Source organism: Saccopteryx leptura, chromosome 5 (assembly GCF_036850995.1).
Source record: "Saccopteryx leptura isolate mSacLep1 chromosome 5, mSacLep1_pri_phased_curated, whole genome shotgun sequence".
In the NCBI taxonomy this organism is placed as follows: Eukaryota; Metazoa; Chordata; class Mammalia; order Chiroptera; family Emballonuridae; genus Saccopteryx; species Saccopteryx leptura.
In genome coordinates, this window is record NC_089507.1 from 146,911,665 (window position 1) to 147,042,653 (window position 130,989).

The 130,989-nt window shown below is 52.1% G+C and overlaps 1 protein-coding gene across 8 annotated transcripts; it reads left to right on the top strand.

Moving 5' to 3' along the window:
* Positions 1 to 7,536: 7,536 nt before the first annotated feature.
* RNF144A (ring finger protein 144A) lies at positions 7,537 to 89,932 on the top strand. Of its 8 annotated transcripts, XM_066385858.1 has the most exons (9): positions 7,579 to 7,715; positions 52,799 to 52,973; positions 63,568 to 63,713; positions 68,479 to 68,583; positions 68,712 to 68,772; positions 73,033 to 73,240; positions 76,284 to 76,431; positions 77,165 to 77,254; positions 85,807 to 89,932. In XM_066385858.1, exons 3-9 carry the CDS (start codon positions 63,579 to 63,581, stop codon positions 85,936 to 85,938), a joined length of 879 nt encoding a protein of 292 aa, XP_066241955.1. In that variant the 5' UTR covers positions 7,579 to 7,715; positions 52,799 to 52,973; positions 63,568 to 63,578; the 3' UTR covers positions 85,939 to 89,932. The 8 variants fall into 8 exon arrangements, with proteins under 8 accessions (XP_066241962.1, XP_066241955.1, XP_066241958.1 ...); XM_066385865.1 differs by lacking the exon at positions 52,799 to 52,973 and having other exon boundaries at positions 7,537 to 7,715; XM_066385861.1 differs by lacking the exons at positions 7,579 to 7,715; positions 52,799 to 52,973 and adding an exon at positions 8,882 to 8,902.
* Positions 89,933 to 130,989: the final 41,057 nt, after the last annotated feature.

Consider the following 130,989-nt stretch of genomic DNA (forward strand, 5'->3'; position numbering starts at 1 on the left):
GTGTTACAAAAATGCTGTCATATATTAAAATGATTTTTTGAACATGCCTCCTCTTCAGCGGGTCGGTGTGATGGAGTGTGTTCAAAGTCATTGCAGGCTTTGCAAGCTGCCATCGCTGAAGACAAACACACTGTAAAAACCAGCTGGGTCACCGGTCATGAACAGGCACATCTCGGAGAGCCCTCTCAGCAACAAGACGGAGTGGAGGGGAGCTGCTGGGTGGGGGTGGGGGTGTCGCTGGCATTCTGAAATGAAAGCCGGTATGTTGGGGACCCAGCATCCAGAACCTATCCCCACCAGGAGGATGGCATCCTTGCAGACAGGCATAGCAACATTGCTCGATATGAGTGATCAGTGCGTCCCCTGCCAAGTGTGAACTGGCCCTCTGTCCAAGGAAGGAACAGGTGTCTAGCAGCATAGAGTCCCGAAGAGGCACAGAGCACACCCGGAGCACCCTGGTTCCTAGCTGTCCCCTCAGTCCTGACCCCACAGGTGCCTGGGGCTGGCACCGCGTCTGCTCTGCCATCATGAACGGCCAACATTCCCCATTCCCTGTGTCCCTCCCATCCCCTTTCCCAGCATTCCACACCAACAGTTCCACATTCCTCACCCCAGTGTGCATCTCATGTCCTCCAGTCTTGGAGGGACCCCCTCGACACGCCCCGACACTTGACCTCTGGTTAGCAGCCCTGACTTCTTCAGCAGGGTTGTGGCCTCACCACCTGCCCCATCCCAATATGTGCCAACCTGGGCTTCAGCCCCCAGAAGAGAGGGGGAGACCCAGGAGCGTACAGACAGTGAATGAGACTTCAGGGTCAGCAGAAATCCTCTGTTGCTGTAGCTGGGTGACTGACAGCCACATCTGGATGCTCAAGTCCACGCTAACCCCTTGAGGATATGTTCCCTACCCAATCAGGGGAAAAACAGGGCGGAGGGACTTGCACAGAAAATCCACATAGCAAGTCCCCACTCGGAGGCCAATAACACAAGCTTGAAAGATCAGAAAGATGTGAACATTTTGTTCATGACTGTAAAACTAAGGCACATTTGGACCATAGTTGAAAAACAGAGTAAAGTAGCCTGACCAGGCAGTGGTACAGTGGACAGAGCATCGAACTGTGACGCAGAGGACCCAGGTTCTGAACCCCGAGGTCACCGGTTTGAGTGCTGGCTCACCCAGTTTGAGCGCAGGCTCATCAGCTTGAGCATGGTGTTGCTGGCTTGAGCGTGGGATCATAGATATGACTCTGTGGTTGCTGGCTTGAGCCCAAAGGTCACTGGCTTGAGCCCAAAGGTTGCTGGCTTGAAGCCCAAGATCTCTGGCTTGAGCCCAAGGTCTCTGGCTTGAGCCCAAGGTTGCTGGCTTGAGCAAGGGGTCACTTGATCTGCTGTAGTCCCCCGGTCAAGGCATGTATGAGAATGCAATCAATGAACAACTAAGGAGCTGCAACAAATTCATGCTTCTCATCTCTTTCCCTTCCTATCTGTCTATCCCTATCTGTCCCTCTCTCTGTCTCTGTCACAAAAAAAAAAGAAAAGGAAAACAGAGTAAAGCAAAATGAAGAAAAAAAAATTGCCTGCAACTGTAAAATCCAGAGGTAGCTGCTAATTGACTTCCTACCTTTCCAGCCGCGCATGCTTTATACTTAGTTTTATTTCCCACATACCTTCTGTAGGGTTTTAAAGCCAATTATTAGTGTCCTTGGACTCTAATGAGAACAGCCTGTTCTTCACAATCCGCACTAATAGATGAGAGGAGATTTAGCGGCATTTAAAAATACCACAGTTAATGTGGAAAAAAGAGTCACCGGGTTTGGGTTTTAAGTTGTTGACATATTTGCTCATGAAAGTGAGTGTATCTCATGTTCTGGGAATTCGCTATATCTAGAAGAAAAAATGCAACCATGGAAACAAAGGTTCTCTGTGCCAGTTCATGCCAGGCGGGTCTGGGAAGGTGCCCCAAAGTGACTTAGTTCTGCACCCAGGGCCTTCTCAGCGTGTCCCCGTCTGATTCTGATTGCTGTTCCGATGTGATTTCTCCCCCCCCCCTCCACCCGCAAACCAAGCAACGCTTCCACCAGCTGGTGCACACGATTCACCTGAGTTCTGACTCTGTTGACCTGGTTGACAGCACCAAATCCCATGACAACAGCATGGTCCCTGGCCCCTGCCTTTCACCTGCTACGTCACCTGTTTGTTACAAAGGGCTGTAACTTGGGAGCAGCCGGACGGGGAGATGCCCAGGGCAAGTTCTGTGAAACGGGGTCAGGGGCTTCCTCTCCAAGTCTCTGCTCTCCACAAAGCCCCGTGGGGTCACCAACCCGGAAGCTCTCCAAGCCCCACACCCTTTGAGGGGTTTTAGGAAGGCTTCACTCCACAGTCATGATTGATCACATCGCTGTCCATTGACTCAATTCCCAGCCCTCTACCATCCCTGGAGGTCAGGAGGGTAGGACTGAGACCCCCGGCCTTCTGGTCACACGGTCGGGTCTGCACAAGACTCTGTAGCATCCATCCACCTGTTCCATCTCACCCAAAACCTTGCTCAGTGGATGCAGCCCATTCCCTGCCCACCCCCCTTTTCTTTTTTCTTTTTTTTGTAACAGAGACTGAGAGAGACAGAGAGAGGGACAGATAGGTATAGACAGACAGGAAGGGAGAGAGATGAGAGCATTAATTCTTTGTTGTGGCATCTTAGTTGTTCATTGATTGCTTTCTCCTATGTGTCTTGACCGGGGGGCTACAGCAGACTGAGTGACCTGTTGCTCAAGCCAGCGACCTTGAGTCCAAGCTGGTGAGCCTTGCTCAAACCAGATGAGACCACACTCAAGCTGGCACCCTCGGAGTTTTGAACCTGGGTCCTCTGTGTTCCAGTCCCATGCTCTATCCACTGTGCTGCCACGTGGTCAGGCCTCACCCCCCTTTTCTTGTTTTAAATTTCTGGGACATTATACTTTGTGGCCACATCCATTCGGAATGAGCCCTGGGTGCATGACATCCTGTTGCTGTGTCCCAACACAGGACTGATTTCCCCGTAGTGGGCTTCCTTTCTGCTGATCTGGTATCTCAGTTCCTTCCAGGTTCCCCTATTTGCCTTGGCTTTTGGCTTCCTGCCTCAAAAGGGCTCTCCTGTCTGAGATCTGACCACTTGCTTGGCCTGGTACCGCACTTCGGCTCTAAGACCCATTGCAATGAGTTGCTGCTCTGAAAATCAGACTATCATAAAGGAATTGGCTAGTTTAGACTAGACTAAGCTGCAGCAACAAACACACCCTAAAATTTTCATAACTTAACGCCTGCGTGCGTGTTTATGTTCCTCTGGGAATTATCCTGTGTAGAGGCAACTCAGGGATACAGGGATGCTGCTGTCACTTTGTGGTCCAGCCGTGTCCATGGGTGACTCTAAGTTCACTGTGATGGGACAGGCACAAGGAGAGACACTTTGAGTGTCACTCTGCCTCGGCCCAGCTGTGACCATACCTGTGGTATTGACGTATCAACCAAACAGAGTCATGTGTCCCTGCTTCTCTTCATGGGGCTGGGAAGTGTGTGCAGAAGATATTTGGCGAGCATTCCATGTCTGCTCACGATGAGGTCCAACTGATGCTGAATGTCATTCAGCCATTCCTCCCGAACTCAGAGGGCCTTTTAAAAGTCTGTCAAGCCCAAGGGCCATCTTCGACGGATTCCCATGGCAAAGTAGTGTAACAAAATGTGAATCCAAGCAACTCTAGGATAAGCGCCCTTTATGCCACGAGCTGGCAGTGATTTGGGAGCAATCTCCCAGGGCCATGTTCCGTCTCAGTGTTTCCACATGGGAAATAAAACGATGAGACCGAACTTTCTCTCTGGTCTAAATGTCTCCATGCCACATAGACGTGCTAGGTAGCAGAGTGGTGCAAACAGGACTCATTTACTTCGCTTGACGAATATTTATGAGGTGCCCAGACCTGCTCTACCTGGGCAGGGTCTGGTGGTAAACCGGGGAGAAAATGTCCCTCCTATCTGGGAGGATGGTAGGAAAACAGAGTTTTATTTTTCTTTAACGGAGTGGTATACTTCTGTGTTGTCATCGATTTGACCACCATAATATGGCATTTTATGTTTATTATGACAGTTATCTTTTCAATTGTGGTCACACGTGGGTACCTTCTAGGTCAAAATATTAGTCTACTAAGGCTGCTGGGGCAACATACCTCCACTGAGCGGCTGACACATGGAAATGGACGTGTCACTGTTCTGGGGGCCAGAAACCTCAGGTCAGGGTGTCTGCAGGGCTGGGGGGCTTGCTCCTTCTGAGGGCCCTGCGGGGAGAATCTATTCAGGTCTCCTCCTAGCTTCTGGGACTTCCTGGCAAGCTTTGGCACTGCTCAGTGTGTGCAAACATCACCGGATCTCTGCCTCGTGTTCACATGGCATCCTCCCTGGGTGTGCGTCTGTCTTCAGATTCCCCCGCTTTATTAGAAGGACACCAGTCATATCGGATGAGGGCCTACGCTACAGGACTCCTGTATGACCTCTTCTGCACGAAGCACATCTGCGAAGGCCCTGCTTCCACAGAAGGTCATCACTTTGTGAGGTCGTGGAGCATAGGAGGATGACAGGAGAACTGGGGGTCCAAGTCCCCCGATGGCGATGCTGCTGTTAAACCCATGCAAGGGAGAACCTCTTTCCTCACTCAGACTCTTTCTTGAGATGTGATTTTCTTCCTTAAGCTCCTATTCTTTGTTGTTTTGAATTCACATTGTATTATGATAGTTGTGTGTTTTAGTTGTTTTTTTTTTTACATCTTTTCTGCAGGTATTCTAGGAAAATAGCTCCAGCCTTGTTTTTTTTCTAGCTCTGGGGCTGTGTGCACAGCTGAAGGCTCTGTATCCTGTCTTACGTGGGCGCTGCACCCACAGAAGTGGTTATTTACGGCCTCTGAGCTGGGGAAGAAGGAGAGGAGGCGGTTGAGGGGAGGGAAGCAGCAATGGACATGGGCAGCTTACCCAGGAATCCCTGAGGAAGGCAGGGCCGTGGTGTAGCCCTGAGGGGTGGGGGAACCCATCAGAGCTCACAGCCCACTTGGAGACTGTGTGCTTAGCAAAGAACTTGTGTGTGGGCTGCTTGGAACTGGCCCACACTGCATGGAGGAGGAGGCAGCCATGGGCTGAGGATGGCTGGTTACTCCCCCTCCCTGCACCATCAACCCCCCAGACTCCCGTGCCACGGGGCTGGGGGGTCAGAACAACCATGGACCCTTCACTGTCTGCTTCTCTCTCGAAATAAGGAACTGCATTGAAGTTAATTTTTAGAATTCAATGAGAATTTTCTGTGCCTAGGGAATGTGTGACTACACATTCATACAACTCTTCATTTTTTTTAATTTTTATTTTGGAAATAAACTTTTTAGCCATGAGTGTGAATTTTGAGCCCCTTCCCACTCCATACCTAGAGAAGAAGCTTCTGCATGGGTTTCCCTGTTTCCTTCCTCCCAGACCCCCTAGACCACTGGGGACAGCACTGGCTCTCTAGCCCATTGACCATCTAGCACTGGTGCCTGTCATCGGTCATCAGAAGGATGCTGGTTTGATGAATGAATGATGACTCACAGACATTGCGCAACAATGGGTGTCTTTCACGTGGGCTCGATTGACATGACCAGCCTCCGGGTGAGAAGGTTCAAAGTCATGGCCGGTACAGGGAGTTGGACTGAGAACCCAGCAGCACTGAGGGGAATGACCTGGAGAGACATGGGCGGCTCCTGGTTGGACAGAATGGAGAGCGTTGCTCAGAGACAGAGCTCAGAGTAGATGACTTCACTGTTTATTAATCGAGCACTCGGTATTACTCAAGGCCCTACTGAGGGATACACAGAAAAAAAAATGACTTCATCACAATGCTGCAGAACCTTAAGATCTATAATCAGAGAGTGAGTACCCAAAACATGATGTGTGACACGCCATGATTGACACAGAAACCCACTGCAGATGACAGCAAGTCCAGAGGTCCAGGGCGGAGGAACGCGGTGGTGGACTGGGAAGATGTCATAGAGAAAACACGCACTTGAAAGGCATCTCATGGTTTGCTCCAGATTGCCTTATCCGTGACAATATCTCTTGCCTCATCTCTGTGGCGACAACAACCACAGGAACAAAGACACACAAACAAGCATGGAGATGAAATCACACACATCACCGCAGAAGCTCTTCCAAGTTTCAATCACGTGGCCTGGTAAGAAAGGGATTGTGTGCACCTCCACCTTCCCCTCGCCAGCCCCAGGGGTCCCTCCTGTGAGACTTCTATGGCCTTCTTCCTACAGAACGGCCTGCATCTCAGGGTGGACCCATGCGTCACAGAGTGCGGGCGTCCATCCACCGATTCATATGTCTATAGTTCCTCATTCCAGAGGAGTGCCACGGCAGTTCCAGAGTACGGGAGGTGGATTCATGCTCAGTGCAGCTTAGGCTTCATGCAGAACCATTTCCACCTCGCAATGAGAGGCCGGAGTAGCTATGCATTGTGAAGATCCTTCCCATAGGGCCTTTTTCTTGGATAATGACATTCCTACAAAGAATTTGACATTCATCGGAGAGCTAGTGCCTATGCTTATCTTCCTCCACTGCATATACTTCTTTAAAAAAAATTGTTTCATCCACTGTAGTGGAGGAAGATTATTCAGAGTCATGATCATGAAGATTCTTGCAGTTTAATTGTTTGGGGTTCAATGAGACAAATCATAGCTAAGGACCACAGTCCTTGTAATTCTTCAGTTACATTGTTGCTGCTTTATGTGTATTTGACTTTATTAATCCCTTCCAAGATAGTATTACATACTTTTCATTGGCACCTGCATTTTCCGGATAAAAACGTTCAAGCACGAGGAAGTTAAGTAACCTGCTTAGGTCACAGGCTGGTTGGGGACGGCATTGGAGTTTAGAGCAGACTCTGAGGGTGGCAGAGTTGAGGAAGGAAGACCAGTCAGCGGCTTTCCCCCATCATTCCAGAGAGAAGGAGGCACTTTTTCATAACACCAACGTGTCTTGTTCCGTGCGTGCACGACAGACCTCTGCAACTCAACACTTATGCAAACTTCTATCTACAGCAAGGGAACGTGGCAAGAACTGACTCTTACGGGAATCTGACCTCCAAAGATCTTTCACTCTAACAAGCTGGAGCCCTAAGACCAGAAGGTGGATCACTGTGCCTGGACCTGTGGTACGCACGAATTCCAAATACTGGTGCTGTCCAGTTGTGCTCTGTTGCCCACTGTTCAAAGCCACCAGGCAGGGGGATGGAAAGACATGGGATGTGACCTTGGCAGAGGAAAGGTCTCTGATGGACGGACACCCCTTTCTTCCCTCGCTGGCATGTGTGCATGTCTAACCCCTCCTCACCCCCGTCTGCTGTAGGACACCACGCAGGGAGCTTCATCCTGGTCCCAGTGGCAGGGCGGGCAGCAGGTGGCGCTGCGCAGCGGTGCTGGCTAGCCCCGCGCTCCCGTCTTTGTGCGTCTTGCGCCGCGCCCTGTCTCCCGCCGGCTGCGTGCCTGGGTGGAGGCCTGGAGGGGACAGAGGGCGACTCCGGGCAGGGCGCGCGCGTGCGGGGCGGTGGAACCGGGCACCGGGCCCGGACACCCGGCCGCTACACTGGACACGGGAGCAGCGCTTGGAGCCCCACCTCAGCCGAGCCGGAGCGGCGACCCCCGCGGAGCCCCCGTGGCGCGGGACCAGGTGGGTGACACGCGTCCCCTTTGTGTAGGCATCTCTGGAGCAGGCAGCGGCCAAGGGAGTAGAGGGATGTGACCATGCGGACCCGGGTTTAAGGGGGGCAATCGCGGGCTGGCTCCGTGCGGATGGCGCCACCCTGGCCCCGGCCTGCCCTCTTGGTGTCCTTTGCGCCGCGGCCACTTGGGGACCGCAGGTCGCACTGCTCCCGGCCCGCGTACGGGTCTGGAGGGAGCGCTGCGCCCCTGGCACGCCGGCTGGCCCCGTGGTGGGTGGCCTGGCGCTCTCAGGCCTCTGGCCTCGAGGTCTGAGAAGGGACCCGCGGGGGCGCGGGGAGGCGGCGGTCGCGACTGTCCTCTCTTTGCACATCCCTGGCGCCCAGATGACCGTAGCCACCAGCCTCTTGCCAAGCCTACCCCGTTGAGGGCCCCGAGGACGTTCCCTGCTGGTCTCTTCACTACCCTCCCCATGGTGGCTGCCCAGCTGCCCCACAGCCATCCCGGGGCGCCCAGCCCCGGCCCCTTGCGCACACCTGGTGCTCCAGGTCAAGTGGTGGAAGAGGTTGTTTTTTGTACCCTAATGAACTCCATAGGTCTCAGGATGGTCACTCCTAAAGTGTTTCTCTCTCTCTCTCTCAATCTTCTTTTTTTTCCCTCCAGTGAATTAAAAAAAAAAGAAAGAAAAACAAAAAAATGTCCATTCAGCAACTATCCTGTGTTCTGGTGCTGGGTGGAAGGCAGGAGAGTTAGATGAGCCCCAGGGGAGTATCCCTAGTGGGTCCTGCTGCCCTGGGGGGGGGGGGGGGCTGAGTACCTGCACTACAAAGTGACCTGGAAACTTGCTCTTACCGGTTATGGGAAGGAAATGCTGTCCTGGAAGCTAGGCCTGGGGATTTAGTAACTGCCTGTCCAGCGCTCTGGCCTGGGGCTGCCCTCAGGGGAGAGGCTCTCCAGCTGATGAACTGTTTGGAAGTGAAAAGCAGAGAGGGAGGTGGTGCAGGCCCCTCTGGGAGTTACCAGGAGGGGGAGGCAGGCAGAGAAGGCTCCTGTTGCTTTGTGAGGGAGAGAAAGCTTGAAGGTGGGGCCCTGGCCAGAGGGAGCTGCCCAGAAGAGGAGTGAGGAGGGAAGATGGGTGTGCAGGGAACTGCCCCTGGCTACTGGAACCCGACACTCTGTAATGTATTCCCTTTCCTGGTACTGACAGTAAGGACCTTGGTCTTTTCAGTTTCCTAGTGTCTTTTTAAGTTTTGCTTTTATTATTATTGTTTTTTTAAAGAGTACAGAGTAATTATGGCTAGAGAGGTCAGATGGGACAAATCATGAAATTTTTGAATTGCCGGCCAACTCTAATTTTGATCCTGTGGCAGTGGGAGCCTTGGATAGTTGTAGAGGAGGGGAGTGAGTGAGGAGTGAGTGAGCCCAGCCCTGCTTTGGAGTGATGGAGGCGGGGTTGAGGGCAGCCAGGAGTGTGAGGAATGGGCGCCTGAGAATCAGACCTCCCCACCTGCACTGCTTATCAGTGGGTCAGGCCCGGGATCCAGGTGCCTTCCAGGTGAGAAATGGGATGGAAATAACCTAATTGCAATGGCATGGAACAGGCTTAGATTCAGCACAGGTGGACTTTGTAAGTTTACGTTTAAAGGGACCCTGGCTCTTATGTTGGTAATCTTGGAAGGGGAACTAAAGAAGGGTGAACTTGGGTGCTGGGGGGGCGTGGAGCTACAAGCCTGAGTGACCCATATGGGTGGGCACGCATATAGGGGAGGGGTTGGGGGAGGGGTAGGCAAGGTGGGGGCTGAAACCTGAAGTACATGCAGATGCACATGTTGGATAGATGTGCCTGTGCCCGGGCTGGGACAGGAGACTGTGTGGTCCGTGCATCAGAGCTCGCCTGGAGTGCAGTGTTTCTCTTGTGGTTTGAGACTCCGAAAGGGACCTCACACGCTGTTCTGTTGAAGCTGCTGACATCCCTTGAGTGAACGTGCCACTCAGCAGGCAGGGCCAGGCGCTGGGAGCCACGTCACCTGTTTTTTCACTATGGTTCAGGATTTGGGCCCACTGCCTGCTCCTCCACTTGGGAGCCTTTGTTTTTGTGGGAGAGGCTTTGGAGGTGGGGGGAGGTGGTTCTTCCTATACTGGGAACCATAGAGCCAGATGGTCGGTCGGCACAGACTCCTGGCCCAGCCCCACCTTGGGACTGTGAGGACGCTGTCACCTCAGAGTAGAGAGCAGCAGAGCAGGGACCCCAGCCACATAGAGGGCTGTGGCTGGCCTGGCCTGACCTCAGCTCTCCTGCTGTGAACTGGAGCTAGAGAGGATGGAGACCGGTCAGCTACCTGGGGGTCTGGAGCTACTAAGGAGGGTGTTGAGCCCTCAGATTCTTCCAGGGCATCCGGCCAAGCGAGGACCCCCCCCCCCGGGATTCCTGGGTGCGGGGCAGCAGAGGCAGCCCAGAGGCTGTGCACACGGGATGCTCCTAAGGAAGACCAGCTTCTCCAGTCTACCCTGCGTGACTTCCTACCTTGGAGGTCCGTGGACCACGTTGATGGTGCCTTTCTTGAAGACGAGAGAAAAGTCCTTTGAGGCGGCCGTTTCCAGAAGCAGCCTCACCTGTCCTCTGTGTCTGTGTTACGGACCCACGTGGACACCGTTTCATAATTAGATGAAGGAATCAAGTTGAAGGCGCTGGTCCCCTACCTGCTGGGGATCGTGGCTGAAGGTCAGAGCTTGTCAAACTCTGTGACCTAGCTGTGGGACCATGAGCAAGTGTCCTAACCTCTCTGGCCAGGCCCCAGTTTTCCTTCAACTGTGGAACTAAGATGTCGACCTCAACCTCCATGATTTTTGAGATCCAGAATTACAATGTGTCGGGCTCAAGGCCTTCTGCAGAGGACTGCAGGGCGACTCACCGATGCGGCGGCGTTTGGGAGGATTTTTGCCAGATAAAAGGCTGTTTTTTTTTCTCCAGGGTGTTATATTGAGTGATGAGGCTTTGAAGCGGAGGGGGCAGTGGTGATTTGAGTTTCCAACATCCTTCATTCTCAGAACCTAGAACCTGGATTGGAACCTGTTTCCAGACTGCCCGTTAGGACACCCAGAGCAGGGTGTTAGCTCAGGAGCGAGATGACAAGCTAGATGCAATGGAGAAAACAAAATTCCTGAATGGCGTGAGGCAGAGAGTGTCCTCCGCTTTCTCATGGGCTCCTGGTACTTGGCACTGGGGAGAGAGGAAACAGTCGGCAGCATTCAGGTAGCGTTTCCAGGCGCCGAGGGGAAGCGCTGTGTGTGGCCACGGGCCTATTCTCACGCAGCCACAAAGGACAGGACAGGAACTGCTGCTGTCCCCCAGAGCTTGGGGGCTCTGAGTTGAGAGTGTCTCCCCGACTTCCATTGGCCCGTTAGCCATGAGGACGGCGAGGGGGCCGTCCCATGAGGGTCCATCTCTGCATCCAGGACGTCTGTAAACTGGCTTGTGGCCAGCTGACCCCTGGTTCTCCACACCTGCCCTCTGTGGACAGCTTGTCAGCTGGTCTCTCTCTCGTCCCGGGGTGGCTTGCGTGCATCCCCTGTGGACGCCTGCTGGTCAGGGAGTCTGTCACCGTCCCGCAGCGGCTGGGTGGGAACACATGGACTGTTTCTTCTCCAGGTGGAGCGTTCTTACCTAGCTGTTCGGAAGCCAAGTCCATGGAGATTCTGTTTAACTTTTTGGGATGCTGTGCGTTGATCCCTGTGGTGTGTGTGTCCCTCACCACTCTGTCCACTGGCCGCCTGTCACTTCCCTGCTGGGACACCCTCAGCGGTTCCCCTGCATGCTCAGTCTGCAGTGTGCCCGCCCAGGGTGGGGGTGGGGTTGGGGGTGGGGAGTTCTTCACCTCCTCGTTCCAGCCTCTTCCTGGTGCTCACCTTTCATGGCCTCCGCAGGGAAGGGCCAGACCCCCTATGATCCTCACAGGCTCACACACACATGTGGCCTCTCTGAGCACCAGGAAATCGGCACAGGGACCGTGGAGGCCGACGCGTCCAGTGGTGGCACCTTAGGGATGAGGAGACAGACGCAGACCCAGGGCTCACGCCGGCCCCTCCCTCCCAGGCCTGGGCCCCATGTCCTCCCCTCTGCTGGGGAAACTTCTCTGTTTCCGCAGGTGCTTCCATAGCAACTTTTATTCAGACTCTGCAATTGCACTTAAAACTCTAATTTTAGTGATTTATGTAACTTGTCATTTCCGCTACTAAATTATAAGCCTTACGAGTGTAGAAATTTTATTCATTTTTACCCTTCCCTCAGCGCCTGTCAGGGTCTTTCTAAATGCAATTTTTTGTCCCCTGATTGAACACAAAGTAGGGAACCCAGGTTCAAGAGGGGAAGTGTGGGGTAATGGGATTTGGGGGCACATTCTGTCCTCTCTCTGGGGGGGGGGGTCAAGCCACGGGGCAGGAGGGTGGGAGGCTGGCCACACTGTGGAGTGAGTATGGGTTCGGGGTGGAGACTGAAGACTGGCCCGAGGGCACAGCCCCGGCTTGGGAGGCAAGCAGGCAGGGAGTCCCTGACCGTCCTGGGTCTGGTGGCTGTGTGGACACCAGACAGCAGCAGTTCCAGCGCCACAGGTGGTGGCCTGTGTGGGCTGGCCGGAGGCGGTCCTGTGGTGTGGGGAGCACACGGAGGCAGGGGACAGACAGACAGACTTGGTCTCACCCTGTAGAGCTCACAGTCCAGCAAGGGAGACCAGCCGAGGGAATGATGTGCCCGTCCGAGTGTGAGTCAGGAGTGACTGATGGAGCCTGTGAGCTCAGATGGCAGACTGAAGATGGGGGGGTGGCAGAGAAGAGAGGGCGGTGCCGGGGCAGAAGGGGCCTAAGGTGCGACCGCACAGGATTTGTTCTTGAGGGCGTCAAACACTTAGGGTGTGTGGTCGGACCCACAGGGACAGGATGGCATGGGGCACCAATGGCCTGATGAGAGTGGGTGCTCTGGGTAAAGAGGTGACCAGAGAGTGTTTGCGGGTGTGGATTCACGTGGTTCGTCCTGTGTGAGAACAGCGGCTGCTAAGAAGAGTCGATGGAATAAAGGCACCTTGTTCCTGCTTTCTCGAGCACATCCGGCCCTATCCTCTGCTCTGCTGGCCGGGTACCTGCAGGATAATTCATAGTCATTCCATGGGCTCTATCCCCGCGGGCCCTGTTTCTTGAGTCTCTTTTGTTCCTGTGGCCTATGGGGCCAGTTTGCATTCAGAGACATCTATAGGGTGCATGTCTCAAGAGATGCTTTGCTGTGGGGAGTGTGAAGACTCGCAGAGCCTGGGGCCGGCTGAGGGTTCCGTGACTGAGAACATCAGGGCACAAACATTCCTGTGAGTGAATCTCCCCCACGGCCGATTGCCACACAGTACTTCCCACACGAGATGTGTCATAGCCAGGACCATGGAGTAAACAGGTCGTCCAGAGGACCTTCAGGTACGGCAGTGCCGGATCTGAGTCTATTGGCTAACAAGGTGACATTTCTCCAAGCACTTGGCAGGGCCCAGCTGTCCCGGGCCCCCGTGTGGAAGAGTCAGAGCAGGCTGTCTCTGCTAAGATCACCGTCCCTTCTTTCTTCTCTTCTTCTCTGGGTCTCAAAGAGGCACGCACAGTGGCCCCGAGGACTGAGGCTGTGGGCGGCCAGCCGAGTGGCGGATAGGGCCGGATATGCTCGAGAAAGCAGGAACAGGGCGCCTTTATTCCATCGGCTCCCGGGACCCCAAGAACCTGCCTCTGTATTGATGTCTGCTCCCCTGGCTGTGCTCCTTGGTAGCTCCGTACCTTCCCCTGGCACCCTGCACAGGGCAGTGCTGTGGACTCAGTGTGCCCTGTCCCCACGTCCGTGTGTGAGTGCCTAATCCCCAGGCTGATGGTGTCAGGAGGGGAGGAGAGCCCTCTGCCGTGTGGGGACACAGAGAGAAGTGCCGTCGGTCATCCAGGAAGGGAGTTCCCACCCGTCACGAACTCTGCTGGTGTCTTGGTCTTGGTCTTGGTCCCTGAGAAATAAATCAGTATTGTTGATGAGCCATGTATTCTAGGGAACTTTGGCTTTGATAGCCCAGGGAGGCTAGGACAGGCAGAAGTGGCCAGTCACCCATCGTGCTGGAGCTGGGCCCACTCTGTTGATCACGTCTTAACGTCTTAACTTGATCATCTGCCAAGACCTGAGTGAGGTCCCTGCCACAGATCCTGGGGTGAGGAGTTTGACCTATTGGGGAACACTGTTGAACCCCCAATACCCATCTACCGGGGTCAGGGAGTAAGTGTTTGCAACAGAACACTCCCAACAAGCCCTTAGTGGGTTTCTGTATCTTGGGGGACGCCATGGGGAAGGTAGGAGGAGGTGGCCTCGGTCCAGCCCCGCTGCTGGGTGCCGTCACCAAGAACCCAGGATCACTTCTCTTTGCTCCACCATCCTCGAAATGTTACCCTTCGCCCTCCTGTGGACAGCCTGGGGTCCAGACGGCACCCATCTGTATTTAAGGAAGCAGGAGAGGTGGGGGAAAGTCTGGGTACTCTGCCTCTTCCCCCTTTGTCAGGAAAGCACAGGTCTTTCCAGTAGCCCCGCGGTGGCCTGGGCCAGTCTTATCAGTCTGGGCTCCGCAGCGGCTCCCAGGAGCGAGAGGAGCGAGAGCGGAGAGGCCGCAGGACCGGCCTGGAGCAGACTGACCTGGACGGGGAGGAAACAGCTGCCCGGTGTGGTGTGAACGCAGACAGCACTTTCATAGACCATCCCTGCTCCTCCTAGCTTACCAGACCGGATGGGGTCCAGACCAGGAAGCACGTGGCTGAAACGCCCCGGTGCCAGGTTAGTACGGCCTGAGCGCCCCAGGATCTTCCGTGGACGTGTACAGCGTTGGGTGCAGTGAGGGCTAGGAAAGCCCTGTGCTGACCTTGTTAATTTCTGTGTCTCCTCTGCAGCCTGGCACATAGTAGGTGGTCGATACATAATTGTTAAAGGCATTGGGCATCTTTTCCCTTCACAGACAGACATTCGAGTCCAGAAACAGTCCCATGCATTCATTCTCTGTTGTGTCCACATATCCACTCAAACCATTTTTTGGCCCTGGGGGTTCAATGGCAGACAAGGCACTCTACAGAGAGGATGGGGGTGTGGCGAGAGGCAGGGGCTGACGAGGTCCTTCCAGGATGAGACAGAGATAGGGTATGGCTGTCTGTCAGCAGCAGGACAGCCGTCCATCCCTCACATTTGGGGGAGCACGTAACTTTCAGTTTCACTCTGGTAAAAACAACCAGCTGGGACACAAGGGAATCCCTTTCCATCCATTCCCATCGCTAACAAAAGAGCCAGAAATTTCAGGTACATGCTCTTCACGCGCTGAGTGCATACTGCCAAGCGCTGTCCCCGCCCCCCAGGCAGGGCGCAGGGCCCTGCACGGAGCAGCTGGTTCATAAACGGATGTGCCACAGGGAGCAGTCCATTATCTGCTAACACTTGAATCACTCCCAGGCCTCTTTCTCCTTTGGCTTGAAGCCCTGATTCCTTTGGCAGTGACCTTGTTTTCTCTCCGTCCCTGGCCACGTGCTGGGGGCCCAGCCTTTCTCCAGGCGGAACAACAGCTCTGCCCACGGAGGAGGCCACTCGCCGGAGGCCTTGGCCGGGCCCGGCTGCCCAACAGGTCGGGCTGCGCTCTCTCGAGGCCTGTGTTCATCTGGGCAAGACGGGGCCTCCTCTGGGTCCAGTTGGAGCGAACCAGAGGCAGGCAGCGGAGAAGGGGTGCCCACAAGAGCTGGGCTGTTGGTCCTGCTGAGGCCTGGGACTGCGGCCAGTGCCACGTGAGCCAGGTGGTGAGTGTGGAAAGTGGCTGTGGCGAGACCTGGTGTGGGAAGCGGAAGGTAAACTATGTCAGGGGGGCTGACTGCAGCCCGGGCATTCTGGCTTCGGTAAAACCAGTGACGAACAGGAATCGTCCTTGCTTGTTGTCAGTCTTCCGCAGACAAGGACACGAGAGATGGTGAAATTCCATATTGTCTTGGACGGGCGATGTGGGGGGACTCCCTGGAAGAAGGACTGTGTTCTCTTCGTGGCGAGCGGCCTTTTGGCCACTTTGTCCCCTTCCCGGGGGCTGGCCGCTCCAGCCCAGCTGGCAGTGGTGACCCCGCATGGTGGCATGGTTGCCCCTGATTTGGGCTGTGTCGTGACGGTCACTCGACAGCTCTCATTTCATATCTTGACTTTAGTCCTGGACACTTGAGGTTCCTGCCGGCTGGGCCCACCGGGCACCCTCTTCTCTGCTGCCTGGAGTACTCGGGCTCAGCTGTTAACTGGCTCGGTCCAGTTCAGAATCAGTTCAGATGCAGAAGTCTTTCCGTTCATTTTTTTTTTCTTTCTGAAGCTGGAAACGGAGAGACAGTCAGACAGACTCCCGCATGCGCCCGACCGGGATCCACCTGGCACGCCCACCAGGGGCGACGCTCTGCCCACCAGGGGGCGATGCTCTGCCCCTCCGGGGTGTCGCTCTGCCACGACCAGAGCCACTCTAGTGCCTGGGACAGAGGCCAAGGAGCCATCCCCAGCGCCCGGGCCATCTTTGTTCCAATGGAGCCTTGGCTGCGGGAGGGGAAGAGAGAGACAGAGAGGAAGGAGAGGGGGAGGGGTGGAGAAGCAGATGGGCACTTCTCCTGTGTGCCCTGGCTGGGAATCGAACCCAGGACTTCTGCACGCCAGGCCGACGCTCTACCACTGAGCCAACTGGCCAGGGCCTTTGATTTTGTTTTTAATGTGTGTAAAATGAAGGGCTCGGGTTAGATAAATTCACCTTTTTCCCTTACAAAACTGCTTGTTGAATTTTACTTCGACTCCCAAGTCAGCCTCAGGTTCAATGTCACAGATTCTCCCAATGTCCCTGAGCCCCCCTGTCCTACAGCTTCTGCTGTGGCTTTTCTGAGTGTTATTTTCCCCGCCTGCCTTCCCAGCCCAAGGCACCCCCCAGACCCTCCCGTGGCAGGCATGCACTGAGGGCTGGGGGAGGGAGGAGCCTGTCCCATGTGCTCTGTTCTCTGGGAGCCCCGCCCCCCACACCAGGCCTGTGCCACCAAGTCCTAGCTTAGAGTACTGGCATGTGCTGTCCCACACCCAGGTGGCCTTCTGCGGCCACCTTCCCTGTGCCCCTGTTCCCTTTTAACCGGCAATCAGTTCAGCGTGTGCCATGGAGACGGGTGGCTCTCCTGGCCTGCTCCACCCTCTGGCCTCTTGTCCATGGCTGGCTCCCTCTCCTGTTGTCCGCTGACACCCCCTCCCCAGTGGTTCCAGGCATCCTGGTGTTCCCGCAGGGCCGCCTCACCGCAGGTTTTCCTGAAGGGCCCTGTGCCTCGTCCGAGGCCACCCTGGCTCCTCCTGCAGGTCTTCCTGTCCTTCCTGGGAGCTCCCTGTGGCCCCTCCCAGCCTCGTCGTGGCCCCCGAGCTGCTGCTGCAGCATTTTGCACATGACCCTGATTCAGCCTGCACCCTGTCCCTCCCTGGACACAGTTGCACAGCACCGAGGGCTGGCCAGCTTTTGCAACACTGAAGGTTTCTAAATCCTGGAAAAACAAGTGTTAGCTATCAAGTATTAAAAACCAACCACGCCAGAAATTACGTTAACGTGTGTCATAATCTCGGCAAAATGTTAAGTGTCGTGCACCCAACTGAACCTCAAGGCACCGTGTGACGTAGAAATTCTGTTTATCCCTAGAATGGTTCAAGGGTGATTCAAGGGTGCTTTTTAGGATTTGGCACGATGCCAGTGAGGCCTGTGGAAGGAAAACATCCCACATTCAGCCCCGCCCTCCACGCTCTGTCTTCCTTTTAGCCTTCCAGCCCCCCTGCCCCCCACCAACAGTGGAGAAGGGACACAGGCCTGGACTGGTACTTACCACACCGTCTTGGGGTATATGCATGGCAGGCGGGGGGGGGCATCTTACTCACTGTTGAATTCCCAGCTTTGGACTTTTAACTTGAACTCCACTTGTTTAAAAAAACAAAGGACAGTAAGATCAGAAGGATCACTTTATAAGTAATATACATGTCTAACCCCTCTGCCACAAACCTGAAACTGATAAAATATTGAATGTGAACAGTAACTGCAAAGTAAAAAAAGCATTAATTTTAAAAGAGAGCAGACTTTGTTTTCTAAAGAGAGCCATAATAGCAAATGATTCTGCCGGAAAAACCACTGTAGGTTTTTTTTTTAATTAAAAATTTTTTTTTTATATTTTTAGTCAGAGGAGGGGAGGCAGAGACAGACCTCCACATGCACCCCACTGGGATCCACCCAGCGAGCTCACTAGGGGTGATGCTCTGCCTACCTGGGATCCTTGCTTCGTTGCTCAGCAACCGAGCTCTTCTTAGTGCCTGAGGTGGAGGCCATGGAGCCATCCTCAGTGCCCGGGACCAACTTGCTCTTATCGAGCCATGGCTGCAGGAGGAGAAGAGAAGAAAGAGAAAGAGAGAAGTGAGAAGGAGAGGGGTGGAGAAGCAGATGGGTGCTTCTCCTGTGTGCCCTGACCAAGAATTGAACCTGGGATTCTACATACCAGGCAGATGCTCTACCAGTGAGCCAACCGGCCAGGGCCTGTAGGGGATTTTTTTTTTTTTTTTTCATTTTTCTGAAGCTGGAAACAGGGAGAAACAGTCAGACAGACTCCCGCATGCGCCCGACCGGGATCCACCCGGCACGCCCACCAGGGGCAATGCTCTGCCCACCAGGGGGCGATGCTCTGCCCATCCTGGGCGTCGCCATGTTGCGACCAGAGCCACTCTAGCGCCTGAGGCAGAGGCCACAGAGCCATCCCCAGCGCCCGGGCCATCTTTGCTCCAATGGAGCCTTGGCTGCGGGAGGGGAAGAGAGAGACAGAGAGGAAAGCGCGGCGGAGGGGTGGAGAAGCAAATGGGCGCTTCTCCTGTGTGCCCTGGCCGGGAATCGAACCTGGGTCCTCCGCACGCTAGGCCGACGCTCTACCGCTGAGCCAACCGGCCAGGGCCTGTAGGGGATTTTTAAAACCACTGATGTCTATGAACTGACACGCAAATGACAAACACCTTAGCCAAGCTCCTAATGAAAATAACGGTGTGGAGCCTGCAAAACCTATGTGTGACTTTAGTTTCGATCCTATTGGCTCCTCCCCAGTGTGGGCTCTCTGTGCATGGTGTCTCCCCCAATCGGCCATCTCTCCAGAGGTCAGTCCAGTGACCCTCAAAGTACCTTTCTGCATGAATAAACACCTTGGGTAAAAATTTTGCCTGGTAAACATGAACTTATTATTTTACCCTTCTTTCTCTAAGTCAGACTAGCTACCAACGGGATGAACGGGATGTTACCAGACTAGCTAACAGGATGGAGGGAGTTCTGCTGCCCAGCAGGAAGCATGAAGCTCACTTCAGCAGAGGGGGGAGTTGGGGAGGATGGATTTCTTGGCCTACACTGGGGAAGGGGATGGCCACAGGATAAACACCCGGTCTTTATTTGCAATGGCATGATTCCTTCGGACAGTTGCACTTTGGGGAATGGAACTTAAGGAAATGATAGTAAATGTGGATGAAAAATAAATGCTGCAGGCACAAATGTTTCTCTTTTTTTCTTTGCTTTTTACTTTTTCTTTTTTTTAAATGGTAGACTCACATGGAAAACATCTAAATGTAGTTAATATTATGCTCTAAATTAAGTAAGATTTTTGGAGAAGGGTGGACAAGAAGATATGTTTATACTGTATCATTAAGAGAAAGCAGTGATGGGGATGAATCATGTGTGTACTATGTGTACAAACACGGAAGTTACATGGAAGAAAGGAGTCATATCTCCTCAGGATTGTGATTTTTTTCTTTTTGGCTATATTTGATTTTGGAGGTGTTGTGGTTTATTTCCTTTTGTCGTTAAATAAATGCAAAAGTCTTAACTGTACATTCTGCCTATCAACGCACATACCTTTAGTTATTTCATAAACAGCAAATAAATACGTCAACGAGTAAGGCTAGCGTGGTACTTCCAGTGGGCATTTCACTGCCCTGGGCTTGGAGAAGCGGGAGACATCTGCCACAGAGAAAGGCTCCTGCTACAAATGACAGACCAAGGCCGGTGTTTCTTCCTGGAGGGGTGCCCTTTGGGCTTATTTTATATTGTGCCCCTGCAAATTCGAGCAATGACAGTGGGTGTCAGAGCTGGGGCAGTGTGGCCCTGCCAAGTCCAGGTCAGTCATCCATACAACCGAGCGGTTGCACTCAGAGTGTGAGCTGCGTGCCATGAGACCTCAGGGCTGCGGGGGGCTTACCATCCTGCTGCAGACTTTACACCCATTGGAGATGGCTGCCAGGACCTTTGACCTCCGTCACCGTTCCCATTTTACTCATCTACAAAGTGGGAATCATATTAATGAGATTTCTTTCTTCAGGGCTCCGCTGTGGGTTCAATCAATAAAAAGTGTAAAGAAAACCTTTGCAGGAATAAAAAAAAAATTTTTAAATGGAAAGAAAAATACCAGAGGACTACCCAGAAGGCAGATTCACAAAGAGATCCTTAGTGCTCCTGCACAGGGGGTTGGGGAGGCCGCCATGTGTGAGATGTGAGGAGGGGGAGGGCCTTGGAATTTGGAAAAACGTCACCGAATGCCGTGGGCCTCCATCTGGAAGTCATTTCCTGGTAGAATACAATCTTGTGTTTCTGGTCCACAAGAAGTGGAAAGTATTAGACCCACCCGAGGCTGTTATTATTTTCTCTAGCTTTCCAGCAACAGATAGGACACCCTCATTGAAACAGTACCACATTTCCTCCTTTCCTTATTATTTTTTCCTCTCTTGATTGTAGCTTCACTTAAAATTTTCAGTGACAATGCCAGCCAACCGTGGCCTGGCAGGTCCCATAACTGCAGAGGCTATGGGGCTGAGCTTGACCATACACTGATGTCCGGAAGGCTCACACCTAGCTTGTCTTCCCAGTTTAGCCCGACAGGACGTTTTTCAATTTTATTGATCTTTCAAAGAACCTGCACTTGACTTTGTTGTAGTTTCTCTTTCCATTGTTTTCCTGTTTGTGATGTGAAGTGTTTGATTATGTCTTCTGTTCTGCTTGGCTTCAAGCCTACATTTCTCTTCTTCCCCTAGTTTCCTGAAGAGGAAGCTGAGAGGATTGATTTTAGCCCTGTCTTCTTTTCTAATGTATGCCTTTCGCTACTTTCCACTCGTTTTGATTAAGCCACATTCTTATTTTTCACTCGGGTTCCCATGTTTGTTTTTTTTAGATTCTCTTGAGACTTCTTTTTTGGCCCATGTGTTACTCAGAAATAGTGCTATTTACTCGCCAGATATCTGGGAAGTTTTCCCAGCTGTCTTTCTGTTAGTGACTTCTCGTTTGGCCCCATCTTGATGTAAAAGCTTACTTGGTATGATTTCTGTTTTTGTTTTATTATCCGGTCAGGTGTGTTTTGTGGCCTAGTTCCATGTGAAGACTGGAGGAATGTGTCTTCTACTATGATTGGGTAGACTGTTGTATGTATCAAGCAAGTCCAGTTGATTGATCGTTTGTGCTGTGGAGGTCCACTGGGTCCTTCCTGCTTTTCTGCAGGCTGGATCAGTCAATTCCTGGGAAAGAGGGGGTGAAGGCTCCAATGATGGTAGCTGATGTGTCTGTTTCTGACCGCAGTTGTTGCTTGGTGTATTTTGATGCTCTGTTGTTAGGCGCATTGTGTTTAGTAGTGTTATGTCTTCTTGGCGAATCGACCCCTTTATGGTTATGCAGTGGCCTCTTTATCCCTAATGGTTTTCCTTGTTCCGGAGGCCTGCTGTATCCAAAATGAACAAAGCCACTCCAGCATTCTTTTGTTTGGCATTAGCCTGTTACATCTGTTTCCATCCCTTTACTGTGAACCAGAGTCTTTTTATGCGAAGTTTGTTTCTTCAGACAACATATATTGGGTCTTGCTTTTTTTATTCACTCTGACAATCTGTGTTTTTTAATTGGTATCCTTAGACTATAAACACTTAAAGTGATTATTGTTCTAGTTTGATTAACATCTACTATGCTGTAATTGTTGTCTATTCGTTACATCTGTTTTTGTTTATTTCTTTGTTTCCCTCCTCTCCCTTTTGCTGACTTCTTTGGTTCTGAGTAGTTTATGGAATTTTGTTTTGTTTTTTCTATTAGCATATCAGTTATATTTTTTAAGAATGGTGGATTAGTGATTGCCTTAGAGTTTATAATATATATTTCATTTGAGAAAGAGTGAGAGACAGGAACATTAATCTGCTCCTGTATGTGCCCTGACCAGGGATGGAACTGGCAACCTCTGTGCTACAGGACTATGCTCTAACCAACTGAGCTAACCAGCCAGGCAATATATATATTTTAACTAAGCTAAGTTCACTTTTAAATTTTTAACCATTTGATATGTAATAATGGTACCTTTTAACAGATTATTTCTCATTCCTCTCTTCCTTCCCTGTTGACATTGCATCCCTTATACATATGCAAACACCCAATACATTGTTATTTTTATACCTTGACACAATTTTCTTTTAGAACCATTAAGGACAAGAAAAGTAAGATATTTTTACTTTACCTTCATATTTTTCTTCTCTGACTCTCTTCCTGTGTTTTTTTTTTGACCTGAGTGTTTCTGACATATAATTTTCCTAATCTTTCTGCAGAATGTTGAAACGTTTCTTGCAAGACGGAACAAGCAGTTTCACTTTCCCTCCGTCATTGCTTGTCTAAGAAAGTGTTTAATTTCTCCTTTGCTTTTGAAGGCTAGTTTTGCTGGAAATAGAATTTTCGGTAGGTGGTGTTTTGTTGTTCAACACGTTCAAAACGACACTCTGCTCTTCTCTGGCCTGTACGGTTTCTGAAGAGAAGTCAGACCTAATTCTTACTCTTATTCCTCTATATGTATCATGTTTACCCTCCACCCTCAGCTTTTATTAAACATATCACTTTGTCTTTGACCTTTGCCATCGACTCCTAAATGAACATTTTTTGGCATTCATCCTCCTTGGTGTTCCATGAGCTTCCTGAAGTTGTGGTTTGGTGTCCTTCACTAATTTTGGAAAACTCTCAGCCATTCTTGGCTTCTGATCTTTTTCTGTTCATTTTCCTGTTTCTGGTTTTCCAATCATGTATACGTTGCACATTTTGAAATTACCCTACAGTTCTTGGATGTTCTTTTTTTAAATTCTGGTTTTATTTTTTTATTTGTGTGTGTGTATATTTTAGTTTGGAGACTTTCTGTGGACCTCTCACCAGGCTCACTGGATCTTCTCCTGGCTGTGCTCCGTCTGTCCAGGGGCCTCGCAGCGGGTTGCTTTATCCTTTGCAGTGTTTTTATCCAGCCGTCTCCAGGGACTGTTTGTTTTTCATTCCATCTCTGTGCTTGTTACGTTTTCCGTTGACCTTTTTCCACACAAGCCCTAAATGCGTTAATCGCCATTATTTTGGATCCTTTTGTCTGATAATTCCAGTATCTTTGTGACGTCTGAGTCTGGTTTTGATGCTGGCTCTGTCTCCTCAGACTGTGGCTTTTCTTGCTTTCAGGCGTGCTTTGTGGGTTTCTGTTGCCGATGAGTGCTGAGCCCAGTGTATTTGGTGGTAGGCACCGAGGTCAAGGCTCGCAGTGAAAGCTGTTAGACTGGTCTGGTGAGGCGCCGGGCTGTGTTTTCTCTTGGTTGGAGCTGTGGGACTGAGGCTTCAGATCCCCCGTGTTCTTTTCTTTGGTCTATCCTGTTGTGTTTGGGGGCCTTCCTAGGACCTTCTTAAGAATTCCTCATTAGGTAGTATCCTTTTCATGTAGCTGCCTTAGCACTGAGTCACTGTTCTTATGTTGGGAACCTGTTGATGGGGCCATACAGTGAGAGGTAGAAGAGATTTTCATGCACTCAATTAAACCTCAGTCTTGAAGCAGGTGTGTGTACCTGTGTTGTGTTTCTGAGCTATTTTCCCCCCTTCTAAGGTGAGACAGAGTGGATAGAGGGGCCGGAGAGGGGACATTGCCCTGCCTCAGGTTAGGAGAGGTCTGAAGAATAAACCTTTCTTATGTCGACCTCCCTGGGCATATTTCAATTGGTCACTCTTTCTTTGTCTTGAGCTGGGAATTAATTTTTCTGGGTGCTTCCCTATGAGACCCTGGTGGGGATTCCTGGAGATTAAACTCACAAAAGTGTGGGGCTCCCTCAAGACTGTGGTCCCTAGAAGTCTCTTTCTCACTCAGATCTAGTTCACACCCAGCCCCCAGCCATCCATGAAAACTGCGACCTAGCTGTTCCCATCAGCGACTATTCCAGGGCTCTCTCCTCCCTGTGAGTGGAGGTTGGCTATGACTTCCAGATCCCACCTCTCTCTGCAGATATCAGATGGTCGTGACCCCAGATTTCTGATGGTTCCCAGAAGTCGCACATTGTCAGTTTATCAAGCCTTTACTTGTGTGGGTAGGACAGACATCTTCCCAGCTCTTCATGTGTTGGAGCTGAAACCTTCTGTCTCCCCCGTCCCAGGTTGGTCCCCACATGTGCTGTTCTGCCTCCCCAGCCTGTGAAGGTCGCGGTGTGGGAGCGGAGAGGGTGCTACAGGGACAGGACTCTCGGAACTGCACTGGGCAGCTTCGTGTCTGGGACTTGAGTCTCTAATTAACACGGGAAAGGGAACGGACCTGCTTTTCCCTTTCATCTTCGTATCTAACGTTTTTGTTTCTTCTAAGTTACTCATGATACCTTGCTGGGTGGTCTATGCTGCATGGGTGTTCAAATTTTTCAGTTCGCTGATAACATTTTGCCGTAAGAAACAGAAAATAATTATCTGGATAATCTTTGCACAGGTGGTTTCATCTTTCTGCTCATCTGTGGGGCATGAGCTCTTGATTTGCGGACAGTAGGTATTCTGATATATATTTAATATAATGAGTAACGTGGATGGAATGCTTCTAGGAACTATTTTATCTAAATTTCTCTTTTAAGATAAAAGTATAAAACAGACAGGCACGAAAGGCCACTTGTACTGAGCCACTGATCTGAAATGTACAGAATATGTAAAGCTGTAGAGACAGAAAGCAGGTTGCTGGGTGCCAGGGGCTGGGCAGAGGGGACACGGGTTGTAACTGCTTCATGGTAATGGGCCGCATTTTGGGGTGATGGGAATGTTCTGGAATTAGATGGAGGTGCTCATAATACAACACGGCCACTGAATGAACTGTAAAGTGGTTATGGTAATTTTATGTGATGTGCATGTCACCTTAATAAAAAGTAGATAGTATGCCTGACCAGGCGGTGGCGCATTGGATAGAGAGTTGGACTGGGATGCGAGGACCCAGGATCAAAACCGTGAGGTCACTGGCTTGAGTGCAGGCTCATCCAGCCTGAGTGTGGGGTCATAGATATGACCCCATGATCACTGGCTTGAGAAAGAGGTCACTCGCTCTGCTGTAGCCCCCCTGTCAAGGTACATAGGAGAAAGCAATCAATGAATAATTAAGGAGCTGCAGAGAAGAATTGATGCTTCTTGTCTCCCTCTCTTTCTGTCTGTCTGTCCCTATCTGTCCTTGTCTCTGTCTCTCTCTCTGTCTCTGTCAAAACAAAAAAAAATAGGTAGTATATTAAATTTAATAACTAATAATACACAAAACTTCTACAGTGCAAAGCAGTCGTCCTTCCGCCGGGCCTTTATTCTTCCAAACGGGAGGCACCCACCTGCAGGCCAACCCCTTCTCCTCCCTTTTTAAATGGAAACTACTATATATTGCTTTTTTCCCTACGTAATATGGAGATTTTTTTCCTATCACCACATCAAAATCTACCTTATTCCTTTTGAAAAAATGACATAGTTAAAGGACTTACTTTCTAGGTTCTTTAAAATTCAAGGATGGAGTGTTGGGGTGTGTCTTATCTCACTGTTCTAAATAAACTTTTCCCCCTGGGGTACTGCCTCTGCTGTGAGAAGCTGATTCTGTGCCCAGTTTAGTATTCAACTGGGAAGGCAGTCAGCTCGTCCTGAGCAGGGTTAAGCCCAGGAATCAGCTTCATGGTTACGTGTCACTTCTAGACTCAGAAGGGACGGTAGAATGAGCCAAATGCCTTTTTTTTTTTAACACAATGACAGAATTATCAATAAAAAAAGAAAAAAAATGCATTTAATTAATTGATAGTCAATGAGCCAGTAGATTTGTTCTGTTGCTATAATTTGACAAATAACTGATTCCATTACAGAAGAATGTATTTTATTTCCCCCTAGCGAAGGCACATGGGAAACAAGTGACCGCAGGGTAACTCCAGAGGGCTGACTGTGAGCCCTCTGTCCCCATGAGTGAGCCATTCTCGTATACGGTGCCCTTGGACAGAGAGGGCTTTTTTGAAGCCTGACAAGACCACCATTCATCTTAAAAGTCAAGCAGATCACACACGCGAAAGCCTCCACTGAGAGTCGCATAAGCAGATGTGTGTGGGCTGTATTGATTTTTGGCACAGTAACTTGGACTTTGAGCAGCAGCTAAGAGAGAGTTCTCGAAGAGGAGAAGGACAGTTTGGGGAGAAGCCATGGGACAGCACTTGGCTGGGCCCCCACTTTGTGTATGTATGGGTGATAATTGTAGGTCCTGGGACTCTTTCTTCGGGAGCAGGGTTCTGTGCTGGTGACTCGTTGGCCCTGAGCCCGAAAGTCCAGTCATTACAGAAAGGAGAGGACGAGACAGGAGGAGAAGGATGCGCTTATAGCACTAAAATCTCTGGGTGGATGTCCAGCGGCCCCATGCTAAGGGTCTGCTGCAGGGAATCCAGAAGGCAAAGCAGAGGGGACCTGGTAGTGGGATTTTAATGCAGACATTGCAGTATATTCTGCTTAGATGATCTTCTGTGAGGCCAAAGGAAGAGAATCATATTCTCTGAATGTGTATTGTCTCAGGAGTAGCATATACTGCATCAAAAACGTTTAGTTCTAAAAATTTAGTGTTCTGAATGTAGCTGGTAAAGAAAGTTAAGTTCAGTAAGGAATACAATGAAGAGTAAACTTTCCTTTGGTCTAAAGCAGGGGTAGTCAACCTTTTTATACCTACCGCCCACTTCTGTATCTCTGTTAGTAGTAAAATTTTCTAACCGCCCACCGGTTCCACAGTAACAGTGATTTATAAAGTAGGGAAGTAACTTTACTTTATAAAATTTATAAAGCAGAGTTACAGCAAGTTAAAGCATATAATAATAATTACTTACCAAGTACTTTAGGTCAGATTTTCGCCAAGTTTGGCAGAATAAATCTTTATAAAACAACTTACTATAGTTAAATCTATCTTTTTATTTATACTTTGGTTGCTCTGCTACCGCTCACTATGAAAGCTGGAACGCCCACTAGTGGGCAGTAGGGGCCAGGTTGACTACCACTGATCTAAAGGGATCTTGTAACAGATTTTGTTTTCACATTCTTTTAGAAAAATTAGGTGTGTGAGTGTTTAACTAAATTTGCATTCACAAATTGGACTTATAAAATTTTTATTTTTTCTGTTATTCCTTATACATCAATTCATACCGACCCTCTGGAGGTTTGGCTAACTCTTCACTTATCTGGATGACTCCATATTATTCATTCAACTAGTGCCTCTTGATGGCATTTAAGTAACTTTCTAGTGTTTTCTCCTGTAAAGAATGCTACCAGCCCTGGCCGTTGGCTCAGTGGTAGAGTGTTGGCCTGGCATGTGGAGGTCTCGGGTTCGATTCCTGGCCAGGGCACACAGGAGGAATGCCCATCTGCTTCTCCACCCCTACTCCTCTCACTTCTCTCTATCTCGCTCTTCCCCTCCTGCAGCCATGGCTTGATTGGAGCCTAGTGGCCCCAGGCACTGAGGATGGCTTCATGGCCTCCACCTCAGGTGCTAGAATGGCTCCAGTTGCCACAAAGCAAGGGTCCAGATGGGCAGATCATCGCTTCTTAAGTGGGCATGCCAGGTGGATCCTGGTCAGGGCGCATGCAGGAATCTGTCTCTGCCTCTCCTTCTCTCACTAAATTTTAAAAAAAGAAGAATGCTACCAAAAATATTATTAGTTACACACGACATATTTGTTGTTAGCCCAGCCGTGGAGTAAGTTCTCAGGGTGGCCTGTATGGGCCAAAGGTATGTGTGTTTCCTATTCTTAACTATTTCCCAGTAGTTTTCTCCACGGATTCACACTTGTACTTTTAAAAAATAAAGTTTCTCTTTTCTACCACATTCAACAATATTGAATGTTTTTACTGAGCAATCTTGAAATTTTATTGTTGCTGATCTGGTGAGTGAGCTATGTTATCTTCTTACTCCATTTTTTTTTTTAATTACAAGTGAGATTCAGCATTGTTACACACATGCAAGTTTTGATGTGCGTACAGTCGGTGAAAGCAATCAATGAATATGGTAATGAATGCGTGTCTCGTACCAGGGTGGCTGTGTCGGGTTATTCCGAAGGATTGAGTTTCTTGTTCGTTCTTGGATGGTGCATCCCGGTTCACATAAAGGAGTGAACTCATTAAATGATTCTACTCACATGAATTTGAAATCACAGGAGGGCCACCCTTAGGAAACAAAGGAGCTTTATCTTCAGCTTGGGTCTCAAGTGACACATGATAGAGCCTTCTGCCACTTTCTCCCTTTTGACCGACCGTGGTGCTCTAAGCATGGACACAGTTCCTGAGAAGGGAGAGGAATTTCCCGCACTGGTTGTTTCCGACTGGCCTCCTGTCTTGTGCCTTCCTCTCTCCTCCATCTGGCTTCTTTTCCAGTAGATAATTTCTGGCAGAACAGTTCAGTTCCGTGGTTGTTCACTTGATTATGCATGTTTGAGCTGAGTGCTTGTCTTGAGGGGTATTTTTAAACTTTTCTAATGGCCCTCACCCCCTCTTTCAAGGAGGTCCGTTGGGGCCAGCTGGGATGGGAACAGTGGGGGGAGGGACAGAGAGGGAGACCCACAGGCAGTGTCCTTGCCCGAGAATAGTCTGTGTTGATGGATTTCTCCGTTAACTTCTTGGTGGAATTTGTTTATTTATCCAGTAGACTTCGACTCCTTTCCCAAGGAATGTTAATACTTTCTAAATGTTTGGCCTGATAAGAGTTTTAGCAGTTAGCTCAGTGGCTTAGAGATTGGAAAGTTCCTCGCTGGACTGGTTCTGAGTCAGCACGAGGGACCGAGGGACGGATGCCTCCCTTCCCCCTTCAGTCCGCTGTCGGTGCCCCCTTGTCCCAGGGGCTCGGTGCCCTGCTGGGTGTGACACGCTGTACCCCAGAGACCTTGTCACACCTCCCCATCTGGGCAGGCAGTCCCGAGGGCGGGGCCAGCTGAAGGCAGGGCAGCACGCCCGCTCACCAGGACACCCGCTCACCTGGATGCCAGGAGGTGACCAGAAGGCAGTTCTTCTCCTCCTAGTCGGACTTCTCAGAGGTAACTTTGACTTTGAAAGCTTGAACAAAAAGCTTTATGATGTCTTCTTGGTGGCATCTCGGGCCATTGTTGGGGACAATGGCTGGCCGGCCTGCGATTTTTGGAACCCCTTAAAGCCACACCACAAAAGCAGTTGCCTGGTGCATGTCCCTGAATGGATTTTAAAGCTGGACTTCAACAGTGTATTCTAGTAATTGGTACATTAAAGATCCCCACATAGGTCCTCACTGACTGCTCATCACAACCATGCGATGCTGATGCTATCTCATTTTGTAGACCAGGACACAGCTTTAGAAGGTCATAGGAGTGTATCCTGGGCCCCGTGACCCACTGACTCACGGAGAACATACGGACTGGGCTCCTGGCTCTGCTGGGTGCTCTTCTACCTTAGACCGCACAGTGAGGACACAGACATACGTCTTGGCACTGGCCGAGGGGTTCGAGGGCTGTACGTGGAGGGTGGGGGGTGGGCAGCACAGAGAGACAGACCGCACACAGCTGACAGTGCAAGGAAGCTAATTATGTGTTCTGTGACGAGGCATTGACGTGGCGGAGAAAAGAAACACCAGCTCATGTTTGGGGGGCTGGGGCCAAGGTGGCTTTTAGCGGAGCAGTCAGGGAGGCGTCATTGCAGAGGTGACATCTGAGCGTGCCTGTAAGGCACTGTGGGAAGTAGCTGCTCAGTGTTGGGAGCAGGAGCACTGTAGTGAGAAGGGAAGGTGGGTGGGTCCCGCAGAGAGCAGGGGACCCAGAGGCAGGGTGCTCAGGACGCAGCAGGAGCCTGGCCTCACCTGGCCCTGCAGACTGTTGGTGGGGGTGGGGAGTGGGGGTTCTAGGTTGTACGCTGGGAAAACTGGCACAGGGTTTGAAGCCAGGGAGGGACAGGGCTTGGATTCCCCTTTAATGGGCTCATTCTGGCCTCTGTGGATAATAGCATGCAGGAGAGGAAGAGGAAGGTAGGTCAGAATACCGTTTAGAGGCCCTTAGAGAGATCTGCTGTCGTCACTCAGATTGCAGATCACGGTGGCGGGCGCCCCTGGCGGGGAGATGCGCTCACCATCTGGGAGTGTTCTGCAGGTCATGCCTTCAGCCATTCCGGCAGGCTGGGAGAGAAGCAGGGCAAGTCCCTGGAGACGCCGTGGGGGGTCTGCCGGTGGACAGAGCTGGGTATGAGAAGAGGTTAGAACCCCCGTTGTGAACACGGGGCGTCTGAGGTCCTAGGACACGAGTGGAGGTGCTGAGTAGGCAGGTAGAACCGGGTCTGAGAGCCGAAGACGGCGCTCGGAGCGGGACCTAAAACGGGGGTCATCGGCTTCTGGTCAATACATAAAAGAGTAAGATGAGAGGAAAGCCCGGTGAGAGAAAAGTTGTAAGGTTTGGGCCCTGGGACAGTCCAGCTTCATGAGGTCAAGAGGGAGAGTCAGCAGAGGTGACTGCAAGGGAACGGCTCGAGGGGTAGGGAGGCCGGAGAGCGTGGGGTCTTGGAAGCTCTGTGAAATCATTTCCGAAGGGTGCTGTGAGGAGCGGTGTGCAGAGCGCCAACGGGCCAGGTGAGGTGAGGACCGGGAACTGGGTCTTGGATCCGTGCCCCGCGGGCCATTGGTGGCTTTGGCAAAGACAGTAAAAATACTGTGTGGGTCTGGTGGCTACGGCAGTGAGCCCAGTCAGTGTGGGTTTGGAGGGAAGGCTGGAAGGGAGGAATCGGGGACACAGATTGTTGACACCTCGTCTCAGAAGCTTTGCCGCACAGGGGTGCAGGGTCAAGGGGTGGATAAGACCAAAGGACTTGTGTTTCTGTAGAGACATTAGCGGTATATTTGTATGTGATAGGAATGACCAGTGGAGGCTGTAGGACCCAGGCTTGTGGATATGGGTTGTTGAGTCAGAGAGAGGTGTGTTTGCACACAGGCAGGGATCCTGTATGATGGGAGGTTACAGACACTGATCACAGAGACCGTCCTGGTGGGGACAGCCTGTGACAGGTACATGGGGGGTCGAGCTTGTGGCATCAGAGAAGGAAGCTGTACGGTCTTGCGATGGCTTCTGTTTTCTTTGTGAAATAGGGAACAAAGGAAGACACCAGCTGGGAAGCCACGGCAGAGGATGGGTTGAGAGTCTGGGGGGACGGGGGGAGGTGTGAGAGGTGCTCTAGAAAGAGGGAGGGGCAGAGCGATCACTTGGCAGCTTGAAGAGGCCATCACTCCCTGGGAAGCTGGAGTCCACAGCTTGAAAGCACACAGTCAGCATGAGTGGGTCTCTCTAGACAGCTCAGCGGGCAGGCTGAAGGCAGGTGGTCGGTCATGAGTTGAATTCTCATTTGGCCAAACAGCAAGGGGTGCAGTGAGAGGCTGGCCCGAGGTGACAGTGTATGCAGGAGAGAGATGACACCGGCCACATGGAGATTAAAACAGTGACGCAGGGAGAGAGGACATCATGGTTGAGGAGGGGATGGGCCCGGGTGATGGGTGGATGGGTGGTACAGGAGAGAGCTAGGTGCTAGCCAGTCAGGGGCACTGGAAGAAGAGGCTGGGGTCAGCACGCGCTGGGCTCAGGCTGGGCATAGACCTGGCCATATGGGGTACCTGCGGGAACCTGGGTGCCAACATCCCCCCTCCTGAGCCCAGGTGCGCACCACCCCACTTAGCTTCTCACCGTCTGTCTGCACTTTGAAATGTCCTGCGTGAGCAGTCTTCTTGAACCCTTGCCTGTGTGCTAATATCACCACTGCGCCCTTCCATGACACTGGGAACACCATGCCAATAGGTGGCTGACCCATTTCCCCCTGGAGCAGAGTCCCTCTGCAGCCCTGTCCTCGCTGAGGGCGGGCGGGCTCGTCAACGTTGTCGTCTGATCTGCTCCTCCCTGTCCTTACATTCCTTGGAAACTAAGTGCAGGATGCACTGTGCGCCTCAGGGTTAATGCACCTTCCTCCGCAGGGCACTGACTGCCCCTGGGAGACACACCCCACAGCTGCCCAGACTCACACACAGAGCCGGGCATGCCTGCCGCCTCTGCCATGCCCACTGTGTCCGTCTCCAGCAAATTCCAGCAACTGGGCAAAGGCTTCCTGGTCGCAAAGACTTGTGTGGAAGAGGCCAGACACCAGAAAATGACTTTCCAGTGCAAGCAGAGATATTTTTACATGCTTGGGATCTGTAAAGAGTAACAGTTGTGGATGTGAACCACCCCAGGGCACAGGCAGTGTCTGTGATGGAAGGAGAGACATCCGGAAGGGAGTTTTGTTTTTTCTTCCTCGAGGGGAGAATGTAATCGGTGGGAAGAAAAAAAAAGAAGAGAAATCTTTGGTGAAGAAACAAGAACTGGGCCTTGGCCTTGAGTCCGCCCGGACATCTGGACAGCTGAGACTCCGCTCCCAGCACGGAGCTCTTGGGCCAAGGTTGCTCAGCACACTGAGCAGAACTGGGAATGTCAGCGCCTGCCCTTGTTCTCTCATAGCTTCGGCGCGGCCGCGGTGGTGACAAGAGCAACACTTTCAGAACGGGAACACTTCAAGAGGCTGCCTGGAGGTGCCGCGGCCGGAGGTTCCGTCACAGTAAATCATGGCAACCACACTTTCCCCGTTTATCTCGGTGCCAGTGTTTCTGATGAATTCTTTGATCCTTTTCGGTTTGTTTTGAGAGCCGTAGCCATTCTTGTATCTGTGCCATCCTAGGCTTTGCTGTCCGATGTCCCGTGAGTGACCTGGGTGTTTCCATGTAACGGATTCGAGCAACGGGGGTACAACAGGCTGGAGAAAGCGAGCGCCTGCTTCCCCGGGGAGGGCGCATGTCTCCAGGCAGACCAAGCGGCCGGCGCTCACCGAGCATCTGTCACCTGCTAGGCCACGTGCTCAGGCTGTGAGGGGGCATAGGAGAAACAGGGCCAGTTTCTCCTCCTGATATTCTCAAGCAGAGGGTGTGGGCCTGAAACCGAGGGGAGGAGAAGTGGGCGCTGAGTGTGAGCAGAGTGCTCTCCAGAAGAGGCAAGCGAAGTGACTGTTGCTCACCTCTGCGGAGGCTGGCGATCCCATGGTCACGCACCTTTGTTCTCCGAGGATGGATATTCCCGTCACAGCTTGGAGAGGGAGGGACAGCCACAGAGGAGTTTGACTTGAGTCTCAGGCTTCGGAAGCCAAGTGCCTAGGGAGAGATGCCGTACCTAACCATAGCCGCTGACTACGGCAGCTGTTGTTGGCATGCCGGCTTGGGGCTTCTAAGCAAACTTGCATCTGCACCGTACACTGTGATTCAAACCACTGTTATTCCCATCATCCAGCAGAGAAAACCAAGCCTGAGAACAACGTGTTCGAGCCCCTGCAACTGGCAGTCGGTGGAGGCGCGGCCAACCGGACGCCAGCTTCCAGATGTCGCAGGAGCTATCTGTCTGATGCGGAGGTCTTGGAGGGGCTCTGAGGAGTGACATTCAGTATCAGGAAGTCAGGGAGGATTAGGAGATTGGAAGATGCCTTGGTTCAGAATGGAAGTTATGAAGAGTGCAAGACCATGGCAGGATCCCGATAGGATAGTGGTTGGTGGGAACGGGATGGGACCATCTCTGCATGCTGGAGTTTTGGAAAGACCCCTTTCAGGAGTATTGGATTTCTAAAGCTATCTTTGAGCCACTGCAGTAACTATAACTGCTCAGCAATGGGAGGGGCTGTATGTCTGTATTAATATGTGACAAATTGCCTGACCTGGCAGTGACACAGTGGATAGAGCATCGGACTGGGACATTGAGGACCAGGGTTTGAGACCCCGAGGTCGCCAGCTTGAGTGTGGGCTCATCTGGTTTGAGCAAAGCTCACCAGCTTGAGCCCAAGGCTGCTGGCTGGAGCAAGGGGTCATTCGGTCTGTTGTAGCCCTCCTCCCCCGGTCAAGGCACAAATGAAAAAGCAATCAATGAGAAACGAAGGTGCTGCAACGAAGAATTGATGCTTCTCATCTCTCTCTCTTCCTGTCTGTCTGTCCCTATCTGTCCCTCTCTCTGTCTCTGTCACAACACCAAAAAGAAAGTGACAAATGATTGGCAGAGCTTAGGAACATCACCGTGACGTCCATGAACAGGCAGGTTGGTGCAGGGAGAGGAGAGGTGTCAGTGGGCTCCAGGGCATCGATACACTTGGCAATTTTGTTCTGGAACCTCAGTGCTCAATTCAAGTTTAAGACTGTGGTGCCCTCTGACAAGAACGCCATTAGGGTGTCGTCTCCCACACCCCTAGAAAGAAAATCAGATGCAATATGCACTTTTGACAAACCCAAATGAACAGCAACCTGTGACTTCTTCCCTGAACGAGTAAGAGGACTGACCATGAGGATTAATGAGAAATGGAACATTTCGTGTCAACATTGTGCCAGTGTGGCCGGGCGGGGGATGGGGGGCATCATATTTCATAAGCTTTGAAAAAAGGGGACTCGCCTAGGGAAAGCGTTTCATGGTAACTGGTTCTGTTCATTTTGGAATCAAAAAGTTCCCAAGAGAACTGAGAATAAGTCAAGAGTGCCTGGTCTGGGAAAGGTCCTTTTTCTTGTAAAGGACAGGAATGATGTCCTTTATGGTAGAAGGATCTAGAAATTCGTTGACCTACAAGCTGGATCAGTGCAGCATGGCACCAGTCACTGTAGTTCCCTATGAAGTCTGGCCGGGTCACCCCCTCATCATTTTCCTCTGACTGTTTGGGGATGTCTGCCCTCCTTCTGTATGTAGACATTTTAGAGTCTGTTGAACAATTGAGCAACAGCAACAATGAAAACAACAAAACCTGTTGGGAATTTGCTTGGATCACAGCAAATGTAGAGGCCAATTTAGCAAGAATTGACTTTTTCTTTTTTTTTAAGATACTGAGTCCTCCTATCTATAACATTGTGTCACTGTCCACATATGCGTCCTCAGCAATGTTTTCGGGGTAAACTTTTATACCTTCCTGTGGATCGGTTGACTTACCTTCTGTGTGCTCCCCAGACACCCGCAAGGGAGGCTCCTTCATTCAGGGGTGTTTTTGGAGACCGCCCCTCTGCTGGAGAGTAAAGAAAATGTAATTATCTAATTGATGTTTGCATCTCTCCTTTATTTTTTATTTATTTATTTTTATTTTTATTTTTTTGACATTTGTATCTTGATCTTGCTTTCAGACACTTGGTAAACCGTTACTATCTGTAATATGTTGTTTATAGATCCTCCAGTGTTTAAAAATTCATTTGTGAATAATTAAAGTCCTGTTCTGTTTACATCTCTATATATTTTAATTTCATACTTTTTTTTTCTTGTTTTCCTGTTTGAGTTAGGGCCACGTGGCATCGGGCAATAGAAGATATTTTTCCCTCAATCCTGATTTTTATAAAGCAAGTTCTCATTTAATTAAGCACGATGCATGCTGTCACCCCTCCCCCCCCCAAATGCCCCTCATGAAGTTAAGAAAGTTCCCTTATGTTTCTGCTTTGCCGAGATGTGTTTCATGCCTGCTGACTTTTACCAGAGCCTGTCTGCCACCCTTTAGTTTAAGGTGACCATATGGTTTCCGCTCCCGGTGTTCCCTTGCATGTGTGACTTATTCCAGCGGGGAACTCATTTGTACTCCTAGGATGCAGCAAGCTGTTTTGGCTTTTTTTTTGACATTTTTTTCTTTTTTCTTCTTAAGTATACATCTGATGAACATCTGGGTTCTATTTGTTCTTAACTTAATTTAAAATTTTTGTTTCTTTAGTCATGAGTGAGGTTGCCCTGTATTTTTCCTTTAACTGCTTTTACTCTGATTCAGAGGCAGTTTTTACTTTCTTTCTTTTCCCATTATTTTTACTTTTTTCCTATTCCTTGCAAGATTTTGTGTACAATATGAATTATCTACCCTTGAAAGTTTGGTCATACTCTGCTGAAAACAAGACCTTGTGACTTCATTATTGGAAGATTTCTCTTTATTTACTTTTTTTTTCAAGGCTTGCAAAAATGATTTGAACTCTTGCTTCTTTTATGAGTCCATTTTTCTTACATTATATATATTTTCCCCTCCCTGAAGTATATTCATTGTTTCCTCTATTACAAGTGAAAATTAACATAAAATTATTCATTTCGTCTTAAATCTCTGCTATCTCTTTCACTACAAATCTAGTTTGTTTAGCCCATATCTTTTTCTTCTTCCTTGGCCAGAGAATATTTGTTTTATTATTTTCAAAGACAAACACTTTGGATTTTATTGACTGTTTTTAACTTTATTGTGTTTTTATTTATGGTTTTCCTTCTATTCTGTGTTATTCTGTGGCTGCTTTTCTGACTCCTTAAGCTCGAGATGGCTTAGTCGTTTTCAGATACTTTTTTAGATATAAGCACTCCAGGTGATGAATCTCCCTCTCAGTACTGCTTCTATGATGTCTTGTAGGTTTTTTTTTTTTTTTTACAGAGACACAGAGAGAGAGAGAGAGAGAGAGAATCAGAGAGAGGGATAGATAGGACAGACAGACATGAACGGAGAGAGATGAGAAGCATCAATCATTAGTTTTTCATTGCGCGTTGCGACACCTTAGTTGTTCATTGATTGCTTTCTCATATGTGCCTTGACTGCAGGCCTTCAACAGACAGAGTAACCCCTTGCTTGAACCAGCGACCTTGGGTCCAAGCTGGCGAGCTTTGCTCAAACCAGATGAGCCCACGCTCGAGCTGGCGACCTCAGGGTCTCGAACCTGGGTCCTTCCACATCCCAGTCCGACGCTCTATCCACTGCGCCACCGCCTGGTCAGGCGTCTAGTAGGTTTTGTTAAATAATATTCTTACGATTTTTCAGTCTTACATTTTGTTGTGAAGTGAGAGGAGGGGAAATGGTGAGATAGACTCTCGCATGCACGCCAACCTGGATCCATTCAGCAACCCTATGTGGGTCCAATGCTTGAGTACTGAGCTATTTTTAGCACCTGCGGTGGATGCACTGGGATCAACCAAGTCCTCCTCAGTGCCAAGGGCCATGCTGAAACCATTCAAGCCACTGGCAGGACGGGAAGAGGGAGAGAAGGTCAGGAGGAGAATCAGATGGTTGCATCTCCTGTGTGCACTGACCAAGAATCAAACCTGGGATGTTCATACACTAGGCCGACATTCTATCTGCTAAGCCACCAGCCAGGGTCAGTTCTCCGGGTTTTTAGAGTTCTTTATTTTTTTTTTAAACCTACGAGTTAGTAAGTACATTACAATTTTCAAAATGTGGAGACTCTTTTCATTATTGATTTCTACCTTAATTGCATCATTTCAGAATACATAACTGCCATCAGGCTAGTTATTTGAAATTTGACAAGTCTTTCTTTATCTTCCGGTGCAATGTCTGTTTTGGTAAATATTCTACATATTTTTGGGAAGGCCGTGAGTTCTCAGTTTATTGATTAAGAGATTTACAGTCTGTTAAATTTATATAGTTAATAGTGTTTTTTGTATCATCTAGACCAGGGGTCCCCAAACTGCGGCCCCCTGAGGCCATTTATCCGGCCCCCGCCACACTTCTGGAAGAAGCATCTCTTTCATTGGTGGTCATTGAGAGGAGCACATTGACCATCTCATTAGCCAAAAGCAAACCCATAGTTCCCATTGAAATACTGGTCAGTTTGTTGACTTAAATTTACTTGTTCTTTATTTTAAATATTGTATTTGTTCCCGTTTTGTTTTTTTACTTTAAAATAAGATATGTGCAGTGTGCATAGGGATTTGTTCATAGTTTTTTTTATACTCCGGCCCTCCAACGGTCTGAGGGACAGTGAACTGGCCCCTGTGTAAAAAGTTTGGGGACCCCTGATCTAGACTTTTACTAATTTTGCAGGTTTACTGTATTAAGCGATGTGTAGTGAATTTCCCCACTGTGATGGCATATTTGATGGCATTTTTTGGTAACTGTATCAGTTTTGGTTTTTATATTTTGAAGCTATTTGATGTTTACTGACTTAGAATTGTTATAGCTTTGGGATGAGTTGGGCCTTTTTCTGTTTAGTAGTTGCCTCTTTTCGTCCAGTGATGCCTTCTGCTTCAAACCCTGTTTTGTCAGACAGCGGCCCTGTTTTGGCTGGCCTCTCTCTGGGTCTCCTTTCCCCATCCTCGTTCTTCCAATCGGGTTAATTTCTTAACGGTATTACACTTTATGGTGTTACTAGCCTTTTTTTTTTTTTTTTTTGTCTATCAAATTTAACCCATTTATTTTTATAATCTTTAATGAGTTTGGATATTTTTCTATTTTTCTTTGAACTATTTTTACACTTTTTCTTACTTTTTTTTAGTTTCTTTATGTTCCTTGTATTTTTATTCAATTTTTTTTGTCTTTTCACAATTTGGCAGTTACACATTCTATGTCTCTTCTTAGTGAGTAGTGCTGAAATTTTACCCCATAAACATTGAGTCTACAATAACTATCTTAACCCCTCAGCTCCCAAAATACACAAAACCCTTACAACACTATACCTGACTGAGATAATTATAATCAAGTGTGCTGATTGGTTGTTTTTTTTTAGTTCAATATTTTAATTGGGCTTTAGTTACTTTCCAGTGTAAGGGCCCTTTGTGGACCCCTGGTCGGAAAACTGTGGCTCACAAGCCACATGTAGCTCTTTGGCCCCTTGAGTGTGGCTCTTCTACAAAATACCACGTACGGCCGCTACCTCAATAAGGAATGTACCTACTTATATGGTTTAAGTTTAAAAAATTTGGCTCTCAAAAGAAATTTCAGTCGTTGTACTGTTGGCATTTGGCTCTGTGGACTGATGAGTTTGCCTTAGCCCATCATGTGGAGAGCAGTCGCTGTCTCCGGTGTTAGAAGGAGTTGCGCCCTTGTTGCTGCCGATGACATGGGCGGTGGTCTCTTGGCTTCTATGTCCTGTCCAGTGTTTTCAGTGTCACGGAGGGGGACAACCCCTTCCCTCCCGGAAGCCTGTCCTGACTCCCGTGGAGATGACCATAAAGGGGATGCCACAAGGGTCAGTATAAAGAAGTATCTGTTCGTCAGTGTGGACAGGGTGACTGACCCAGTCTTAACATGACACGAACCTAGAGAAAGAGCATACCGAGGTTAAAGGTGCTTGTTACCAACATGGCATTGTAGACTCTTTTAGGCTATAACTTCATGTTATGCCTCTATTTTTTGTCGAGTATCGGCATTTATAAAGAGGACTACACCATCCTCCCCAACCCCTCACCAAAAAAATAAAAATAAAAAAAATAAAAAATGAATAAAAAGTCAATAGTGTGTTGTTGTTTTTTTTTTAATGAGAAACCTGTTTGACCCTTGTGTTTCTCAGTGACTTGAAATTCTTGGACCCATGAGGGTTTTCATGATCAGAAGTGTTTATGAGGTGTTGGTGGCACCAGACCCGGCCCTATCAGGGCGAGGCCAGAGTCTCCGGGTTCCCATCACACTGCGAGGCAGCCGTGACGTGTCTCATGTGGAACAGGGGACTCTGGCTTGAAGGACATCCCAGAGCTTATGCAAAGTGGCAGTTTACAAAATTATTTGGGGGGAGGTGGTGATGCTGGGAGCCTTTCTTCAGAGATATCCGTGGAAGCCCGTCTTAAACATGAATAGAACTAAGATCTGGCCGAGGCTCAGTTTGGAACAGGCTTGGCAGACGTGTGGCTCACACCAGCTTGGCCCACAGGGGACGTCAGGGGACCACAGGATACACAGAAAGTCCTCTGCATCTAACCCCCCCCCCATTTCAGCAGAGGATAAATGGAAGACCCCGATGGGACTCTGGCTGGCAGGGGGCTGGACCAGAGCTCAGCTGCTCCTTCTAGTCCCCCCGCCACCAAATAGCTCTTTTCTCTTCTACAATACATGGCGTCTCCACTGCTCTCAGGAAGAGGATCATTGAGAAAGCAATGGGCCCATTTCCACTTCTGATTGTCTTCCTTTCCTCCAGACTACATCTGGACATTGGGCTTGGGTGACCCGCCTTGCCATGTCTTTTTGGGGGCTCAGCCCTGGGCCTTGCTGCTGGTGTCCTCAGTGGCCTCGCGGCCGGTGGAAAAACCTTTGGAGTGTCTGGTAACGAGGATCTTGGGACACAAGGCCTCAGTTGAATCTCTGTATTTGTTTGCTCAGGCTCTTTGCCAGGCTCCTCACTGCCGGTCACAGAGGGATCGAGTCTTTCGCACAGGCAGACTGCGTGCTATTCCTGGGCTGCAAACCTACAGCACTCCTTCCGTGTCCACCTCCCCAGCCACGCACGGAGTGGGAACTACACTGTGGCCACAGTCAGCACACTGAACTGCTAATTAAAGTCAGAATGAGGGCCAGCTCCACACAGCTCCTGACTCCCAGGGAAGCTGGAAAGATATCCCGTGGCCATGGAGCCCCCGGGGGACCTCTGAACCTGTTATAGGGCTTCTGGGACATTCCAGATAAGCCCTGGTTACACGTGAAGGGGGTCTGAGTTATGGAAGACTGTGTCTGACACGGAGGGGTCTTGGTTGCTGCCTGGTAGATTCTTCTCTTGTTTCTGTATTCCTGGGATGAGATGCACAGTGGAAATCATTTATTTTCTGGTGAGCCCCTTGGGGGGCGGCAACTTCCTTTGTTGTCTCGGTAGTGTTCATGCTTGGCACGCGGTCGGTGCCCAAAAGAGTTGTGATGTGGGCATGTTGGGGACCCTGGGGGTGTTTGGAGTGGAAGGAAACTTAAGGTCCCTACCTAAGTCCCGATCCTGTGGCATTTCATGTGTATAATTCATCTCGTTCGTCCTCAGGAGCCCGCCATGGGAGGCCCGGCAGGTGACCTCAGCCCCGGCTTGCGCACACAGTGCGCGGAGGCTCCCGGGGGCCTGCCCTCAGTCCGGCTGACGCACACAGTGCGCGGAGGCTCCCGGGGGCCTGTCCTAAGTCCGGCTGACACACACAGTGCGCGGAGGCTCCCCGGGGCCTGCCCTCAGCCCCGGCGGACGCACACAGTGCGCGGAGGCTCCCGGGGGCCTGCCCTCAGTCCGGCTGACGCACACAGTGCGCGGAGGCTCCCGGGGGCCTGCGGAATTGCCCCTGTCACTGCAGACTCTAGGTGTAGCCTCTGAAGATGCTGGTATCATGACCTGGCATCCGCTGCACAGCTCAGCCTCAGTGTCACCCTCCGAAAGGCCTGGTAGTGGGTTCATTCATAGATCCTCCCTTATCCCCCATCTGACGGCCTTCACTGTGCACACAGACACACGCTACGGAGAACCGGAGGCTCCTCCACGTTCTCACCCATTGCGCAAAGTGCTAACTGGCGTGTCTGCCCCTTACAATCACTGCAGAGTCATCCTGTTCAAATGACACCCAAGAAGACCCTCTGTGTTCAAAACCCTATCAGCAGCACTCAGGGCCTGAACCCACGAGGAAGCGCCTGGCCGAGCCTCCGCCTTATCTGCTCTTGGGCCCCAGCAGACACCTCTCTGGCTGGAGTCCCGGGGACGTCATCCCGTGGCCCGTCCCCCCCCCCCCCCCACTTCGGTCACGTGTCTGCAGGAAGCTGGCCCTGAGAGCCAGGCTGGGGGGAAGCCCCTCTTCTGTGCCTCTGTGGGAATTCACATCCCTCCACAGGGCTGGACTGTGAGCTCAATGCACAAGGCCGCGCATCCGCTCGGGCTCAGAGCTGGAGGTCAGAGTGCACTTCCTGAAAGTTTGCTGCATGAATGACCTGCACTGAAAAAAAAAATCTCTTTTTTATTTCATTTTATTTTATTTTGGGGGGTATTTTTCTGAAGCTGGAAACGGGGAGAGACAGCCAGACAGACTCCCGCATGCGCCCGACCAGGACCCACCCGGCACGCCCACCAGGGGCTATGCTCTGCCCACCAGGGGGCGATGCTCCGCCCCTCCCAGGCGTCGCTCTGCCGCGACCAGAGCCACTCTAGCGCCTGGGACAGAGGCCAAGGAGCCATCCCCAGCGCCCGGGCCATCTTTGCTCCAATGGAGCCTTGGCTGCGGGAGGGGAAGAGAGAGACAGAGAGGAAGGAGGGGGTGGGGGTAGAGAAGCAAATGGGCGCCTCTCCTATGTGCCCTGGCCGGGAATCGAACCCAGGTCCCCCACATGCCAGGCCGACGCTCTACCACTGAGCCAACCGGCCAGGGCCAAAATCTCTTTTTTAAAAATGCATTTGTCTGTATATGTGCACAAAGCATGGGTATCTGCCAGGCTCAACATGGGGCTTACTCAGAGGGAGCCTGGTCTCCCTGATGTCCACTTGGCACGGGTGGCTCTGGGCTCCAAGGCCCTACTTGAGCAGAGTGTGCTGTGGTGTCCGCAGGGGGCTGTGCCCTGCGCACTATCCCAGAGTCACCCAAGGCACCTGTCTGGTTTGGGAGCTCCTCTGGGACCCAGGGCACACCTGAGAGCAGGGAGTGAAAGCTGACAACGCAAATCTTCCACGTTCAGTAAAAGAAACGTCCTCATTTCCTCTGTCCCTCTTCCCAGGTGGGTGCCCTGAGCCCTCCACGCCACCCAGTTTGTCTGTGTTTCAAAACTCGATAGCGGGTTCCCAGCTTCCTTCCAGAGGCTGCAGCTGAGGCCACCCACCCCTGGATGTGCCAGATAGGGGGTGACAGACAGGCTAGGGTCGGGAGGCAGGATGCAGTTCTGGAAAGCATATGGGTCACCGGAGGGCTTGTGTCATGTGGTGCGAGGAGGTGACAGATGGACACACAGCAGTCTTGTGGAATGGCTGTCGTGGCCACCATGGGGCCCCAGGCGTGCCCACGCCCAGGATGCCGGGGCCCTGTCCTTGTCCGCCTGGCCCAGCAGTCCTGTTGGCCAGTTACCCACTCTGTCCTGCGGCTCCTGCAGATAGGCTGGTGAAAGGTGCAGGACGTCAGACAGAATGACACAAAGACAAACCCAGCAACTCCCTCACACCTGTGACAGAGGTGGACAGACACAGAGGGACAGGCCTCTGCTCTTTCTTTTTAACCCCGAGCTATCATCCAGGTTAAGATGGGGAAAAAAAGTTGTATTGTAGGTAGAACAGCCTAGTAATAAACAAAGCTCTCCCCCTCTGTAGAATTCTCTGTATGCACCTTGAGAAATGACCCGTGTGACCCACAGTGGAAGTGGCTGGCGGACTGCTGTGCCCCTCTGGGGACTTCCAGAAGTCAGGCTGTGTGACTCAAACACTCAGGCCACCACAGGGCTGCCTCTTTCCTGAATCATGGTGGCGAGCACCTGGAACTTTGATGTGGCCTTTTGTGTGTGAGTGTGTATGTGTGCGCGCGCGTGCGACTGCGCCAAGCCAAAGCCTAGGTGTCCACTATTCTGGTAATGTCCATGTGACCATAATTGATTTCTCAAAGGGTCCTGGACTGGCCGCTTCTTCCTTCCCAACCAGACCCTTGTGTCCATAAATCTGGGCTCGGGGGGGGGGGGGTTGGCCCACTACCTTGATAGAGATGTCCTTGCCCAAGTTCTAGCTGCGTGCACCTGAGAACACAAAATTTAAAGACATATGTGCACTGTCTGCTCCTGCCTACGTGGTCTTGGGTATAAGGGTGGTGGCGTTGCCAGCCCCAAAGCCTGCTCCCCACGGCTGGGCACTGGTCAGGGTGTTTCAGACCCGCGGGGGGCCAGAGCAGCAATGCAGGCCACATGTTTATGGACGGCTTTCATTTGGGCAGAATTTTTTCCTTTCAAATCCGATGTCCCGTGTGATCTGAGCTGAGGTAGAAGACTCAGAACCCCTTCCGGTCCTGGGCCAGCGAGGGCTCCCACTTATGTGTGTTTATGTGTGTATCACATGCCTGAGGCGGCCAGGGTTTGCCCTCCTGTCCTCAGGCCCCACGCCAGGGTCCTCTGTGGGCATTCTCCCGGCTCCTCTGAGTCTCCGTGGACCTCAGGTCAGGGGATGCGGAAGCCCCTAGACCTGCGGATGTAGGAGCTCCAGTTCCACCTGTGTCCCCCTTCTAGGCCTTATGGTCACCCAGGTGCTGACAAGGGCAGTTTGGTCAACACCCAGGACAGTCAGGGATGACCACCCTATCGTGATGTGTTTATATTAAATCTTAGGGCGTGTTAGAGTGTTTTTTATTTTCTTCTTTAAGGATAAGTTTAAAAGCCCTTTCTGCCTTGAGTTTAGGGTTGATTAATGAGTTGCCTGATTAGACAGCCACTTCTGGTTGGGGTATCCTCTGTCCCGGCCCCAGCATGTTGTCTCTGTGACCTGATTTACCCCAAGCAGTCACCTTAGGAGGTAGGCATGGTCTCCCATTTCTCACATGAGGAGGCAGAGATGCCCAGAGGTCACAGTCGTGATGCAGGCTGAGTGAAGGGTGCACACCTGCCGCCGCTGACCAGCAGCCAGGGAGCCACACCTGTCGCCCAGGCCAGTTTGACCCAGTGTGTACGTACTTATGCTCCGACTTTGTGAGAGGCAGACGTTAGATTCCCTAAAGCAGTGGTCAGCAAACTCATGAGTCAGCAGAGCCAAGTATCAACAGTACAACAATTGAAATTTCTTTTGAGAGCCAAATTTTTTTAAACTTAAACTATATAGGTAGGTACATTCCTTATCGAGGTAGCGGCCGCACGTGGTCTTTTGTGGAAGAGCCACACTCAAGGGGCCAGAGAGCCGCATGTGGCTCGCGAGCTGCATTGTGCCAACCACTGCCCTAAAGGATAAGAATGTTCTTAAGAAACTCCACTTTCCTCACAAAACTGTTAAGAGAGAGAGAGGTGGGTAGAGAACCGGGTCAGAACCCGGGTTCGGTGTCAGGGGTCATAGGTAGGTTGTGCAGAGACCAAGGCCTGGAGCAGGGCCCGCCTGGAAGGCCCTTAGATACTGAGCTAAGCCTTCCGATGGCCAGTCTCCCAAAGTTAGCCTTTAGTCAGGCCAGCATGAGGCTCAAGGACATTGCTCAGCAGTGTAGCCTCTTCTCCACTTAGAAGAGGACACGTGACACTCCCACTGGGTACAGGGCACTGCTGCAGGGAGTCTCAGCCCAGGCCCGGTGGCTGGTCTGATGTCTCCACAGCAGAAGCACCCCAGGCCTGTCACACTTCAGAGCTTGTTTGGTGACAGCGGAGGCCGCTGGGAAGCCGGCCGGAAACGTGGGGGGAAGAGAAGGAAACAGAGCTGTTTTGGTTTTCTGGCCCATTGAAAGCTTCAGTTTTGTTTTCCCTCCCTCCCCTGGGATGGCTGACGGGGAGATGTGCCACACAGACGTCCCGCCCCCCCCTTGGAGCCAGTCCACCCAGCAGAGCCATGCCGATGTCTCCAGATCCACGCGGACAGTCTGGTTTCCTCGCTTGGTTTGAACGCAGCCCAGAAAACATTGGCTTCTGACCCCTTGGCAGACACACAGGAAGGGAAGTGTGGAGGGGTGTTTGCTTTTGTTTTGTGAGAGAGATGTTGAGTCGGAGCAAGTGTCCCTGGGTCCCCGAAGCTCATTTCTCCATCACGTTGTTGGTGAGTGTAGCCAGCAGGTGTCACGGAAAGGGGTGTTGGACCACTTCAGAGAGGAAGCTTCACACAGCCTTGAGTGTGAAGGGGAAGAGGTCAAGACAAGGGGGAGGTGGATGGCAATGGGGTCAGGGGTGAGAGCGGACCCCAGCTCTCTCCCTGCCTACCCCCCGTGTCTTCTCTCTGGTCTTCAGCATCCTCACCTGCACAGGGAAGGGCCCTGCGGGATGTCTGCACGTGTGGGCATGGTTGCTGTGGGCATGTCTGCTCCTGCATCCCACACCCCGTGACAGGTGCCTCCTCTCAAGGATTCGGGGCTGGCTTTTGCGTTCATAAGTGGTTTGTTTACTTCCTGAGCCTGTAGGAAGATCCCAGGAGGATGCCGGCAGTATTTTCTTCTGACCTGGGCAGTGAAGAGGTTGTGTGAAGTCATTGGTCAGTGTAAGGCCAATTAAGGAGTGTGTGTGTGTGTGTGTGTGTGTGTGTGTGTGTGTGTTTGGCATTGAAAAAAGCTATTAAAAACACACACAGAGGCACGTAAAACCCTGCTTTTGTGTTTGAAATAAACTGGCCCCCCACACTCGCCAGATGTCTCTCCTGCTTTGTGGATTCCTCATTTGTCTTCTTTGTACCTTTTCTTGGGCTTTCCCCTTAAAATGTCATGTGATATGTTTGCAATTGCAAAAGAAACAGCAAGTGATGTCTTTGTGTTAAGTCTGACATTCAGTGAGCCCAGTGCCTTGTTAATGGCATCACAAGACACAAGACGGTGGGTTGCTTCCTAGGAATTCAATTTATATATATTCAGATTACTTTTCCTTTCCTTTGCCATATTCAGATGTTCAAGGGACCAGGAAGAAATGGGTTATTTTCTGAGAGGTGGAGGTATTTGATTTCTGAGATGGAATTTCTGTGAATGCACATGTTCTGTCTTTGCCTGCTAACGACTCACTCGTGTTGGACCCGTATTGAGCTCCCAGCCTCGTGAGTGGAGCGTTAGGGACTGAAAGGTGTTTGACGTAGATGCAGCCTCCGCTGAGATTTCAGCGCGTTTGGAGAGAGGGGACCTGCATGCCCAGGACAGCGATCATATTTTATTTCCAGAGGCACACGACACTAAGAAATGAGAATTCCAAGTAGGGGCATCTTACTGTGAGCGGCGCCCACGAGGTCACCCGTTCTCTCCCAGCTTCTCCTATGTGGCTGGTTCTTCTGCCCGGCTTCCCTTTCCTCCCGCATAACGACATACTCTGCTCTCTCAAAGCTCAGTGGAGACGGCACTTCCTCCACGGAGCGTTCCCGGAGAGGCCGGTGGGAGGTGCTGTGTCCTTCCCAGAACTCCTTGCTGTCCCTGGCATGGTGGCGACCCCGTCAGCGATGATATCTGATGGGTGTTTGGAGAGTTTCCCCATTATTTACTAAACCCAGGTGCAATTGGGGGTGGCTGGTTTTACCTTCTGAGTCCCCTTGTCTATGAGGTCAGGTCAGGGTGGCATGGGTCCCATCGGACGAACGGTGGTGATGGCTCAGTCCCCTGAAATGTGTGAAGCGTCTGACACTTAGTGGGCAGCCAGGAGAACATCACTCCTATTCTGTGTGGTTACTTAGTCACTTGTCTTACTATTTTATTTATTTATTTAGTTAGTTAGTTAGTTATTTTGTGACAGAGAGAGAGACAGAGAGAGGGACAGATAGGAACAGATAGGCATGAAGGGAGAGAGATGAGAAACATCAATTCTTAAAGCTTAGTTTTTTGTTTTTAAATTTTTTATTTACTTTTTTAGATTTTATTTATTCATTTTTATTAGAGAGAGAGGGGAGAGAGAGAGAGGGAGAGATAGAGAGAGAACAGGGGGAGGAGCAGGAAGCATCAACTCCCATATGTGCCTTGACCAGGCAAGCCTAGGGTTTTGAACCGGCAACCTCAGCATTCCAGGTCGACGCTTTATCCACTGTGCCACCACAGGTCAGGCCGAGAAGCATCAATTCTTTGTTGCAGCTCCTTAGTTTTTCATTGATTGCTTTCTCATATGTGCCTTGACCGGGCAACTACAGCAGAGCCAGTGACCCCTTACTCAAGCTAGTGACCTTGGGCTTTAAGCCAGTGACCTTTGGGCTCAAGTCAGCGACCATGGGGTCATGTCTGTGATACCACACTCAAGCCAGCAACCTTTAGCGCAAGCTGTTGAGTCTGCGCTCAAGTCGAATAAGCTCGCACTCAAGCTGGTGACCTCGGGTTTCAAACCTAGGTCCTCTGCATCCCAGTCCTTGGTTCTCTGTGTTTCAGTCTGATGCTCTATCCACTGCACCACCGACTGCTCAGGCAGCACTTGTTTTATTTTACCGGTGACACTGTCTGCTTCCTGGGACAGGGTGCTGCCTTGCCCAGGGGCCCTCACAGGCCCCCCGTACACTGGACTCCCCCGTCCTCCAACACCAAAATCACACATTCAGCATTAGGGAAGTTTCCTGCTCAGCAGGAGCTTGCTGTGGGCCCCATCTTGGGCAGCGGTGGGTTTGTCTAGTTCCTGAACAAAATACATTTAGTAAAAACCCCGGGTGACGTAAGCAGCCTGAGCGAGCCTGACCCTGACAGACTGGCCATAGCTGCGCGGGACGCTTCCAAGCTGAGGTTCTTCTCCCCACGTTGGATGTCTTCTCTCCCTCTGAGCCAGGGAGCAGAGACGGAAACGCCAGCGAGGGCATGGAGACTGAACGCTGTCCAGGCGGCGGAACTGGCGTTGGTCTTCTTGGGGCCCAGGGAGGCCCTCTGCTTTGAGGTTTGTTTGGGCAGAAGGGTAAATTGCCACTGTAGAAATTGCCAACCACCAAAAATATCCCAAACGGCCTATGATGAAAAAAAAAGAATATTTTAAGGTGGAAGTCAACAGTAGCTAAATACCTTTTCCTTGGCGGCGGTCCCCGGCACGGCTCAGTGCGGGAAGGCTGGCGGAAGACGGGCGGTGGTGGGAGGCTGTTCTGAGGTGGTCTCGGGATTCTTGGCTCTGCGTCCGGGGAGGATGCTCTGTGAGGACACTCAGGGCTGGCTTTGGAGATGTCTGCGTGGACAGTGGTCCCCCGGCCAGACCTCTGGCTCCACGTCCCAGGCGTTTCCACCTGGAAGCCTCTGTCTTTGGCACGTCTGGAATCATGCCTGGCATGGGCTTCTTTTCCCAAATCGACCACGCTTTCTTAACTCGTTAACGGGGTCAGAAGTTTTTACAGCCCTGCACACGAGGCATTGGGGAGACACGTGGGTGGTGTCCCAGTCCAGGGTCCGCCCGAGACGTCCTCCCTGCATGTGGCTGTCTGTCTCTTCTCTGCTTCTCCTGTTCCCTGTGCTCACTCCCTACGTTGGGGTGCCTCTCCATTCCTGCCTCTGCTGTAATGTCTAACCCACCTTGGTGCCTTTAACTTGTGTTTCCTCCCATGAGAGTCTGACCAGTGGCTGCACATCACCCCTCAAAAAGTATGAACGTGAACCATGCGATTCGCCACCTTCAAAGGACACAGTGCGACTGTCACCTTCCGCGGAGAATGTCCCCAGAAGCACAGAGCTCAGGCGCTCCGCTCTCCGAGAGCGATGGGAGGCTCGCTGTCCATTAGGACTCCCCCCTGCCCCGTTCCCACGCCGGCCCCTTCCATGCCCGCTGGCCCAGCTGTGGGCACTGCTGCTCTCTGCCTGAGAACTCTCTTTAAGGAACCCCCTGGCCTGCGGATTGTGGAGATGAGCATCCGCCCTGCAGCAGCCTCGGCCAGTGGGGGACACAGGTTGGAGACAGCTGCCCCTGCCTCGCCTCTGGGACGGGGTGATGATGAGCTGGGTGTGGCAACCAGATCCCCCAGCGGTCCAGATTCAGTCCCATCAACCTCAGCGGCGGTTGCCTGGCGACAAACCCTGGGTTGGCTGCTTTTCTTGCCCACTTCACCTCATGTGTCTGTGACTGCTTCCAGGGATCCCTTCCCCAACAACCACGTGATGGGCACCGGCGTCTCAGGGTCTGCTGCTGGGGGAAGTTGGGGTCAGGTGCCTCTGTGGATGTCTGCGTGGCGCGTGCGGAATGAGGGACGCCCAAGAGCTTGCCAGCGGACTCAGGTGTATGAAAGCACGGGAAGGTACTTGGGACTCAAAGCTCGGAATCCACATTTGGGCAGGCCTCCTGTGAGCATTTCGAGGAACGCCAGTGCTCTCTGTAAGTAGGTCAGGACTGCACGCACTGGGCTGCTGGCACCCACACAGCAGGGAAACGGCTCCCTCCTGAGAGGACTGCACCCTGCCGGATGTGTGCTTAGTCGCATTTCAATTGTGTCTTCCTCCCCTGCTGCGGGGACTCCACCCCAGGGCCCTGCCACAGCAACGCAGAATGCAGTGGAGCTCTTTAGGAAGACAGAATGCTACCGGGTGAGACGATATTCTGCAGAGACAGCGTGGCATGGGCAGAGAGCGTGGGGTCCGCAGTCAACTGTCAGCACGTTGTTGCCAACCCAGACTGCGTCCCTTTGTCAACTTTCCCCACCCCTCCCCGTGGGCCCTTTCTGGAGAAGCCTGGCAGACATGTGGTCTAGAATCTTCTGGCTTTCCTTTAAAAAAAATAAATAAAATCCAGAATGAGCACCTCCTCCAGGATGACTCACGAGTTACGACGTGTTGGCAGAGCACACTATGGTTTTATTTCTTCCAAAGCAGGCGGGCAGGGGCCGTTCGGGACAGGAGACGTGAGCCAGGTCAGCACTCACGCCAGGACAAACTGCCTGGTTGGCACAGCTCCTCGCCGGGGCAGACCCAGCCATTCTGGATCTGTTCTGGGAACACAGAACGCGGCTCCGGTAATTGGGAGTGTGTCCTGTGACCGTGGCAGGAACGGGGCTCCATGCTGACTCGCAAGACTCCTGGCGTCAGGGACGCGCTGCCCCTGCTCTGGCCAGCCTGTCCTCGTCACGAGGAACAAACACAACAGTCATCTTCTCCAACCATACAAAAAAAAAAAAAAAGCACCCGGAATTTCCTGTACTTTGTTTTTTGCAAACCCATGTCACTACAGAGGCTAGAACGGCCGATGAATTCTTCTTCAGGACAAAGGAGACACTTTGGACCTGGTGGGTTTGTTACCCAGGGCCTGGGTGAATCGTCCTTAGGGGCCAGGCTGGGGGACAGCCACGCTCTTTCCTCCTGTGCTCTGACTTTGTCCCAGCTCCCCACAGGGCATGTGTGAGGCTGGTGCCTGTCAGAGGAAGGCTCAGACCCCGGGCCCAGCGGCCACAGCGTCTGGTGCACCTGGACCTCCTGCCTTCTGACCCAGAATGCCACCACCGTGCCTGCAATAGCCATCATCGTGGATGGCAGTCTCAGCGTGGTCATGGCAGCCGTGGTCATTCCAGTGGAGCATTGGCTGTGTCCAAGCCACACCCCCATCCCAGCACAGTGTCACATCTGTGAGTGTACTTGGTCTTCACTACAATCCTCTGAGGTCAGCACAGTGGGGGATGAACTGTGCCCCCCCCATCTAATAGGTTAGAGTCCCAACCCCGTACTTCAGAATGTGCATGCATTTGGAGATAGGGTCTCCCAAGGAGGAAGTTGAATTGAGGTCATGAGGGTGGGCTCCAACCAAATCACCGGTGCTGCCTTCAAACGGGAAACTTACGGATGGAGACACATAAGAAACAATGACAATGTGGAGAGATGCAGGAGGAAGACAGCTGTCCACACACCCAGGACAGAGGCCTCGGGGACCCGTGCCGCCCACGCGCTAGTCTTGCAGTTCCAGCCTCTGGCGGCATGGGAGACAGTAATTGTTTGTGGTGAAGCCCGCCATCCGATAGGCAGGCTGAGCCCAGGCCATGGGGTTCCAGCATCCATGCTCGAAGCCCCAGGTCCCGGAGGAAGCCGCCATGAGACTTCTCTCCACACAACTGCACACATCTGGCCCAGCATTCCACAGGGACCTCTCAAGCGGCCCTAGGGTCTCGGGGTGGTGGCTCAGCAGCTATAACGACCAGGGAGCTAGGGAGGCCTGTCCTCTCATGTGACCCTGCCCCTCCCTCAGCTCTGTGGCCACGGTGGTCACTCACCTCTGAGTGATGGGCAGTGTGGTCCCCAGGCCGTCCCTCACTCTGACTTCTCTGGTATTTGGGGGCATAAGTCAAGCTCCCCGTTATCTAACCTGCACCCTTACCTGAGGGAGACCTGGCTGGGTCTTTATGTAGGTCAAGAGGGGGCGGATCGCCAATTTCTAGATGCCTGTTTTGGTTCTTGTGAACGGCACGCTGTTCTCTTTCTGGCCCTTTCTTACCAGTCGGCGCACGGAGGAGATAGCAGCTTTGACCAGGCCCCTGGGACAGGCCCCCTCCTCCCCCTCCTCGGGGTCCACAGCCCTCTACAGGCAGCATCAGCGAATCAGGCCGCAGCCAGCCAAACCCGCCCACTTCCCTGGAAGCCTGAGCCACAGCACACAGTGGGGTGGATCCTAATTTTACTGGTCTCCGCCCCCCCTTCACTGAAGGCCTGGGTTTGGGACTCTGGCCTGCAGGCCTGTTGTGCGGGGGAGAGTTGTGCAGCGAAGTGGATGGACAGTTTGAATTGCGCCACACCTCTTTGTCCATCTGTCAAACTCGGGGGGACAACTTCTCCCTGAGCCAGGAGAAGGACGTTATATAATGTCGAATTTCACCCCCCCCCCACCTCCTCAGACTGCACATGTTTTTCTGTGTTTTGAACTCGTTTTTCCCTTTCAAAAGAATTTTTTGAGTGGGCCGGGCTGCGTGGGAACAGCCCCATCGGTTTCTCCGGCGGACGCACTGCTCTGTCTTGGAAACAGGACGGAGGGACTGGGTTCCGCGGCCAGCCCTTCCTCTGTCCTGCCCCTGCCCCACCCTCCCCTTGCCTGGCCTCTGGCTTATGAACCATTTTACTGGAGAGATCAGCTGCTAGCTGCAGATGTTTCTGACCACCCTGTCTGGCAAGGCAGCTTGGTAGTATCCAATGCTGGGCGGAGCTACTGTACACACTGCCGAGGCCAAGGTTGGGGGCCGCAGTCCCAACATTGTTCTGGCCCAAACTGCTGGAGGAGAACATCTTACAGGTGTTTGCAGGCTAGCAAAGGAAAAGGTCAGACAGAAGGGAGTTGATGAGATCAGTTCTCCAAGTCACGTCACCTGGAAGAAGTGCCCAACCCCTACCGGGGGACATGGAGTGATCATCATCACAGTGACATCTCACCCCAGAGTCCCAGGGTCAGCACTAGTTGTAGGTGGAAGAGGGTGACTGTGGAGCCAGATGACCCTGGTTGAAGACTTTGCCGACATGTAACATTGGACAATGGCTGTCCCCAGGGCCGTGCTGTCTTTGCATTGAGCTGTGACACTGCAAAGCGGTCCCACGACTGTGCTATGTCACAACTGAGCTGTTTGCGTGGAATAAAGTCTCCTTCTTCATCACACTCCAAATCGGGGATGCCTCTTGGGGTCGAGTGGGTGCCAATGGTCATCGGTTGACACTACAAATAAAGTAGGTGACTTGCTTACACTCCCTCTGCATCTCTTGTGTCTGTTGGCACCAGAAGACTACTATGTTGTCATCAAACCTGCGGTGCAAATGCTACATAGGCGTCAAGAGCATGAGGCACAATGGCATGACTTTGGTCCTAAGAATCTTACAGACCTAATGTAAAGACTGTTTCTGACCCTGAGATGAGGTGGAGGGGCCTCAGACAGGGCCATGAGATTCCCAAGAAGGTCCTTATGCCCAGCGCTGCAGGGGTCTCAGGAGAGGCTGTTGAGCTGGGTTGTGAGGGAGGGACATGGTTCCCCTGGCCGAGAGGGACAGGAGTTGCATGTTTGTGCTGTTGGACTAGCAGGAGCAAAAGGGCCAAGGCCGTGCAGGGGGCAGCCCAGAACTCTTCAGGAAACCACCTGAGACCAGTGGGGCTAACTAGAAGGTTCTTCCTTCTTTTTTTGTATTTTTCTGAAGTGAGAAGCAGGGAGGCAGAGACAGACTCCTGCATGCTCCCAACCAGGGTCCACCTGGCATGCCCACCAGGGGTGATGCTCTGCCCATCTGGGGTGTTGCTCCATTGTGGCCAGAGCCATTCTAGCACCTGAGGCAGAGGCCATGGAGCCATCCTCAGTGCCCAGACCAACTTTGCTGCAATGGAGCCCTGGCTGCAGGAGGGGAAGAAAGAGATAGAGAGAAAGGAGAGGGGGAAGGATGGAGAAGCAGATGAGCTCTTCTCTGTGCCCTGGCCGGGAATTGAACCCAGGACTTCCACATGCTGGGCTGACACTCTACCGCTGAGCTAACTGGCCAGGGTGAAGTTTCTTTCTTGATACTGAGTGGGTCAGAGTCCTGCTGGAGGCCAGGTGAGCTAAGGAGCAGGATGTGGAATGTCTATGCAGAAGGCTCAGACACTTGAAGTGGAAATGAAGTGTTAGGCAGAAAAAATCCCCCCAATTTAATGATATTTAGAGAGGGGGAAGGATGGGAATGGTGAGCAGGGTTTTCGGCACCCACATGAGGGTCAGCGTTAACTCGGAGGCTGCAGGGAGCCCAGCCCTGTGGCTGGTGTAGCAATCACCTCTGGGATTTGGAGTTAAAGTGGCCAAGTCCGGTCTGCAGCCGAGACTGGACAGCCCACACAGTCTGAAACGTTTACTGTCTGACCTTCCAGGACAGGGTTGCTGACATCTGGTCGACCAATGTCCTGGGCTTCAGGATGCCGGGCAAGGAAGGATGTAGGGATGTATTGATAGTTTGGGCGGGAACTCTGGACTTGGTGCTTTCTGTTCTGTGCATGAATTCCCAAGAGCGGGGCGAGTTCACCAGAGGATTTAAACATTTTTAGGTCCTGGATAAATATTGCCTACTGCCTCTCAGAAGTATTCTGTCCACTACAACCACCCGCCACAGGCGTGTCTCAGTCTCCCCACTGAGGGTGTTCCGCTATCTCACAGGCAGAGTCTGAGCCCCTGTTGTTTTCCATGTGAGTGAATCAGGGTGTGTGGCGTCTAGGAGACGTGCCACGGGCAGGGAGCTGGCTCAGGGCAGGTGTGGGGCAGAGGCCAGAGTCCTGACCCTCAGGAAGAACGCACGGGCACGTTTCCACGGTGCTCGCGCCAGGGCACAGGTGACTGGACACGAGTCTTTGGACAGCATCCACGCACATGTGTTGGGCCAGCATGAGCATTTTTATTTCACGGCAGAGAAAGCCACACCCCACTGCTCGTCAGTATTGAGCCATCTGCTCAGTAAACACACTCTCCACAACCTGCATGTCACGCCAGGAGCATGGCAGCAGGCAGTTGCTATTACACGGGCGTGAAATCCTCCATGTGGCCAGGAAGCTGCTGGCGAGGGCAGGGCGTGATTTCTCCAGCCGGGTTCCCCTCGCCTTGGCCCTGGTTGTGAGCTTGGAGCGTCACGTGGGTTGTGCGGACCCATGGCCATGCCACATCCTCTCTGCACCAGGGCCCACTGGTTGGACCTCATGAGTTCTGACATGTACGGCGCCGCCATTCAATACTAATGTCCTCCAGTGACTGAAGCCTTTTGCTTTCTTTGGATACAAGAGTGAGCAAAGCACGTGACAACGGCCGTCCTAGAGCAGTGTGCATTCTGGAAAGGGAGACAGTGCGTAACCTTGACGAGAAAGTTAAGGGACAGAAATGGTTAGTGCTGAGCAGGAAAGGAAAGCGTGGAAGGGTGTGGTGAAGTCTTGGTGGGAGCAGGTGAGACGTTCCCGTGTAGCCTGCGTCACTAGGAGGTCCCTGGGGGCCACGGAGCTGGGGAGGCCTGATGAAACCATGTCAGAGCCAGCATGCAGCCGTCTGGGGGACCGGGGACATAGCACTCAGCTGCCCCCCCCCCCATCCTCTCTGCACAGACGGTGAGCAGACCAGGAGAGGAAAGGGGACTTGGGCACAGCAGGGCGAAGGTGTCTGTGGTCTGCAGCCCTGGAGAACTTGCACCTGCTTTACTCTGGATGACAGGACGCTCCCAAAGGCCTTTTGGTGTGTCCAAGGTCAGTGATAACCTCTGAACAAGGAGAACATAGGTGGGGTGTAGCAGGTTCTTGTTATTTTCGGTGCTGTGATTCTATACTAACGGTTCTTAAGGGACCTAAGAGTTTTGCATCCTTACGAGACCAAGGTCCCCTGAGACCCATTATTATTCCAGCAGCTTCGTCCTTCCCTGGAACAGACTTCCGCGGCGGCTCCCCACCTGTTCCCCATGACCGAGGGCTGTGCGCACAGGGACACCGTGTCCTAAGAGTGAACACCCAGGTTGTGACGGTGTGCCGGAAATAATCAGGCCTCCGACACCTGCGTGAGCACGGACATTCCCAGCAGGGCTGCCTCCCCCCTTGGAAGACAGCCGTGCCCAGTTTGTCGTTGGCGGCGACTTCTCCGGACTAATCGGAGGTCCGCGTCTGTGTTTCCCTTTTGGGCAGGTTGCATCAGGGCAGCTGGTGACACACAAGCCCCTCGAGGGTGGGCGTTGCACAAAGCCGTGTGCTCAGTAAACAAATGACCAGGTCTGTCGCTGGAACCCAGACCCTGTGTCTGGGGCTTTCTGTTGGTCTTTGTGAGCACACGTTAGGTTAAAGCTCCGTGTCTGCACCTGTGGGGGACTGCTGCCATCATGTCGGAGCTAATTTTGAATAAGTTTTGCGGTGTGCTTGTCTATGGACCTGAGCTCCCCGTGTTGTGTGGCTGACGGATGGAGGGAGCGATGGCTGAGGTCCTGGGACAGAGGGAGATGTGCAGGGGCTCCCAGCAGTGCCGTGGTCACGTCCCTCTGTCGTGACTGATTTTGGTTGCTCTCGCTGCACCGAGTGAGCTCATCTCACGAGGGTCTCCCCAGCCAGGGTCAGAAAAGACAGGTTAAAGTGGTGTTGGTGTCCTCTGAGTCCCTGTCGGAATGTGACTTCCGGAACGGTGGGTGAAGGGCTTGGACAGAAGTCTCTTTGACCTGGGTGAGATGAGGTTACGGTAGGTGGACCTTTCCTGGCCTTCTAATCTTGGTCTGACCCCTTAACCTGCAGTCTTCCGTTCTTCTAAAGACGTACTGACAACCCAGTACGTCTCTAGTCTTCCTCCTAGAGAAGTTGGGAGATTTTCCCAGTTACTGAACACAGTCTCTGGTGTGGGCTGTAGGGAATGCAGAGGGGTGGTCCGGGTGCTGATGACTCCAGTTCTTATCGGGCAGGGGAGTGTTGGGGTGATTTCAGCATCGTAGCCAACTGAGTGGCCTGTCATGGCCACAATGGGGCCAGACCCCCCTGAATAATCAGAGGTTTCTGTGGGATGGAGAGGCCCTTAGCTGCATGATATCGCATCTCTCGTGTACTTGGGTTACAAGCATCAGTGGCGTTTTTTCTCAGAGGGGGCCTCTTCTGTGTCCCAAAGGTGGACCAGCCGGGCTGACAACTGTGCTTCTGCCGTGGCCGGGTCAAGGGACGGGAGGGGGGTTACTGTGAGTGAGGGAGCTTTTCTGAGCTTGGGGAGCAGGGGTTTCGAGGGATCCCAGAGGTCAGCTTTAACAGCCAGAACTGCAGGTGAGACCGTTGGTCCAGGAAGGCACAGGAACTGATCATGAAGGATTGCATGGTCACTTAGCAACAGCCCTGCAATGACAGCCAGGTTTCTGGAACCCTCACGGAAGCCTTTTTCCACCCTGTGCATACTCCTTGTCCCTTAGTCTCCTTCGGTGACTCAAGGGGTTACCAAGCCCCAAACCCAGGAGTGTCCAGGCTGTTGTCCTGGTAACAGGGCTTCTGCTGGGTGCGTGAGAGGAACAGCTCACGTCTGTCCTGCCCGTATCCGAGCTGGCCAAGGCGCACTCCCAAGCCACCCCTGCCATCCACCAGAAGTGACAGGAAGGAGCAGGAACAATGTGGAAGGTAGCAGAGATCAGCCTCTGCACCCCACCGATGGCCTTTGTTTGGCGGAGTGTGTCACATCAGTGCAGAGCGGGGACCGGGGTGCCCCTGCTACCCAGGCTTTCTCATAGACGTCATGCATGCCGTGCTCATGTCACACTGTCCTCGTCAGAAACAAACAGAGGTCACGGCTGACTCCGTCACTGGCGAGGTTGGGCAGTCGTACGTTGTCAGGTAGAAGGAAGTGGCGTTGCGTGAGGGTGGGGAGGCTCTGTGATCTCTTAGCAAATTCCTGGACAGACAGGAGTAAGGATGTTGTCTTTAAAAGGAGGAAATATCTCAACACTGCTTCAAGCCTTAGAATATGATGATTTTACGTTTGATTGTCAAAGCACCGCACACTGGCTGGTGGCCGGGTGTCCTCCTTCTGTGGGCTCATTGGAGCTGACATAATGGGTCCTTTGTGTCCACCTCTGCTTCTCATTCCCAGTCGGGAGTCAGAGAGCCTGGCTGGCTGCCCGGGGCGTCCAGGGGAGGCGGTCATGCAGAAGCCCTGGAGACGCCTAAGGCTGTGTGTGGACTATCGGACCAGAGCTGCTCCGACTGTCACCTGAGAAGCAGAGCCCTGAGCTCTGGGCTCTGAAAGCCAATGGCCTCCCAGCCAAGCCCCGGGACAGACGGCAGAGACATGACTTCCGGGAGCAGGGACGGGGGAGGAGGCACCTCGAGGCCGTAGCCCTGGCTTACTACAGCAATCTCTCTCTGAGGCCGTTCTCAGCAGGATTCCGGCGTGTCCTCATGGGGTGCCCTCCTCAGTGACACATGCTGGGACCCTAGGGCTCTGTTGCAGGAGTCTCAGCTGGGTGGCCTCTCCCCAGGACACGCCGGTTTTCGGCACAAGACACGCGGCCTCGGAGCTTTGACGGGATGGGCAGTGGAGCGGACCTGCTCTGGGAGGGAGTGGCTCCCACTGAGTCAGCATCCCCTCAGCACACTCTAAGTATCTGTGTCGGTGACTGATACCATATTCCACAGTGAGGATGCCCCAGTGATAGAGCCCTTTCTGCCTCACCTGGGCAGGTGATCCGGAAAGTTCTGAAGCACACACAGCCCCCATTTAGCTTGTCTGCGGCTTCTTTTACAGGGAATCTGTAAAAGCTAATTCTGTGCAGAACGGCAGCTCAGAGAGCCTGGTGTCCCCTTCCTCTGTGGGTGCCATCTGCTCCCCCTGACCCTGCAGACACAGTGTGGGAACCTGGAATTGGGGAGTGATGGCAGCTCCTTCCTCCCTCCCTCCCTCTCTCCCTCCTCTCCCTCTCTCCCTCCCCTCCCTCCCTCCCTCCCCTCCCTCCCTCCCTCCCCTCCCTCTCTCCCTCCCCTCCCTCTCTCCCTCCCCTCCCTCCCTCCCTCCCCTCCCTCTCTCCCTCCCCTCCCTCTCTCCCTCCCCTCCCTCCCTCCCTCCCTCCCTCCCTTCCTCCCTTCCTCCCTTCCTCCCTTCCTTCCTTCCTTCCTTCCCTCCCTCCTTCCCTCCTTCCTTCCTTCCTTCCCTCCTTCATTCCTCCCTCCCTCTATCTCTCCTTCCCTCCATCTCTCCCTCCCTCCCTCCCTCCCTTCCAGAACCGTAATGATGTGAGGCTGTGCTTGGACCATAGCCATGGTCCAGCCTGGCCACTGCGCACACCCCTCGTAGAATTTCTCCGTGTTTGTCAGCATATGAAAATGCGTAAGGAGCTTGAGGGTGGAAAATGAGCACACAAACCTGGTCAGCGTCACAGTATGTCGCAGATATTTATTGTCACACTTAATAATACCATTTGGGGAAAACACATGTAAAATATTATTCATTCCAATTGAACCTGCGTTTCAATAGGTTTATAGGAAATCAATAATTTAAACACATGAACTCTTAATGTTGGGGCAATTTAGATTTAATTCACTGCAGATGTATCTTTAGATGTGGGCTGGGAGGCGGATGGGGAAGGCACTGTTCCCCCAGAGCAGAGTCGTGGTCTCACAGCAGGACTGAGGGGACAAGGTACAGAGTGCCCGCATGCCCCCTGTCCCCACACTGGCACCGGCACTGCCGCCTGCCCCACTGACGGCCCCAACCGGAGCCTTGCGCCTGCTCCAGTCGACAAACCTGCATTGACACGTCATTCTCGCCCGAAGTCCACCGTTTCTGTCTCGGCTCAGGCCGCCCTAACAGAATACCATAGACTCGGGGGGGGGGGGAGGTGTCTTACCTACAGAATTTCATTTTCTCACCATTCTGGAGGCGGGGAGGTCAGGATCGGAGGACACTGTGGTCAGGTTTCTCTGAGCACTCCCTTTCTGCCTTACAGATGATCACTGCCCATGCTGCTGAGCCCTCACATGGGAGGGGGGAGAGAGACAGAGGGAGAAAGAGAGAGAGAGGGAGAGAGGGGTGGCTCTCCACTGTGGTAAGGCTTTGGTCCTATTAGATTAGAGCCTACCCTGGTCACCTCATCTAACCTTAATGACCTCCTGGCAACATCAAGGGTTTGGGCTGCAATGTATGAATTTTGGGGGGGATGCAGTTCAGTCCACAGTATTTACATTAGGGCCCCTCTGGGTGCAGCATATTCTGTGGACATGGACGACTGTACAGTGATGGGAAGCCACTGTCACAGCATCACACCGAGTAGCTTCACTACCCAGAAACACCCTCTGTGCTCTGCCTGCCCCCCCACCCCGCCACAGGAAACACTGATCCCACGGTTTCCACGGTTTCCCTTTTCCCAGAATGTCATAGAGTTGTAATCACACCGTCTGTAGTCTTTCACGATGCGTTTCTTGCGAGTACCAATATGCACATAAGGTCTCTCCGTGTCTGCTCATGGCGTGAGAGCTCATCTCTCCACACTGAATGGTGTTCATTCTCTGGAGGGACAGTACCCGTTCGCCTGCTGGAGGACCCCTGGCCACATGGCCCATGCAGTTGTGTTTGGAGGGCAGTGCACAGCCTTCGGGGGCTTGGCATGGGGTGGAGCTGGGGGGGTGCTGTCAGGGTGGGAGGAATGATGGAGACCGTGGCCGCCACACGTGGCGTGGGTGCGAGCCCCCGTCAGGCTGTGTTCTGGGGAGCACACACTGAGAACCACCCCCAGACCCCTGCCCCAGAGACTTGGACACGGGGGGCAGTGGAGAGTTTCTGGTGATTTAGGGGCACTTCTCAGGGCAACAGAGACTGCTGCTGGGCATGGAGGGCAGATTTGGACAAGGGATGAGGAAGGGGATGGGGGTGGGCTGGGGAGGAAACAGGGCTGATAGCCCTGATTGGGTGGCTCAGTGGATAAAGCAACGACCTGGTGAGCCAGAGGTCACAGATTCGACACCCACTCAGGGCACGTGTGAGAATCAATCAATGAATGCACAACTAAGTGAAATAACTAATTGAAATAAGTTGATGCTTCTGTCTCCCTTATTCTCCCTCTCTTTCTCTCGCCTTCTTAAATTAATGAAGAAATTTTAAAAAAAGAAAAGAAACATGACTTTCAGAGAATGGGGGCTTGTTGGAGGACTCATGGGAGGACAGGGGGGACAGTGACCAGATGACAGCTGCTTTCCCGTCCTTTACTTTCTTCGAAGTGGTGAAGGTAGAGGAGAGAGACCCATAGAAGTCCATGGCCCTGCAGCCCAGGGACAGGACGGTTCTGGTCCAGTAGTCCCCTTTGCCCTCTGTTAGTCTGTGGGCTTCTCCCTCCGTGGCCTGCACGCGTACCCGTCTCCCGTGGCAACACACGGCTCCTCACGCTACCCCGGCGGCCGCGGAGTCAGTACCTCGCCTCGTCAACACTTCGAGCTGCTTAGATTGAATAGCACTTGTCATCAACCAGATGGTTCTCAAAATAGTTTGTTGTTTCATATGACTTGACATTCACATTAGGGAAACAAAGACTGGGTGTTATTTTTTTCTTTTCACTTTAATTGTGCATTGTGATTCTCTTAGCAAATTCCTGTTTTGACTTTGCAGCTGTTCGGTGTTTACAAAGTCCTGTTCAGCCCATCCTGTGTGTAGGAAGGTCCAGGATGGCCTTCGACAATAGACAGTTTTTTAGGGGATATAAAGTAGGTCCTATGGTTGTTAGGGTCTGAGTCATGATTTTGAGTGCCCCTTGGAGAGTACCTGCTTTAGAGGGGGCAGACCATGAATGTGGTGCCGGGAAGTTGGAGCCGGACCTATCTCACAAGATACTCACGGCCGGGAGGTGAGGGGCCATGCCACCAAGTGCCCGGGGCAGCGGAAAGCCACACTGTCTTGAGGTTAAGTGGAAATCCCAGTTCAGGAAGAAAGGGAGCAAGAGGTCAGGGCTGCAGTCCGTGCGGAGGGCCACGTCTTGGGAAAAGCTGTAAACAGTAAAAGGAGCCAAGTGCAGAAGCCAGGAAGAGTGAAAATGGTCCAGGAAAGAAAGCCCGGACAGAACCAGGGAGTGGTCCAGAGGGACAGGCTGGGGCTATCTGGGCGGGACTCATGGTGGAGCTGGGCCTCAGTGGCTCCACGCGGACGGTCGAGCCCCAGGCTTCTGCCCTTCTGAGGCCGTGTCCGGTCTTGGACCCCACTGCTCAGCGGAAGATAAAACAGGAGGCTTCTGGAGGTTTTGTCTGCTTCTTGCCAAGACAACAAGCCTCCGCTGGAACCCCCTCAGAGACTGAGATTGCCACAGTGTTGCTCTGCTCAACATCACTGCCCCTCCCGGCACTCTGTGCCAACTCGCGTCCACCCAGGTCCTTAACCCCGGCACAGAGTGACGACTGGCGCTTTCTAAGCAGGTCCAAGGACTTTTAAGTGTCTCCTCACTCCCCCCCACGAGGGCATGTGGGCGGTGACAGGGTGCAAGGTTTGACCGAAGGGAGAACAGCGGACGTTCACAGAGGTTCCGTCACTTTTCCAAATCCACATACCAAGTAGCCAAAAAAGAGTTCCAACCCAGGTCTGCTTGAGTCCAGAGTGTGAGCTGTTTACTTAGAGCTGCTGTTCCCGGGGCCCTGAAGAATCTGACCCCAGCCCTGGGCAGGTAGCTCAGCTGGTTAGAGCATCATCCTGGTGCACCAAGGCTGCAGGCTTGTTCCCAGGTCGGGGCATGTATAAGCATCGAACGACAAGTGCACTGATGGGTGGAGCTACAGGTCGATGTGTCTCTTTCTCTTTGAAGTCAATAAGAAACACTTAAAAAAAAGAATAAGAGTCTGACCCCAAGCCTTTCAGCAGGTTGAGGGCCACCCCCAGCTCTGTTTTGGGAGAACGGGGTACTGGTCTGATAGTGCACACACCCGCAGCAGCACAACTGTGGTGGCTTAAAACGAAGGGCCTGCAGGTCTGGAGGAAGAATCTCTATCTAAGGACAAGGGCGTGTCCCTGCGGTCAGCAGACTGTTAAGGAGAGGGCTCCATGGCTCCAATGGGGGCAGAGGACAGGAGGCGCCCACCTTCCCCGTGTCCCCCCCAGCAGCTCGCAGGGGAGATCAGAGCAATGAATGCGGCCATGGAGGGTGCAGATAGTTGGGGTCGGGGAGGCGGGGACTGTCCTGTGGGGATGAGGAGGTGACCCCGCTTCTGTGGAAGAGCACCAGTATCTGGGTTAGGCCCGGCCCACAGGCGGGAACAGACCTGCCCCAGGCCCCAGCCCTGGAAGCTACCTTTTAGAAAACCTGTCAGGAGCATAAGGAGGGAGGCTGTGATGTTTGGGCTCTTTCTGGAGAGTCAGGGACCACGGGGCCATGCGGATCAAAGCCAGTGTGGGAAGACGCAGCCCATTCCGAGGCCACAGGGGCCTAAAAGGAAGAAGTTCACCAAGTGGCTTAACTGGAGACCAGTGCAACCCCATTGATGACCCTTTTAACAAAAGCAACAAAAGCTTCCCTTCTGTGACTGCTAAGTTCTGCCTCCTGGGCTGGGCGCTTGGTAGGTGGGAGGTCCCTATCTCAATGACCCTCAGGATGATAGAGGGTAGGGTGGGGACAGCTGGGCCTTTTGCCATTTCAAGGTTAGACTTCACCGTCACCATCAACATGGGGAAGGAGTCACCCAGAGACTCCAGGGGCTTCTGGCCACCAAGTCTTGTAGGACCCCCCGTGAGTTTCCTGAGACCCTGAGCCCATCCACGGTCACTTGGCCACTGCCCGGGCTCACCCCTCGCCAGGGGACGTGGATTCCTCCCTCGGTTGTGGTGGAGGGTGACTGACGGCCTGTCTTCTCTCGTTTCAGACTGCTCTGCCATGACCACGGCGTGGTACCGGCCCACGTGGGACCTGGCCCTGGACCCGCTGGTGTCCTGCAAACTCTGCCTCGGGGAGTACCCAGTGGAGCAGATGACAACCCTCTCCCAGTGCCGCTGCGTCTTCTGTACCCTGGTGGGTGTTTCTGGAGCCTTTCGGAACGAGACTTCGCTCTCGTTTTTAGACACTGGGCAGACCTGGCCTCCTTTCCACTGGTGGCAGCTCTCTCTTCTGAGGCTGTCCCCGTGCTCCTGGGAGGAATTCTCTATGTAAGTCACCGCCTCCAAGTAGCAATCAGATCCCAGGTTAAATAGCGTCTCGGGAGCTAGCAGTGCTGTCTAGGGAAGCCAGTCACGGGGAGGTAGGCCTCGCCACACCTCATTCTGGCAGTTCCATGCCTGAACTGACCACAGGGCTAACCTAGAGAGTGTGCCCAGCAGGGGCGGGGGAACATCGCATGACCCAGTTGGCTGTTGTCGCTTGAAGGCTAAACCAGGGTGTACATGCTTCAACATCCCATTTAATTTCCGTCCTGGTCAGTTGGCTTATTGGTAGAGCACCGGCCCAGTATGTGGAAGTTCTGGGTTCAATTCCTGGCCAGGGCACACAGGAGAAGCGCCCATCTGCTTCTCCACCCTTCCCCCTCTCCTTTCTCTCTATCTCTCTCTTCCCCTTCTGCAGTCAAGGCTCCATTGGAGCAAAGTTGGCCCGGGCACTGAGGATGGCTCCATGGCCTCTGCCTCAGGTGCTAGAATGGCTCCAGTTACAACAGAGCAATGCCCCAGATGGGCAGAGCATTGCCCCATAGTGGGCTTGCTGGGTGGATCCTGGTTGGGTGCATGCAGGAGTCTGTCTGTCTGCCTCCCCACTTCTCACTTCAGAAAAAATAAAATAAATTTCCTTCAGACGGAATGTTATTTGGAGCCACATGATACTTCCAGGGACTTCTGTCTCCCTCAGGCTGAACACAGACCCAAGGTTTCTCTCTTCAGACAGGGAAAGTGAGCGTGTAGGTTTATTTTCAATCTGTCTTATTTAATTATCATTGATGTTTCTTCCTATTCAAGGAAGACAAAATAAGAATTGCCAAAAAGGAAAACACTTTCTTTAAACTTTAGATAGCCAAAAGCGTGTCTTCTGAATTAACCGCTAGACATGGACCACGTGGCTGGCCCAGGCGTGCAAGTGGATTGTGACCTGTCATCAGACAGGGTTTCCTGCCCTTTTGCACAAGGCTGTCCTTCATTCTTCTGGTCTCATTTGTCACGTGGTCTCCTAGGGACGTCTGCACACTCGGTGTTACCATCTCTGTTCCCAGGACAGAGGCTTTGCCCACAAAGGTGTCTCCATCCTCTGTTTATGCAGGATGCAGTGTTCAAGGGGCCGAGTTCTGGACCCCCAGGACCCTCAGTTTCGAGAGAGCCAATCAGTGACATTGCCTGGGTTGAATCTCAGTGCTGCAGTTGAGAGCCAAGCAGTGTTTCTCATTGGAGCGCCCCAGGAAAGGGACTTCAGCCCGGAGGACAGGGAAAGCCCTGGCATTTTTCTGAGCTGAAGAAGGCTGGGCGGAGAGAGCCCTGGGGACCCCTGGAGAGACAGTCTGCCAGCCATTAACACATGAATGGGCTGCTTTTCCCTTCTAGAGGGGGAGGGAGGATGGCAGAGCAGCTCCAGGGATTAAATAACTAACTTGATGCAACCTCCCTCCTTCCCACCAACTGAGGAGGGTCCCCTCTGTCCTGGTGCCTTGGGGCCAGTTTGCCGCCTGTCAGTCAGTCACCTGGTCACCTGGGGTCCTGGAAGGATGGCCTCGTGGCCTGGGTTTCTTTGATGCTGTCCTTTCACCCTGGCCTTTCTGCTCAGGCTCTCCTTTTCTCTTGTTGTTTTGAATTTCTATTTCTAGAGAATAGTAGCAAAAATAAATAAGCGACTGCCTTTCAGTTCAAAGGCTTAACTTAAATCAGGGCACTATTTCCCCGGAGGGTCGCTGGGACTGCCAACAGCAGGACAGTGGCGATTTTTTTTTTCCTGACCATTTATGAAAAGTTAGTGTGGTGGGCGGTTCCGCTCCTTCTGCAGCTCAGGGCAGAGTGAGGGGAAGGGGGCACCTGTGTGCTAAAGCAGTGGGCCCCAACCTTGTTTGGGCCACGGACCGGTTTAATGTCAGAAAATATTTTCACAAACTGGCCTTTAGGGTGGGATGGATAAATGCACAAAATAAAATTATGTGACCGGCGTAAAAACTGTGGTATTTTTAAATGTAATTGTCAAACTTATGAGACAAGCGTCAAGAGTGAGGCTTAGACGGATGTAACAGAGAGAATCTGGTCATTTTTTAAAAAGAAAACATTATTCAGACTTAAATATAAATAAAACGGAAATAATGTAAGTTATTCATTCTTTCTCTGCGGACTGGTACCAAATGGCCCACGGACTGGTACCGGTCCGCAGCCCGGGGGGTTGGGGACCACTATGCTAAAGGACAGGGTGGATGACATTGGCCAGATACCCAACTGAGTGTCCCTGTAGTTCTCCCAAGCCCCTTCCGGTTCTTGAGATAGAAAACCAACCAACCAGCCAACCTCTAGGGTTCTCCATCAGGTGGAGGGATGACACCTTACAAGGTTCCCGGGACTTATTTGGTGGACTGACAGTTTGACAAGAGCCTGGTTCTTTACAACATTTGATCACTGATAGCTCTCATCGATAGGCTAGTGAGGACACACGTGAGTGTCCACTTTGTACTGTGTATGTGTTCTTACAGAAGTGTCTCTGTCAGCTCGTTTTCTGGTGCTCATGTCTAGACATTCTTTTGCTGTAAGATTGGGAAATGGAGCTTGTGAGCGACGAGCCACTGTGTACCTGGGAGAGACCGGGCTCGTCCACGCGGCCTGATCGGACTCGGACTCTTCGTGGTTCGTATTGTACACGGGCTGGTGTTCCCAGCACGCGGTCATTTCGTGAGCTGCGTGGGCGCCTTTGGACGGCATGGAGCGCTCCCTCCTGGGTTGCTTCCAGCCAGACTCACCTCTCCTTGTATGCCAGTTCTTCCTGGGGACGCTCACAATGGTGGACGTCCTCTGGGATGATGTGTCACACCAGCTTTAATTGCCATGTTTTGCTTCCCAGGGAGAACAAACCCTCTGTCACTGTGTTCTGTTCTGCATAATATTTTTGTGAGCACTTTTAGTGTTTTATTGGTTTACGCCTCCTGGTGTTCTCCAGAGACCCGGCTTAGACAAAAATTACAGACCATGACATAATGGTCTTGTTGCCAATTGAGGTTTGTTTGCTTTTGGTGACTATAAAGAAACAGATCTCAGAGGCAAACAACAGGTAACATCTGTCACTATTCACTTAGCTGGTGGCAGGTCATGGGAATTGGCCTAGGGGCTTTTATATTCTTTCTTTCTGATGCTCACCGAAGTCCATCCGAACAGACATCCTGATTTCTGTCATCAAGGAGCTGTGTCCAGACCTATCAGAGGATTGTCTGTGGCTTCCGCCTAGAAGGATTAAGATTCTTGGGTCTGTCCAGCTCCCAAGACTAGGGGCTCTTTCTGATCCTCCACGTTGCATGAGGTCATACGCAAGACATCCAGCGACCACTGAGCCTAGGGCTCAGTGCTCTCTCCCCAAGCAGGTGAGCTGCTGCCCCCAGTGAGGGCACAGGCCTGATGCGGGGCTCCATGGGACTCCCTCCTTCTGCTCTTCAGCCTCGAGACCTGTGTGTTGGTTTTGATTTTGTTTATCGGAAACCTCTGCCCCCGTGTGCCCCGGACAGAGCTCCAAGGCTGGGCTCCATCCTCCTTCGGTTCTCTGGGAGCTCTCTTTGTTTTTATTGGGTTGGCAAAATACAGATGACCCGAGGATATTTTAAGGGCAGTGTCACTGCCAGCAGCAGGAGCTCCGGCCAGATGGTAGACCCCAGCTGCAGTGCAGGGGCCTTGGCTCGTTGATGCCACCATTGCAGTGGACACACGGGGTCACAGCATTCTACCTGGTGCTCTTGGAGGAAGCTGCGGGCATTGGCTCCTTCTGCGGAGTCCTTTGGTTCTCTTTTTTTGTTTATTTTAAAGAAATTGTTATTTTAAGTCTTTAAAGAGTGACCCTGTTTGGCTTGAGAAAGAATGGCGAGAATCTCCCCTTTAGATAAAATATATGAATTATCGTTTGTATCATGAACATGAACTACCGGTTAAACAGCCTCATTGCCTCTGATAGGAAATTGGCCTCATGCTGCCCAGCTGACCTCTCCGACTAGCCTCAGACGCTGGGTGGTGCTCAGCCCTGCAAGGCTGCAGTGAGGACCCAGGGCAGGAGGGCTGGCGGCCACCCCACCCAGGCTCCCAGTGGGAGCATGGAGCTGGGCTTATACCTCTGAGCTCTGCCCTTGCTCAATGGGCTAGCTGGGTGACCTCTTTTTTTGGTGACTCCGTTTTTGCATCTGACAGATGGCAGGGTCATTCCATTCGATCCCGTCAGAATGTTGTGTAGGCCGTCGTGAAATGGACACACATGCCCTTGAACAGAGTGACCGCCGGCCCACCCCACCCTCCCCACCTGTCCCCTTGCTGGGAGACTTACTGGCCTCATCTCTGCTGAGGTTGTGAGCAGGGGCCCCTCCCGCAGCCTGAGTCTTGTGCACCAGCACGCAGTCCCTGGCTCAGAGGGGTACCCTGTCGATATTTGCTGAGTGAATAAAGCCTCTGCTTCAGTGGTAGCCACGGGCTCCACAGTGAACACACAACCCTGTGTTGGATTCATGGGCTGGATGGGTCTTTTTTTTTTTTAATTTTTTTAATTTTTTTTTTTATGCATTACAATTCCTTCAGCCTCAAGAGAGGACCAGGATTTATAGGCATTCTCTCTCTCTATCTTTTTTGTTTGTTTGTTTCAGTGCCTGAAACAGTATGTGGAGCTCTTGATCAAAGAAGGACTGGAAACTGCAATTAGCTGCCCAGATGCTGCGTGCCCGAAACGGGGCCACCTGCAGGAGCACGAGGCACGGACCCGGGAGCGGGCTGGGTTCTGTGACGGACCAGGGAGTCGTGGATCTGTGTGGGTTGAGCTTGCCCTGGGTTCTGGCCCTCAGCCTTCACACCCTGGTCTGTGTTTTTCTCTCTCCCCCAGATTGAGTGCATGGTTGCAGCTGAGATAATGCAAAGATATAAAAAGCTACAATTCGAAAGAGGTAGGTGTTCCGGCTTGTTAACCGGCAAGGATCCCTGTGACAGAAGTGGGTGACTTGGGGGCTGGCGTTTGGTCGACAGGCTTGGCCACCATTTGTCTATCCCGCCAGGAAGGGGAACATTGATGAGCATTCTGCAACTTGGCCGTCTTTCGGAGTTCTCGGGGGTGCCCCACGCTGGCGGGCCTGTGGGGGGGCTCCATGGGGCATCAGGAAGGACTCCTGAAACACGATCGTGTACAGGGACATGGGCTTATGCAGACGGCTTAAACAGAGGTAACCCTCCTGGAGCATTAGTCTTCAGCCAGGGGAGGCCCAGCTGTTTGAGGGCTGAACTCTTAGCCTGCACTGAGTGGGAGAGATGCAGAGAGGCGTGACAGGAAGGGCCGAGGCCGAGCGCAGGAGAAATGCGATCACTATCTGACCGCCACTGTCCAGCCCCGGCAGGCCCAGACTGCTAGGAGGTGCAGGGTGTCCTGGCTCGGTACGTTTACAGCAGCCCTCCAAAGCCATCTGTGTCTGCTAAACTGACCCCTCCAGAGGCTAACTGACTCACGCTGATTCCCATCGTTTGTGGGTGGTGAGGCGGGGTGGGGGCGTCCAGATTCCTTTCCCCTGTGTCCAGCACAGCCCTGCTGGCCGGCACCTGGCCCTCCTGGACTCGGGGTTTCTCCAGGACCAAGGCACAGAGCCTGAAGTGGAATGTGTACAGGGCAGCTGTGAAAAGGGATAACAAGATCTTTGAGATGACATTGTCAAGCGTCAGATGTCCAAATGTCGGGGCAGGACTGGCCCTTTGCTCTCGGACGTAGCAGGATGTTTCAAAGAGTCTGTGGATTCCATTGGCCTCGTGCACATATCTGTGTTCTGGGCCTCGGGTGCCTCTGATGGAGAGCAGGAGAAGGTTCACGTGGGTGACTCTCCTTACACAGAATTTGACTGAGAGCACACTGCATCCTATCATTTCCAGCTCAGCCTGTGGTCAGTGAAGTCCTCTCTCCTGACTTCCTGGATGGGCGGGGCCTCAGGTCCTCGCAACAGTGGGGGTTCTCTCCTGAGATGCAGACAGGAATGCATGCAGCATAGACCCGAGGGAAGGGTCAGGAGTCCCTCCTTTATCAGCTAAATGTGGGAAGTTTTTTTGTTCGTCTGTGTGCACGTGTTTTTCTTTTTTGTTTTAATTTAATTTTATTTATTATTTATTTTTAGATTTTATTTATTCATTTTAGAGAGAGGGTACAGAGAGAGAGAGAGAGAGAGAGAGAGAGAGAAAGGGGAGAGGGGCAAAAAGCATCAACTCCCATATGTGCCTTGACCAGGCAAGCCCAGGGGTTCAAACTAGCAACCTCAGCGTTCCAGGTCAATGCTTTATTCACTGCACCACCACAGGCCAGGCTGTTTTTTTTTGTTTTTTTTTTAAGGAAATGCTAAAGCTATTTCTTCTTGAGAATTACTTCTCAAAAAGGAAATCTGTAGCCAGCGTACAAGGAACACCTGTTTTGGATGTCACTGAAATGTCTTTCTGAGAGCTTGTTTATTTGAACAGCTGCCATCATGTGCCTTTGACCATATCTAACTCAGACACAACGCCTTCTGACACAGAAGGCAGTCTGTGGAGCTATAACATGGATTAATTTGAATATCTGAGACTTTGTGCTTCTCCTAAAAATGTTTTCCAGAGAGAATCTTGACAGAGACGTGGTGGTTATTTGGGCGGCAAGAAAGGGAATGTTCTGTGACATCAAGTTCAGTTTAAAAACCCAGCTGGGTACATGTTCCCACCTGATCATTGTAGCTGCTATTTCTTCTTTTGTAAGTTGTCTTTCCTCAAAGAAGATATTTTTTTGTCTTTCATATAAACACGAAGCCAGTTTGACTTAGGTTAAACAAATACATCTGTCAAAGCTATTACTTCCAAACGGTTTTGCTACCAAAAGCCAAAACAAATGGACTCAAACCTCATATGACGAAAGGCCTGTCTGGATAAAATGTTAAAATGTTGGCGCTAAGAAACACGGCTATTGATTATGGCCAGTCTCCGTGCGGGTGTCAAGGTACGAGCCGAAAGCAAGTCTTGACTTGTTCTGTCCTCTGGAAATGTCACTGGTGCAGGACGCCCTGGAAGCAGATGCAGATGGTGCTGTGGTTTTGGGGACATTTACCTCCCCAAATACGCTATGGTTGGTTTAGGTCACAAACGCCGCCTCCTTTTGGTCTAGAATGCCCCATCCCACGGAGAAGCCTTGATTTTAATGGAAACACCACTCCTCTAGAGGGGTCATTGGCAAGCAGGACGCCAGGCCAGGGTGTAGGGGACTTTTTTCTTTCTGGGCAGCTGCCTGCCCAGCTGGAGCGCCCTGAAGGTTTGCACCCAGGAGACCCGCGGAGTCTCATCGGGCAGAGCTAGGCTCACGCACCGCACACACCCCCGCAGGGAAGGCAGACAGCTGTGTTGGGAAGTTCTGCTAGGGACCCTGCAGGACTTTATTTCCTGAGCAGGTCATGGGGCACCTCCCTGCCAGCACTGAGACCTTCCTGGAACTCCGGCAGCACCCGGTGCCCAGCCTAGGCACCCTGCGCACCTGTCGTCTGTCCCCTCAGCTCGGACCAGCAGCAGGCAGCTGTTCACCATTCCCTGGAGGCAAAGGGACACCACCTCCTTGGATCCAACAGCCAGAAGCAGTCCTAGGAAAGCAACTGTGAAACCCTCCGCTGATGATCAGAGCTAACTTGACTCATTCACTCACTCTAGGGGACGTCCTGGTTTCACATTACTGCAAGGAAGATCAGTGAAAAGGTAGCAGACTGGCCCGCAGACTAATCCACGAAGTTTGATTAGTCTGCGGGCCGCACAAAATTGGTGGGTGGGCTGCGAGTTTGAGACCCCTGCGGTACACCTTATAGTATCAAGTTCTTCTAAATCTTCTGCCAGGCTAATGAGCTAGATCGTTTTAGGCCATTGATTAATTCCCCCCCCCCAAAAAAAAAAAAGAAGGCAAAGGAGGAAGTTTGATTAGATCAGGAGTTGGCCAACCATGATCAAATGGGTCAAATCCACGTGGCCTCTGTCCCAGTGTTGTTAATAAAGTTTTATTGGAACACCCATTTATGGATCAACATGACTGCCTTTGTGCTGCAGAGCTGAGCGGTTGGACAGAATTGGAATGGCCTTCGAAGGCTGGAGTACTCCCTGCGGGCCCCTTTGCAGAACAGGTTCACCAGCCCTTGTGGAGAAGACGCTGAGATCGTTTCTAAGCTTGTTCCTGGAGGGCTGAGTTTGGGTGCCCCATCTAACTGGGGACCAGGCGAGCCCACGTGTCCTGGGGCAACCCACTCAAGGCCACGTCCAGCCCCCCTGTGGGGACAAATCCCGTTTTTGATGTGGGTAAGCTGAAGTCTCCCTGCTGGTCACACGAACCGGAAGCCTGCGCAGCTGGCTTTCATTGCCATCCAAGTTCCCCCGGAGGAACGTGCTGTCTAGGGCTCCCTCCCGAGCCAGCCCTGCTGGGGAGCCAGGAAACCTGTGGCCACCTTGCCGGCCTGGGAGTGGCCCCGTGACGCTTCGGCGGAGCACCAGCATGTCCAGGTTTCCTGTGGGGCTCTCCCTCCCACGGCCCCCCGCCCAGCCACGGGGAATGCAGAGTCACCCCACACAAGGGTGACTGAGACAGGGGAGGGCACCTCGGGACCCGTTGTCTAAAGAGACGCGAGTTCTGAGCAGGAACGGGTGAGAAGAAGCGGCAGGCAGTCAGGGGACCCCGCTTTCCTCACTGACTCCCTGACGAATTTCATTCATTCCGGCTTAAGCAACAGGAGCTCCATGGGGTGGGAAGCGTGGGCAGAGTGGGAGTTCAGATTCAGGAGGGAGGCAGTCCCAGGTGGATGCACCTTTTGATGAGAAGAATTCGGCCTCCCTGCCTTCCTTCCATCCCTAAGCATTGTCCGAGGATGGGCTGCATGCCCCGCTCTGGGCGGCCAGGCTCAAGCCACAGGCCTGACTCGGGAAGCCGTGTCCTGAGGGGAGGCATACAGGGCAGGCGGTGTCTGGACTACAGTGTGTGTGATCTCAGAGGGGTCGTCTTGCTGGTCACGGGCATGCTGGGTGTGGGCAGCAGGGTCCCTGGAGTGCTCTGAGGCTGCTTGGAGTGGGGTCAGAGGTGGGCAGTGCCTTCTGGCTGTGAAACAGGTGAAACGCTCCGTCTGAGGCACCTGAGGCCCCTCGTCTGCAGAGCCTGACTTGTCCCTCTCATCCCTCTGTGCTAGAGGTGCTCCTGGACCCCTGCCGGACTTGGTGCCCAGCGTCCACCTGCCAGGCGGTATGCCAGCTCCAGGAGGTGGGGCTGCAGACCCCTCAGCTGGTGCAGTGCAAAGCCTGCGACGCGGAATTCTGCTCCGCCTGCAAAGCCAGCTGGCACCCCGGCCAAGGCTGCCAAGAGACCATGCCAGTCACCTTCCTCCCCGGGGAGACCAGGTAGGCTTGGTGCACGGGGGCATGGGCTCAGGGTTTGGAGAAGGAGGAGAGGAGGGGGGATTTCTCTTCAAAGGTGCCACGAGAGGACTTGGCTACACCCGATCGTCCCTTCTCTTGAGTCTCATTCACACCTGGGTTGGGTAGTTTGGTTATTGTTTATTTTTGAGACATGAGGATGGACCAGGCGCTGGGCAGCGTTATGGCAACACAAAGGTGGACCAGCCACCAACCATGTGGACAGTTCATTCCTGTGAAATGTTCTACGTCCTGATGTTCTCCCGAGACTCCATGGCTGAGGGTGCCCGGAAATGGGGGTACAGGAACAAGACGTGGTAGGTGGGCCATAGTTCTGAATCCCAGAAGGATCCAAAAAGGGAATAGGGTCAGTGACCTGTGCGTTCATTCCCTCCTGCCTCCCTTCTGTCTGCCCAGCTGGGTGCCATGTGGACATCACGGCACTATTCTCTATGCCTTGAAATTTGGTAGATTGAACCATACGAAGTTGACAATATTCATCTTTTTTTTTTTTTTCTTAAAATCCTGCCCTGGCATATGACTCCTAGCATTAGATAGAGTTGGCGCTGCCCCTGCTGAGACCACCTTTCTAGTTGACAGGCTCCCACCGTCCGCCTCAAAGTGCGGTCACCAGCTGGGCCTTCCTCCCAATTCTCCATTCCCCACCCCCACTTCCTGCAGCTGGGCCTACACAGAGACCCTCGGGGCGTCCCTGGGACCCCTTCCTTCTCTGTCCCATGTGCATGTTTGGGCCTGTGCCTGGATGCCCTTCTCTGCCCTCCTCCTGTTCCTGGTAGTCCCTGTTACCCCCGAAGCCTGGTACATGTCCCCTCCATCGTTCAGCTTCCTAGTTCCTGGGGCAGGGCTGGCGACCCTGCCCTCTGTGTTCCTGCTGGGAGATTGTCTGAGTTGATTACAGCCCCAGCCAGATTGTATTTAGTTCAGCTGTTTCCATGGCAGGCTCTCAGTGACGTCCAGCCTCCCCTGATTGAACGTTGTCACCCAGGTCTGGATGTGCAGCCAGCACACCCCCTCCTAGAGAGGTGTGCTAGTGCTCTCCTATTTTGCCACAATCCTCACCACTCCCTGGGTCTCCCTGGTCATCTGGTCATTTTTAACTGAAGAGTGCACTCGACTCTTTTCCCATAACAGAGTCAATCTCTTTCCAAAACAAAATTTCCCCTTTACACAGGTGACCAGGCAACATCTGGCCAGCTTTGCTCATGGGCCCTATGTCTGAGTCTTAAAGATGTTAGAACCTATAGACCAGGCATCCCCAAACTATGGCCCGCGGGCTGCATGCGGCCCCCTGAGGCCATTTATCCGGCCCCCGCCGCACTTCCAGAAGGGGCACCTCTTTCATTGGTGGTCAGTGAGAGGAGCACTGTATGTGGCAGCCCTCCAACGGTCTGAGGGACAGTGAACTGGCCCCCTGTGTAAAAAGTTTGGGGACCCCTGGTATAGATGGTGATGATGCTGTCAATGACTCCTATCTGCCTGCATAAATATGAGTTTATAGTAGTCATTTGAAATGTAATTCAGGTGCTGGAGAATGTTTGAAAACCAGTGTCCATGCCAGGTAAATTTCTAGGCCTGCCAGAGCGTACCAGCTCTGGCCTACGTGAACTGTTTCTGTTTGCAAATGTCTTCTGGGGAGATGTTCCCCACGAACGTCACCTCTGTGCATGGCATTTCCTTCAAAATCACTCACGGGTACCCATGAGAGGATGGCTCCATTACTTTAAGGTCTTACTAGCAAACCCAAACAATGCAACCCCCCCCCCCCCCATAGTCAACCTCAGTCCCTGGATTTGGTGCCTGAGGACTCGTGTCTCCTCAGGAGTCCACCGCGGGCATCTGTGCAGTGCTAGCCTGGGCCAGGTCCCCACGTGGTCGTGCCCACCTCTCAGCCATCTTTCTGACATTGACATGGCATGGGATGGACGTGGTGCCGTCGTCACGCCTGAATGTTCGTGACCTTCTCATGAGCAGCATGGAAAGCTGCTACTGGTTACCAGGCATCCCACACGCCAGACTCTGCACCCTGCGCTCTTCACACGTGACTTCTCTCACTCTCGCTCTGATGAGGAGACCGAGGCTCAGAGGGGTGCTTGCACGGTGACGAACCAGCACCTGACCCCAGGCTTGGAGTCACCGCACCAACCCCGGCAAACCTGCCTGCAATTCCCGGGAGGACCAGTCTATACAGATGAGAGGGCGAGTTCTACCTAAGCAATCAGCGCATGTTTGCAAAGTGCATAAAACTACCAGCCCTTTGGAAATTATGCAAGTAACGCGACTCAGGACACAAGCTTTGACCAGGATCGCATTGCTCAGATTCCTCCATTCCGGGCCTTTTGTCATGTTTTCTTTCGCTTGTGTATATCTCTATCTGAATTCAAAAGGTGAAGTGATGTTGCTCATTTCCCCCCAAATGGAACTGGCTCATTCACAAGTCTGTTTTTTTTGTGTGTGTGATTGTTTCCTGGCGTTTCCATTTCTTTGGTTTTAGCTCACTTAAGAACAAGCAACCTTGACACTGGCCAGTTGGCTCAGTGGTGGAGTGTCAGCCCAGTGTGTGGAAGTCCTGGGTTTGATTCCCAGCCAGGGCACACAAGAGAAGCCCCATCTGCTTCTCTACCCTTTCCCCTCTCCCTTCTCTCTCCCTCTCTCTCTTCCCCTCCTGCAGCCAAGGCTCCATTGAAGTGAGCTGGCCCTGAGCACCGCGGATGGCTCCATGGCCTCTGCCTCAGGTGCTAAAATAGCTCAGTTGTCAAGCAACGGAGCAGTGACCCCAGATGGGCAGAATATCGCCCCCTATTGGGCTTGCCAGGTGGATCCCGGTCAGGTGCATGCAGGAGTCTATCTCTCTGCCTCCCTGCTTCTCACTTAATGATGATGATAATAATAATAATAATAATAGAGAACAAGCAGCCTGGGTCCCTCCAAGTGAGCCCATGCTTCCAGCACAGGTGGTGGCAGCCCCAGGGTCCTGTGGGCGGGGCCCTAACTGAACTCCTCCCCGCAGTTTGGCTTTCAGACCAGAGGAGGACGACGCGCCCATCAAACGCTGCCCCAAGTGCAAGGTCTACATCGAGCGAGATGAGGGCTGTGCCCAGATGATGTGCAAGAACTGCAAGCACGCCTTCTGCTGGTACTGCCTCGAGTCCCTGGACGTGAGTGCCCCTGCCCTGAGCCCACCTCTGCCCTGGGCATCGAGGACCAGACCAGCCCTTTCCGTCGCTCGTTCAGGTCTGAGGTGCTGAGCACTGAACCGTGTCAGTGAGGGTGACCAGCAGCCAGTGGAGGTCATGGGGAGGCGGCTGGCGGTCCAGGTGGGTGGTGAGACTACCCCGCAGGAGGCCAGGCCTGGCTGTCGCCCTGAGAGTCAGAGGGAGCGACCGCCCATTTCTGGACAGTCAGAGAAGTTGGGGAGGCCAGCTCCCAGCCGGTCCTCCAGCAGGGAGGGTGCGGCACAGGTCTGAGTAGAGAAGAGCACGCCCAGGTCGGGTCCCACTTACGGTAGGCAGATGGCCAGAGAGAATGCAACCTTTGCATCCTGTAAAACCAGCCTGGACGCAAGGGAGACACAAAGACAGAGGGTCTCAAGGGACAGAGCCTAGCCTCTGGGAGGCAGGAACCTTTCATCTACTTGATCAGGACGCCGCATTGCACGAGTCTCTCTTTCCTCCAAAATCTGGAGTGCCGCTGAGCCCAGGGCTGCCTTCCTCAGGGGGGTGGCAGGTTGAGATCTGGGACAGACAGCCCCGGAGCGGCAGGGGTCCTACGTGGCAGAGGTTTGCTCTTGCTCCGTGGTCACACACTGTCTCTTGTCCCCACAAACTGTGGGTGTAAACCAGGAGCTCAGCCCAGAACTTGGGCACTGACCCCCTTTCTCTTCCCTTCCAGGATGACTTCCTCCTGATCCACTACGACAAAGGACCCTGCCGAAACAAGCTGGGCCACTCCAGGGCTTCTGTGATCTGGCACCGGACGCAGGTCGGGCAGCTCACCGGGGACTTTGATCTCGGGAAGAGAGCATGCGTGTGTGTGTGTGTGTGTGTGTGTGTGTGTGTGTAGACGCACATGCATGTGTGCGGTGGGTTGCCAGGAGACCTGCTGCTGGGTTGGAGTGTGCCCTACAGAGGACCAGAGCAGTACGTGCAGCCCGGTCTGTGGGACGCCATGGCAGCCTCTGCCCAGCACTGCAGCACCCGGAGAACGTGAACGTCGGACTTAAGAGGGCGCACCCTGACTGCGGTCTCGGTCGTGGTTCAGGCTTCAGCGGACACTCGCGGAGCCCTGGATGGGGGGCGTCTCAGAACAGAGGACGTGTGTGTGCCGTCATGGTGACCGAGGGCCTGTCATCCGCACTGGTTCATAGTTCTGTGCACTTGTGTCTCTGCTGTGTGCTGGACTCTGTCCTCCTCTGTGGAGCCCGTGGCCTGTTTCGGGACAGATGTTACACCAGCAACGTGTACTGTGGCCGCTCCGCTGTGGAGGTGATGGGCTGCAGGAGGGGTCTTACAGAGAGCGTGGTCAGGAAGGCCCACCAGAGGTGGTGCCCATGGCAGAGCCTGTATTGTGAGCTGACTGTGTGGGTGTGGGGACAGAGCAGAGGGGTCAGGCAGGCAGAGGGGACAAGGCAGAGAGGACAGGCAGGCAGAGGGGACAGGCAGGCAGAGGGGACAAGGCAGAGAGGACAGGCAAAGGTGACAGGCAGGCATAAGGGACAAAGCAGAGAGGACAGTCAGGCAGAGGGGACAGGCAGGCAGAGGAGACAAGACAGAGATTACAGGCAGGCAGAAGGGACAGTCAGGCAGAGAGGACAGTCAGGCAGAAGGGACAGTCAGGCAGAGGGGACAGTCAGGCAGAGGGGACAGTCAGGCAGAAGGGACAGTCAGGCAGAGAGGACAGTCAGGCAGAAGGGACAGTCAGGCAGAGGGGACAGTCAGGCAGAGGGGACAGTCAGACAGAGGGGACAGTCATGCAGAGGGGACAGTCAGGCAGAAGGGACAGTCAGGCAGAGGGGACAGTCAGGCAGAAGGGACAGTCAGGCAGAAGGGACAGTCAGGCAGAGAGGACAGTCAGGCAGAGGGGAAAGTCAGGCAGAAGGGACAGTCAGGCAGAGAGGACAGTCAGACAGAGGGGACAGTCAGGCAGAAGGGACAGTCAGGCAGAGAGGACAGTCAGGCAGAAGGGACAGTCAGGCAGAGAGGACAGTCAGGCAGAGAGGAGAGTCAGGCAGAGGGGACAGTCAGGCAGAGGGGACAGTCAGGCAGAGTGGACAGTCAGGCAGAGTGGACAGTCAGGCAGAGGGGACAGTCAGGCAGAGGGGACAATCAGGCAGAGTGGACAGTCAGGCAGAGGGGACAGTCAGGCAGAAGGGACAGTCAGGCAGAGTGGACAGTCAGGCAGAGGGGACAGTCAGGCAGAGTGGACAGTCAGGCAGAAGGGACAGTCAGGCAGAGGGGATAGTCAGGCAGAGAGGACAGTCAGGCAGAAGGGACAGTCAGGCAGAGGGGACAGTCAGGCAGAGGGGACAGTCAGGCAGAAGGGACAGTCAGGCAGAGGGGACAGTCAGGCAGAGGGGACAGTCAGGCAGAAGGGACAGTCAGGCAGAGAGGACAGTCAGGCAGAAGGGACAGTCAGGCAGAGAGGACAGTCAGGCAGAGAGGACAGTCAGGCAGAGAGGACAGTCAGGCAGAAGGGACAGTCAGGCAGAGAGGACAGTCAGGCAGAGAGGACAGTCAGGCAGAAGGGACAGTCAGGCAGAGAGGACAGTCAGGCAGAGAGGACAGTCAGGCAGAAGGGACAGTCAGACAGAGGGGACAGTCAGGCAGAAGGGACAGTCAGGCAGAGAGGACAGTCAGGCAGAAGGGACAGTCAGGCAGAGAGGACAGTCAGGCAGAGAGGACAGTCAGGCAGAAGGGACAGTCAGGCAGAGAGGACAGTCAGGCAGAAGGGACAGTCAGGCAGAGAGGTCAGGCAGAGAGGACAGTCAGGCAGAAGGGACAGTCAGGCAGAGAGGACAGTCAGGCAGAGAGGACAGTCAGGCAGAAGTGACAGTCAGGCAGAGGGGACAGTCAGGCAGAGAGGACAGTCAGGCAGAAGGGACAGTCAGGCAGAGAGGACAGTCAGGCAGAAGGGACAGTCAGGCAGAGGGGACAGTCAGGCAGAGGGGACAGTCAGGCAGAAGGGACAGTCAGGCAGAGGGGACAGTCAGGCAGAGGGGACAGTCAGACAGAGGGGACAGTCATGCAGAGGGGACAGTCAGGCAGAAGGGACAGTCAGGCAGAGGGGACAGTCAGGCAGAAGGGACAGTCAGGTAGAGAGGACAGTCAGGCAGAGGGGAAAGTCAGGCAGAAGGGACAGTCAGGCAGAGAGGACAGTCAGACAGAGGGGACAGTCAGGCAGAAGGGACAGTCAGGCAGAGAGGACAGTCAGGCAGAAGGGACAGTCAGGCAGAGAGGACAGTCAGGCAGAGAGGAGAGTCAGGCAGAGGGGACAGTCAGGCAGAGGGGACAGTCAGGCAGAGTGGACAGTCAGGCAGAGGGGACAGTCTGGCAGAGAGGACAGTCAGGCAGAGGGGACAGTCAGGCAGAGGGGACAATCAGGCAGAGTGGACAGTCAGGCAGAGGGGACAGTCAGGCAGAAGGGACAGTCAGGCAGAGTGGACAGTCAGGCAGAGGGGACAGTCAGGCAGAAGGGACAGTCAGGCAGAGTGGACAGTCAGGCAGAAGGGACAGTCAGGCAGAGGGGACAGTCAGGCAGAGAGGACAGTCAGGCAGAAGGGACAGTCAGGCAGAGGGGACAGTCAGGCAGAAGGGACAGTCAGGCAGAGGGGATAGTCAGGCAGAGAGGATAGTCAGGCAGAAGGGACAGTCAGGCAGAGGGGACAGTCAGGCAGAAGGGACAGTCAGGCAGAGAGGACAGTCAGGCAGAAGGGACAGTCAGGCAGAGAGGACAGTCAGGCAGAGAGGACAGTCAGGCAGAGAGGACAGTCAGGCAGAAGGGACAGTCAGGCAGAGAGGACAGTCAGGCAGAGAGGACAGTCAGGCAGAAGGGACAGTCAGGCAGAGGGGACAGTCAGGCAGAGAGGACAGTCAGGCAGAAGGGACAGTCAGGCAGAGAGGACAGTCAGGAAGAGAGGACAGTCAGGCAGAAGGGACAGTCAGGCAGAGAGGACAGTCAGGCAGAAGGGACAGTCAGGCAGAGAGGACAGTCAGGCAGAAGGGACAGTCAGGCAGAGAGGACAGTCAGGCAGAGAGGACAGTCAGGCAGAAGGGACAGTCAGGCAGAGAGGACAGTCAGGCAGAGAGGACAGTCAGGCAGAAGGGACAGTCAGGCAGAGGGGACAGTCAGGCAGAGAGGACAGTCAGGCAGAAGGGACAGTCAGGCAGAGAGGACAGTCAGGCAGAAGGGACAGTCAGGCAGAGGGGACAGTCAGGCAGAAGGGACAGTCAGGCAGAGAGGACAGTCAGGCAGAGAGGACAGTCAGGCAGAAGGGACAGTCAGGCAGAGAGGACAGTCAGGCAGAGAGGACAGTCAGGCAGAAGGGACAGTCAGACAGAGGGGACAGTCAGGCAGAGAGGACAGTCAGGCAGAGGGGACAGTCAGGCAGAGGGGACAGTCAGGCAGAAGGGACAGTCAGGCAGAGAGGACAGTCAGGCAGAGAGGAGAGTCAGGCAGAGGGGACAGTCAGGCAGAGAGGACAGTCAAGCAGAAGGGACAGTCAGGCAGAAGGGACAGTCAGGCAGAGAGGACAGTCAAGCAGAAGGGACAGTCAGGCAGAAGGGACAGTCAGGCAGAGTGGACAGTCAGGCAGAGGGCAGGGCTCAGGCAGCAGGAACAGCGATGGTTTGATATGTGGAATGGTGGGTGAAAGGTCCCTGGATCAGAGCAGGAGAGAGGTAGGAATGATCAGGGATGACCTCAGAGCCAGACCCCATGGGCCTCAGGGCAGGGTGGGACGTCTGGTATTCACTCCCAGTAAAGCAGGATGCACAGAGGGACCTGTGGGAGGTCCTGAGTTGGGGAAGAGGCCAACAGGACTCATCACAGGCCTGTCACCCCACCTGGGAGATACAGAAATGTGTTCCCAGGGCAGGTGTGTGAGAACGTATAACGTTCCGCCCACAAGTGTGCATCCTCGATGACCCACTGCAGACCCCGTAGCCAACCCTATGAGTCCCTGCAGGGCCCAGGAGCGTCCCCTGTAACGGTTGGCAGTATTGGCTTAGCAGGCAGGAAGCTCTTCACTACAACCCTCACTCACGCACCTGGTGGGGGGGACACAGCTGCGGACAGTGGGTCAACAGGGAATGGGGGCTGCATTCCCAAGGACCCTTTAGAAACGGGCGGGGTCAGCTGGCGATGGCCACACGGTCTGGAACCACTAGACACCACTGAATCGTGCACGTGATCTGGTGACGTGTCAGGTGTGTGCATGAGAGCTCCATAAAGCTATTGTAGAAAAACCAAGCCGAACAGATCGTCGTCCAGATGCAGCCCTAGGGCTGGAGAGTTGATTTTAGTTCCCTTCCTGTTTTGTTCTTGCAACCTGCCCTGTCCTGCCCCCCCCCCCCCCAATATACACACAGACAGACCGAGGTCACAGGCACTGCCCTCCAGCATCCATGGGCCCATCGCTAAAGGTCTGCAGGCGTGGGGTCATGGGCTCTCCCTGGGGAGTGCGTCTCTGTCTGCCGAGCTCGGCCTGCTCAGACCTCTGCGTACTCAGAACTTGTCCCTGAATACAGTGCCCTGGGACTCCCAGCGTTTCAGGACTGTGATTGGTGGCCTTCCGTAGTCTGCCGATGTCACAAGGTTCCTCCTCCCCAGCTGTGCCTGCCTTTAGACGCTGGAAGTGAGGGAAGAGCGTTTGAAGCAACGGTGGAGACTTTCAGTGCCCTTCCTTGCCATTAGTGCAGGCTGCCTTCCATGTTCTTGTCGGAGTAAAAAGATCATACCATGTGCCTTCACCTTGCTCGCTCCCAAACAGACTTCCCCAGTGAGCTAAGCAGACCGCCAACCAATGGAAAAGGTCTGTCTGTCACAACAAGGTTTTGTACTATTTTATTTTGTCCCCCACAGGGCGACTGTGTGACTCAGTGTGGCAGGTCTCTTGCTGAGACGGTGTTTTAGAAAGTAGTCCGGCTGTGGAGAGAGGTCTTATTTATGACTCACCGTTGTCTGGGGCTGTGCGTCCCGGGTGCCGATGGCCGAGCCCTTTCATCTGACCTCTGCCCATTCCCCTGACACACGATTGCTGTGACGTGGCCGCCTGGCCCTTTCCACGGCTGTTCCAGAAATCAGCCGTCGGGTGTAAGAGATAAAAAGGATGTTTCTATTTTTACTGGAGTCCATCTGCTGCCTGAGCAGGGGGAGTCCTACCCACTGGTCTGCCTGTTCTTCTGAGCATGGAACAGAGGCTTTGAACCTTAAACTCACTTCGCAATAAAGGAGGGGGGGCTCGCTTTTAGCCAATGAGTGGCGTTTCTGTATTCACACACCCGTAGACATGTGCCTACTGCTGCCCCCAAGGCTGAGCTGAAGGGGGCAGGGAGGTAGTGTGCATGTCTGCCTCCCCACCCAACAGGAGTGCCTGTTCTCTAGAGGACAGTCCCGTGGTCTCCTCGTCCTGACAGTTCAGAACAGCGGATGCCCACTAAGCAGAGTGGGTGAGGGAGAGGAGGTGGGTGCGGTCAGGGTCAACAGGCAGTCGGTTAAAGAGGGCACGCGGCTGGCACTGCGATCTCATTTAACCCCCCCTCCCCGCCTCAGAACACACATCCAGCTGTGCGATTCCACTAAACAGCTGCCTGCCACATGGGGCATCCAGCTGTGCGATTCCACTAAACAGCTTCCTGCCACACGGGGGGAGGAGGCAAAGGCAGGGTCTAGTCTAGGGTTGGCTCCTTCCCGCGATGGCTGTTTCCAGCTGCCCACGTGATGTCACCACGGGGAGAACCAGTAAGAGACTCGCATAGGGTCCCTTGCCCCAGTCCCTGTCCCTGTCCCCATCCGGGCTGCACCCTAGCCTGGGAGTGCTCTGCCAACATCAATGCCAAGTTCGAATGCCAAGTTTCGGTGACTGAAAGGTGTTCCGTCCACCTCACCACGTCTTTGACTTTGCCGTCGTTTCCAAGTCCTGGAACGGGTTTCATTGCAGAACTTCTTGGGCCAGATGGTTCAGCACATGCCCATTCCATTTCCGCTGTGTCAGCCTACAAATGGGCACGTATTGTGGGAGAGGTGCTGGGCCGCGCAGGGGCGCATGATGGCCACACGCGTGTGTTCTGCTCTGCAGGGGTGCCCCCGCCCCATGTGGGAGGCTCAGTGTGGGTGCTTACCTAACCTAACCGTCCCTCTAGGTCAGGGCTTGGAGGTGTGGATGGTTCTCTGGGGTACCACCACTCCCTCGGAAGCCTGGGGTCATTTCCCCCTCTGTCCCCCCCAGAACGTGGTCTGTGCCTGACTGGTTTGTAACACGCTCACTGACTGGTGATTCTTGTTTTGTGATATTTGCTTCCCGTCTCCTCCTTTGCTGCTGGCCGCCTTCCTCCTGCCTTATCCGCCTCCTCCTACCACCAATTGGCAAGCAAGGGGGTAACCCAGCTCATTAAATGGCTCGCATATAAGAGACCAAGTAGACAAAGAAGGCAAGTAACAGGCCAAGAATGTGAGCATTTGGTCATGATTTGGGTACCTTTTGAGTCTCTGGCCCCTTCCAGGTGACAGGGGCTTCCAAGTAGTTGAGATTGCTCAAGAGCGCCCCTGGTGAACTAACACTGTTCTGCATGTTTTCACGTTTTCTGAAATAAATGTGCCTGTGATTCTGACAAGGCGTGATCTGAACTCACATCCTGTAATACCCCCCGTTGATACTTAGACCAAAGGAACACGTGGATTCTCAGCCTCAGCACAGTCTCATCCACCGGTACGACGTAATATGCATGTGTGTGCTGGCGATGGTCTTCAGGCAGAAATCTGAGTCAGGGTCTGTGTTCTTTCACACGTCTGGGATGCTTCCCGTGCCACAGTCTTTCAGAGCTCAGCACCGTCCTTAGCGGTCTTGTTCCTCTGTTTGTTTATTTTATAGTTGAGAAAACTGAGGCCCAGAGAAGAGTCAGTCAACCCTGTTAGAATCAGAACCGTTGTTAGGCGGTGTAACAATCCCTTGGAGCACTAGGTGGGGATGTGACACCGTCTTCAGATCTCTATCCTGAGCTCTCTGCTGCTGGTGGAGGGGCCCTGCCTACAAGCAGAGTTCTCTGCTCGTCTGACCAGCCTCACTGCCCAGTTTGAATGATGTGTCTACCTTGGAGGGTTATTCTTTTCAGCATGTACTCATACCTAGGGGTAAACACAGGTGTTAGAAACACAATGAAAATGGGCTGGTTTTTCCAATCCAGGAATAGCACAGGCCTGGTCCCTCCCTCCCACACCATGCCTGTGCCTCTCCTAGTCTCCTATCTGGAATGCTTTACCCAGTCTTCTCATCTCCCTTTGAAAACCACCCTTCTCCCCACGGCTCCCTTTGCACTCAGAACCCGCTGGCAAGTTGGGTTAGTTGCATTGTTGTAGTTGATTACTTTGTGGTCTCTTTCCACCAGCCTGGCTGCTGCTTGGGGTCCAAGAACTGAAGTGCCTCTGTGTTGGCAACACTTAGTCCAGTGTCCAGCTCAGGGGCAGCTTGTGGGCTAATTGGATGTACAAAAGGATGGATGTTTGGGTGCTCAGATGGAAAGAGGGAGGGGAAGAGACATAAAAATAAGAAAAAAAGAAAAGGAGAAATGGAAGGAGGGAGTGGAAGAAAGTAAAGGGAAGGAAATATGAGTGGATAATGGATGGAAGGATGGATGGCTGGATGATGGATGGATGAATGTATGGATGGATGATGGATGGATATGGATAGGTGGAAGGATGGATGGATGAGTGGGTGGATAGATGATGGATGGGTAGATGTTGCATGGATAATGGATGGATGGATGGGTAGATGGATGGATGGATGAATGGATGGTTAGTTGGGTGGGTGGATGGATGGATGGATGATGGATGAATGAATGGATGAATGTATGGATGGATGATGGATGGGTGGATGTTGCATGGATAATGGATGGATGGGTGAATAGATGGTTGGGTGGGTGGATGAGTAGATGGATGGATGACTATGGATGGATGATGGATGGGTAGATGGTGCATGGATAATGGATGGATGGATGGATGGATGGATGGATAAGTAGATGAGTGGATGGATGGATGGATGGATGAAAAGATAGATGGATAACTCTATGGATGGATGATAGATGGGTGGATATTGCATGGATGGTTGGATGAGTAGATAAATGGGTAAGTGGATGGATGGATAGATGGATGGTTGGGTGGATGGATGGATGTTGCATGGATAATGGATGTGTGAATAGTTGAATGGGAGGATAAAGTGTGGGTGGATGATGGATGAATGTGAGCGTTGTATGGTTTATACTTTAGCTATGGCACCTACAGACCAGCTCCCTTATGCTCTACCTTGTGTTTCCTTCCTGTAGGTCGTGGGCATTTTTGCTGGATTTGGGCTCCTGCTCTTGGTCGCCTCGCCTTTCCTGCTCTTGGCCACCCCGTTTGTACTTTGCTGCAAGTGCAAGTGCAGTAAAGGCGATGATGACCCACTACCCACCTAGAGGAAGGCGCGGCGCTGGACCCAGACCCTGCCTCTCTGGGAAGTGTGGCTCCCCCCACCCTCCCCACTGTCCCCCTCTCCCTAAACATCTTTCTTGCCTTATGTGCCCCGCTGAGCCTCATGGTGTCACGCTGGATGCCTTGACTTCAGGGACTGACGTCAGAACGTCCGCTGGGGCCCCAGTGGCGTCACCGAGGCCTGGGGGCAGGCAGGGCCGACTGGGCAGGACATGTCCCCGCAGATGCGGTCCTCTCAGACTGGCAGGGGGAGGTGCTGCAGCACCCACAGTGGGCCGTTCCCTCCCGTGGCGATGACCAGGCACGTCTGGCAAGTGTGTAAAAGACCTCATCCTGCCGAGGGAGGTCGCTGTCTCCTTGACTTCAGGGCAGCGCCCTGTTGCCCAGTAAAGTCTTTTAAGGATGGCCGCTCAGTTCCAACAGAATCCGATTATTCTGACCGGGGGAAAGCACTCTTGTTTATGACAACTGTTTTATATTATTATTATTATTACTAATGTCATTTTAGTAAAATCCTTTTAAAAGGCATCTCTCCACCTCCTTCCCACCCCCCTGCAAGGGAGTCGTGAAAAAAATCAACAAGGTGCATCTAAACCATCCTATGCCTTTCTCGAAACGTGCATTTTTTTCAGAAGTTATTGTGAAAACGACCGTTCTGTCTCGGCCACTTTTCAGGAGATTTGGAAAGCCTTACGTACGCTTTGTGTTTGTTTTTTCTTTTTTTCTTCTTTTCTCCTGAAACATGTCCCGCCTCTGTGACCGCCGTAGCTGTGCACTGTTACCCACATGATTCGGTGGCATCACCTTCCTTGGAAAGTATCGGGACGTTCGAAGGAGCATCGCCACCCCGGAATGGTTATTTCGTTCCTTCTCTCTCTGGGGAGTCAGTGCAGCTCACAGGAACCAGAGGTTTTGCTCAGAAATATTTTTTTGCCAGGAGTCACTGCGATCTGGCCACGGGCCTCTGTCCCCTCCAGGAGATCGTGGGTGGAGAACAGGACCCTCGGTCCTCAGAGGTGGCCAGGGCAGCACTCCCTGGGCTCCTGTGGTTTTTCCCATGACCTGTGGTAGACGAACGGCTCCCCCTTGCAGAGCTCCGAGTCCTAATGCTCACGCACCTGCTGGAAGCCCATTCATCTCAGGGGGCTATTCTCGTCAGGGATTGCGCCCCTCTGTCTTCTCTAAACTGCACTCTGTGGCTGTCCACCGTCACGGCAGAATGTGTGGGCCAGTGAGGCACGTGCCACCCCCTCGCTTCACTCTGAGAACTGGGGGACATGTCGTCTTCACCGAGAGGTGACGTTCACAGGGCTTTCAAGGCGTGAACTGAGTCCATCGAACTTGGGGACTTCTGAGACCAGGGACGGCTTACAGAGGAGCTTCCTCAGACGTAGGCAGCATCCACAGAGGACTAGCTGGCAGCAGGAGTCTACCTGTGATATCGGTTGCTTGCTTGTTGGGAGCACATGGGGGGCGTTATAGATTTCATTTCCATACGGAGGGTCATCTCAGGTCCTGGGTCACCCCCACCATGTAGAAGTATCTCCTTTATTTCTGACCGTCTGATAGGCTAGACGAAACAAGATCACCTCCCTCAGCACCTCTAGTATTTATTATTATTATTATTTTATAAAACAGAAGCTATATAGGAAATCCATCTGTGTCAAAAATGTTCCTTATGATTATAGTTAAAAAAAAACTTCAGCAACTACACGAGAACATCTTTTGGGGTGCCACCCGGGCAGTGAGTTCTCTGTAGCTACCGATGGTGTGATAGGGTCAGGGGGTCACATGAACTTTCTGAGAGGGGAACAAGGCCACCAGACCCAAGGGTGAAGGTGGCAGCCTGAGCTCGAGGTCTCAGCGCAAGATGTGAGGATGCTCTTCCGTGGCCATTGCCTGACGACTGGGCATGGGAGACAGCAGACTCGTGGCTGTGCATCCATGGTCCCTGGGGCGGGCTGGCACCCCATCCTATCTGACTGGCCTCTTTCTGCTCCATAAGGTGACCCCCCCACCCTGTCCTTTGGGGTGGGGGCTGGAGTCCCAGAGCTGACATTCCCTGGGCAAGAGCTTTAGTCTCTTTCATCCTAGTGGGTCGGACTGTCCATCTGTCTCAGAGGAGTTCGTAGCCCTGCCTATCCTGTGCCTTCACCGCTGACACATTTCACAGGCCTGTGGATAGACCCCAGCAGGGACCATGGAGTTTGGGGGCTGGCTGGGGCCACAGTGGCACCTGCTTCTTACTCTGAGCTTTTGCATCAAGCACGCCTCAGCTTTCTTCAGTGACAGCAAAACAGTTGACGTCTGTTACCGAGAAAGGTGCCCACAGGGCCACCATGAGGGCCCTACGACACCTGGCATTTCTCCTCCCCCTGTTCCGACAGGAGTCCCCTGCCCGCCGTCCGTGGGGATGCGGTATTATTGCCCAGGCCTGATGTGAAGCGTAAACGGGATGTGGGGCATATCCCACGTTTGGATGGTAACTTCGCCGTCCGTCCCGGTTAAACCTGGGGAGTTCACTTTGTGGGGGGAATCCTTTCTGTCTTCAGCACAGTTTGTCTTAAGGGACAATGACATTCACTTTCCCGGATGGTTTCCACGCTGACCCTCTGGAAGCACATGCATGTTGATGCATGTAGGGGCCTTGATCTCCTAGGGAGGAGGGCAGCTGAGCCCTCCAGACCTACCAGGGCCAGCAATGGAGGGCCCAGGGAACCCCTCTGTTCTCTGAGTCTCCCTGGATGCCAACCGCGCCGCGAGGTTGGCCGGGCCGGGCCTGGGCACTCCAGCTGGCTCTGCCATTGTCGTGGGAGGCCAGGGCCTTCAGGGAAGGTGGCTCTGCGGGTGCTCACATGGCAGAGACTGAGTTGGGATCGAGGGTGGACAGAACCTTCGGTGGCACGGAATTCTGTCCCTGCCAGTCCTTCCTCAGCCCCCGGGGCAGCTGCTGGAACCCACACTGGCCGCTCTGGCACCGTCCCTCGAAGGGTAAGAGTTCTCTTTCCCGCACGTCTGTCCATAATACCGACTTGGTGACCCGGCCAGTTCCTGGTGAGAGTCCAAGGCTCACGTGGAAAGGGGCTATCAGAGAGGCAAGAAACCCCTCACAGGAGTTTACCTGTCTTCCCCTGAATTACCAACGTGACGATCCTGCAAGACCAGGAGAGGACATCTTCCCTTGGTAATCGTTAAAGCGTCGGGGATCGGCGACAACCATTGCAAGCTCCTTTGTACAGCTCAGATTAGTAATAGCCTTGTGTGTATACATATAATAGACATCATAGTGAGTTCAGCACAGGAGAACATGTTGCATGTGTGAATGCTTCATGAAGGTCTCACTTAAATAAAAAGATACCAAAGCTTGTTTATTCCTTATCACGCACCCGAACCCCCAGGGAAACACCAGGAGATAAGGACAGATGTCACCAAAAATGCCCACAAACTGGGCATGGGGAGCCTGCGTTAACTGAGCACTGTGGGTTCCTCGCAACCGGGAGCGCGTGCGGCCTGGGGAGGTCAAGCCCACGGTCCCCTGGCCCCCCACCCCGTCTGTGCCGTCCTGTCTTCCATGGGGTCCGGGAGCCCTTGGGCAGGGCGGGTGCCCGCCACATGCCGACATCCCCTCCCTTCTTTGCCCATTTTGCCATTGGAGGTGGTGGGGGGCTGTCTTTTGGTCACGTATAGAAGCATGCATGAGCGAGTCACACCCTTGTCCACGTGACATATTTGACAAGCGGCAGCGACACAGAGTCGCGTCGGGTCTGTGTTTTCCGAAATGCCTGCGTTTTGTGCCACGAACACTGTGCTGTACAGAAGAGATGTCTGAATGCCTTTCTGCGTGATGTTTTTGTACTTCGGAATCTTCCGGAAAAGTGTGATTTGTACTTTCAATACGTATTTTAAGTGGACCGTGTGTTATGTACTTTGTCTCCCCCTGCGGAAGAGATTTTTTTTTTTTTTGATATGTTGGCTGGAATACAGGTTACTTTTCTAAAACTTACCTGGCGGCTTCCTTTGTATGCTCAGCACTGTCTGCGGGTGGCTGACCCGGATCAGAGAAGTCGGGAGGGTTGGAGGTGGAAGGGAGACCCAGCAGGGTGGGGAGGGGTGAGGGAGGGGAAGGGAGAAGGTCGACACCTGACCCTGCTGGCAGAACCGAAGAGGTGGTTTTAATGTGGCGCGTGCCAGGTGTGTACCTCGGGCCCGCAAAACCCCAACTTGACACTTTTTTCTAATGAAAGGGGTCCAATATATTCTTCTGTGCCCGGGGCCTCAACTGACCTTCATCCGGCTCTGGAAAGCAGCTTCTGTGTCCTGGCATCCTGAGTTTTTCCCTCCCAGGTGCCCCTTCACCAGAGTGAGCTGGGTCCTGCTACGTCCACACCCGCACGCCTTTCCTGTCTTCACCTGGCGGTGCCAGTGTCAGACCACATCCCACAGCGGGGACTCTGCCTCCCGCCATGATTACAAGCGCTTGTACACCCCTCCAAGTTCACGGGGATCTAGTCTTCATAAAAACCAGTGAGCGTTCTTTTACTGCTGGGGAAACAACGTAGAATAAGTATAAATACTTAATGTTTGGTAGAAGACACAATAGTAACTCTAAGGTTACAAAGTATATACATGACCTTGATTTTCATTAGTGTCATTAAACATGGAAGACCAGACACCTCGTTCATTAACAGGAAATGACAAGCTAGGAAAAGGTTATATTTTAAAAATTCTGTACAATTACTAGGTGTGAGTTGAGGGAGGTGTATTCTGTTCACTGGGTGGGGTGGGAGAGGACATCAGAGCTGGCTGGCTCGGAGCTCCGGGTGGGAGGGGAGGCCGACCTGTCCATCTGCCATCGGAATAAGGGTGACCAGTGCTGCGGCAGGCACAGAGCGAGGCCTTGGCCAAGTGTGAGGTCAGGAAAGGCAGTGGGGGCTACAGCGTGTGAACTGGGCTGCAGGTGAGTAGGTGTGTGCCAGGCAAAAGAAGGTGTGAGCGTGTTCAGGGGGGTGGCCACGTGGTGGAGCAGGGGGACTTTTCTAGGACCACCAAGTGCTTCCTGGGAAAGGGGCACCATCGTCCCTGACCCTTGCCGCCGCCCTAAACACAGTGAACACAGGAGCCAGAGGGATGTGCAAACCACAGGCTTAGACATGGGCAGAGGCTACTCCATTCAAGCTGGGATGGACTCACTTTCCAGGAAGGGAGGTTGGGAGGGCCCAGGCAGTGCCTGGAGCGCAGGCGACCCGGACACCATCACTCTCCACAGACTCCTGCTCCGCAGAGGTCTGTGACAGCAGAGGCTCGGGCAGATGCAACGCTTCCCAGCCCGTCATCTCGGAGAGGGCTCACGGTCCTGTGGGATTTGCAGTGTGACAAACTGCCGCCCTAAATGCGAGGATGTTTGAGGCCCTCGGGGGTCACCGAGGAGGAGTGAATGAGTGACAGAGTAACCGTCTAAGTGGCAGACGTGTCAGAGGAGGGCTCCTCCTGCAGGTGGGCTCGCAGGCAGCAGGCACAAGAGAGGGTGTGGCATTTTCAGGCAAATGGCACAGGGCTGAGCAGAATTGGTTCCTGTTCTTGTTTTTTGCTTTAAGGCACAAATACATTGTTCATGAAGTAAGGGGGAAGAGGAAGGGACATTGTCGGGATATAAATTCATGATCAAGATGCGGAATAACAGATTGGACAACATAACTTCCTTCTCAGCATGGGACTTCTGCAGATACTGTTCCATTTAGGACCCAAGACCCTGAAGAAAGATCCTTGGGACCGATGGAAAGTCAAAGGACAAAAATGCCACCTCTCTCTGCTCCCCGAAACATTTTCCGGGATGAGAGAATGGCAGAGTCTGTCTCTGCTCTGCACGACTCATTCACTGTCGGGGCACAGAGAACAGAGCTGAGAGCGTAGTGCTTTTATTAACGACAAAGGAGCAATCAGCACGCTCATGAGACTTGCAGATGGTCATGGAGTGGAGCTGTTCCAGCCCCAAATAGGAAAAACAGACAGTGAAGACTGGGCCAAAGAGAGGGGAGTGACCACAAAGCAAACTCTGTTCTTGCCAATCCCAAGCAAATGCACCCGCACTGCCTGGGCGGCCGGGGGCAGCCCAGGGCCCAGGGCTGACTGGCTGGCAGGGAGAGCCGCTCCACGGGGTAGGCGGGGTGGGGAATGCCTGGGGGGGTGTGGGACTCAAAAGGTGCCATTTTCAGGGAAAAATACTTCACAGCAAGTCCTTCATGTGGGGTTGTCCGGTTGGAAGAGAAACATGATATGAACTAGACAGTTTGTCCTGAGAGCAAAGTCACCACCCAGAAAGTCCCTACCTTCACTTCCCCTTGATCTGGCCCTCCCACTTGCCCGCCCCGGGGACAACACCCTGTCCTCCTGTGTCCACTCCCTCCCCTCCCAGTAGATCCATCTGCTTTCTGGACCCCAGGGGATCTTTCCTGAGCACAGGGCCACCTCCCATTCGAATTCCCCTTTCTCATATTTCCATCCACCTCCCTAATCCAGCTTGCCTTTGATGCTTAATTAAAAATTACCCCAATGTTGCCAAAGTACCCCCCTACCTTGAGCTATAGCCACGGGGATGAACACACTGTGGTGCTGAGACTGGAAGAAGAAACCCCTGGTTCTCTCAGCCAAGGTAACTGTGTGAGCCGGTCCCGGTGGCCTTATGGCTTTTATTTCTCCCATGATGCTTCACTCAACAATGGAGATGCCATGACGCTTTGCCTTTTTGAACCCTCATGAACATGCTAGAATTTGGTATTATTTTGTGCCCATTTTGCAGATCAAGAAACGTAAGTCTCGATGGAGTTCACCTGCCACGGTCAAAGTTAGTACCCAGCAAAGTCAGGATTTGACCCCAGAATTGGTTCTCCCCATGGACCTGTTTCCTCTCCCACATGCCTCTTGCCAAGCGGGGACAGTGGAGGCAGGGACGGCTCATTGTGCCGAGAGAGAAGCACGCTGTGGCTCAGAAAGGACGTCTTATATGTGACGTAACGGGAGCAGCAAAGCCACCGGCACCCTTGCTGCCCAGCAGCTGCAGAACTCCAGTCCCTAGTCCTGCATTCCACAGGGAGACGCTTGCTGGCCCTGGTCCCCGTGCCGAGAGCATGCTTTAAAGGCTTTCCTTGTCACACAAAGGGGACCTCTCGTTTACCGAAGCTCCTCCTGTTTCCGAAAGGCTCAGCTGGTGTAGGACGCAGGGTCACCCCTGCTCAGGGACCCACACTCCACTGCATGAGTCCTATGGGAGCTAGTGGTTGGCTGCCTCTCTCTCTCTAACGTTTATTTCCTCCTCAGGCTTTTCATTTCTCCTGCAGAGCACTGAGCCCTCTGAAAAAGGACATCTGTGAAATTCTTCCAACAGGCAACTTAACCTCCTTCCACCTAAGCTTTTCCGTTGTTCGTGAAATTACAAAGGTCAGCTTAGACGTTGGCAAACGGTGGGAACTTTTTTGACCCCCTGGGATTTCCTTCTCCGGCGGGTCTTGTCCTGGTGAAGGTCTCTGAGACCTTCTTGCCTTCAGAGCAGCGAGACCACACCTGTCCGAGGTTTAAGCTGCCCCATCGGTGGTGTTTCTGTTAGGAGAGGCTCAGCAGACACAGACCACAGTGCCTCGTTCACCGCCCTTTCCTGATTTCACCACATGTCCACTCTCCCCCCTCAACTTCCCCACCATTCCCCCTCCTCCTGGTCTTTACCTGGTCACCCCAGTTCTGAACCCTGCAGCCCTGAGGGACCTCCCCGCACCCCCGCCACCTCTCAGGCTCTGCCTCCTGTAGGGGAAAGAGCCACCCCACGTTGACGGTCTTTGAGGTCAATACTCCATGCAAACCCTGTGGTCCCTCACCTGGCTGTATCCCTTCCTCTCCTATCCGAATAGCTGCTCTGGGGGCAGCTTTCAGCGACACCCCTGTTGGCAGATCTGGGTATCTGCGTCCGTGCTAACCAGAAGCCCACTGCACTGAGGACCGTGATGGATTTACACGCATGCAGAGCTCCCCCACGGTCTGTGTGCCTGGGCAGCTGCCGGGTAGCCTCACCTCAGAGCTCACTCCTGTGGGGTCTCCATCTCCGGAGACCTCTGCCATTCCCGGCCCGGCCTGTGGAGTCGGAGCCCGGGAGCGTGTGCCAGGCAGCCATCGCCGGAGACCCTGGGCCGACAGCGGCTGCCGGCAAGGGCGAGAGGGAGGCCTTGCAGCCACGACCTCAGCCCCCGCGCCAGCAAAGGAAAAAGGACGCACACTCTCATGTTCTGGGTTTGTGCCACACGGGACTTTCTGTGTGCCCTGATTGGGGGTATGAAGACGTGCACATAATGCTCCAAGTCATCTGACAGCTGGCTGACTAGTGTCCCCTGGTGCCCGCTACCCGCTGGAGGCGCGGCATGTGTGGCATGAGGAAGTGCTCTGCAGTTTCTCCCAGAAGCAGGGTTCGGGGACCACGTCATGGGGAAGGACCTTCTAATCATAAGGAGCAGAACTCGGGGGGCCCCTGCAAGGGTGTCGTAGGGGCATCTGGGCGTCAGGGGATCGAGACACCTGGGAATCCACCTTCCGTTCAACTCACTCAGCAGGTGAATGACCTCGGACAAGCGTTTTCTCCAATTCTCTCATTTTTTAGTTACCAGACGGGGCGGGGGGGGGGGCTGGGGGGGACCACTGTCCACTTGAGGGTTCTGTTGGATGGTTGGTTGTGGATGCAAAGGGAAGGGAAGCCGGCCAGCATGCCATGCCTGGGGAAGGCCAGCAGGTGGCACTCCAACACTGCGTTTATCCAGTTTCTGCTGAGGTGTGCTTTGTGGGGTTTGTTACCATTTCTTTTCTTTTTTATTTATTTGGGTGTTTCTGTTTGTCCTGCTCACTGGAATTCTGTGCTGGCCTCCTGCTCTGCCACACTTCACGCTCCTATCTTGCTTCCAGCTTCATTCAGAAACTCCCTACCCTCACTCTCCGAGAGTAATCAGAATAAGATACGGCTGTAAAGAAGAGAAATTTCACAAGTGCTCTGTCGCAGAAAGGGCAGTGAGGTACTCTGGGCAGCGGTCCAACCCTGATTTCCACCTGCATGCTGGCTGGAGGACAGACCTCGGTGGCCACGGCCCCTCCCAGGGCCCTGTGGTCACCACTGCCACCTGCAGCAGGACCTCAGGCTCGAGGATGCCCATGCTCCAGCAGCTGGAGGGGGGCAGGTACTCTCCCCCCTCAGCCATGCACCTGGTACACCTCCTCCTGCATCCCAGGTGGGCCCTCCTGTTCTGGAGACAGAAGCCCAACTGTCGACTTAAAGGTCCTTCTGTCGTGCTCCAGGTTGGCTCTTACGGACAATAGATCTGCTCACTCAGCGAGTTCTCCCCAGAGACTCGATTCTTCCTGGTGGACGACAAGGACCCCTGAGAGCACCACCCCGGGCAGGGGCTCTGGCCTCTGTTCGGCTGTTCGCCGTGATTGCCGTCTCCTTTTGACAACTGTTTTCAGTCATTTCTAACCCTTTGGAGGACTCTGAACTAGAGGCATTGCGCTCCCTCCTTCAGGGCCCCTTAGCGTCACCTTGGCCATGACCCTCGAGCTCTGGGCCCTGCAGGTCCCAGTTCTGCTCTCTCCCTTCGTAAGATACGGACAAAGGTGTGAATCACTCTGTGCTCTCTGCGTGGACAACACGGGGCTGAGTAATTGCCATGATTAGTACCATGTCTCGGGATCAAGCCTGCTGACTAGCCCATGCGTGGGTCAAAAAGGAGACCGCTTTTAAACTTTTAATGGAAGGCAGCTAATTGTTTTCATCTGCCGATGGCCACATTCTATTTGGACGACACTGTTGGAAACATTGGCTCTTCAGCGTTCAGGGAGAGAGACATCTGGGCTGCAGAGCAAACTCTCGTCGGCAGTATAAACCATCCTTGCAGAGCGAGCAGAGTGATTCCAGGCTTCTCTCTCCCGCGTGGGGCAGCTGAGCCTCGCCGCTGGGCTGGTGTACCCTGCGTTGGCTCGCTGTCTCCCTAGCATGACAAGGGGGTCAGGAGAGCCCCACATTCCGCTTCTAAACCTCTGTCTGGCTGCGTCGTCTTGGGAGACTTGCTCCACCTGTGTCCTCCACCTGGGCCGCCGGCTCTCAGAGCGGGACTCTGCCTTCCTAAAGGACCTCGCAAGGCTTGTGAAGACCGGTGCAGGGGTGGGTGTGGAGACGTTCCTGAAACGACGGAGACCTCTGTCAACATCACTGGTCAGCATGGGCCATCGGTTCTCAACAACGGGCGGAACCTCGGTACCCCGGTTCTGTGACAGACACCGGACCGTGAGTGGAGTGGACGGGACACCAGGAACGAACAAGATGCTCAGATACAAACCCCCTTGGGTCGACAAAGTGTAAATCCTTTTATTTATTTCATTTTCTTTTAAATTGGCCAGGAAGAGATGAAGGGTCCGTTTCCCAAAGGTATTTCCACCCACAGCAGTGTGATTTCGTTGAAAAACTTAAAAAAAAAAAAAAAAAAAAGGAATGCGTGGGTGAATTATATCCACCTGGCTTCATTTCTCTAAATCTTGTTTTATTACCTTGGAAATCGTGGTTCCTCCATCAGCGTGGCTGTGAACCTCTGAGGAGCGGAGAGTGGTGTCCTGTCCCTACGTTGTATCCCAGGGTGGCACCAGCCGAAAAGGCACCGAGCCCATGACACGCCGCTGGTCTTTAAAGTGGGGAAATTCTCTGCCTCTCTCCTGCAAATGTAGCTGGCGGGTGCACCAGAAACACAGGTGCTGCCGACTTCCTCTGTCCCCCACACCACGGCGCCGGCATGTTTACACACACATTATTCACTCCTGGTCTTTAAAGGATTGATCCCAGTTTCAATCTGGGTGTGTGCCAAATTTTGCCAATTTTCTCTCAGTTTTATGTTGACCGTTTCTTTCCTTTTCATCAGAATTAGCTCGGTATTGAAGGGAGGCTGTCCTTGTGGCCCAAGGACAGGTCAGTTTGCAGGATCGTTCCACAAACGCTTGAGACGGTCCGTACCCCTGACTCCCACAGCGGACCATCGGGCCTGCGTCGGTCTGTTCACCATATTCAGAGTGTGACTTCAGTCTTCTCTGCTGTGGTCGTATCTTGTCTACTGTGGCCTCTCCCGGGGCGAGCGTGGTGAATTCCCCTCCAGCCCCCGGGGAGTTTCCGTTTGTCCACATCTCACCTTTGGTTCCTGCTTTGTAAAAGGCTGACTCCGAAGTCCTCAGAGCACAAACCTGAGGCGTGTTCGGGCTCAGCATCAGATCCTGGCTCTATTCGTGTGAAGAGTTTGGCCTGGGCTGAGTGACTGCATTGAGTGGGGCTCCCTTTCCTTTTATGGAAAAGAGGACAATGACTCATTCATATGTTGTAGTGTCGTGACAAGGTTTAGGAACGAGGCCTGAGAAGGCCAGGTCCCCAAGGAGGTGCCCTGTTGTGGCTTCACGGTTGCTGTCCTTGTTCTCATCACCATCTTCTGTTGGCAAATAGCACGGTGAGCTTTCACGCCGAGGATGTCATCGGCTGTGCACTTTCCTAATGGTTTCCCTGGCTTTTTGGAGATCTGCAATGTGAAGGTGTCCACCACAAGTACTACTGCTGGTGTCCCTCCTACTGACGAATTGTCCTTGCCCCTCGTATGGCCCGTAGCATTAAGCTACTGTCATTTCAGTCGCTAACTCAGTGGTGGTCATTGCTGATACATCAGTAACGTCACCCCCTCTGTGGCTCTCTCATCACCGTCCCTGCACTCTCTTTCACGACAGTCTCCTTCATGGCATTGCTGCCATGCGTCACGGTGGCTGGCACGGTTCTTGCATCACAATTATTTATGAGCACTTTGGTCTAAAAAGGCACGGACCAGAAGCGGCAAGGTCAAAGCGTGATTCTATTTTTATCACATTTTTCAGAACAAATGGCTTCCAAGTTTTCCTCCCTGAGTTGCCATGAGATTCAAAATGAGCTAATGTTTGTGACAATTCCATGAAGGCTCCGTAAGATGCTACAGGTCCTTGGAAGTGGTAACATCCCTGGGCCTTCCTTTGTTGCTGCAGGAAGGCCTGGCCGTGTGTGTGAGTGAGTGAGTGTGTGTGTGTGTGTGTGTGTGGGAGAGAGAGAGAGAGAGACAGAGAGAGACAGAGAGAGACAGAGAGAAGCAGGGAGGGAAGACGTTGACACTGATGGAGAGCATCGGGTCTCGGGCCTCGGTTTCACCTGCAGCCCCAGGTGAAATGCAGTCATGCAGAGAGAGGGCCATGCCTGGGCTGGACATCTGGGGGCCACACTGAGTCACACTGCTCCAAATATAAGTGACTCTGCCTCTTAGAATATGGGACCTCGGATTCCCAGCGACATCCGAATTATGTCCAACATACAAATATGTGTCCATAGGTACACTAGGCTAGTTTAACTTCTGAGATTTATTATCTCATAAGTGAGGCCGAGAGGCTGGCTTCTGCCCAGATTTCTGGGACCATCAGGCTGCACACAGGAGGGAGGCTGTTCTCACAAGGAGTTGCGTGTGACTCTCACGAGGGCTGTGAGTTCCTAAGTCACCCACCAGCCTGTTATTTCCCAAGGAAATGTGCCCTTAAACAGCCTCCAAAAACCTTCCAGACTGCAGGACAGAAGTGGTCCCTTGTCTTCCCCTTTCCATAGCCCACTGGGGGCCAGCATGATGTCCTGAGTGAATTATGACCAGCTAGTCTGGGAGATCCGGTGACACCAGACCCAGCAGACCCAGTGATGTGAGTGCCCGTGCAACAACATGCACAGCTATGACGTTGAGGGCGAGCAGCAGAAATGGGTTCCTGTCGAGACCTGCCGTCTGCCGATCACACGGGGTTCACCTGACTGCCGGGCCCCCTCAGAGGTGCCCCGTCTGGAGCAGGAGTCCAGTACATGGCCCTAACCCCTGCTACGAGGGGTCTAGTCACAGAACGGGAGTGAAGGTGATGAATCTCAGAGAGTCCGGCTGCTGTGGCCAGGTGGACTGTCCCGAGCCATCGGCCCTGGGCAAGACTAGGGCCCAGTGCAATAGGAGACAGAGGGGCTAAGGAGAGTTGGACATTTGAGGTGGCAGGTGGGAGCGTGAAGCTGGAGAGGTTTCTGAACTCAGGTGTGCATTGTTAGACCCAGCTTCTGGGGGGGGGGGAGGGTCAGAGCCTTAGGGACCGTCTGCCAGTGGCCAGATAGCCGCACAGACCAGAGTGAGGGCAGGAGCCAAGATGCCCTGGAGAAGGTGACCTCCCAGCACGTGTCTGTGGAGGTGCACCGTGGGGCCGACGGTGCTGTCCCTGTCACCCTGCCCACAGGGAGGGAGAGGCTCAGCTGCGGCTGAGGTGACAGGAGCTTCTTTGTCCCAGACAGGTGTACTCTGGACCAGGGAAGAGCGTCAGCGATTGAGGAAGTGGTGCCAGCACCTGGACTGTCCACTCTGATATGAGGTCAGATGTCCCTGGCATGGGGACGGTAAAGGAGGCTTCAGCCTGACTTTTATGAACCTTGGTCATTTCACAACCTTCCCCAGGGCTCCCCTGCATGATAAAATACTACTTTTACATCAGCAAATCCGCACATTGATGTTTTTAGGTATATGTAATATTTGATCATCAGATTCCGCAGATGAGGAAATGGCCCCTCGTGATGCATGATCTGCCAGGGTTTGTGGCAGCTCGTGACAGGAGGCAGCTCGGGTGACTGGCTCTGAGACGGTGCTCTGGGCCTCGACAGCCCTTGGCCTCAGGGTCCTAAATGCATCGAGGCTTTCAGGGGTCAGCAAAGGGTTGGTTCCCCTTCTCAGGTCCTTTATGGTGGGATGTTGGCCCAACTGTGGCCTGCAGCCTCTGGCGCTGTGCGGGTGTGTGCGCAGGTGTGTGTTGGCGAGTGTGTGATGTTTACTTGAGTGTGCACCTGAGGTGACTGAGGCAGCCTGGTGTCTTTCCCACCGGGCTTATGCAAACGCCCAGTGAGGACAGTGCGGCTGTTTTGTAATGCATGGGACGTGGTGGGCCGGACCTTCCCTATGGGGGAGGGAGGTATGGCTCCCTTCTGTTAAAGCCCTGAGACGTCTGTCCCCTTCAGCTTGCTGAAAGGGTTCACTTTATGAGATATGGGTTAATGGTCACAGAGTCATCTGGTGGGTGCTGAAAGCTGGCGTGGGAAGGCTGGTGGGACAGTGACCGTCCACACGCCAAGCCTAGGCGTTCCTGAATGGAGCCCAAGTGTCTTGAGGCCACAGAGTGGTCATCTGGGTCCCCTTGCTTGCATTGTCCTAATTAACAAAGTAAGTATTTTTTCCATAGCCCTTCTCTTCCGTGTGCTCCATGTTTCCTGTGACTCCTGTGGGCCGTTGGGTTTCTCGATGAATCTTCCTGACTGCTTACCATCCCTACCTCCCCTTTCCTGTCATTTTTATTTCAGTTTCTAAGAGATTTTCTCAGACGTAGCTTCTGGCCCTTTTATTCTGTCTTTAATTTTTATGTATTACCACGTTCATTTCTAAGGTATCTTACCATTTTCTGATTGTTCACTATGAACTATATTCTGCAATGGTCTCACTGATGAAATACCTTGTTGAGGAGACTGATGGAATACATTATTTAAAAGTTTTCTTCAGCTCACAGTGTTGCCCCTGTTTTCTTTGTTCGGTGCTCTGGAGTTCAGGTCAGTCTCCCCGTTGGAGCCTGTCTCAGCTCTCTTGTGTCCTTGGCTTCCAGCTCCAACGGCAGAGGCAGGCACGGAGAAGCAGATCGGCAGGTCCGTGCTTCTGGTTCAGTAGCTGGGCAGCTGCACTTGGAGTCACTGTGCTTGGAATGACCGTGACTGTGTCACTGGACCCCTGTTCTTCCTCCCGGGCTCGTCTGCTCTCTGGAGATGCGTCCTGTAGCTCCTGCCTGGGTCTGCTGGGAGCCCCAGGAAGCAGGTGTCCAGGGAAGACGTCCTCTTTGCTGTGTGACCTCCTCCTCTCCATCTTGTCTCCAGCCTCCTCCTTTACCTTCTCGCCCCTCCCGCTCCTCCATCAGAGACTCTGGTCACACTTCTCCATCAAGGAAATCCCTGGAACGAAAGGACCGATGGAGGGCTGCTGCGCCTCGCAGCTCAGGGGAGAGCTCTCCGCATGGAGTCTAATCACCCCTCTCTTCCCTGCCTCTCCTCTTCCTCTTGCTTCTAGAAGCAAGTGGAGCCTTCATTGTCTAAGATTTCCCATGGTGCTTGTCCTCACTAAACTCTTGGCTTTTAAATACAATGGTTGTTCATATTTTTGTTTGTTTGTTTGGATAAAGGATAAACACTGAGCTCATGCCCTGTGCCAGTCACCACACTGGGCATCCCCTGGGCCTGCGGATGGTGCGGTGAGGTAGGTAAGCATGCTGGGAGTGATGAAGACTCGTGTGGAGGAAGGTCAGGGCAGACCCGTCAGAACTAGTCACTGCGTACCGTGCTGCAGAAGCCGAGTTCATCTCGTGGATGGCGAGGCGGCCTGCTAAGGTTTAAAACAGAGATGCAAGATGTCTGACAGAACATCTGAAGAAGGCACGTTAACCAAGTCTCTCTCTCTCTCTCTCTCTCTTTCTCCCTCTTTATTTTTATTCTCATTTCCTTTCTTCTTTGCATCCTTTTTCTCCTCTCCAATCCCTGCGATAATCAACACTCCCATGTATAAATCTCCCAAATGGATTGCCTTTCTATGGGTTTGATGTATTTAATCAAGATCTTTTAACTCAGTGACGCTTGCTTTAATGCCATTCTTCTTCTTCTTTTATTTTAGTAACAAGCGTGGCATTTGATTTGTTTGAGGCAGGCTGTTTCGTTATTAAAATGAACAGTTCACACCAATCAAGAGAAGTCAGCACTTAGAACAGCTGAAAGCGAATGGCCCCCAAGAGCTGGGACGTATTTTGATCGCTGAACAGGAGGGCCGCCTTGAGACTTGTGACTAAAGGTTGTCCAAGATTCCTGTTGCTCCGGGAGGTGCCGGCAAGCCCAAAACCTGCTTAAAATAAGGAGCTTGCGTCTCAAATGCCAGTGGCGCTTGTCCTATGTATAGACAGTGCATGCTTCCTTAATGTCAGCCAAAGGAAGGTCAGCACCACCCACCGGGGTCTCCTCTTCACCAGCCCGTGGAAAGAGAGCTTCCAAAGAAAGTCACAAGTGTGGCTGTGTATGGAAAAAAAGGGGAGGGGGAGAGATAGGAAGTCCAGGGTGTCAAATGCCTATCGTGTGCAAGGTGCCGTGGTGTGCCCTTTTAGCTGCAGTGACCTCACTTTGTGTCATGAAGGTAACAAGCAAGTCACTTATGGCCATTGTCACGGCAAAGCCAAGCTCAGAGGGCAGGCAGTTCAGATCGCATTCGTGGCCACAGGGAAACAGAGCCACTACCCAGGGCCTCCTTGGGTCCCATGGCTGTGATTTCAGATCTGGAAGGAGTCAGAATAAATCACGGGGTCCTTCCAGTCGTCAGCCGTGAGAGCTCGTCTCCCCAGTCAGTGTGCATGGTCAGTCTGAATTTTCCAACGTGCCAAGAGTCCCATCTGCTCCTCCATCTGAAACGGGACTACTTTGCTCTTTTTTTCTTTTTCTTTCTTTTTTTCTTTTAAACTGTCTTGCTTTGTTCGTTCAGTGTGTGCGTTGTAGCCCTCAGCTCAGACGTCGAGAAGGAGGATAATGAATTAAGTGATGAGCACGGAGAGGTGAGTGAGCTGCCAGTGAACCAGGAAGCAAGACGGGAAATGGGAAAAAGGGCTGTCTCGCTGTCATGACCCCCCCCCCCAGGTGTGATGGGGAGGGGATGTGCAGAGGCACATTCCTGGGAGCCCCTGGCAAACTGAGGAAGCCCCCACCCTGTCTGGGTAGAGGGGTCGAGACATCCCGGCCAGACGTGCCAGAAACACCTGGAGGAGCTGCCTGGAGACGGGGCGCTGTGGTCCAGCTGCCGCATTGGGGTGCTCATGTTTCATGTCCGCGGGCCCGAGCTGGGGCTGCTGCAGAAATGCACGGCATGCGTGCGGGATCCGCATGTCCTCGGTTTCACACCCGGGCACAGAGCCATCAGCGGGACATGTGAGGACACTCTTTCAGAGAGAGAATCATAAAAGCACAGCTTGAAACTCAGGATTGTGGCTGCAGGAGGAGGGCTCGGGGTGAGGCATGCACCCTCCCACCCAGGCAGGGAATGCAGGAGACTCTGAGATGAGAGCCAGCCCTGGGACTTCATGCCCCTAGCCGCCCTCCAAAGTACCCTGGAGCCGTTTCATCAGCCGGAAAAATGGAGCTGCTTGGGGTGGCATCATGGAGAGCTGATGTGAAGACCAGATGAGGCTTAATAGCTCACGGGAAGGTAGCAAGGTGTTATTAATGATGACGTGATCTGAGCTCTCATTTCCTAGTTGAAAAAAAAAGAAGCTCAAAGGAAAGTCAGACTTACAGTTTTTTCCTTTTTTTTTTTTTTTTTTGCTTTAAAACAGTAGTTCTGGAGCTCTTTGTACCAGTTAAAGTGTTTTTCACATGAGTTGTTCTTCTTGGTTTCCGTTGTGACCCAGGAATGCCATGGTGGGCTGAGTCCGGCTCTTGCTACCCACAGGGGACGCAGACCTGTGGGCCTGGGTCTGCATTTCTTGCAGGAGTGGGAAGGCTGCCCCTGGGCCCCGGGCTCCTCAAGGCTGGGACAGACGTTGCGCTCACACACTGGCCCCTGGCGGGGTGGGCAGTGAGGGTTCTGGGTTGCCGAGGAACCTTCGCAAGGCTGCTTTGGAGGAATGTGAGGACCCATACATCTTCCAATTTTAAAAATAGGCTTCTAAGCAGATTTTTTTTGTTATAAGCAGAGGGCTAAACAGATTTACTTAAGAACTTGAAACTCTCAAATTAGGCTGATTCCTGGATCTGACACATTGAGAACTAGAACTCAGAGAGGTTAAGACATCCCCCTGAGGACACCCAGCCCACTCGCCCTGGACAGCAGCTCCTGCTGACCCTAAGACCAGCCTTCCCACCACCGAGCTGAAATTCTTCCCTGTCAGGTGATGACAGCTTCCCTGTGGATGTCAAAAAAAAGCCTCACTTCATAGCCTCCCTAGATGAGAAAACATTTTTTGAAACCCAAACGTAATCATTCAGAAAGGTATTTTCAGCCTGACCGGGTGGTGGCACAGTGGATAGAGTGTTGGACTGGGACACGGAAGACCCAGGTTTGAGGCCCCGAGGTCGCCAGCTTGAGAGTGGGCTCATCTGGTTTGAGCAAGGCTCACCAGCTTGGACCCAAGGTCGATGGCTTGAGCAAGGGGTCACTCGGTCTGCTGAAGGCCCACAGTCAAGGCACATATGAGAAAGCAATCAATGAACAACTAAGGTGTTGCAAAAAGAATTGATGCTTCTCATCTCTCTCCCTTCCTGTCTGTCTGTCCCTATCTGTCCCTCTCTCTGTCTCTGTCACAAAACACACACACAGCATTTTCATAACTACCTGCAGAACAGGACCCTTAAAATTGTGTCTATTTCTTTCTTTTTTTAATTAAGGTGAGATTTGATGTGTCCTAGCATTTCAAATCCTGACTTAATTAAAAGCTAAGGCAAATTGAAATCAGTGAGACTCTAAGAATTCCCTTTGATGAAAGGGAAATGGAAAAGAGGGGCATTAATCAGACATGTTTCCTGTGAGATTTCTAGGGTTTTAAACACACGAGGAGGCGGTGTCTTTGAACAGGAGGGCATCGTAAGGTAAGCCGAGCAAACCTGGCACGGCAGAGACCGATATCCCGGGGCGGGGCTGGGCGGGGCAGAGCAGGGCAGGGCAGGCAGAGGGGAGAAGGCTCCTCTCCACCCCTGTGCCGGGCACTGTGTCGGATGGACCTGGACCCCGGCAGTTCTTTGCTTGGGAAGCGTTCTTTGGTGATGCCCGTACCTTGCTGGACCGGGGTCTACTTTAGGAAGGTCAGGCTCCGTCTCCACTCAGGGCTGGGTCACTCAGTCCTACAGGAGGTGCCCACTGGTGCTCCGACCTCTCAGAGTCCCCAGTGCCCAGGGCCACCTCTTACTCAGCCTCTGCTGGCAGAGCTGAGCCCTGGCAGGGGCAGGGGCTGTGTGCCATGCCGAAAGCATCTCTGATGTCTTTGTTTTCCAACTCAGAAAACATTTCCTCTTCGTTTTTCTCCTCCCATCCCTGGCCTCTCGTTTGATGTTCCCTTTTGCAGCACAGCAGTCCTTATTCCCGGCAAAATGAACCCTACGCAGCCATCTAGAAGATGATCAAAACTGGAAAACCAGTCTCGGCCCACAGAGATGACTCCTGGAGAAATCACCAACTGGGTCCCTGAACAGCAGGTGTCATTGTTGCCGCAGAAAGCCCTGCCGGGGCCAGGCCAGCCCATAGGTATTTTTACCCAAAGAAGGGGGATAAAAGCCCCAATACAAGACACAAACTTGGCAGAAGGAAGACTCCAGAATGAATGTGAAACCCCATAAACAGCTGTACATTACCAGCGTGTCTTTACAGGCTGAGCCGTGGGCTTTGAGCCCCTATTCTTCGAGAAGAGGCTTGGCGGTGGACCTGCTGCATCGTTAACCTGATGCTCTCCCCCCAAACCAGCAGCAAACCACTGGGTCTCTGAGGCTCGATGCTCTTGTCCCCTGGTCCAGGAGAAACAGGAAGGGGCAGGGACCAAGCCCCTTCGTCCCCTTCCAGTTAAACCATCTTTTTTGTTGTTGTGGCTGGAAGATCTTTGGGCCCTGCTAAGGTGATGTGTAATTGGAATTTAGGTTGATTTCTCCTCCTCTCTCTGGTGGACCTCCTCTGGATTCTGAGAGAAGAGGATTTGACCCTCAGCTGCAGCCCTCATCAACTGTATGTTCTTGGGGGGCATTATTTCAACTCTTGAGGCTTACTCTGCTAAACTGCAACAGGGGGGCACTATACGATCTGTCTTATCCAATTGTTGAGATAATATAACACATGCAAGATGCCTGCCTGCATGGTCCAGCAGAAACAGATCTATAATCAACAGCAGTTCCTGTAACCATCACTAATAAAACACCGTTAAAATAAAGTTGGCTTTTCGGTAAAAACCTGCTTCACCTGGAGGCAGACTTTGAATATGAGGTCACCGAAGAGAAAACAAGCGAATGCTGAGGCTAGGGCCAGTGTTAATTAGCAGTCTAGCAAGAAGCAGGTCACAGTGCTGAGTGTCAACGTGCTAAGATGTCTCCTGGTTACGAGACAGTCACACCTTGCTAATCTGTCACAAAGGCCCCGGGAGCTGAGAGAGATGACAAAAAAAAAAAATCTGTGTGAAGACGAAATTCTCACTGACTACATCAAGCTTCTGCAGGTTCATAAAAACATGTTAACTTGGTGTTTTTAATGATATCTGTCTGATTCCACAGGTGAACGTGGATCTCTCCCAATCAAGGTTGGCAGATTTTATTTTTTTCTTCATCTTAAGGTTTCTCAACTGGCTCTGTCTTCAGAATCAATCCATTAGATAGCATTATCATCAGGAAAAAAAAAAGTCAAGATTGTTGGGTATTTTCCGGTGAACGTGAGAGACTTGTCATGGGTTCAACCCCATGGGAAAGACAGCATTATCCATTTCAGACGTTAGGGGCTCTGTTTGGAAAAGCCAACATGTTGAATCTAAATCAGCCTGTATTTTACTTCCAAGTGCAGAGTGTGAGTGTGAGCTGGGGACAGAAAAGTGAACGGGGACAACACTTCTCAGCAGACAGGGCAGACGGAGGGAAAGTATGTGACATGCGAGAACGGGGCAGCACCCCCACGGGGTAGGATGCAATTTCTCTTACCGTAGACATGTCATATGTATGTAGCACGATAGCAAAGATGTATGTGTGTCTATGCATATATATTTGTTAAGTAAATATCATTGGAAAGAAAAAAAAAGACTCAGGTACCAATTCAGTTCTTGATTCTGACCCGTTCACCAGTAACAAATATTTACAGAGACTGGGCGCTCTCAGATGCTGCTTGTGGGGACCTGTAGGAAGGCAGAGCGGTCCTCGTTTCTAAAACATGGATTCTTGAGGACTCAGGCTACCACTAATTGGGCAACAGCCCTTCCTGGTGGCCTGGTGGGCAAGTCTCATGATAGCCGGGCTCCCCTGCCACGAGGGTTTTGAAATGAAGTTTGCCACTCCACGTGCGTGTAGGGCAACACTTCCAACCCAGAGGGCGGTCTAGGACTTCACAGCACTTGCTTCTTCTGATTTTTAGGAGATTGAGTTCTTACGATGGGGACAGGGGTCCATGTATTAGGCAGGCGGTAGGCTGGGGCAGGGGAGGCAGAGCCGTGCTGGGTGAATCAGCCTGTTAGGAGGAGCTGGGACCCGGGATCCATCTCAGCTTGCTGTGCGATGCCCACAGAACCCTGGGCAAGACTGGCTTCCTGCCAGGCACACTGCCTCCTCTGCAGACTTTATTCCAGGTTCCCCCTCTGCTCGCCCACCCTGCTATGTAGAAAGCGGATTACAGGTGTCCAGGTTTGCATCAGAAGTCCCTTCGTTCATAAAGACCTAACAAAGAAGTAAATAGTTCTAGACCCTAATACATAATAGCTGTTAGTAATCAGCAGCAACATACTCTAACGGGGCTGATTTACATACTCTAAGAGTTAACCCTGAAAGAACCCAACTCAACTGGGAGCTTCCCCAGCAGGAGAAGCTTGCACTGCAGACATTTATGCATCATCGACGTCTTCCCCATTTTTAGCAAATAGGACACTTCTGCAATTGATGTACTAATGCTCCCTAATGTGATTTCATATTCTTTGTCATAATTAAAGTTAAGAAGTTCCTTTTTCTCTTCTAAAGGTTAATGTGTGCACTTAATAATTGACCTTTGCCTATAAACTTGTGGTCGGAAATATCCGACGCTCTTTTTTTTTTTTTCTTCATGAAAATGCTTCTTTTTCTCAGTTAAACTCTTGGCTCTAATGAAATTGTATTTATAACCCCAAGGTATAAAATCTATAATAAAAATGTCCAACCCTTCCGTAACACACATTGTGTGCCTGGCTTTGCCTTAAGATATTTAACTAAGTCTCATGAAATAAATCCACACACTTGGGAAGGTAGTATCATCATCTCTGTTTTATAGAGGAATGTGGAGGCACTAGAGATTGATTCTTGTGCTCAAGGTCATAAAGCAGGTCCATAGTGGAAGCTGCCATTGGACTTGAGCACGTTGAGTCCGGTATGTGTAAGAACCACTATGGTGCATGGCTCTGTACAAAATGTAGAGTTAATTTAGTTCAAATGCAAGGATATGGGAGACTTCAGCTTTACTATCTCCTCCCGGCAGCCCTCCCAGCAGTGGTCAGTGTTGGCCTGGATAGACCTAGGAGTCCTCATCCCCCCCACCCCACCCCACCCCACACCAGGTCTCTCCTTGTGGTTCCTCCTCTTGGATATTCTACATCAGATATTCTCATCCTCCCTCCCTCCCTCCCTCCCTCCCTCCCTTCTCTTATCCTTCCTTCCTTCCTTCCTTCCTTCCTTCCTTCCTTCCTTCCTTCCTTCCTTCCTTCCTTCCTTCCTTCCTTCCAATTCCTTCCTCCTTCCTTCCCTTCTTTCCTACTCCCCGTCTCTGCTATAACACCATATTATATCCTTGGACACTCTGACAGTAGTTGTGTCCCTCTCTCATCAGGCCTGGAAATCCCTTCTCCCTAACGTTGCTTTCTTGTTCTTCATAACATTCAATACCATCTAATGGGCTCCATGACCTCAATCATTGGCACCCCACCCTTCCCTGCCGCTCTAGCCCCATCCAGGGCACTGCTGCCTGAGGAGCCGGGTTTATGGTGGTCGTTGTAGGCTCTGCAGAGCCCACAGTGCTCAGGTAAGAGCTGTTATTGAAGAAAATAAGGAGCGTGTCTTCTAGAAACGCCCAGGTCCTGTGGAGCACAACCCCTGCACTCCACAGCAGGGACGCAGGGACAGAGGTGGCTGAAATGAGCTGTGAGGAAAGAAAGTTGAAACAGGGTCACACCTGGCTGCTGGGCGGACTCCGGAGCCTCAGAACCGGGGTGGGGGGAGGGGGTGGGGGGGTCTAAGTAACATTGTTTCACTGTGGTACGGGATGGGGGGGGGTGTTGGAAGTGGGGACAAATGTTGTTTGGTCCTCACCAGTGGCTACCTCCTGGGCTACCTACTGTGAGAGGCGGACAGGATGCTGGTGTGATGTCTTCAGGGAAGGTCTCAAAAGGCTCAGTGAGTGTGGAGCAGGAGGCAATATGTGCCTGGGGGCTGGGGAGTACCCCAAGTGGGCAAGACAGAGACACGGGAGCAGGGTGGAGACAGTCCCACTGCGGGCCTGTGTGGGAAGTGTGGGGTGCCAGGGGCAGAGTGGGCAGCACCGACCCCACAGACTAGATTCCGGGCCTGGCCAAGCCCTCTGCCACCGGGAGCCCTCTTCCCACTCCTCAGGGGAGTGAGGCCGCATCTGTCTAGTTTTGTTTCCTGGGGGCTGGGATTCTGCAGGTGCAGTAATCTGTCACCTGTCACGGTAACGCTAGGAAGGCAGGCGGGGCTGGTGTCTCACACAACGGCATCACAGATCACCTTTCCGGAAGTTTCTCCAGCTTATGTTTAAGTTACACGCCTTCTGTTCCTGTTGGTTTGTTTGTCTAAAGGCAGATTAAATCACCTTGCGTAATATCGTACCACCTGAAAACAGAAAGAGTCTCGAGATCATTTCCACAAGGAGATAACGAGGGAAACAGACGCCCCTGCCTCTGGCCCAGGCTGCGCAGGTGGGCCCGCCAGCAGCGCTCAGCCACGAGCAGCCTCGCCACTTACTGTGCCCAATATTCCTCAGAACCGAGTGTGCTCCGGATCTCACCAGCCCCTCAGGCCCTTCTCCCCCCCCCCCCAACCCAGCGTCTCTGTGAATCTCAGCTCAGCAAATGACTCACTCTTCCCACGACCTGCAGGGACTCTAGCTGAAGCCGTGACATCCTGTTCCTGCCCGTTACTTCCTCAGATCACCCGATATGCCACTGACCAAAATGTTTCCTAGGGGTCCCACCCAACAGCCTGGGCGGCACTGGCATTTGGACGTCTTGGAAGAAAGCATCTCTTCAGTCCTGGTTCATGTCCATGAGCGATGCTACCACCACCCTGGGCGGTCTCATTTGGGATGATAACGGTCTATTCTTCAATGATACCAAAGCCAGGGCTGGCTTATTCCCAGACAACGTGTGGAAGTGCATGGGCATAGTCTGCACTCTGCAGATTCAACAACCAGACACAAAAGGTCTCATGAACCTAGCACCTGGGGTCAGGGTGGAGGACGGCCCTGCGTCCCTGCCCTGCCTGGCCCTGCCTGGCCTGTGTCTGACGCGTTGAGTGTGTCCCTGAAGAGATGGGCTTCTAGCTGCACAATGGACCGCGCAACCTGCACAATGTTTACTGCTTTACAGCTTTCAGAGATATTTTCCTAGAAATGCAGAGAAACTGTCTCTGTAATCACATCAATCAGCCCTTTAAAATTGTGTCGAGGCTGCTCAGAGGCCAAGCGCAGTGTGGAGATGGAGCCCGGAGCGGTAAGCCGTGCAGCAGTCCAGTTTGCTGTCCCCTTGGGGACACTGGCTGACAGGGTCCTTATGGGATTCATGCTTCAGGACCACACCAAGCTGAAGTTCCACATATGGTAGGAGAGCCGAGAGAGCTCCCCACCTCACTGGGGGCTCCAGGGGACCCTACTTTTAAGCACAGAGCATGTAGAATATACTCACTCCCCAGTGGGCTACCAGGAAAATGACGCGTCTCGACCCTTTGTTCTAGGTTGAACGTAAAACGCCCTCCCCTGAGAATTATGGCCACCAGCTGCCATAGGGCTGCACGAAGTTCAAGGTATGTCAGCAGGAGCAGAAAGAGGCCAGACTTCCAGACAGAGACCGAACATGGGGAGACAAAGCATCTAAACTTCCCACTTGCCAGTTGCTAATTCCAGTCTCATAAAACCTGATTTGAACTTAATTTTGTTTTCAATGACATTTTTTTTTGTATTTTTCCAAAGTGAGAAGCGGGGAGGCAGTCAAACAGCGCCCGACCAGGAGCCACCCAGCATGCCTACCAGGGGGTGAGGCTCTGCCCATCTGGGGCGTCGCTCCGTTGTGGCTGGAGTCATTCTAGCGCCTGAGGCAGAGGCCATGGAGCCGTCCTCAGTGCCTGGGCCAACTTTGCTCCAATGGAGCCTTGGCTGCGGGAGGGGAAGAGAGAGACAGAGAGAAAGGAGAGGGGAAGGGTGAAGAAGCAGATGGGTGCTTCTCCTGTGTGTCCTGGCCAGGAATTAAACCCGAGATTTCCACATGCTGGGCCAATGCTCTACCACTGAGCCAACTGGCCAGGGCCTTCAATGACATTTTAAAATTATATTTAAATTAGTTAAGTAATGACCACTCATTTTATTTAAGTTTGTCTGAAGGGATTTCTATTGTTAACAAATCAAAGACCATGGAATGGACATGGCAGGTCTGTCTGCAGATGGAGGGGACAGGAAAGGTGGCCAGACACCAGGGGCTTCAGTGGCAGATGGACACTATGTGGTCATTAAATATGCCAATAACCAACTATTCACCCTCCGTCCACAGGATGAACATAGGATGTTAACCATGCTATGGATTTCTTTAAATGACTGTTCTAGTCATTTATGTATTTGGTTTAATAATTTATTCTATGTCTGTCTTTTAGCAGAACTTTGCTAAAATTGTTTTCAAAACTGAGTATATGTGGACCTTTGAAATTTTTAAAAAAATTATCACCACATTGAATGTTGTTGGGTTTTACATGGATGTCAGTATCTGGGTGCCAAGGTCATCTCAGCAGTCAGGGCTAGATAAATTATGGTGTGTCCTGACCAACGTGTGCACACATAGTGTCCCTGTGTCCACCTGGGTCGGCATGCATGTGCACATGTATTTATACTGTATATGTATGGTTACACAGAGTGTATGTATACACAACACACCCCAGTGATATTTGAAGGAAATATTTCTCATCTACATAGAGTATATATGTATTAAGTGCTCATATGTATGCATGCATACATACTCCTGTAGGCAGTGTTTATCTATACATAGCTACCTACAATGAATATATGTAACATTTATACCCATGCATACAGAAGTGGGAGTTTTGACATATCTGTCTAGAGAAAATTATGGCTGCAACGAAAAGCATGCACGTCCCTAAGTCTTTTGATGTGTTCTCTCTCACTCCTGTCCTGCTATTAGTTATAGATCCCACCCCCTCCCCCTCTCTCTATATCGATCCTTCTAACAGCACTTATAATGCATATATACATTTATATCCCCAAGAGTTGCAATGGAGGAAGTTTGTCTCTTTGTGCCCTTTTGCAAGCAGCGGTATCTCTCCAAGTCAGGGCAGTCTGAGCTCCCTGCACCACACGCCTGTGTTTGGAGAAGGTGCATTATTCACCCTGCTCTGCTCTCTGGCCAGAGAAAAGCTGGTAACTGCACTTGGAAAAGCTGACCTCCGATTGTTCTGATTTTCTGTCCTCCTTTTCACCTCTTCCACGGGAGCAGATAACAGAGGGAGCCCTGGGGTGGACCCTTCAGGTCCAATAATACATCCACATCATAATGTCCTTAAGCGATTGTGTTGAATAGCTTTTGTATTAAAAACAAATAAAAAAACAAAACCTTGTTCTAGAAATATTAATAAAATGAAATTTTGTAGTTTAAAAAGCGTAACCATGTGAGATTTAATAGAAGGGTGCTTGACCCGAGGGAACATGGAGCACAGCACTTTCCAGAGAGTGAACCCCCCCATTTTTCTCACTGAACACCAATGAGGAGAATCAAGGGAGCTGTCACTCACGCTCAGGCTATGACAAATGCCCGATTTCAGGGCTGTGACTCCCCTTCCATTTCTCTTCAACTTCAAAGGATTCTGAAGGCCACTAAAAGGCTTTCTGAGACAGGAATTGTCCCACTCCTGGTCTGTCCCTTTACAAACACATACCAATTCTTTGAAGCACTGTCCTATCAAGGTCACAGCTAGCGTGGAGGGTCAGGGAGGTCAGGAATGAACCCTTGTCACATTATCGTGAAATTATCTGTAGGAAAAGACATTGGGAAGCAAAGTAAAGATGGTGCCGCCCAACCCCTTGGATCTGTCCATGAGGAACGGAGGCCCTGTGTTACCCACCACTCTGTCCACCTCATACTCTACTGGTCACCGGTAGGCACAGAAGTGGGAGTAACTTGTCCCAACTCAACCCAATGGCACTCCCATTATGCATGGTGATTAACGGCCTCATCCTCTACTCAGGATCACGGATAACTTGGGTCTAATAACATGAAACAGCACGTGAGGAAAGTCGTCTTGTCCTGTAAGGTATGAATATGCAAACTCACACCGGTCTGCACTTGATGGAGAGAGCTTCATAGAAATCCTCTATATCCAATAATCTGCCCGGGTCTAGTAAAGACATCCCTGTAATGTTTCTAAGGAAAGTCAAGTGTCCAGGGTAAGCTCGCCCTTGGAGGGCCATCACTTTGAGACTGCCCATGCAATCCTGGGCTTCATGCATCAAGGTTCTGGTTTATTTAATGACAGAGGCTGCAAGGTCAGACCCCAGTCTTGCTAATACAGCAACTCTAAGACAAAAGCTAATTATTTTTTCTTTCTTTTTTTTTTTTTTCAACAAAGATGGCTTTTATTCCTTACCTATCCATCTTGGTATTTGGTCTTGTTTCCCTATTTTTTTTTCTTCTCTGATGGAGCTCACAGCTATGTAAAAACATCTATGAATAATCCCCTCTTTGTTTGTGATATCCTGTTGCGTGAGCCAACTTCTGTTCCCGGGTCTGCAGAGAAGAGATTTGAATGTTGAGTGTCTGGCCTGTGTGACAAGTTCTGGAGGGGTCAGGGAAAGATGGGAGCGGGGGGGGGGTGTGGAGGGGGCTTTTCAGTGTCTTCCAAGGCCCCAAACCCTGCACACATATAATTGATGCATACCTTTTTATGTTAAATGAAGATTTGTTATTTGCCAACCAAGCTACGTAAAGAACATATCACAAGGTATGAAAGCTTTGTTTTTTATGGGAAGTCATCGTGTAATGACCATCATTAACATTTCTCAGGAGCTTACTATATGAGAGACACTCCATGGTAAGAGCTTTTTACCTGACTTGAACGTCTTATACCGTTAGCAGAAGAGGAAATGGGGCCACAAAGAACCTGTATAACTTACCCAACGCCATGCTACTGCAGAGTGGCAGAGTTGGAATTTTAATTCCAAAACTGCTTCCTAAGCGTGATGCTCTACCGCCCTCAGCTGTGGCAAATGAGAGACTATAACAAACCCAGATGGACCAGCGAGACGCGGACACGCAGTTCAGCTCCATCCCTCGGCTAGTGACCCTGCAACGGGCGATGTCTCTGAGGGGCTCTACCCGGTGGTTCCTTTCTGGGGCCCGTAGAAATGCTGCTGCCTGTCGGACTACGTTTCTCTCCATTCCCTGTCACTTTACAACACAGGTGGTCCCCGGGTCACAAACGAGACTGGTTCCGTAGGTCTGAAAATGATTACGAATTTCTACGCCCGGAAAGGTAAAAATTAATACTCTTCTAAGATGAACATCTGTCTAAGCTTCATTGAATAGATACCTGTACCTGCTCCAACTGACACACAGACTTATTTTAAAAGCAAACCCCGTAAACCGCACCTGGTTCCTAACCTGGGACTCCCTTTGGAAGCAGCAGGGTTATGCATTGAAGCAGAGAAAACAGAAGTGACCTCCCAGGGCTTCTGCTGTCCTTTCCAACGCTGTGAAGTCACAGGGGAAGGTGAAGCGTGTGGAAATGAGACAAGGGACTTGGAGCGGAAGGAAGGAGGACTTCACCGAAATATAGATGATCGGTAGATAGATGGACAGATGGACAAATAGACAGATATTAGATAGACAGATAGATGGGTAATGAGTCCTTCAGTAGGGCAAAGGGCCACACCTTTCTTCCTGGTGGTGCCAAGGCTCAGGGCTCTTCCCTGGTGGTGCCCCAGGGAGGAGGCGAGTCCCCCCTGCACAGGGTGTCATGTCACAAAGAGGCGGGACCATATCTAGAGAAGTTCTGAAGCTCCCAGAAGATTCCCAAAGAGCTGCTGACCTGGTGGGCCATGTAAACTGGGACAATGGCTGCCTCTGGTGACCTTGTGTGGACAGATAACCGCTGACCCGAGGGCCCATGTGAGAGACCAGGGTGCCTGGGAAGTCAGGTGGGAAGAAACCCGTGAGAATGACCAGAACGGGTTTTGCTGCCATCCGTTAGAATGGAGTTTGGAATAAAAAAGCTCAGTGAGCTGTGTGTGAGTGTGTGTGTATGTGTGTGTGTGTGTGTATAAAGTTATTTATAGATACGTATCAGACACTAGGAACTCGGGGCTCATGTAACTGTGTAATATAAGCCAGGCTGTGATCCATAGGGCCTACTGAAGCACTTTTCTTATTGGCATTTAAAGTAATGAAGTTGTTGTTTAAGTGTTTTCATTAATTTCATCAGATGCCAAAACTACACAGGAACCCCACACATGAAGGAAAAACTTCGTGGAATCTCAGATGACGTCTGTCACCAGGTCAGAGAGCCGGCATCCAAGGGGATGGGCCCCCCAGGTCAGCCTTACACAGATTGTATCAGAACGTGCCTTCCGGGGGCAGCATCATGGTGCCCAGCCATCCGTGCACCGACACCCCCACGCGTCTCTGCAGAGCGACATACGCCGTGTGTGTTCCTTCTTATCTGTGTATCTAGAGATGGAATGCAGTGTCTGTAAAAACAAAGAGTTAAGATATAATAGAACAAAATAGATATTAGACTGAGAAGATTGGGGAACTGAGAAGAGGAGGAGGGATGACAACAAGAAAACTTTAGCTTCTGCTCCTTCACGACTCAAATAATATCTACCTATCTATATCTATATCTATATCTATACCACCTATATCTATATCTATATAGATACTGCATACCTACCAGCGGGCTCTTACTTCTTAAGGCGCAATTGCATGATGGGAACAGCGGGTCTTATCACAAAGCTGCTGTTTCTCAAACACGTGCACTGTTTGGGAAGGGGCAGATGAAGTCTTCCTGTGTAGCCTGCTGTGACTGGGATAAATGGGTCAGGGTCCCGGAGGGTCACTGTTCAGCCCCTGTGCCTGCTCCCCAGACATCCTTGCCACATCCCCCTAGAACACGTAGGGCTCTTTCAGTTTCCCAGCTCACTCCCTGGACTCTGTGCCCCTACAGAAGACACTCTGTCGGCCCAATGCTTCCGGACAGGAGAGACTGTGATAGACACACCAGCAAATCTAAATCTTCGACCCTGTTGTCCCGGCTCCCAGCCCTGGGCTTGCAACCCTGCCACCGGAAATCGACCTCTGCATTTTAACTTTTATGCATCAGGGATTCTCTGAAATTACAAAACTCCAAAGTTACACTGGTTTGATCAACCACCAGTATAACTAGAAACCTGAGGTTTCCTCTCCAGTTATTTAAAAAATCCCCTAAGCATGCTGCAGGCAGATCTGTGTACCGCAGATAAGGAGACCCCCTCTCCCCACCATTGCTGCGTCCCTTCCCAGCATTTTTTATAAGAACACTCCCAACGACCCCCCCCCCAGCGAGTTCATCTGCACAGTCAATAAGCAGCATGTTATTGCTTTTATGAATTAAGCCAGTTCTGCATTCAATCATTTTGCAAACATCTGTAGCAGAAGCAGTCAAGGGAGCTTTTGAAAAATCAATCAGAGGGGAAGAGCTCCACTTCATGCAATTTTTTTTTAATAAAGTATTTACACATGTTTGCTCTGCCTGAAACGGAAGCATGGTAGAGGCAGCATCAGTGTCACAGGATGCGGGCTCCCGAGCTGGGGCGGCAGACCCCTGTCCTGGCTCTGTCAGGGTGAAAGGTTACCTGTGTCTGCTGTTTCCTGGTCGAACCATAGAGCTGAGTGGAGCTCCGCACAGCATTGGGTGGGGGGGCATCGCTTGCACAAGTCTCATTGATTGGTTAGAGATGCCCATTTCTTAGTAACGAGAGAAAGGGGACCTGCAGACGATGAGTTCCTTTTGAAGAACAAGAGGATCCAGGACAAAGTAAGACCTGGGATGTGCCCAACTTGCAGAGGGTACAAAGCACGTGCTCTGGAACTTGACTGTTGGCACGACGTCAGTGGAACCCTGGAGAGGGAATGGGGAAAGGATGGAAGGGGGTCTGGTCCACCTGTGCATGGTGAACTGAGCTCAGAGGAACCCTACACCCACTCTGGACCCTGTGGTCAGGCTCAGCTCACTAGGACCCATGGCTGCATTTGTCCTTTCCGATAAATGTCTGACCGGTGAGCCTGACCAGGCGGTGGCGCAGTGGATAGAGCATCTGACTGGGATGCAAAGGAGCCAGGTTTGAAATCCCGAGGTCACCAGCTTGAGCGTGGGCTCACTAGGTTGAGAGCAGGGTCACTGGCTTGAGCGTGGGATCATACACATGACCCCATGTATGCTGGTTTGAGCCCAAAGGTCTCTGGCTTGAAGGCCAAGGTTGCTGGTTTAAGCCCAAGATCACTGGCTTGAGCAAAGGGGTAACTTGCTCTGCTGGAGCCCCTGGGTCAAGGCACATTTGAGAAAGCAATTAATGAACAACTAAAGGGCTACAGGGAAGAATTGATGCTTCTCATCTCTATCCCTTCCTGTTTGTCCCTATCTGTCCCTCTCTCTGTCCCTCTCTCTATCCCTCTCTCTGTCTCTTTCTCTGTCTCTATCACACACACACAATAAAGAAAAGTCTGACCTGTGAGCATCTCCAGCCATCGGTGCAGGGGTCCCCAAGGTGAAAGAGATGAAATTATCTTCTAGTTCGATGGTTTGGGGCGGAGGTTTGGGAGGCAAAACCCTGGAGCAGAAATGGAGAGAGTTCACTCTTTTATTCACAGGCAGCTTGCAGAAAAGTCTGTGGCTGCCACCTGGTATTTCAGACACAGCTGTGGCTCAAGAATGCACCCTTCACTCAAGAGACTCCTCTTGCATGGTGGCCGAGTCTCACACGTCTTTATTTCCCCCAGCTGTTCTTGAGTGACTGATGCGTAGAATTTACGCTGAGAAGCCTGCTTTCCTGCTCCCCAAGGTCAACCACGCGAGCAAATACTCTTCCGAGTTACTTTTGCAAAGCGGTAATCCACTTTGCACTGACATGAAGCCCAGAGACCTCAAATTTCCTAAGGATGCTGGACACATTCCCTTCATCATCGAAAGTGAAGCATTACCACCCAACCCTTGCTGAATATTGAGCTGTAATTTTCATTCTCTCAGGTGTGGGCGTGCTGCTGTATTTATCAGACATGCATTGTCTGCAGAGGCCAGAGACGTAAGCAAGACTTGACGACACCAGGGACGTCTCCGTTGCTGGGTCGATGAGTTATAGATGGTCCCTCAGGGTGTGAGGCTCTCCTGTCAATGCTTGATGTCACTCATTACTTAGAAATGATTACACTCTGGTTCTGCACCCTAGTGCTCCATCTTCTGTTTTCTTTCCTTTTCTTGAATGCCTCGTTCACAGTCCTGCTGCCCTCTCCTCCTCGATGCACATGCCTTCACTTGGCTCCCAGGGCACCATGTTTCATGGTTTTCTGTCCCTCTCTGACTGCGCCTTCTTGGCTAGGTCCTCTGATCACCCTCATTTCCACATGCTCAGCCCTGTCTGTCCTCTTTACTTTAGGACCTTGTGCAATCTCACCACTGTATTACCTTTCTGGGAATGACCTACTTGGATTTATTTATCCTCTGATCTCTACATTTGTGTATCCAATGGTCTAGCTAGCAGTAACTTTCCCCTAAAGATATGTTGATATCTGAAGCCCAGTACATGTGAATATGACCTGACTTGGAAATGTTTTTGCAGATGTAATAAGGTTAAGGCGAGGTCACGCTGGATTAGGGACGGGGTCTCCTCCAAGCTCACTGTGTCTTCAGGAGAAGAAGAGAAGCAACACAGAAGCACAAGGAAGATGGCCCTGTGAGGACAGAGGTGGTGACCAGAGGGATGCCACCCAGAACTGCGGGGAGCCACCAGCAACTGGAAGAGGCAGAAAAGATCATCCCCAAAACCTTCAGAGGGACCATGGCCCTGCCAACACCTCAGGCTCACACGCGAAGCCTCTGGAAATGTGGGGCAGTGCATTTCTGAAGTGCTGAGCCGCCCAGGGTGAGGTACCATGGCATGGCAGCCCTGGGAAATGAACAGTCTCCAAAATCAGAAATGAATGATTCTTGACCCGACAGGACTTTGGGCCGTGGTTCCTCAAAGGGGATCGGGATATCTCCGCTTTGCTAGAATGGGTATCTGATACTGCTTATAAAAAATGAAATCTGAAAACAAAATCCGTGCTGCACCCCCCCCCCCCCCCCCCCCCCCCCCCCCCCCCCGCCTGATCTTTCTGAAATGTAGCACGCAGTCGGCAAAGCTGGTCCCCAGGCGTGTTGGTGCTCTTTGTGCGGCTCTGGGCCTGGGGACGTGCGTGTTGGTGGAAAATATAAAATGCCGTAGTCAGACCGTTCTGATGGGGAAGTCACCATTAGTACATTTCGTCGCTGGACTCACGACTTTCTCTTGCTTAATCAAAGCATCTGGGCAGAGGAACGCTCACTCGCTCACTCGACGCGCCAAACCCTGGGTAGAGATAACGGTCACGTGTGGCGATCGATGCGCCAGGGTCAGTGTCCTGGTTACGGAACGCCTGCCATTTCATTCCTGTCTGGTTTTCTCGTTCCCGAATTTTGGATCAAGACAGACCCCCCAGGAGAGGAGCTAATTTATCTGAGCCCCTGCTGGGATTTGGGCCAGCTCTGCACCTGACAGGGCGGGCGTTTCTCCTACTGTGCCACACTGCGCCAGGCGTCTGTTGAGGGGTGCAGAGGCTCTTTCCCTGCTGCGCTGAGGGGGCGTGCGGCCGTCCCGCCCCGCTGGCGTCTGGTCCCGCGGGCTTGTCTGGGCACGGCTCTGGGGGGAGTCCCAGGAAATCATTTCTTTCCTTGGGACACTTGTGGTTTTTTTATTTTTCTGTCTTGTCTAAAAAAGTCTGTCTGAAGTTAGGGTGAAACAATGAAATGAACTCATGTACTGGGCTTACTCTTACAGTTAAAAGGAGTTGGACATTTCTCATGCAAGCGGGCATTGGTTTACACACATTGTGAAGAATTCAGAGAACTTTCTCCGGAATCATAGAGGAAAACACATCGGGAGCAGAGAGGAAACGTCGCCGAGGCGGGGCCTTTGCGGGCATCGCTCTCCATCTCCTCTGCTCCCCCGGGCCGTTCCGAGAGGGGTGGGTTCCTCGGGCAGTCAGTTCTGGTGCAGGTCGGAAAAGCAAACAGTAAGAGTCTAGGACTTTAGCTCACATCGTTGACTCGGGGGCAGGAGGACTTTAAACTGTATATTTTTTTTCTTGGTTCAAATTTAAAAAGAAAATATCACAGAAGCAGCTGTTTCTATTTCCTTTAAAGTTATAAAGGTGGAAACACTGCCGTGAATTCATTTTTATCTCCAGGCAGGGGGGTTGGTCAATAAGACCTCGTAGGGTCTCTGTCTCATCCCTGCATCCGTGACCCTCCTTGAACTTCTGCACGCTTTTATCTCACCTTCTCCCTGATTCCAGTAAGCCCAACACAGGGGCCTACAAGGTGGGGAGGAGCTTAAGGTAGCGCCTCACCCCTCACATTGCAGCGCAGGACTCGTACTGGGGCCGCCATTCAGACTGTGCGCTTGGCCTGGGGGCTGCAGCCCGCACTTCGGTTTCCTCCCCTTCCCTCCCAGGCGCCCAGGCACGTGGGCAGCGCCCGGGTGTTCAGGCCGGAACCCCCGTCCTCACCCCCATAGCAACAGGAGGCTTCTGCAGCATAAGAAAGTGGGGTGTGAGGGGGTCTTTGACCCCAAATGAGAGGTTGCAGAGACAAGAGAAGGAACGGGATTGGGGGGCTGGGGGATTGGCTCTCCTGAGCAGCGTTGGCTGGACCCCCGTGCTTCTCTGGCCCTCTCTTCCTTTCTGCAAAGAGGACTTGCTGTCTAAGGTGAAGCCATGCCCTAAAGCCTCTCTCTCCTGGACTCTTTCTTCTTTCTGCATACCTGCTTTGCAGTGGAAAGGCCACTCACTGCTCATCCATACACGTGAACCAAAGCTGAGCTAAGCAGACACATGACTCCATGACCTGGGCACGTCTTGCCCTGCTCCAAGGCCCAGACGGTCCGTGTTCCCTGGAGAGCCGCACGCTGTCACGTGCAGGCGACCCACGTGCAGTTTCCCCCTGACCTCTGTGTATTTTACAGCGAGCGTCAGTCATCAGTGTGGTCTTGGTCTCTCGCTCCACCCTCTGGTCCATGGCTTCACTGCACTGCGTACAGGTTGAGTTGCTTCCCTCTCATTCTCTCTCTCTCTCGCTCGCTCTCTCTCCATTATTGATGATCTTTAAAAGTCTCCTCCTCAAACTCTCATCCAAAAGTGTGGCTGAAAGGTACAGACGGACACATAGCGGAGTCTGTCCCATGTTGTGATCACCTCTCTCTACCCCGACGTTCCCCGGGGCCCAAACACTCTCTCCGTTTCCTCCCTTCCCCCTCTCACTTCTTCACCTGTGTACTGGCACTTCCCAGGGTCACCTTTTAAATGAACTCTTTTCAGTCACATCTGCAACTCCGAGTCCTCCTCTGGGGAAACTCAACCTAAGGTGAACGGACGGGCTGCTAACCCAAAGCCGCACCTTTCCTACAGCCAGCAAATGTGCGGTGCTGAGTGACAGCTATTCCAGGAGAAGGGGCCACAGAGGTGGGGACCAGCCTGGCACCCTCTCAGACCCCGGAGTTCAGCCCCCTGAGATACAGGACGAACGTGGCTCGGGAGGGGGGAGACGGCTTGATGAGGAGGTTTGAAGCAAACTGGATGGGAGAGGACTGGTGGGGACCAGCGCTCCCCGGGTGAATTCTCCTGGGCTCTTCCCTTGGTGCTCTGGGACCGAACCTCAGAGCCCGCACCACCTTGAAGATCGTGCAGGCTTCAGGGTGCTGATCATTTATCTACTGGGTTCTCATACCTGAGAAAACAGTGGGAGGAAAGATGCTATTTGCATTACACAATAATGCAAATCGCTTTGCTGTTCTCAAAGCCATGGTCTACTCAGGGAGGCAGGAAAGCCCTTATTTTAAAACCGATGTAACAAGTTAAGTGCTATCTGTAAGAAGACCTCTTTCCATCCTTTGTCACCTCAGGAGTGTTTTGGGCACTGACTCTAGAACTAAAAAGAGAAACATTGTAACACCTGGATAGACCTCCTAAGGAAGAAGATGATAACCAAGGCACACCATCCAGGAAAACATCAGACAGGAGACATAGAGGACATGTATCTTTTTTCCATCTCCATCCTCCCAATGCTACATGTCCGCCCATCTCTCTGCAGCCTCCGTTTTTTCAGGAAAGGGCAGCTGCAATTTCCAAGCCTGAGTCAGGCATCTCAGCCTTCGGTCCCCACAGTCTGCCCGCCTCTGTGCTAACGGCTGCCCCGTGATGTCCTGCAACCAATTTCTAAATAGAAACCGTCCCTTCCCCTCAGAGTCAACTTCCTAGAAATAAAACAGGGAACTGGTGGGAGACTACCTGTCCCTGCCAGCAGATGCAAATGTATGCAAATTTCCTCATATTGGAATCATTGTCTGGTTGTCATCCTCACAGGCACGCATGGGGCACATCAAAGCCATATGACCTGATTTTTGCACCTGCTGTTTAATTAAATTTACAAGGCAGACGCACTCCTCCACTCTGGGTGATCTACAAATCTGCCTTCTTTTCTTTTTTTCTTTTTTACAACCACAGCTTCTAATTTACAAGGTATGACTGCTGGGCTTCTCCAGTTACTGCCCAATTGCTCCTTTGTTCAAATGAAGATTAAAAACAGGGAGACACGGCTCCTCGTGTGGGCAAAGGAACAGAAATCCGTGAAGTCATCTTGCTTTCTCTCCCGAGCCCCCAGTGTTTGTCGTAAAGGGCATTGTAGATCGAGGCATTTAGTACACGTGGAGAGAGCCAAGGTGCTTCGGTTGTTTCTATTTTTCTTCATTTTCATGAAGGCAACAGAGCTCCACACTCCTCTGTGGTCTGATGTGTTCAGTTTCTTTGTGGGGGACAGTAAGGCATCCCCCCTCAAACCTGCATCAGGGCCAGTGTGGCCTGAGAGCAGATCACAGTCCTACTGGCTACCATAAGCTGTGTTTTTCTGAAAGATTTATTGCGTGCAAACGTCTGTGACATCTTCCCCTCGGCTTCTCCACACAAGAGGTGTTTAGTCTTTACATTGTGTATATCTCTCCATCAACGTGGGAGAAAACAGCAGAGCACGGTTATTATTTGTCCCCAGGATGACGTGGTGTTCTTTTGTTTCTTATAAGCTGGTGCCCAGACACAAATTTGATTTTCCTGAGGGATGGATCCAAGGGAAACGTTTTAAGAGAAGGTTAAAGCCAATGAAAAGTACCTACTTCTTTGTATTTTTTTTTATCTGCCAAATCACTGAGCCCAAGGACGGCGATGGATGCGTTCATGGCTTTCCATGAGCATAGAGAACATCATTTTAATCAAAATAATATTTCGGTCATTTTCACCCATATGCTCTGAAATCTTGAAAGTCCTCAAAAAACCTTTTTTTTTTTTCTTTTTTGGTGTGTGTAATCTATGCGACATGATCTTCTGATAAAAGGGATGTAAACTTCCAAGGTGGGCCGATAGGTGGCGCCCCGCATTCACTGAACCCAATCGCCTCTCTCACAAGTTTGGAACAAGGCACTTAAATTAAAAGCCTTGAGCTGCAACTAACTGTGAGACATATGGGTTGAGTCCCAGGCCTGCCCAAGAATAACTTTGAAGAAATTTTGTTTTCTGGTGATCCAGATGCTAACACACCACAGAATCTTAACAAAGAATAAATATGTAGATGGTTCGTGGCTTGCAGAATAATTTAACCTTTCCGGCCCCTACCGCCCCCCCCCCCAAAGTATGATAATATCACAAGAATACAATAATAGAAGCTCCGTTCTTTAGCCTTGGGGGGCAAAAAAACACAATTTGGTGGCTGTGATACTCTCAAGAAGCATTGGTCCATTAGTGTTTATTGATTAACATTGGATTATTTCTGTCTTGAGCAAAGAGTGAATGCCTTTTCACACGAGCTGATCTTTGAAACGTAAATAATATTTAAACACAGAGTCCAATGTGGGAAAAATGCCATTGGCTGAATTTAGGATTTTTTTTTTTTTTTTGCTTCTTTGTTCTGTGGTACAAAATGTAGTCAGTGTCCCCCCATCTGAGAACCAACGGCACTCCTTACAAAATTCCTTATTTTGTATTTGGAGAGCCTCAAAACCACACTGAAATTGATGGCGAACATTTTCTGAATAACAGGATTTACAAAGCAATGCATTTTAACTAAAAAAAAAAAAAAAAAAAAAAAGAAGAAGAAGAAGGAGGAGGAGGAGGGATAGTTTTCAGAGAAGGAAACATTTAACCTGTTAAAGTTCCTGGTGACAAGTAGACCTGCTCGGAGGAGGGTAGACCTGCACGGAAACGCACGTGTAACAAGCGGAAGAATCATGACTAATGTAAGTGTCGACACCCTTTGACGAATGCAATGATTCTGCCAGTGGGAGGGCACTCGGAAGGACTTAGGATACAATTAGCTCTTACATACATATATACATATATATATATGCATATATATATATACGCATATATATATGCGTGTATATATATATATTCTTGCCTTAAAAAGGTGGAGGAGGGCAACAAAATTAGTTTTTTTTATCACTGCAGCCAACATGACAACTTCATTTTGCTGACCTGAAAATGTACCCACTCCACAGCGAGTCACGCTGGATCAGATCCTCTCTGCTGCATCCCAGGATGTACACAGGTTGCAGTCCTGCAGAGAACACAGCTCACAAGTGACAAAGACAGAGTCCAACTGTTGGAGGAGTTTGTCATCCATCGTTCAACATCTTTTCAAATGGAAAGGGAAAAGAGAAATCAGAATTTAAATGCCTGCTTTCTGCCAGGTTTGATGTTGGTCATTAGTTTATGTTTGTATATGTACATATAGGTATATCTTTATTATATGCGGCTTAAGTGTCTGTTTGTCGCCAATAGCTTATTGGTTGCTTGCATAACTGTACTAGCCAATGGGGTGAGGTTGCCATGGCTAAACGCAAATTGAGTGGGTCAGGGGGAAGGTGAACATTTGTTTGCATTGGCAATCAACTGCTTTTGAAACAATTTAAGGCTGAATGCAAATTGAGCGTGTCAGGGGGAAGGTGAACATTTGTTTGCATTGGCAATCATCTGTTTTACATAAAAACTACGTCTTAACGTAATTTCTTTTAAGAATGCCTCCTAGAAAATACAGCACTGAAGAGGAGAGAAAAGGAGCTAAAGCTGCACAAAAACGGCTTTCTCGACAAAAAGAAACCACTGAGCAGAGAAAGACAAGGCTTGCTTCAGTCGCAGAGCAAATGCGTCTTTCTCAGCAAAATGAGACTGATGAGCATAGAGAAACAAGGCTTGCCTCAGATGCAAGACAAAAAAGCCTGTCTCGACAAAATGAGTCCCTTAAAAAAGGCAGAGAAGGGAACGACACGACATATTTAAGTGTTGATTCCGTTGTAGCTGATAATAAAGCGAGTGCCAACAACTTTCCAACGGAATTTTTAAATAGTCTGTCGCCTTCTGGCATGCCACCTCACAAATTGAGGTTAAAGATTGGAGCAATTATTATGCTGTTAAGAAATCTTAACACCAGAAGGGGTCTTTGAAATGGTACAAGACTAGAGGTTCTCCAATTGAAAAATAATGCTATAATAGCTAAGTCTTTGACTGGCTCCTCTAAAGGTGAAATACATGTCATTCCAAGAATTGATTTGGCTCGATGTCAAACAGGGTTGCCGTTTCAATTGAGACGTAGACAATTTCCTGTAAAACTTGCCTTTGCTATGACCATCAATAAGTCTCAGGGCCAAACGCTTAAGTGTGTTGGCATTTTTTTACCTGAGCCTGCATTTGGACACAGTCAACTTTATGTTGCCTGTTCAAGAGTTCGTGAAAGAATGGACATAAATTAAAAATAATTGATGGTCCTCTGCAAGGCGAGCTTAAACATGATGGAAAGATCTACACAAGAAATGTTGTGTACAAAGAGATCTTTGACATGTGAATTAACATTTTATTATTTAAATCACCTTTATTTATTGAGCTAGCGGTGGCTCTTAAGAAATGTACCGCCAGTGGTTTCCTTCATTGCACTCTACTTTAAGCAATTAAGCAAGTAGAAGGGGGAAACCCCGTGGGACACTAAGCAAAGGGGTGTCCTCACCACCTGCCCTGGGTAATTCAGTTTGAATTAGCAGACACCTTTGCACAAATCATTTTAATTACAATTTATAATATCTAGAACAGTGGTCATTTTGTATGACCGCCGGGCTTTCTAGTATATTATATATGTACAGTATCTGTATGTATGCTATATGTATTCTATATGTATAATATATATGTGTATGTTATGTATGTATAATACCTATATACCTATAATACTATATATGTGTTTATATATAGTATACATACAATATATGGATATCTATATGATATAGGTACATTAATAGTATATATACATATACCACTCCAGGTTAAAAAGGTCTTTAACCCTGATTTCCAAAGCAGAGATGACTAATATATATATAACACCTTTAACTACTGCATTCTGACCTTCTCGACCACAGAGAATGTATCATTCTGTTTTGTCTCCTGCTCAGCACAAAGCCTGAACCACATGATGAAGGGGTTATTCACTGCTCATTGTTGCTGCTGTTAACATAGTTGCTCTATGTTGATTGGGCAAAGAAATGATGTGGCTCCTTGGTGGGTGTTTGGAGGGGCTCAGATGTGAAAACCAAGGTTATTTGTTTGTTTGTTTTCCTTATAGAGTCAATAGTTAATAACTTGCATATGTATAACAGTAACAAAGCATAAAGTCCTTAGTCTCTCTCATCAACAACTTCTTCATTTGCTAAGCAATGCTAAAGTCATCTTCACAAAGCAGTGAGAATCAGGGGCACTGTCCCACGACTCAGTCCGGGGCTGTGCAGGGCTGTTCAGGGCTCAGCACGCTCTTCCCATTAGGCATTCCCGTCACTCCCCAGGGCGGCTGCCTATCTGCCCTGCCCACAGGTGAGGACACGGGAACCCCTCTCTCTATTTCCTTCCCTTTTGTTCAGTGTGGTTTGATGAACTCTGTTCATCTGCTCCCCACGTCTCCTGGCCTTCCTGTGGCCGACCGGGCCCCCACCATGGCCAGCCCCATCCTTGTCATCGTCCCCCAGGTAGGTTCCAGCTAAGGGGACCATCTGCCAGTCCCCATGGGATGGACTGCGCCAGCGCGCAATTTCAGACCATGCTGTTCCTTCCCATGAGGTGTCCCTGGGGCAGCCGTTCCCCTGTTTCACAGCTCAGGACTGAGGTGGGAAGGTCAGCAACCACTGCCAGTCACAGCTGCCAAGCGGGGTGCTGCACTTGGACCCCTGGGAAGGTGTTGAAGGTGTGGGGCCCTGTGGCGGGGGCGTGCAAGTGACATTCCTCCATGCCGGTCATAGGCTGGACGGTGGAAATGGACATGGATGTTGAGGGGCCAAGAGCAGGGAGGAGACCACGGCGGGAAGGATGGGAGGTTGGCATGGGGAAGCCCAGAGATGCTCCCCAGAGGATGGCCTTTTGCAGCGGCAAGGTGACCGTGTGTTGTCGTTTCCCGTTGCTCTCAGTAAAAGAAAACTTCCCTGCTAGCCATGTCTTGCCAATTTTCCAAAAGTCATTGTACGAACTAATTAAACAATTGAATGAATATAAAGCACCTGCTGTTTTTATCTAAACCGGACGCAGTCAGCAGGAGCACCGCAGCTCAGCGAAACGAACTTAGGGTTTGAGGCTTTTACTTGATGTGATGGCTGTCCACGGGGCCCTTGTGGACACCAGCCCCCACCCGCTGGGTCGTCATGGAACCCCTGCCCTGGCACGCTGCTCACTGAACCCCATAAGTCCTCACTTTCAGAAAAGGTCTCTTGTTGGTTTTTATTTTATCAAGAGATCATCTGCGTCACCTCTTCAGATCAGACCTCAGGCTGACCTCTGTGGAGAGACGATTCCTCCTTCTACCTGGTGATGGGCTTTCGGGGCACTTCAGGGAGTCCCTGCTGGGCAAAATAATGGGGGCAACAGTGTATGTTATGCTCATTATTTCCTCTCTACAGAGCTCTCTCTCCCCCTCACCCACCCTACCCAATGAGCATGTGTTTCCGAGCAGAAGGTTGTCCCCGCTCTTTCAAACGGGCAGGAAACAGCAGACACGCTTTGGCCTTGCAGCCTGAGCTTGGTTGCGGCCAGACTTCAGCCCATCCCCTCCCTGTTACCTCTGTCATGCGTCTCGTTGGCTGAGAACCGGGGAGGCCCAGGTCACAAACCTTATATATTCCTCCCTCCGCCAGCCCTGCTTACTGACTCGAATTGGCCCCTGGGAGCTGTAGGGGGCAGTGAACTCCAGGACAAGCAGTCCCGGCTGGCCGAGGCTCGTGCACTCAGAGGCCCCTTGTCCTGGGCGTCCGCCGTGCAAACACTTGTACTACTGGCTGTAGTGAAAGGATCTTATTTTGGGAAAGGTGTAAACATGTTGGCCAGAGGAAACCGTACGTCTTTCTGAACATGTAGCAGTAGAATGTCGCTGTTCAGAAGGAGGAGCTCACGCCAGTGGCTCCTTGCAGGACCCTCGGTGTTCAGACAGACCCTCGGGCCCCCTCCCCACCAGCCGGGGCTATGTCCCTCTGAATTCTGCAGAGGGTCGTCCATGGCTCACAGCTGCTTCTTCCCCTCTCATCTCCCCAGTTTAGCCCTCAAGCCGTGCTATGTATACACTGTCCTTGTGCAAATCATGACAGCTAGGTATGCTGGAAACCAAGTGAGCAGAAGTCACCCCATTTCTTACAGAGAGAAAAGGCTCTGGAAGCCAGAAGGCCTGGAGGTGAATGTGGACACCGGGACGTGGGCGTTGAGCAAGGGGCCACTCTGAGACGAAATCATCTGTGATCCCACTGTGTCAGGACGGCCTCAGAAACAGCCACACTTCACTGCTTAGGGCAGCTCAGCGTCATTCACCAACCAGGCAGGCTCTGTGATGCTGAGAATTCTTTATTTTTTATTAAATCTCACACTGGGCCATCTCCAGCCTGTGGGAGGCGCCGGGGTGGGGCAGCAGGACCCCTGACCACGGGCTTGCCTGCCCCCTGTGGTGAACTGCTTGGGGCGTAGCCCCCAAAGGCCCATGTGGACTTAGATAGAAGACAGCAGGTTATAAAATACAGTGGAGCATCAGCCCCTCAAACAACTTCGTGAAGCAGACCACCATCACGCTTCGAGTCTGTGCTGGCGGTGCGGGGCTCACAGAGGGCTATAACTAAGCTTAGATTCAAATAATCTAGCTTCCCCATGCACATCAAGTCAGTGACATCATGGAAGGTGGGTGCTTTAACAATAAAGGACCTGCACAGAATCACCGCTCAGGGTTCAGAGGAGGGAGAGTGTCCCTGAGCTCCATTGGCCAGGGAAGGGCGGGCCCAGGGACCAGTCCCGAGAGCGGGGTTTGGCTAGAGGCAGAGGGAGGTGTTCCCACGTGCCAGGTTGGTCCCGTGCATGGTGTATGGCCTTGCCCAAACCCTGCGGAGCTGGAGCTGAGAGGAGAGAGGGGGAACCAAGGCCTCAGCCTCAGCTGTTCTCTCAGAGCCACCTTGTTTCAAGAGCAAGTGCACGCAGCCGACAAAGCTAATGAGCTTTCCTGCTGTGGTCGGCGGGGGGCCACTGCCTCTGCCCTGGCACCCGGCCCACGTTATTTTTCTCTGAAATCCAGAAACAGTCTGCCCAACATCAGGTGGGGACCTGGGTGCTCGGCACAGCCTCAGGTTGGAGAGCGGCTTTGCCTCCGGTGACAGATGGCCCCGTCACGCTCCTTCCCCCAGACCTCTGGCCCCAGCGATAGTGCACATATGACGGCCTCGTGGCCAGCTCTCTGTCATCCATCCCTGGTTCACAGGAGCTGGGGCTCAAGCAGGGGCAGCTTCCGAGAGCCACGTAGCGGGCAGGGAAGCAAAGAGTGCAGCCTGGGCTCCTGGTGGACCTGCTTTCTCGCCTGCCCGGCCCAGCCTGGCCCAGCCGAGACCTCAGGAGGCATGGCTTGGCAGCGACAGCCCAGTCCAGGATGCATGCACACTTGATGTGGGGGTGTTTCCGGTTGACTCGTGCTCCCTGTTGACTTGGGAGCTCAGCAAACCACGTCTCTGTGTTCGTTTGATGCTGCTGGGTTTTGGAGGCGGTATGGTTGTGGGTAAGTGGAGGATCCGAAGGGAAACAGTTCCTGTTTCTGTGGGAGGCTGCTTGGCACGTGTGTGTTCATCACCCTGTTGTTTACTGTGCTCTTCCCATGTTTATTTTTGCTTTGTTTTGCTTCCCCTGTAGCCTGGCAGTGCACAGCGGTGTCAGTTGCGAGACTCCAGAATCCTGTCTTTCTTGTCGACTTACAGGACAGAATTCGAGTTGGCTCGGGAAGTTGTTATAAGGAACGGGAAACCACTGGGGGACAATACAACCCTTATTCTTTCACCTCTTGAGTGAACAGAAGTCCCAAGGCCACTGGGTTCTGTTTAAAACACTTCATTGCCCAGCCTCTCTCTCAGCTTGGAGTGGGCCATGGGACTACATCCTGATCAAGGGGGGTAAACGTGTGTCTGTGTGACTTTGGAGTTACACCCGAGGATGGAGGGGGAAGCCCTTCTCTCCTTTCTCTGTAGTCTCCCCCAGATGTGAATGGGCTTCCTGCACCACCAGGATGTGGGAGTCTGTGTTCTTACTGGAATGGTTTCCTTGGAACTTCTTGGCGA

Coding starts and splice junctions, on each gene's coding strand:
- RNF144A (XM_066385865.1), top strand. CDS start 63,579: ATGACCACGGCGTGGTACCGGCCCACGTGGGACCTGGCCCTGGACCCG. Junction 68,584..68,711: donor GCCACCTGCAGGAGCACGAG/GCACGGACCCGG, acceptor TCTCTCCCCCAG/ATTGAGTGCATGGTTGCAGC. Junction 76,432..77,164: donor ACTGCCTCGAGTCCCTGGAC/GTGAGTGCCCCT, acceptor CTTCCCTTCCAG/GATGACTTCCTCCTGATCCA.